The following is a 144,179-nucleotide window of genomic DNA, read 5'->3' as shown; positions in this document are numbered from 1 at the left end:
GTCTCCCGCACTGCAGGCAGTCTCTTTACCATCTGGGTCTCCACAAACCAAGCCCACATAAGATGGTGACCTTACTTGATAAATGTGGTGTGTGTTCTGACTGCTCTGTCACCAGCCATCAGGCCAATTAATAACCCTACACTGGCATCTAAGTGTTCAAATAAAAGGAAGATTCACACCTCTCTCACTGTAGGTCAAAGACTAGCAATGAGTAAGCTTGTGAGGAAAGCATTACAAAAGCCGAGATAAGCCAAAAAGCTAGACCTCTCGCCCTAAACAGTTAGCCTTCTTGCAAATACAAAGGAAAAGTTCTTGAAGGAACTAAGTGTTACTCCAGGGAACACGTGAATGGTTAGAAAGCAAAACAGCCTTACTGCTGATATGAAAAAAGCTTTGGTGGTCTGGATAGAGAATCAGACCAAACACAATATTCCCTTAAGCCAAAGCCCCCTCAGAACAAAGCCCTAATTCTCTTCAATGTAATGAAGGTTAAGAGAGGTAAGGAAGGTCATAAGAAAAGTTTGAAGCCAGATCCCTAATCCTAGGTATTTATGCAAGAAAGAGAAGGACAAGAAGCCCAAAAAAACAAAGCAGGCAATAAGAGCCTCAGCTGCAGTTACCTCTGGTACAGCCACTTGCTAAGCTCATGACTTCTAAGGATATGGCAGGAAAGAGTCCACATAGCCCTCACTACCCTGTAAAGCAGGTATTAACAGTATTTCCATCTTAGGATAAGGTTAAGTACCATTGCTAATGAACCCAGGAGTGGAGCTCCCTGAGCCCTGCTCTTAACCAATACACTGTTTGGCTGCTATTGTTGTTGTTGCTGATTTGTGTCCAACTCTGCAACCCCATGGACTATAACCCACTAGGCTTCTCTGACCATGGAATTTTCCAGGCAAGAATACTGGAGCAAGTTGCCATTTCCCTCCCCAGGGGATCTTCCTGACCCAGGGATCAAACCCACATCTCCTGCATTGGCAGGCAAAATTTTTTTACCACTGAGTCACAAGGGAAGCCTGCTTTTAAGGGACTTAAAAGAATGGTCTAGTCCTGCATCCCTACCTTTGACATCTGCTCTTAAGCAATGCATCTTGACTCTACCTGCATGTTATGATCTTCAGGGCTAGAGTGACTGACTTGCCCTCATTTGCTAAGGATATTTCTGGTCTTAACAACAACAACAACAACAACAACAAACAGTTCTAGGGAAAATGGGACAGTTAGGATATACTTTAGAATCCTAAGGTCCAAATCAACTCCCTGATCAACTGGAACAGAACCACTAAGGGTGGGACCTAGGCATGAGTCTTTTTGGAAGACTCCCAGGTTATTCCAATGTGTAGCCAAGTTGCAAAAGCACTTCTCCAGGAAAGTGCTTCTTAACTTGGAATGCGCCCAAGAACCACCTGGTGATCTTGGTAAGTTGCAGATTTCCATTCAATAGGCCTGGTGTGGGCCCCGTTTTCTGCATTTCTAACTAACTCTTGCTGCTGCTGCTAAGTCACTTCAGTCGTGTCCGACTCTGTGCGACCCCAGAGACGGCAGCCCACCAGGCTCCCCCATCCCTGGGATTCTCCAAGCAAGAACACTGGAGTGGCTTGCCATTTCCTTCTCCAATGCATGAAAGTGAAAGGAAAGTGAAGTCGTTCAGTTGTGTCCGACTGTTAGTGACCCCATGGACTGCAGCCTACCAACTCCTAGTTGATGCCAATACTGGCATATGACCCACCCTCTGAATAGAAAGGATCAAGGGTCTGGAATGCATGAGCAGTAGGTTTGATTTCTACTTCAAAAGACTCACAATATAGTCAGGAAGGGGGACATATGGGGAAAAAACTGACAAAAGGGAAAAAATCAAATCAACAAAACATGAGTAACTAGTAATACAGTACAGTGAGGGAGCAGGACCTAGGGCATTACCCTCTGCGATTCATCAATGCTCAACACACACACAGTGGTCATTCAACACAGAGAAAATGGCAATCTGGACAAGTTTCAGGAGGATGAATACTAACAGTGATACGTAGAGGGGCATCCCAGGAAAGGGCTTCCCCAGTAACTCAGCACTCAAGAATCTGCCTGCTATGCAGGAGACGTAGCTTCCATCCCTGGGTTGGGAAGATCCCTTGGAGGAGGGCATGGCTACCAACTCTAGTGCCTAGAGAATCCCATGGACAGAGAAGCCTGGAGGGCTACAGTCCATACAGTTGCAAAAAAGTTGGATACAACTGAAATGACTTAACACACACACACTGTCTGCTTCCACTATCTCATGCTAATTCCTTTCAGTTCAGTTCAGTCGCTCAGTCATATCCAACTTTCTTCAACCCCATGGACTGCAGCACACCAGGCTTCCCTGTCCATCACCAACTCCTAGAGCTTGCTCAAACTCAGGTCCATCAAGTCACTGATGCCATCCAACCATCTCATGCTCTATAGTCCCCTTCTCCTCCTGCCTTCAATCTTTCCCAGCATCAGGGTCTTTTCCAATGAGTCAGTTTTTCACATCAGGTGGCCAAAGTATTGGAGCTTCAGTTTCAGCATCAGTCCTTCCAATGAATATTCAGAACTGATTTGTTTTAGGATTGACTGGTTTGATCTCCTTGCAGTCCAAGGGACTCTCAAGAGTCTTCTCCAACACCACAATTCAAAAGCATCAATTCTTCAGTGCTCAGCCTTCTTCATGGTCCAACTCTCACATCCATACATAGCTAATTCCCTAGCCAGGTATTTATACCTTGCCTGTTTGTGGGAATTTTCTGAGGCCTACCTATGTCACCAGAATATTCAGGGCTTCCCTGGTGGCTCTGACAGTAAAGAATCTGCCTGCAATATGGGAGACCTGGGTTTTATACCTGGGTCTGGAAGATCCCCTGGAGAAGAGAATGGCTACCCACTCCAGTATTCTTGCCTGGAGAATTCCATGGACAGAAAAGCCTGGTGAGCTATAGTCCATGGGGTCGCAAAGAGAGGGACATGACTGAGCAACTAACACTTTCACTTCATTGCAGGAAAGGGCAAATATAGGCATGAAGATTCCGTGATAAAATTAGCTCAAACTTTGTGTAAATGTATACAGACACACAATTCTCTCCGTATAGTGCTTACCTATAGGAGGAAGGGGGTTGGAGTGAGGATAAGGACAGGTCCCGTTGAACAGGCTTCTGGCATGGCTGGGGAAGTTCTAGTTTTTGACCTGGGGAGCACTTGCTTTATAGTAATTTGCTACACCACACTTTTTTTTTATTTGTGTGGTGTGCAGTGTGTGTGTTTTATTTTGCAATCAAAATATTTATAAAAATTCTCTCCAGAATAACCATCTAGATTGTGAGGGTAGGTCTTCCTTGGCAGAAGCAGATTGTACTGTACTGAACCCCATCAGAAGTTGCCAGGGAACACTGAGCAGGATTAATGAGACATCACAGCTCAATGGGCCATCAAAGATAGGGAGGAAGAGGGAATTAAAAAGAATGAAGTACAAAGGGGAAAATGGGGTCACATAAACTCAAAAAAAAGGAGAAAAAAAACTGTTGCATTTTCTTTTGCTAATGTAAAAATAAAAGTTATGGTGTCTCAGTTCAGTTCAGTCGCTCAGTCGTGTCCGACTCTTTGTGACCCCATGAATCACAGCACGCCAGGCCTCCCTGTCCATCACCAACTCCTGGAGTTCACTCAAACTCAACGTCCATCGAGTTGGTGATGCCATCCAGGCATCTCATCCTCTGTCGTCCCCTTTTCCTCCTGCCCCCAATCCCTCCCAGCATCAGAGTCTTTTCGGATGAGTCAACTCTTCGCATGAGTTGGACAAAGTACTGGAGTTTCAGCTTTAGCTGAAACTGGAATGGTGTCTACTTTCCCCCAATTCTCCTCTCATCTCCCCAGAGCCCTAAGATGCAAGCCCCCAAGTCAATAAAGGTAGGTTGAAGATTCTCAGGTTTTGGAGGGGAAAGATAACATGTTCTGCCTTGGACATGCTGAGTTTGGATAATTACAGCTCCATTCACTGTCAGCTTGAGCCAGCCCCCTAAAAATACCTCCTCTTGACTTCACTCTCCCTCACTCCTTACAAGCAGCAGGTAATTGTTGACTGACCTCTGTGGATTCCACCTTCTTGACATCCATTATATCAGACCTACCTTTTCTATCAGGCTCCTCTTGTTTTATTGCAGGCCCCCACCATCTCTTGCCTGTATCATCGCAGTGGTCTCCCTGCCAACGTGTCTTCCTCTGATCCAACTCCCTCCACCTTCTGTTATACAGCACTTTTTCCAAAAAGTTACTCTGACCATGCTGCTCCTCTGCTACTGTTTATAGAATAAAGGTTTTAAAAATCTGTTCAGTTGGTGGGGAAAGCCCTCTTCATCTGTGTCCTGCTGCCATTCTCTCATGACTCTCCCCATTCCTCTAATCCCTATCTCTTCAACTAGGCAAAATCTCCTTGGGTTCCCAAACTTGCCTGGATAATTCATTCACACCTCTGTGCTTTTGCTTTTGTGATTCTCTCTTCCTGGAAGAGCTTTCTAGACACTCTCTCAATCCCAGCCAAATACAGGCACACCCAGTTACCTTCTGTTCTTTCTACAGTTCCATTCTCTGCGTGCCTTTCCTAATACACCCACCTGCCAAGGTGTTCTGATCTTTCCTCCTGTTTCTCTTCCACTATTCATACGCTATCCATACTTCTGTTATAGCCTGAATAACACTTTATTTCTCTAATTTTGATTATACACCTACTTCTCTCTGCTTGATGGGAAATTTCTCAAGGCAAGAACACAGTTTTTTCATCCTAGTGTTTTAGGCATTTATCACAATGCATGCAGAGAGTTTTTTTTTAAAGTGTTGAAGGAATAAATGAATAAACTCAGCTACTCCCATATCAAGCGCTTGTGAAAGTTGCTCAGTCATGTCCAACTCTTTGCAACCCCATAGACTATACAGTCCATGGAATTCTCCAGTCCAGAATATGGAGTGGGTAGCCTTTCCCTTCTCCAGGGGATCTTTCCAACCCAGGGATCGAACCCAGGGATCTGGCATTACAGGTGGATTCTTTACCAACTAAGCTATCAGGGAAGCCCTATATCAAGCATTAGTTAACTGCTAAAATAGGGGGGGGGGGAATGTATCATTTGTACCATCCCCTTAAAAGATGGCAGACACCCCCTTGCACCTTGATCTCAATGGCAGACGCTTTTGAATTTACATGGTTTTAAACTTGGCAGACCCTCTTCTGAAAGCCTGCATTGTTTTTATGTAAATCTTTTACTGAAGTTCAACATATTGCTTTGGCCAAAAAGGTCATTCTGGTTTTTCTGTAAAATGTTGTGGGAAAACCTGAACAACCTTTTGGTTCAACCCATTACATGTAGGAGAGTACACAAATCCTAAGGTGAAAGCTCAGTTTTCACAAAGCAAAGTCCCACATGGAGCCAATTCAATAAACAGAATATTATCAGTCCCCTCAAAGCTTCACCACTGTCCACCATCAGCCACATAGTTCATGATTCAGTGGTTAGGACTGTGCCCTGGATGAATCACAAGCTGGAATCAAGATTGCCAAGAAAAATATCAACAACCTCAGATATGCAGATGATACCACTCTATTGCAGAAAGTGAAGAGGAACTAAAAAGCCTCTTGATGAGGGTGAAAGAGGGAAAACTAAGAAAACTAAGATCATGGCATCTGGTCCCATCTCTTCATGGCAAATAGATGGGGAAACAGTGGAAACAGTGACAGATTATTTTCTTGCGCTCAAAATCACTGTGGACAGTGACTGCAGCCATTAAATGAAAAGGACACTTGCTCCTTGGAAGAAAAGCTATGACAAACCTGCTGCTAAGTTGCTTCAGTCATGCCCGACTCTGTGCAACCCCATAGACGGCAGCCCACCAGGCTCCCCTGTCCCTGGGATTCTCCAGGCAAGAACACTGGAGTGGGTTGCCATTTCCTTCTCCAATGCATGAAAGGAAACGTGACAAACCTAGACAGTATATTAAAAAGCAGAGATATATCACTTTCCCAACAAAGGTCCGTCTAGTCAAAGCTATGGTTTTTCCAGGAGTCATGTATAGATGTGAGAGCTGGGCCATAAAGAAAGCTGAGCATTGAAGAACTAATGTTTTCAAATTGTGCTAGAGAAGAATCTTGAGAGTTCCTTGGACTTCATGGAGATCAAACCAGTCAATCATAAAGGAAATCAGTCCTGAATATTCGTTGAAAGGACTGATGCTGAAGCTAAAGCTACAATGCTTTGCAAAGAGCCAACTCTTTGGAAAAGAACCTGATGCTGGGAAAGACTGAGGGCAAAAGAAGGGAGCAACAGAGGATGAGATGGTTGGATGGCATCACTGACTCAAAGGACATGAGTCTGAGCAAACTCCAGGAGAGAGTGAAGGACAGGGCAGCCTGGCCTGCTGCAGTACATGGGGTTGCAAAGAGTCAGACATAATTTAGAGACTGAACAACAACACAGTTGATTTACAGTGTGTTAGTTTCAGGTGTACAGTGAAGTGATTCAGTTATACATAGAAGCTATGCTTTTTTGTTTATTTGTCTTTGACTGTGTCAAGTGGTATGTGGGATCTTTGTTCCTTGACCAGAGATTGAACCCAAGCCCCCTGCAGTGGAAGTGCAGAGTCTTAACCACTAGAAGGCCAGGGAAGTCCCCATGGCATGTGGATTCTTTTGAGGTTAAAGTAATGGAGACTCTGTGGGGTCAAGAGAAACTTTTACACTCCCTTAACTACCTAGAAGAATTTGTTTGTTTATTTTTGACTGCACTGTGTGGCTTGTGGGCTCTTAGCTCCCCAGTCAGGGGCTGAAAAGGCATTTGGCAGTGAAAGCACTGAGTCCTAATCACTGGTCAGCCAGGGAATTCCCTAGAAGAATTTAAATTGGAGATCTTTCCCACAATGAGTATCATCATCTGAGTGACCCACCTGTATGAGAGGGCAAACAGGTAATCGCCCACCATCTGCTCCCCTTCTTACCATCCTGTGAATGACACTCCTGTCCATGGAAGCCCCAGAACCTACCCCATTCCTCAGCTCAGGATGGCCATATCCCTCATTTTACCTTTCTATCTTTGAATCTCCCATGTATTTGGGGTTCCTGGATATGCAAAATTTATTTTTTCTCGTATTAATCTGTCTCACATCCATTTGATTATTAGACCAGCCAAAAGAACCATTGAAGGGTAGAGGAAAATTCTTTCTCCCCAACACTGCCAAAAGGGCCACGTGCTTCTTCAGAGAGGGGAGAAGGGAGGGAAAGGAAAGCAAGACATAGAGAAACTCAACAACCATGGAGTGAACGTCACAGGCTTCATTCTGATCTGATCAAATCTGGCCACATGCTTATTTATGAACACACCACTGAGGCCTGGGGAATGTCAAGTATTGATTGGGTCAATTCCGATTCCTGAGTTCAACCTTTGTGGCAGAAAGTATGAAATTGTCCTGGTCGGCTCCATGAATAGGGCCAGTTTCTAGAGGTGGACATGGGGTCCTTTCCATTCAAACTCAAGTCACTATACAGTGGGGCACGCAGCCACGGATGGATGCTAGGGAGGACACCATGTTACTCACTACAGTGAACATCCTTTGAAAAAAAAATCCTTTGAGTCTTTTTTATTTTTTTGGTCTAAACATACACTCATCTATACATAAACTTATCTAATTTTAAAATAAAATGGGAAAAGAAAAGGAAAAAAATGGGATCAGAGTATTCTGTAACACATTATTCTGCAACTTTATATACATATAAAGCTACCTCAGGTTTAAAATTACAGGATATTCTATCATATAGGTAAGCAATAATTTATTTAACCATTTCTTTAATTGGTGAACATTTAAACTGTTTTAAACATTTCTTTTACAAAAATTCTATGTTGACCATTTCATTCTGAACAATATCGTAAACTGAAGATGTAATTTTTAAAAATTTATTTGCTTTTAATTGGAAGATAATTACAATGTTGTATTGGTTTCTTCCATACATCAACATGAATCAGCCATAATTTTTGAAAGCTATTTTTTAAATGATTTTTATAAACACAAGAGGACACAGTGTTCTTTAAAGGTCAGCAGATACATCTCTACCAGTCTCTATCCAAAGAACAATTTCCTTTTCTTTTATCACTTTGTTTAATATAGATACGAGCTATACTGCCTCTGTCAAGGGCATAGTAAATATTTCATTGTTGATTTATATTGAAAGGAAATAAAAGTCAGATGCAGAAACAGAGTTCAGACTGGGAGATGTAAAGCTGTTATTGGACCAAAGAGGAACCTGAAATTGATGAAACTGGAGGATTGAAATGAAGCCCAGGAGTTACCCAGCCATCCCCCTGCCTTCACACCAGAATCTATTCAAACACACCCAGACATTTTGCTAGAAGGTTACCTGGAAGGGATTTTAAGTCTTAATGCAAAACATTTGATACAAATACAAAGAACTTTCCTTCCCATCGCCATCAACCATAAGCACAATGTTTTTGTCCTCTCCTTCCTAATATTTTTCTAGTTTTTTTTTTTTTCAAACCATAACTCTGTTCCTTTTATTCATGACCCTGATGAGTTGACTCAGTCTCTGAATGAGGTCTCCCGGTGATCTGCTCCTTTCTGGCAGAGGCTTTCTGAGGTGTAATCTAAAACCTTCTTGCTATAGCTCGGGCCTGTGTTCTCTCAGCCTGCCTTTGAGAAAAAGGATCTATTTCTGTGCTCTCATTTCTTATGGGTGTCAGAGCCTATCTGTCTTCCTCTCCCTTTCCAGCTCTGAGATGCCTGTTACAGGTTGCCTGTGTTGCTGCAAAATTGATTTGTTAAAGACCTAAGTCCCAGTACTTCAGAATGTGACTGGATGTGGGGGCCTTTAAAGAGGTAATTAAGTTAGGGTGGACCCAAGACACAAGAGACATGAGTTCCATCCCTGGGTCTGGAAGATCCCCTGGAGGAGGAAATGGCTACCCACTGCAGTGTTCTTCCCTGAGAAATCCCATGGACAGAGGAGTCTGGCAAGCTACAATCCAAGGGGTCAGAAAAAGTCAGACATGACTGAGCAACTAAACAGTCATGCATGGACCTGAATTTAATATGACCAGGTACTTACAAGAACAGGAGGTTAGGACACACACACAAACACACACAGAGGGAAGACCATGAAAGATACAGGGAAAAGGCAGTCATCTACAAGCCAAAGAGAAGGGCCTCAGAAGAAACCAACCCCACTGACACTTTGATCTTAGACTTCCAGCCTCTAGTACTGAGAGAAGACAAATGTCTGTTGTTTCAGCCAGCCAGTCTATGGTACTTTGTTACGGCAGCCCTAACTAACAAATACAATGCCCAAGCCCAAGCATGCGATGGAAACTCCTGACTGGACTGGATGGAGCTCCCTTGACCTTCCATCCCTGTCTGGGTGATCCCTGGGTCCCTTCTCCCTTGTGTCCTCTTGGACTTCTGATGGCAGTGCTCCCAGGAGCAGGAAGACCTCTGCTCCTCCCAGGTTCTGTTGGCTACCACCCTTACTATCCCGTAGAGTGCTTTTCCAATCTCGGAGCACTAAGAATCACTGTTTTGTAAATGCAGAGTCCCAGATCAGGACTCCGGAGACTCAGATTCACTCTTGAGTGATGGGGCTAGGAGCCTGTACTTCTAATAAATGCTCCCAGGTAATTCTAAGAAACCCCATCAGAGATATTTCCTCTCCCCTATCTCTCTAACCCAGTGGTCTTCCCCCCTTGACTGCCCATTACAGTCACTGGGGAAACTTTAGAAACCTATGGCCAAGCCCACCCAAGATAATCTAAGTTAATTAATTTGGGGTAGAGCCTTGACATAGTGTCTTTTTAAAATTTGTTTAGGTGATTTCTATGCAGTCAAAGGCAGAATGACTGGTCCAGCCCCATGGGCTTTTTCCTAAGGTCTGGCCACTCTCATAGTCACCAGAATTGAGCAAGAGCCTCCTAATGTCTCCCACCCAACTCACTCTCCACAATGCAGTCAGAGAAACAGCTTGAAAACATGAGTTAAGGGAATTCCCTGGTGGTCCAGGATTTGGGACCTGGAGCTCTCATTGCCAGGGCCCTGGGTTTGATCCTTGGTTGGGGGACTAAACTCCTACAAGCCACATGGCTCTACACACACACACACACACACACACACACCAAAGAAAAGAAAACATGAGTCTAGTCATGTATTTCCCCGGTGAAAAGTCCATCAACAGCTCCTCGTTATGTCGGGTTAGTATTTCCTAGCTCCTTAGCCTGACAACCAAAGTGCTCCATGTTCTGACCTCTGAAGGGCCTCTCCCCCTTCAATGCCTAAACTCCAGCCACACTCACATCTTGGGTTCCCCTGAATCACCATGTTCCCTCACCACTCTGCCTTTACCTTTGCTTTCCCACTGCCTGGAATGTGTTTCCATCTGGCTAATGCCCTCAGCTCCGTGATGATGTGGCCTGGGAAACTTTCTCTAACACCCTCCCCATGGCAAGGCTGGGAGATGAGCCTCCTTTTTGGAAGCCCACCAGTGCCTGCCTCTATCAGAGCATGTATGACACTGTATTGGAATTGCTACTTGTCTGTCTCTTTCACCTGACTGTGAGCATCTTTCCTTTCAACCTCTCTGGGTCTCAACACAGTGTACAGGTACACAGGAGGGCTTGGTGAACATTGTTTGAATAAACAAATGAATGAATGCCTTGCCCTTTCCCAGCTATCCCCAGTGCCCCCTGTCTGCTCTCTCAAACCCATCCACAAACAGGCTTGTCTTCCTCAGTTCTGCTCAAATCTCAGGCTATTTGCCCCAGGGCTCATCCCAGCCCAGCTCTAGAATTGAGAACAGGTAACAGAATCAGAGATACTCTGGGGCAAGAATTTTCCAGTCTTTAATACTCATATGTTGTTGTTGTTGTTGCTTAGTTGCTAAGTCGTGTCCAACTCTTTTTTTGACCCCTGGACTGTCCACAAAAGAATTTCTCAGGGAAGAATACTGGAGTGGGTTGCCATTTCCTTCTCCAAGGGATCTTCCCAACTCACAGATCAAACCCACGTCTCCTGCATTGGCAGACGGGTTCTTTACCACTGAGCCACCAGGGAAGCCCCTTAATACTCATGACCACTATACAAAGTCATCATCACATGACTCCATTTTACAGTGGAGGAAACTGAGGCTCAGAGAAGTTGAAAGTGACTTTCCCACAACCACATAGATGGGGAGTAGGGGCTGGGAGCACTTAGCCAGGACTAAAACCACAGAATCTGATCTGGCACCATAAGCGCCCACCCTTCCAGCTGGACCATGTGTACAACCACTGAAAGGAGAGGCAGCTGTGTAGGTGGGAAGGAGAAACAGCTGCCCAAGACTCAGCCTCAGTGACTCAGCTCCCATGAATGGTCCTTGAGCAGTCCCCCTGTCCCGTAGCCCTCAGCGTTTCTGCCATTGGTCATGGCGTACGCAAATGACCTGTCTGTAATTTGGGTCACAGATTACAGACCCAATTTGAGGGTGGTGTGATTGGAGCCACCCTCCATCAAATATATTTAGAATGTGTGATCCATAGCGACAAGGGCTTTTGCCCATTTTGTTTACTGATGTATCCCAAGGGTCTAGGATAGTAGCTGGCATAAGGTAGTTGTTTAATAAAAATATTCCTTTGGGGGCTTCCCTGGTGGTCCAATGGTAAGAATCCACCCTGCAGTGCAGGGGACACAGCTTCCATCCCTGGTCTGGGAAGATTCCACATGCCACAGGCAGCTAAGCCCATGTGAGGCAACTACTGAGCCCATGTGCCTACAGCCTGTGCTCCACAGCAGGAGAAGCCACCACAGTGAGAAGTCTGCCCGCTGCAATGAAGAGTAGCCCCTGCTCACCACAACTAAAGAAAGCCGGCACGCAGCCATGAAGACCCAGCACAGCCAACAATAAAAAAATAACAAATTAAAAATATGTACACGTATATATTCCTTGGTTCAATGAAAGAAAGAGTGAATGAACAACCACCCTATTAAAAGAACTCAATGTGGTTTTTCTCTGAACTGTGCAGGATTTTAGAAGCCAATTCTCCAAGCAACCCATCTATAATGGCTGAAGTATTTGTTCTTCTCTCTCCTTCATGATATATTCTTCCATTTTTCTCATGAAGAGACTGAAAATTGTAAGTACTGATAGGGTAGAAATCAGAGATTTTCTGATAAAAAGCCCCTTAATAGGTTATAAAAAAAATTGTCCCGATACCACTTTCATTCCAAAACAGTAATCCCGGCGGCACTACCTCATGGGACCATGAGGCTTTGTAGATGTTTTTAAACTTGAAAATTGACTCTAATTCATCACCCTGAGCTGTTGCTCATCACCTTGACTCTGACTTTCAAGTCCTGGTCCAACCTTGAGCTCTCATCTCGAGATTCCAACACTGTTGAAACAGGCTCAGATTGTTCTATATCCAAACACAGCACATGTAAGAAAGACCTCTTCTATGACTCTTTGATCTAATGGAAATGAAGAGACAAGTGACTGGGTTCTAGTTCACCCTTAGCCAGAGCAGTGTCCTCATACATCTCTAGACCTTGAGTTCTTAATATCTGCAAAAGACATTGGGGCTTCCCTGATAGCTCAGTTGATAAAAAAAATCTCCCTGCAATGCAGGAAACTGCAGTTTGATTCCTGGGTCAGAAAGATCCCCTGGAGAAGGGATGGGCTACCCACTCCAGTATTCTTGGGCTTTCCTGGTGGCTCAGACAGTAAAAAAATCTGCCTGCAGTGTGGAAGACCTGGGTTCAATCCCTGGGTTGGGAAGATCCCCTGGAGAAGGGAACAGCTACCCACTCCAGTATTCTGGCCTGAAGAATTCCATGGACAGGGGAGCCTGGCAGGCTACAGTCCATGCGGTCACAAAGAGTCAGACACTACTGAGTGACTTTGACTTCTGTGTAAAAGACATACGTAATTATGGTGCCTAGCCAAAAAGAAAGTCAGACTAATAATTGTGCAAAACTGAGAGAGTTAGATGAGGCCACAGAGGTCATCCAAGTTTGGCTGAGGTTCCATGATACTGATGAGGAATTTTTTTTTTTTTTGGTTGTACCACATGCCATGTGAGATCTTAGTTCCCCGACCAGGGATCAAACCCAAATCCCCTGCCTCACATGTGAGGCTTCCCTAATGGATCAGTGGTGAAGAATCCACCTGCAATGCAGGAGACACTGGAGATTCAGGCTCAATCCCTGGTCAGGAAGATCCCCTAGAAAGGGGCATAGCAACCCTCTCCAGTATTCTTGCCTGGAGAATCCCATGGACAGGGGAGCCTGGTGGACTAGTCCATAGGGTCACAAAGAGGCGGACACATCTGAACACCAGTACCACCATCCTCACATATGAAAACAGAAGGTTCTGGAGAGATGCTTTTTTCTCCATTCCCACCAAAAAAAAAAAAAAATGCCTCGTATACCCATCAGTCCCTGAAGTCTTTTAACGGGAAACTATATTTTTTATTACCCAAATATGTATCTAGCTTCCAAAATGCCCTAAAGAAGAAGATGCAATATGTCATACTCACATGGAGGCATGTGTAAGTGTTAGTAACTCAGCTGTGTCCTACTCTTTGTGACTCCATGGACTGTAGGTCCCTCCATCCATGGAATTCTCCAGGCAAAAATACTGGAGTGAGTTGCCATCCCTTCTCCAGGGGATCTTCCTGACCCAGGGATCGAACCCAGGTCTCCCACATTGCAGGCAGTTTCTTTACCATCTGAGCCACCAGGAAAACCCACATGAAGGCATAGTTACAGGATATTGGATCCCCTCCTGAGAAAGGACTTTGCTGCAGGGAGGGGCATGGCCACATGAGATGCAGTCAGGTGATGTGGAGGAGGACAAAGAGGAAAGTTGGTGTGTACTTCCCCGTGTCCCCCAGAACCAGCCAGACCTGGGGTGGCTCACATCTGCAAGAACTCTAATCAGAACTCCCAAATCCACAGTGAGTAGATTCCTAAACTTTCCCTGGAGGAATAAACATAGTAGCAAAAACCACAATAAGACAGAAAGTCCCATGAAGACACCCTGCCTTGCTGGGGTTCAGCAAAGGCCAAAAATATCCCTGAGATATCCCTTTTAGCAAGCTCCTTTCCCGACTTCAGATCCTTGCCTGCTGGAAAGACCTGGGGGAAGACGGCTCTGCTGGGGGATTTCTGGCTGGATCAGATTCTCTAGACCAGGGGTCCCCAACCTCCGGGATCTAATGCCTGGTGATCTGAGGTGAAGCTGATGTAATAATAATAGAAATAAAGTGCACAATAAATGTAATGCACTTGAATCATCCCAAAACTATTCCCTGCCCCATCTATGAAAAAGCTCTCTTCCATGAAACCAGTTCCTGGTGTCAAAAAAGGTTGAGAACCATTTTACCTAGACATAGTTACATCTTCAGAGCTTCTTTCTAGCTGATCCGCATCCTGCTCATTCATTACCCAGGTGCAAGGGCTGGTAATTCTCTCACTGGAAAAACTGGAAGGTTGGAATAAAAGGAATAGGACCCAGAATCAGGAGAAACTGATTTCTGATGTGCTAATTCTCACCTTCTGATGATGGAGCTGGTGATGTGCCCTTGGGAAATCTAGCCTGTCTCCTGGAATGCTTCCTCCTGCAAGTGACATCTAGCTGTGCTCAGTGCAGCTGAGAAGTTTTTCAAGTGCAACAGACAGAAATCGATGACAGGCCTGCCCTGGCTTGTGTAACTGGGAAGGACAGGATGTATCATGCATGACAGATCCAGGACTGCACCATGTTGTCAGGACCACTGCTTTCTCTCCAGCCACCTCTTGGTGCTGCTGCTTCTCCCTGGATGCTGGCTTAATCTCCTTGACCTCAGAAGGGCTCTTTCCACATAGCAGGGAAGATGACCCCTCACAGGACCCAGGTTCAAACCCTTCCAGCATCTCAGAAGCAGATTTTTCTCTTGGTTTCCACAAAACAGCCCAAATAAGGGTTCTGATTGGATGTTATTGGGGCCAATTAGCCTGGCTTGAGCATGCACTCACTTCTGAACAAGTCTCTGCAGCCCGAAGGAGATGGTGCACTGGGCCAGCCGTGTCATGTGCTCACATGTGGTTGAAATTGGGTTGGGGTGGGGAGGCAAGCTATGTTATCAGTGGGAAGGACAGGAGGAAAATCATCAGTTCAGTTCAGTTCAGTCACTCAGTCATGTCCAACTCTTTGCGACCCCATGAACCGCAGCTTGCCAGGCCTCCCTGCTCAAAAGCAACTCCCAGAGTCCACCCAAACCCATGTCCATTGAGTCAGTGATGCCATCCAACCATCTCATCCTCTGTTGTCCCCTTCTCTTCCTACCCTCAATCTTTCCCAGCATCAGGGTCTTTTCAAATGAGTCAGCTCTTCGCATCAGATGGCCAAAATATTGGAATTTCAGCTTCAACGTCAGTCCCACCATTGAACACTTAGGACTGATCTTCTTTAAGATGGACTGGTTGGATCTCCTTGCAGTCCAAGGGACCTCAAGAGTCTTCTCCAACACCACAGTTCAAAAGCATCAATTCTTTGGTGCTCAGCCTTCCTTATAGTCCAACTCTCACATCCATACATAACCACTGGAAAAACCATAGCCTTGACTAGACGGACCTTTGTTGGCAAAGTAATGTCTCTGCTTTTGAATATGCTGTCTAGGTTGGTCATAATTTTCCTTCCTAGGAGTAAGCATCTTTTAATTTCATGGCTGCAGTCACCATCTGCAGTGATTTTGGAGCCCAGAAAAATAAAGTCAGCCACTGTTTCCACTGTTTCCCCATCTATTTGCCATGAAGTGATGGGACCAGATGCCATGATCTTCGTTTTCTGAATGTTGAGTTTTAAGCCAACTTTTTCACTCTCCTCTTTCAGCTTCATCAAGAGGCTCTTTAGTTCTTCTTCACTTTCTACCATAAGGGTGGTGTCATCTGCATATCTGAGGTTATTGATATTTCTCCCGGCAATCTTGATTCCAGCTTCTGCTTCTTCCAGCCCAGTGTTTATCATGATGAACTCTGCATATAAGTTAAATAAGCAGGGTGACAATATACAGCCTTGACGTACTTGGAACCAGTCTGTTGTTCCATGTCCAGTTCTAACTGTTGCTTCCTGACCTGCATACAGGTTTCTCAAGAGGCAAGTCAGGTGGTGTGGTATGCCCATCTCTTTCAGAATTTTCCACAGTTTATTGTGATCCACACAGTTAAAGGCTTTGGCATAGTCAATAAAGCAGAAATAGATGTTTTTCTGGAACTCTCTTGCTTTTTCGATGATCCAGTGGATGTCGGCAATTTGATCTCTGGTTCCTCTGCCTTTTCTAAAACCAGCTTGAACATCTGGAAGTTCGTAGTTCACATATTGCTGAAGCTTCAGTAAAGCTTTGCTGAAGCCTTGGAGAATTTTAAGCATCACTTTACTAGCGTGCGAGATGAGTGCAATTGTGCGGTAGTTTGAGCATTCTTTGGCATTGCTTTTCTTTGGGATTGGAATGAAAACTGACCTTTTCCAGTCCTGTGGCCACTGCTGAGTTTTCCAGATTTGCTGGCATATTGAGTGCAGCACTTTCACAGCATCATCAGATAAAATCCATGACTGCCTCAGCACCCAGCTTGCCTGCATGTGTCCGATAGCCATAGTCCACGGCGGATAATGCAGGACAACACTGAGACAGAAGCCAGGGAAAGGATGAAATAAGAGTGAACCCAGAGGGTGGAGAGCCTGTGAAGGAGAAATTTCTCCTCTTATACTTGGGAAGCAGTAGTTTCAAAGAGGAGAAACCTCCCCTCCGTGGACAGGGAGCCCAGAGTCATGTCACACCTCCAGAAGCTATATGAGGTGACTTTACTGGGGACAGCACCTCCACAATTTCACTCTGAAAAAATACAAAGAGTAGCTGTGGACTCATAGGGCTTGTCCAGGGTTCTATAGAAGCAAGACATGAGATGGAGATTCTCGGTAGGAATGCTCTGGGGAGAACAGGAATGAGGGAAGTGGGAGAGGATAGAGGAAGAAACCGAGAAAGAAGTGGCGCATCTGAGTTCTGACCTCAGCCTGACCCCACAGGGAGCTCTGTAGCACTGATGGCACCAGACTTATCCAGCCTTGAGACAAGGGACTGGGCTTCTGCAGCCCATATCTGTCAGTCCTTGGCTGACAGAGGGAAGCCATCATTTCTAGGCAGCCCAGGGCTCAGAAGGAGGAAACAGCTGAGAGCTGTGAGCAGCCAGCATTCCCAACTGTGGGGGGAAGGGTAGCCAATTAAAAGTGATGAGGGTGGACCCAACAGCACCCCCTAGAGGGCTCTAGTGAGATAATGTAGCCATCAAAATGCCGCAAACTGTCATCACCATCATTTTCTCTCTGCTGTATAAAGGTAAAAGTAAACATCACATAATTCACAGTTCTCTGCCAGATACTGCACTCAGTGATGTAAGCGTGTGTAGGCAGTAGCAGTCTAGACAGACATAGGTTCATATCCTGTGCCAGCCCTGCCCTGGACTAGTTATGTGATTTGGGGCACATAATTTAACCTTATTGAGCCTGAAAAGGTTCCTGCTTCCAATTCCAATGTGTGTGTGTGTGTGTAGGCTTCCCACACCAACAAAATCAATATCTACAGAGACACAATCAGATTCCACAGGTAAAGGGTTCAGTCCCACAAGACCTCCCTTCACCTCAAATGTCAGGTGCAAGCTGAGGTTGTTACCTGTGTTTCTAACTGACTGGCTATAAATCAGAAGCTCCCATGACCTGCTTTGGGTTTGATGAATTTTCTAGAAGAGTTCACAGAACCATTTACTCACTAGATTGTCAATTTCTTACAAAGGATATCAAAGGATATGAATCAACAACCAGATGAAGAGATACACTGGGTAAGGTTCCCAACAAAGGAGCTTCTCTCCTTGGGAAGCTTGGAGTCTGGCCCAGCAGAACATGGAAGTATTCTGGTTCACCAAGGTAGCTCTCCAAAAGCCCTCTTTTTTTTTGTTTTGTTGTTGTTGTTGTTGTTGTTGTTTTGTTTGTTTGTTTGTTTTAGGCAGGCTTCATTACATAGACATGATTGATTAACTCATTGACCACTGACTGAATAAACTTCCAGCCCCCCTTCCCTCCCTGGAAATCATGGGTGAGACTGAAAGTTCCAACCCTTTCTTCCTATGTGGTTGCTATGGCAACACTCTCCCCACTTAGATGCTTTACAGAAGTCGCCTCATTAACATAAACCTAGCTGTGGTAGAAAGGGCTTGTTATAACTAACAAGGCACCAATTTAACCTTCTTGGCTCTGAAGAAGTTCTTTTTTTCAGGAATTAAGGACATGAGACCAAATATTATAACAAAAGATGTTCCCATTCCTCTTATTGCTCAGGAAATGTCAAGGGTTTGGGGAGCTGCGGATGAAGATCAAATATATCTGAGAAATATCCTCTGATCATCTGGTGGACCTAATTGTATATATTTCTTATAAATCATAGTATTGTTAGCCTCAGAGTTCTAATCCATAGAATGGGATAATAGTCAGAATTACCTCTTGGGGCTGTTGCAAGGATGATGTGAGGTCACCTCTGAGATGTTCTTGGTGCTTGGAACAGAAGAGCTCTCAAGTGATTCTTACTTATTATTAGTTTCTGGGACCAGCCTGTCTAAAAGACCAATGCTTTAGTTCACAGACATGTGGAGGTCACTGACTGATTTCACAAAAGACAGGAGTAAGAATTTGCATTATGCACAAGATGAAGCCAGCTGTGATTAAGGAAGTGAATCTGTTCTCAAAAAGAGGATGTGGGAGCACAGCCTGAGCCTGTCTGGTGAGGGGGAAGGGGGCCCTGGTAGCAGTTCCTCTGGTCCACACAGATCACTGCTCGAAACCAAGGGGCCTCACCCTGGGCTTCCACGAAGACTTGTCAGCCTGAGGTCACTACCTGTCATTTGGTGGATCAGCTATTCCTGTCTGTAACCAAAGAGGAGGTGTGTCTAGGTACAGATTAGCTCAGGCTCTGCCATCAGACAAAGTGGGGCGTGCCCTCACGCTGCACCCTAACAGGTGGGTGGCCAGGACCATGTTACTTGGTGCCTCTAAGTTTCATTTCCTTCTCAGTTAATGGCGGAAAATCATATCTGCGTCTAGGGTTATGATAATTAAATAACATTTGTAAACACTTCAATCAGTGCCTGCTCCCAAAGAGCAGCTGCTGTTGTTGTTATGGATGTTAATTTGTTCAACCAATGTTTACTGACTGCCTACTATGTGTCAGCCCTGCTCTTGGTAGTGGGAAGTCTTTGCCAGGAAAAAAAACATGAGGTTTCTGCTCTTAGGGAGCTTACATTCCAATACAAATGGTTAATAATATAACCAAGAAATGGTTAATAAATAACCAAGAAAAACTCCAAGGTAGTTGTCATGTAGGAATTAAAACAGGATATGGGATAGAGAGTGATGAACTAGACCCTTTAGTCTTGAGAAAGGCCTCCCTGAGGAGGTGAGGTTCAGGCTGAGATCTAAAAACAGGATGGCACCAATGATGACACCATGTAGAGAAAAGGAGGTTTCAGGACCAGAAGGCAACGGATGCAAAGGTCCAGAGGTGGAAACAAGTTGTGTGTGGTTAGAGCAAGCTCAGTATGTTTGAGGGACACACAAAACTCAGGTGGCTGAAGTACAATAAGGGAAGGTGGCAGACAGGTAAGTGGTGAGTTTGGAACAGTAGACAGAAGGGGCCACTTAGGACTTTTATAAGTCAGGTGATGAGGCTGGGTCTTGATTTAAATGGAATAGAAAGCAACAGGATTTGGGGAATTTGCTGGTGGTCCAGTGGTTAGGCCTCTGCACTTGCACTGCTGGGGGCCCAGGTTCAATCCCTGGTTGGGAAACCAAGACCCTGCAAGCCACACAACCAAAAAAAAGGAAGAAGGGAAACCAACAGGATTTTAAGCCAAAAAGAGACACAATTTGAAATAAGCTTGTAAAAGTTCACCTGGATAATTTCATTCAGTATTTAAAGTAATAATACCTCCTACATATCTATCAGAAAACTGAGGATACCGGAACACTTCCCACTTCATTAGATGAGACTGGCATTATCCTAACAACAAAGCCAGATAGACATCACAAGAAAACTAAAGGCTGATCCACATGAACATCAGTGCAAAAATTCTTAATAAACAGTAGCAATCTGAATCCAGTAATATGCCTTTAATGGCTTTTCCTCTGATCCTCCAGCTGCAGCCTTGAGACCTTCCTCTTCCAGCTCCACCCACGGTCTATTTCCAATATTAGGTCTATCAAATCTCAAACACGTGTAAAAAATGCATTTGACAAATGCAACACCATTCATGATAAAAGTTCTCAATAAAATAGGAAATGAAGGGAAATTCCTCAGTCTGTAAAGGGGTATCTATGGAAAACCTACAGCTAACTTCATACTTAATATGAAACACTGATTGGTTTACTCTGAGATAAGGAACAAGGCATAGATGTCTCCTCTCATTGGGCCTATTTCATGTACTTGAGGTTCTAGTCACTGCAGTAAGGCAACAAAAAGAGATAAAACAACTCTATAAAGAAAGCTGAGCACTGAAGAATTGATGCTTTTGAACTGTGGTGTTGGAGAAGACTCTTGAGAATCCCTTGGTCTGCAAGGAGATCAAACCAGTCAATCCTAAAGGAAATCAGTCCTGAATATTCATAGGAAGGACTGATGCTGAAGCTGAAGCTTTGATACTTTGGCCATCTGATGCAAAGAACTGACTCACTGGAAAAGACCCTGATGCTGGGAAAGATTGAAAGTAGGAGGAGAAGGGGACAACAGAGGATGAGATGGTTGGATGGCATCACAGACTCAATGGACATGAGTTTGAGCAGGCCCCGGGAGTTGGTGATGGACAGGGAAGCCTGGCATGCTTCAGTTAATGGGGTTGCAAAGAGTCGGACATGACTGAGCGACTCAACTGAAATTGGATAGAACGAAGAAATTGGAAAGAATGAAGTAAAAAACTGTCTTTATTTACAGATGACATGATTCTGTATGTAGAAAATCCTAAGGAATCTATCAAACAACAAACATGCAAGCAAACAAACTCAAACTCCTACGGCTAATACAGTCATGACTAATACTCTAATTTTCAAATGAGCGAAGAATTTGAATAGACATTTCACCAGAAAAGACTTCCAAAAGCCTATTAAGCACACACACACAAAAAAATGCTAGTTGTTTCAGGAGCTACTGAATAGCACAGGGCACTCTTCTCAACACACTGTAATAACTTATATGGGAAAAGAATCTAAAAACAAATGGATACATGTATATGAATAACTCATTCACTTTGCTGTACAGTTGCAACTAGTGCAAATTATAAATCCACTATACTCCAAAATTTTTTAAATAAATGAAACTGAAAAAAAATAAAGTTTTAGAATGCTTAACTTTGGTTTTTGGTTCCTATAAACTTTCCCAATGATCCTCTTTAATGTCATGAACAAAGGTGTCCTGTTCCCGTTCACATTCTTCAGCCCTGGGACTACCAAGACCAAAACCAGCATTCTCCACGAGCTCTGTTCTTTCTCACTTGAATTCTGTTGCCCAGAGGGCTGAGCACCAATCCCAAGGGAGGGTATGGCTTTGGAGGAGAAAGGCTAACCAGGGCTGTTGTCTGTGGCTGCCCATGCCATGCCCTCTCACTGGGGAACATACTGAAGTGATATAATCACAACTCTTAGATGAACCTCAGAAACTATCTACTTTCAGTGAATTCACAAGCATTCCCTCCAACCTTCTAAATAAGTCTTCCTCCCTTTTCTCTCTGGCTATGCCTCCTTCTTCTCGAGACCATTGACAGAAGATGTGCAAGCCTGAGTTTGAAACCTCATATACTACCTCACAAACCACGTGGTCTAGAAGTTCTGGGACTCAATGAGCTTATCGGTGAAGGAAGAATGGAACAAAGTCAGTGGTTCTTAACCCTAGCTGCGTATGAAAAACACTGGAGGAGTGTTTAAAAATTACTGATGTCCTGGCTACACTCCCAGATACTTGTGTCAAAATCTGAGTGGTAGGAGGCAGGCCTTAGTGTTGTTAGAAGATCCCCAAGGTGATTCCCATTGCAGCCAAGGCTCAGAATCATTGATCTGTGTGATCATTAAGGGTTCTTGAAGCTCTTTCTCTGATCTATATTTTCCTTGGCTTCCCCATCTGCCCCCCTGACCACCGTTACAAGGCCAAGGTAAGTAGCAGTCTGTGACTGGCCAGTACCCAGGGAGTGAATCCACTCAGTTTGACAAGGACCACATCTGGCCCGGCTGCTGAAGAACCAGTAAGTATTAAAAGTGTATTTTTGAGCAAGTAAGGAAAACCAACTTTCATGGATGCATTTAAGACCTTGCCTTTAGTATCTCCTTAATCATCTGTCCCCAGCCTTTTTGGCATCAGGGACCTGATTTGTGGAAAACAAATTTTCCATGGATGGGTGGACAGTGGATGGTTTCAGAATGATTCAAGTGTATAACATTTATAGGACACTTTATTATTATTACATCAGCTCCAGTTCAGATCATCAGGCATTAGACCCTGGACATTGGGGACCTCTGCCTTAAATGAAGAAGAACTACCACTTTATGGGGATCAGGAGTTATATCTCTTAAAGACATTGTCCAGAAGTCTCCAAATACTACAGAAAGGCAACAATGGGCTGTTTTCTCATCTTTCGTTTCTGCCCAGTGAAGTGAAGCAAGGGGAGGGTACATTGGCTTTGCAAAACGAAGACTATTTTTAAATATTAATTTGACTTTTTGGGTTGATCAGATGTCAACATTAGGCAACAGAATCCTGTGAAATTTGAGGAAGCTAAATTATATGGAAATCTTTAGCTATCTTTTCTATGGATTTAGAAATTACCCATTATTCTTTATGTTATGAATAATCCCCAGATCTGTAAAACAAAGAATGTAAAGACAAAGTGTGAAAGCTTCAAGTTGCCTTCTTCCTGGAATTCCCTGGAGGTTCAGGGAAGACTCTGTGCTTTCACTGCTGAGGGCTTGTTGGGGAACTAAGATCCCATAGGCTGTGCAGCACAGCCAAATAAATAAAAATAAATACAATAAAACAAACTGCCTTCTTCCCATTTTAGCCAAAATGATTCTAAACTTCCTATGATGTTCTCCACCTCAGCACAGGGCAGCATCTAAAAACCCTAAAGTATCCTCAACCCTGCTCTTTCATGCTTATATGCCTAGTTCAGTTCAGTTCAGTCGCTCAGTTGTGTCCGACTCTTTGTGACCCCATGAATCACAGCATGCCAGGCCTCCCTGTCCATCACCAACTCCCAGAGTTCACTCAGACTCATGTCCATCGAGTCAGTGATGCCATCCAGCCGTTTCATCCTCTGTCGTCCCCTTCTCCTCCTGCCCCCAATCCCTCCCAGCATCAGAGTCTTTTCCAATGAGTCAGCTCTTCGCATGAGGTGGCCAAAGTACTGGAGTTTCAGCTTTAGCATCATTCCTTCTTAAGAAATCCCAGGGCTGATCTCCTTCAGAATGGACTGGTTTGATCTCCTTGCAGTCCAAGGGATTCTCAACAGTCTTCTCCAACACCACAGTTCAAAAGCATCAATTCTTCGGCACTCAGCCTTCTTCACAGTCCAACTCTCACATCCATACATGACCACAGGAAAAACCACAGCCTTGACTAGATGGACCTTTGTTGGCAAAGCAATATCTCTGCTTTTCAATATGCTATCTAGGTTGGTCATAACTTTCCTTACAATGAGTAAGCGTCTTTTAATTTCATGGCTGCACTTACCATCTGCAGTGATTTTGGAGCCCAAAAAAATAAAGTCTGATGGGACCAGATGCCATGATCTTCGTTTTCTGAATGTTGAGCTTTAAGCCAACAATTTCATTCTCCACTTTCACTTTCATCAAGAGGCTTTTGAGTTCCTCTTCACCTTCTGCCATAAGGGTGGTGTCATCTGCATATCTGAGGTTATTGATATTCCTCCCGGCAATCTTGATTCCAGCTTGTGCTTCTTCCAGCCCAGCGTTTCTCATGATGGACTCTGCATATAAGTTAAATAAGCAGGGTGACAATATACAGCCTTGACATACTCCTTTTCCTATTTGGAACCAGTCTGTTGTTCCATGTCCAGTTCTAACTGTTGCTTCCTGACCTGCATACAGATTTCTCAAGAGGCAGGTCAGGTGGTCTGGTATTCCCATCTCTTTCAGAATTTTCCACAGTTTATTGTGATCCACACAGTCAAAGGCTTTGGCATAGTCAATAAAGCAGAAATAGATGTTTTTCTGGAACTCTCTTGCTTTTTCCATGATACAGCAGATGTTGGCAATTTGATCTCTGGTTCCTCTGCCTTTTCTAAAACAAGCTTGAACATCAGGAAGTTCACGGTTCACATATTTCTGAAGCCTGCCTTGGAGAATTTTGAGCATTACTTTACTAGCATGTGAGATGAGTGCAATTGTGTGGTAGTTTGAGCATTCTTTGGCATTGCCTTTCTTTGGGATCGGAATGGAAACTGACCTTTTCCAGTCCTGTGGCCACTGCTGAGTTTTCCAAATTTGCTGGCATATTGAGTGCAGCACTTTCACGGCATCATCTTTCAGGCTTTGAAATAGATCAACTGGAATTCCATCACCTCCACTAGCTTTGTTCGTAGTGAAGCTTCCTAAGGCCCACTTGACTTCACATTCCAGGATGTTTGGCTCTAGGTCAGTGATCACACCATCGTGATTATCTGGGATGGGAAGATCTTTTTTGTACAGTTCTTCTGTGTATTCTTGCCACCTCTTCTTGATATCTTCTGCTTCTGTTAGGTCCATACCATTTCTGTCCTTTATCGAGCCCATCTTTGCATGAAATGTTCCCTTGGTATCTCTAATTTTCTTGAAGAGATCTCTAGTCTTTCCCATTCTGTTGTTTTCCTCTATTTCTTTGCATTGATCACTGAAAAAGGCTTTCTTTTTTTTTTTTTTTTTTGAAGAAGGCTTTCTTATCTCTTCTTGCTATTCTTTGGAAGTCTGCATTCAGATATTTATATCTTTCCTTTTCTCCTTTGCTTTTCACTTCTCTTCTTTTCACAGCTATTTGTAAGGCCTCCCCAGACAGCCATTTTGCTTTTTTGCATTTCTTTTCCATGGGGATGGTCTTGATTCCTGTCTCCTGTACAATGTCACGAACCTCATTCCATAGCTCATCAGGCACTCTATCTATCAGATCTAGGCCCTTAAATCTATTTCTCACTTCCACTGTATAATCATAAGGGATTTGATTTAGGTCATACCTGAATGGTCTAGTGGTTTTCCCTACTTTCTTCAATTTAAGTCTGAATTTGGTAATAAGGAGCTCACGATCTGAGCCACAGTCAACTCTTGGTCTTGTTTTTTTATATGCCTAAGTCATCAACAAATCCTGTTGGCAAGACTCCATGATATAGCCCCTGTCTGACCTTTTCTCACCATTCTTTTTTAAGCACATCTCTTTCTTCGATCTGGTTCAACACCCATTTTCTTTGTTGTTGTTGTTCAATCGCTAAATTGTGTCTCACTCTTTGAGACCCCATGGACTTAGCATACCAGTCTCCTCTGTCTTCCACTATCTCCCAGAGTTTGCTCAAACTCATGTCCATTGAGTTGGTGATTCCATCCAACCATCTCATCCTCTGTCGTCCCCTTCTCCTCCTGCCCTCAACCTTTCCCAGCATCAGGGTCTTTTCCAATGAGGCAGCTCTTTGCATCAGGTGGTCAAACATGGGAGCTTCAGCATCAGTCCTTCCAATGAATATTCAGGCTCAATGTCCTTTAGAATTGACCCATTTGCTTTGTGACCCACAAAAGGAGGGTGCTGGCCTAGCTAACCTCTGAGGTGCCTGCTAGACCCCAGAGTCTAGATGCCTAATCACAGAGGGGAGTGGACACTGAGCAAGTGTGCACCGTGTGCCAGGTGCTCTACCTTTGTTATTCATTCATCCTTCTACCAGTGCAGTGAGGCAGGTATCACTATCCCCCCCTGAAGAGATGAGGCAACTGAGACTGATGCTTCTGATTGCCAAACCAGGGCCTCCACCACTTGCCTCCTCATTAACCAGGCCTGATTTTGTTGGGGATGACAATGAGCCCAGGTCCTAGTGAATCATCAAGTCAAGATTAGTCACAACCAGTTTTGGTGACCATGTGCTGTTTTACTCATGGTTGGTACTGATGCAGGCCTGAGAGATACAAAGACAAGACTGTTGAGGGTTCCTGGGAAAGTGTTTTCTCCTTCATGAGAGAAAAAGGAGTAGAAGAGAAAGCCCTTTATGCCTCACTCCTGCTGCTTCAGGCTTTGGATATTATCAGGAAAAGAAGTGAGGCTGGAGGCGTCGTCAGTCTATGGCAAGCAAGAGGCAGAGATGGGACGCATCTAAGGATGCAGGAGGAAAGGATACGTTTGGTCGTTGATGGTCTCATTGAGGCTGGTATGCCTATCTCTGGGCTTTTTCTCCAGCAAATCACAAATATCCTTATGAATGAAGCCATGCAAGTTGAAAATCCTGTCACATGGAACTCAATGCATCCTGACACAGAAGTAACTTGCCAAGGAAATGCAGCTAGGAAGTGGCAGCACCAGGCTGCAAAGCCGAATCTGTCTCTGGAACTACATACTTTTTAAACATGATTTCTTGTTATCTGTTTCTCTTTTTCAACATTCTATAAGCTCTATGAATGTGAGGGAGCTTATACTTTTTTTTACTTGCTATTGTGGTCTGGGCAGCTAGCGTGGTACCTGGCATTTAATAGGTAGTTAATAAATATACATGAAAAGAATAAATTACTTAAAGTATAACAGAGAGGGAAAGGAAGGTAAAGAAGTGGAGACAAGTGCAACAACTCTTTTAAAAAGACTGGCTTAGAGGAGAGAGAATAAGTGATGGTTACAAAGGACAAAGAGAACAGCGAGACTGTTAATATGACAGATGGGAGAAAAGGATGGGAGAGACATAGGATTCTCAAATCAAGACTGTCTATGGCCAACCCCAGGTGGCATAATTTACATGGCATTACATGTGGATGACACCTCCTATGGCTGTGTGATGCAGCAGCCCAGCTGCGTATAAGAAAGAAGCGATTACTGATGGAAATAAAGATAGAGCCAAGGCTTAGAGCACAGGTTAGCCCTAATTGGGGTACTCATTCTTTGAGATTGGACAAACAAATATATTAGGGATAAAGTGAAAGGCAGGAAATAAGAACAGTTTTTGCCAAACAACCTAATTTTTTCGTTCCATAGGAGATGAAGCCACCTGACTATGAGGGAGCTGGGTTGTGTGAAAAGCTTAAGGAAAGTGAAGAGGATTTGGAAGGGAAGGGGAAATTGACTAAAGACAAGTAAAAGGATGTAACTAAACCCCGAGCTACTCTTCAAGGATCATGGACCTGGTCCAGCACCAACAGAGGGCCCTGGCAGACCTGGGATCATCACAGAGAAAGGAAAGGAGGCACCAGGATTAAGTGGTGAAGGCTAGAAGGGTGTCTTCCATCACAATCTCTGATCTACAAATGGTTTCAAAACTAATTTTAAAGTTATCAGGACTCAGAAAGCATTGTCCTATTGGAATTATTGTTTATACTGGTTCAGTTCTCCAGCAAGCAACCTGCCAAAGCCCATTTATCCTTTAAGGTCCCTGAAGTCCTGAGCTAATGCTGTATTAATACTTGAATGTCACCTCTCATGACTGTGAATTAACAATCTTTTAAGGGAAGGGAAAAGGTATTATTCCAAGTTACAGAACAGTAAGCCAGGAACACTTCTGCCCACTATCCATCTCTGAGTCTCTCCCACAGTATTCCTGCCTAACGTGTAGTGAGAGTTTTGGTCAGGCCCAGCCCCTTTGGTAGAACGAAGCCTCTATGCACCCAGAACTTGTTAGTTGCATTCACTGACAGGCACTGGACGGTATGCATTTGTAAAGGGACCAAGAGCTCCCCCAGGAGTTCTGAATTGCACACTACAGACAACGCCCTCACTCAGGCTTAGGGGAATGCACTGTTGGAGAAGGGCACACTCTCAGGCAAATCTCTCTTTGGTGGAGAGGTCATTTCTATGTCATAATGCTTGACCAATGAAAGGGTCTTTAGAGTTTGACCTAGCAGTTCTGTTGCTAAAAATCTACCTTATTAAAATACCTGCACAATTTTAAATTTTAAACTAACTTTTAAAGGATATTGGGTACTGTAAATACGTCAGTGCATCATAAATTAACTATAAATAGAATAGTCTCCCAGTGAAAATACCAAAGGACCTTTTCTTTTTCTTTCTTTTTTTTTTTAATCTAACAAGCTGATTCTAAAGTTCACATGGAAAAATAAACATACTAGAAAAACCAAAAGTTTTCTGAAAATGAGAAGAAATGAGAGAGACAAACCCTAGCAGATATTAAAATGCACTGTTAAAACTACAATAATTAAGTCAACTATACTCCAATAGAAATTTATTTAAAAAACTATAATAATTAACAGAATTACCTGGAGAGTAACCTGTGAACAGACATGCAGTTCAATTCAATAGGCAAGAGCCCAGAAATAAACACAAATGCTTGTGAAAAATTGCTATTGGATCAAGGATGTCTGTTCAAGCCAGTGGGGAATGGCATTGGAACAACTGGGTTGTCAGGGAGCAAAAAAGAACTGAATCTCTCATCTGATCCCTATACCTAATAAATTCCAGATGACTCTAGATATAAACAATAAAGAGAAAAACTCTAAAAGTATTAGGATAAAGTACGAGAGAATATCTTATAATAAAGGAATGGAGGCAAGTCAGAAATAGAGACAAAGATGTAGAGAACAAACATCTGGACGCTAGGGGGTGAGGGGGGTTGGGACAAATTAGGAGACTGGAATTGACATCCATACACTAATATGTATAAGTAGATAATTAATGAGAATGTGCTCAGTGCTCTGTGGTGACCTAAATGGGAAGGAAATCCAAAAGAGAGGGGATATGTGTATTCATACAGCTGATTCATTTCACTGTACAGTAGAAACTAACACAACATTGTTAAACAATTATACCTCAATTAAAAAAAAAAAAAGGAATCAGGGGTTTTCCTGGTGGTCCAGTGGTTCAGACTCCGAGTTCCCAAGGAAGGGGGCCTGGGGCTCAATTCCTCATCAGAGAACTAGATCTTGCATATTGCAACTAAAAATCCCACAGGACACAAAGAAGACCTGGCACAGCCAAATACATTTAAAAAATATATATCCATTACAAAGTTCTTCCTTTCTTAAAAATTTAAAAGGAATGCAGAGTAGGACTCAGTCATTTCTGGGGGTCATTACTCTACCCACCACTAAGCTGATGCCTCTTCTGTCCCAGCCACCAAGGATACAGCAGGACCACAGACACACGACCCTGGCCTGATAGAGTTCACATCCCCTCTGGGGGTTGGGGGAAGGGAGACAATAAACACAAATAAAATAAATCCTGTGCAATGGTGATTAGTTCTATGGAAAGGAGCAGAGCAAGAAAGGATTCAAAGGCAAGTTGAAGCTTGGTGGAGGGATTTAGAGCCAGGAAGCTTCCTGGGTGGCTCAGTGGTAAAGAACCCACCTGCCAATATAGGAGGCTTGGGCTTAATCCCTGGGTCAGGAAGATCCGCTGGAGAAGGAAATGGCAACCTACTCCAGAATTCCTGCTGGGAAATCCCATGGACAGAGGAGCCTGGTGGGCTCGTCTGTGGGGTCGCAAAGAGTCAGACACCACTGAGCAACTAAGCATGCACACACAGCCCTCACTGGTGTGAAGATCTGGAGAAGGTGAGGGAGCTGCTGTGCACACACCTGGGGAAGAGCATTTCAGGTGGAGGGACAGCAAGTGCAAAGGCCTGGAGGCTACTGTGCATCTAATACGTTCATAGGGCAGAAGGTGACCAGTGTAACTGGGGGAGGGTCAGAGAGACGTGAAGGAAAAAGGCCAGAGACAGTGGGGAATCTTTTTCCTCCAAGTAAGATAGAGCCTCTGGATGAATCTGAGCAGAGATGTAACAAGATCTGCCTCCTAAAATTCTATTCAAATGCAAGGGAGGAAGCGAAGACGCTATCATGGTAATTGTGGTAGAGAGTAATAACGTGGTTCATGGTATTATCAGTGGAGGTAAAGAGAAGCAATTTGATTTTATGATATGACAGGATATGACACATATGCTAGCCAGGTCTACAGACAGTTTGTAGGGTGTGAGAGAAATGGATAAGTCAAGGATGACCCTAAAGCTTTGAGGTCTGAGCATTGGAAAGATGGAGCTGCCATCACTGGAGAAAGAGGTTCATGAGAGAAGCAGATTGGAGGGTGATAATTAGTTCAGTCTTGGAATATTAATCTTGAGAGTCTATGTTAATATTAATAAATGTTAATAAAAATGTTAATTTTGAGACTTCCAAGTAGAGCTACTGAATGGGCAGTTGTAAATCCAAATCTTGAGTTCAGAAAAGAAGGCTAATTAGAGATACAAACTGGGAGTCAGAGAAATGGCATTTAAAAACATGCAATAGGAGAGGGTGAGGAGAAAAGGGAACCCTCTTACACTGTTGGTGGGAATGCAAACTAGTACCTCCACTAAGGAGAACAGTGTGGAGATTCCTTAAAAAACTGGAAACAGAACTGCCTTATGACCCAGCAATCCCACTGCTGGGCATGCACACCGAGGAAACCAGAATTGAAAGAGACATGTGTACCCCAATGTTCATCGCAGCACTGTTTATAATAGCCAGGACATGGAAGCAACCTAGATGTCCATCGGCAGATGAATGGATAAGAAAGCTATGGTACATATACACAATGGAGTATTACTCAGCCATTAAAAAGAAAACATTTGAATCAGTTCTAATGAGGTGGATGAAACTGGAGCCTATTATACAGAGTGAAGTAAGCCAGAAAGAAAAATACCAATACAGTATACTAACGCATATATATGGAATTTAGAAAGATGGTAACGATAACCCTGTATGCGAGACAGCAAAAGAAACGCTGATGTATAGAACAGTCTTTTGGACTCTGTGGGAGAGAGCGAGGGTGAGATGATTTGGGAGAATGGCATTGAAACATGTATAATATCATATAAGAAACGAATAAGTCCAGGTTTGATGCAGGATACTGGATGCTTGGGGCTGGTGCACTGGGATGACCCAGAGGGATGGTATGGGGAGGGAGGTGGGAGGAGGGTTCAGGATGGGGAACACGTGTACACCCGTGGCGGATTCATGTTGATGTATGGCAAAACCAATACAATATTGTAAAGTAATTAGCCTCCAATTAAAATAAATAAATTAAAAATAAAAGCACGCAATAGGGACCTCTCTGGTGGTTCAGGGGCTATGACTGAGTCCCCAGTGTAGGAGGCTCAGGTTTGGTCCCTGTCAGGGAAATAGATCCCACACGCTGCAACTAAGAGTTTGCACGCTGCAACTAAAAACCTGCCACAGCCAAATACATAAATAAATATCTTTTAAATAAAACAAATAAATAAAAACACAAGCTTGAACAATGGGCCACCCATTGGCAAAGCAAATGTCTGAACCCAGATCTTGCTCCTGCCTTTCTACATTGGAGATTTGAGGTGGAGAACTGGCTATTTTCCTTATCCTTTGTCTTGCTTAGAACAATTCATTTCTATTTTTCTTTTTTTTTTAGTAGGAAAGTATTTCATGTTAAATTTAGAAGCCAAAAACCAGATAATAAACACCAAAAAGGTAAATAACCTCTAATCTTATTAAGCATAATCACTCTTAGCCATTTGATAGATTTCCTTTCAGACTCTTGATGATGTCTATATTTTGTATGCCGCATGATGCCCAAAAAGTATTAGTTAGTTTTACTTTTTAATAAAGAAATATGGGGCTTCTTTGATGGCTCAGTGGTAAAGAATTCACCTGCCAGGCAGGAGATGTGGGTTCGATCTCTGGGTCAGGAAGATCCCCAGGAGAAGGAAATGGTAACCCACTCTAGTATTGGTGCCTGGGAGATCCCATGGACAGAGGAGCCTGGTGGGCTAGAGTCCAGGGAGTGGCAAAACAGTTCGACATGACTTAGCAACTAAACAACAACAAAGAAATATGAGAAAGGAAACGCAGTGCCCCTTGGGAGAGTCACCTAGCAAATATCCATCCATGAAATAGCGTCACTATCCGATTGCAGGCTCTCTGCCAAAGATGCTTCATTTTGCAGAAGTGCCTCGCCCTAGGCTGTGCGACCACTCAGCTCTGCCGTCTACAGAGCACACAAGGAGCCTAGTTCTCTGATGTGCAGCTGTGGCACCGGGTGGATAAACACATAAATGGGCACTTGGTTGGTGTGACTGTCTTATGGTTAACGTGCCTCACCACCACAGGACTTCCGCCCACAGTTGGGTGAGAGGCTGGTTCTGTGGCAGCAGGAAATTTACTTCCTTATACAAACTGTTAGGTTCAGGAAAAGTTATTCAGCAGTCGTGTCATAGTGCAAAGACAAAACCCATGGGAATTCATTTTGTCTTTTTAGTTCCCAGAACATCTCATTCAGAGAGGAACTGTCATCTTTCTATTCCTGACCTGGTACAAGGCTCAGAGCTAATGACCTGCCTGCATTTTGCCTGAAATCTTCGAAAATGTGAGACCCAAAGAGAGAGCAGCTGCTCCAAATACTGATTTGCAAAGGGAGTAGAGGGTGTGGGGCAAAACCTGCTGGCCCCTCTCCTACCCTAACCCTCCCCACTCCCTCCCCCATCCTTCCAGCTGCTCCTGCCAGGACAAGCTGAATCTGTGACATGACCACAGGGGCCCCAGAGTCAAGGATTTTATCACCATGGAGGTCAGTGATCTCTTGCCACAATGCCCGCAGGACACTTAGCCTCACTCAATCCTGCTAGAGGCCGACAGGATGTGCTGGTAAAAGCACAGGTTTTAAAAGCAATACACCTGGGCTTAAATACCACCTTGATCAAGTTACTTAATCCCAGACTAAGTTTTCACACCTGCAAAATTGGCATGATAATATCCACAAGTCTGTGCTGCAAGACTAAATAAAATGTCTACAGATCCCCTGGCCCATAGGGGTCACAGCAAATGTATTTCCTGTTTCTGTTCATGAAGACCTGCCTTGCTGACATGGACACTCTCTTTCTCTCTGCATGCTCCTTCTGGGGACCTCAGGAGGCCATCTGACAACACACTTCCTCTTTAGCATCTTCAGTACGGCTCTAGAAAGGGAATCACGCGTCACAACCTTGACATTTTTGTTGATACTAAAATAGACGTAAAGTGAAGTGCCAAGACTCACAGTCACAGTTCAGGGCCTAAAGAGGGTTCAAAATGAAAATGACCTGGGGGAAAAAATTAATTTGGGAAAATGTGAGTAACTCTGTTTGGGGGGAAGTGTAGGTTTCCACCCAAGTTGTCCCAACCGTGACAGTTGATGAAGAGGGTGGCGTAACAGCAGTCTAGGTATAGAAAAGTCATTCCTATCCTGGGGTCTGAGGGGTCTCGTAGGGTGAGAACTGCTGCTTGGGTCCAGGTGAGGCCTCTAGAAGAATCATGTGTGTGGTCCCGAGAGGAATGCCTGAGTCCTGCTGTTATGAATGGCTTCCATCAGATATCTCACTGACACTTCACAGAGTCCTCCCAGAGGAAATGGGGAAGCAAGAGATAAGCCACCTCATCCTTTTCCACTTAGGCATCATTAGAGGATACACAGCAGACAGCAGTGCAGAATATAAAAGCAATTTCAACTTAAAGCTTCTAGTTTTAAGAAAATTTCTGCAAATGAGTGTTAAGTGCCTCAATGTGACAGGTGGGATAAAGGCTGACTCAATACAGAACTGTATTTGCATCCTAGAATATGTGTCTCTTTCACACTTGTGCACCTTCACAAAAGCCCTTCATTCTTCCTGATCTCAGTCCCAGAGTGAACAGTGGTTGTATCCAAGGTCAATCCTGGTGCCCAATTCCATGCTGGCCATTGATGTGGGTGTGAGCGTGTAACACAGTTCTCACAAAAAGATGGAAAGCAAAGGTGCTAGAGGAAGAGGAAGTTCTGGGAAGAGTTTTTCTCACTAATTAAATTCCATTTATTTATCTACCTTTTTTTTTTTTTTGGCTGTGTTGCAGGCTTGTGACCTCAGTTTCCCAACCAGGGATTGAATTCAGGCCCTCAGCAGTGAGAGCACAGAGCCCTAACCACTGGACAGACAGGGAATTCCCTTTTCCCACTAATTAAACAAAAAAGAACATTAAACAAAAAGTTCCTTTTATTCTGCCAGACACTGTCATGTCTGTGTGTGAAACCTGGAACCATGGCAGCCACTTTGTGACAGGGAGGGAGCTAAGCTGATATGAAAAGGACTGCAAAGTGGACAGAATCTTTTTTTTTTTTTTTTTTTCTTAATTAATTTACTTATTTTTGGCTGCACTGGGTCTTAGTTGCTGTGTGAAAGCTTTCTCCAGTTGCAGCAAGCAAGGGCTATGCTTCGTTGCAGTGCACAGGCTTCTTACTGTGGTAGCTTCTCTTGCTGCAGAGCACAGACCCTAGGTGTGAAGGCTTCAGTAGTTGCTACTCTCGGGCTCTGGAGCACAGGCTCAGTAGTTGTGACACATTGGCCTAGTTGCTCTGAGGCATGTGGAATCTTCCCAGACCAGGGTTGGAACTCAAGTCCCCTGCATTGCCAGGTGGATTCCTATCCACTGTGCCACTAGGGAAGTCCTTTTTTTTTTTTTTTTTAAACTACATGTTCCAACCTGGGAGGATTCGATGAGGAGTTGTTGTTTTTAACAATTTATTTACTTATCTGGCTGAACTGGATCTTCTTGGTGTGTGTGGGCTTTCTCAAGTTGCTGCAAGTGGGAGCTGCTCTCTATTTGTGGTGCTCAGGCTTCTCACTGTGGTGGACTCTCTTCTTGCAGAGCGTAGGCTCTAGGTGCATGGGCTTCACTAGCTGCAGCACAAAGCACAGTGGTTTCGGCTTGTAGGCCCTAGATCAGGGGCTCAGTAGCTGTGGCTTGTGGTCTCTAGAGCATGGGCTCAGTAGTTGTGGCTCACGGGCTTAGTTGCTTCACAGCAGGTGGGATCTTCCCAGACTAGATATCAAACCACAGTAGCAGGCAGATTTTTAACCACTGGACCACCAGGGAAGTCCTGAATCTGGGGTTTTGATGACACTCTTGAAGGCAATGAACTACTCAGCCCTGGCGGCTATTCTATCTCAAGATTTCTTGCTAAGTGAGATGATACATTTTCCTTATAGTTGTAGCTACTTGGGGTTTTCTGTGCATTGCCACTAAAAGCATACTGATACATGACTTAAAGTCAATTTTTAGTGTTCTCATTTAATCATATAAATAGTCACAAGGCTAAATTGTCTTTCTCCGAATCTTCTAGTTTGCTTTGTGAAGGGTTGGGAGAAACTGAGGGCACTGTGAGGGAAGGAAAGCACAGTCTCTCTTGACTGTCCATAATCTGAGACCAGCGTTTGCCTGAATGATTGTTTGTTTCTCTGGAGATGGGTGGTGACTTTTCTACGTTTTACTAGGATGTGTGTATGTGTGTGTTTTGAAGATGAGGATACACTTGGACAACTTTTTGTAAAAGTGAGGACATGAGGGAAGAGCTATAGGAGTACTGTTGTTGTTGTTTGGTTTGGGTTTTTTTGTTTTGTTTTTGTTTTTTGTGAGAGGTTTTTGGGAAGTCTGTACTTGGAGAGTCAAGGCCTTTTTTTTTTGCCCTGCCCAAGAGCACCTGGCCAAGGGGGTGAGTGGTCACAATAATCCAATCTATTTCTGGCACAGCCTTCACCCACCTGAGAGAAGGGATGCGTTTTTCCTAATCCATACAAAGGCACCATAACGGCTAGTGATAGCCTTATGGGTGATACTGTTCAAGGCCAGTAACAAAGTGTGGTCTAGAGGTCATGAAGCAGATAAGAGGATCCATGGCCATATTTTGCTCACAGCTGCTCTGGAAGTCCAGGAAGCAGACTTCAGCAACAGCAGGAGAGAGCTCTTTGAAACAGATGTTCTTGATAATTCCAGGCACACACCACTGTGTCTGAAAATTCCTTTAAATATTTCATCACTGACCAGGTGTGATTACATGTGTGCTAGTTGGTTTAGGCATCATCTCTAAGCATATTGGCTGTCCAAAGAAACAATACACGCTCCAGTGGTGATCAGTTGGCCTTGCATCAGAAGGACCAAAACAGAGTGTTTCTGATGTCAGTCTTTTCTTCAATACTTTGCTGATCACAACCGTGAACATCAGAAATTGCTTTTCAAGGATGAAATTAGCAACTTATTGATCAATATGATTCATGCTTAGAAATGCATTCTCATTTGGTAAAAGAAATTACGTTTAAGATATGTAGGCTGGGAAGATCCCATGGAGAAGGAAATGGCAACCCACTCCAGTATCCTTGCCTGGGAAAACCCAAGGACAGAGGGTTATAGTCCATGGAATTACAAAGAATTGGACATAACTGGGTGACTGAGCAGGAGCATGAGGCTGGACATAGTATTTTAGAGACATTTCCCACTCTTAATAGTCAGGAAGGAAGAATCTTGTACAATGAGGAATGATTGTTCCAAAATGATCTCATATCCAGCCACTGTTTCTAAGCACTATTGGTTGCCAAAGCCCACTGTAACCCAAACTGAATTCAGCCTCTGGGATGTTGGACTGATCAGAGCAACTTTAATAGCAGAGAGCTGGAACCTCCACTGAAGTTACCGAAGTGGTTTTGGGGACCGTTTTGGTCCCTGCTGTTTGCTAACAAATGTTCATGTAATAAGTGTCTGAAGGGGTGGCAGAGTTGATCTGAAGCTTGTTTTTATTATAATAAGATTGTGAGCATCCACTGAAATCTCCCCAAACCATCCCTGAGCTTAGTTTGCAATAGGCACTATCCTCAATGGCAATATAGAGTGAGGTTCCTTTAGGAAGTTTTGAGAGCAATGGATTTCATCCTGGGGAATCCAACCAGAACGTGACAGACAGAACATGGTGAACACTGCATGGTCACCTAGTGGACAAACAGGTTTCTCAGCATGTGAGACACTCCTTTAAAAACCTCCAGAAATAAGGAGAAGGTAAGAGCTTCTGATATCTCACAGTACAGCTGGCTAAGGCTCAAACTATCTTAGTCTGGGCATCACAAGCAAATGTAACTTTATTTCCTACCTACACACTGGAAAAGCTTGAAATACTAGTTATATCCAGTGAAACTAAGCACAATTGTATACAACACATCATGTAAAGTGGGTAACGGTTGCCTCCTGGGGAGAAAAAACAGTTGTAATAATCTAAAAGCAGAGGTCTTATCCAAGATATGGCTTCCGTGAGGTTTATGGGAACATGGTTCCTTTTCCTGTACTGGGCTTGTGAAGAAGTTTTATCTACTACTTCCGATAGTTTTAGGTCCTATTTTCCTGGGAAAGGTGGAGGAGGGAAGAGGGATGGTAACGCCTGTTGTGTCAAAGTCTTGTCGTGGGGACCCTCTAGCTGGTGGCATCACATAACAATTGTTTAGAAAACAGGGAGATTTGGGGATTCTTGGATTTCTGTTTTACCTTACCAGGCCATTTTAATGGGGTGACTTCAGGAGCATGGATGCCGCATGGAATGAGGACATTTACACAGGCCTTTGAGGGGGTCACAACCACAGCTCGACAGAAGGGCCCTGGTTGCCTGTGTCCTAGATGGCAAAGTGAAAAGTTGGACAAGTCAGTTCACCGATAAGGTATTGAGGTCTTGTTGGGTGCTCGGCAGCACTGTGCTAGTCACCGTGACCCAGCCTTGCTAGGAATAGTCTCGTTCATAGGAAAGGCAAAACCAAACGTGTTAGCAGCCGCAAATAAAGAGGGGGACCGAAAGCCGATGCCTTCGGGTTTGTCAGGCCAGCCAATTTGTTAGTACTAATAACTACAACAACTTCAAGTTAATGCTACTTCTCCTGAGCCTTGATGTACTCTAAATTCCCTCTTCCTCCCTTTCTTCTTCCCAGTAATGAAGAATTTTGAGCATGTAATGCATTTCAGGCACTCGTGCTAGATTTTGAGAATACAGAGAGAAAAACACAAGTTACAGCCTTTTGGAACTCATGATCTTGTGTGTGTGTGTGTGTGTGTGTGTGTGTGTCTATGGGAGGGTGGTGGCAGAAAGAAAAAGACAGACAATTAAGATACAACTTGATAGGGAATTCCCTGGTACTCCAGTGGTTAGGACTCTGCACTTTCACTGCTGAGCGGGCAGGTTCAATCCCTGCTCAAGGAACTAAGATCCCACAAGCTGCCATGCACCAAAAACAAATAAAAAATAAAAGCCACCCAACTTGATAAATACTAGGCTAGTGAGGCCTCAGGTAGCTCAAAGGAGACATACCAAACTCAGAAAATATGTTGAAGCCATAAATAGGCTCCCTGGAGATGATGCCACTTGAGCTAGGTCTGAAAGGACAAGCCAAGTGCCAGGGTGGAGAAGCCAGTAGAAAGCCATCAAGTCAGCTGGCAGCACATGCAGCATTTGCTGCTGGGACTGCAGGAGGCTCAAGAAGGGTCCAGGGAATTTGGCTTTCAGTGGGCAGGACATAGGATGATTAGGAAAAAGGATGGCATCAAAGCAAGCTGGAGCACTGGGCTGAGCCTGGGTCACAGAAGAAATTGAACTTCATCTTGAAGGTGACAGAGAGTCAAAGGATTTAAAACGGAGAAGAAACAGAATATACTTTTGTTAAAGGAGGTAGGGGAGAGCCTGAAGTAGAGAAGAAAGGGACAGGGCCACGATGGTGGCTCGCAGTGTACATTTGTATACGTGTAAACCTTGTATAAAATACATAACTAATGAGAACCTACTGCACAGCACAAGGAGCTCTACGCAGTGCTCTGTGGTGACCTAAATGGGAAGGAAATCCAAAAAGAGGGGATGTGTGTATATGCATAGCTGATTCATTTTGCTATACAACAGACATCAAACACAACATTGTAAAGCAACTATACGCCAATAAATTAAAAAAAAAAAAAAAGAGCCCATTCAGGTGTATTTATTCATAATATCAGTTTACTCTTATAGGTAGTCTATAGATTAAGATTTTTAAGTTGGAGCCTCATTAGTTTCTAATACTCATACCTGAGTCCAGGAATGTTATTTTTCATTCCTGGGAAATCATGTTGCTGGGCAACTCTCCATCTGTTGCTTCAACAATTCTTCAATGGTTCTTTGCTTCAGAGAGAAGGTGACACCACTGGGATCAAAGAAATCAGCTTTGATCTCAGCTTTAAGTTTCAAACTGATTTGAAGTCCACAGCAAAGATAATAATCTTGAAAGCTGGGTTGTCTTGAGTGACAAAGTGATTTTCTAAATTTGGAAACTTTCCCTTAAATAAGAAGAAGTAAAGTTTGGATGATAGAGAATGGAAGACCTTGGATAAGGGCAAAATATCTGAAAGGGAAAAGGGGAGAAGGAGCAAAAAGTTCATATGCAAATGTCCTAGCTTGTCTTATGGGGTGGAAACTTCCAGAAGGGATATAAGGAACCCACTCTTACATTTTGAAAAACCTGAGAACATTGGAGTTTTAGGTCAGAGGAGACTGCAGAGCACTCAAAGAAGTCCCTTACTGGGCAATGGCACTGCACCGAGGCTCCTAAGAAAGGGTGGAGAGTCAGTGTTCCCACTGGACCCCCATCTACATGCCACATGTAAGGCTTGAGGAAAACCCATTAGTATCAGTAGGGGAAGTATCAGTAGGGGATGAGAGAGTGCTAAGAAAACTGATGTACCAGAGGAAGCCTGGCATCAGGAGGAGGAGACCACAGAGTACAGAGCCTTGTGACTAAAGGAACTGTATCAGGAACTTTCAACTTTAGCAATGACAACCAAAATTCCAGCCAAGACCCATTACTTCTCAGCATCATGGGTAGAGAGGGCCCAGAGACCCTGCAGGCTGAGGGTCATTTTGTGGAAGGCAGGAGAGACCCAAAGGACCCTCCTTTCTGCACCTAAGTGCCTGAGGAGAAGGGAAACACAGCCCTGAGATAGGACGTGAATTTGAATCCACTATTTACCCCCCAGCTGACAGTTTTAAACTGGAAGAGATTGAGTTAAATTTAATAAAGAAATTATAGATGTCTTCATCAGCAAGAGCAAGAAGGGAGTTAGTCTGAAGCAGGATGGACTAAGTTCATGTATATAAGGTTACTTGGTTTTCTATTTTGCATCTGAGTTGTAGTGTGTAAACTTCTATTCTGCTTCATCTCTGTATATCTCATACACACACACACACACACACACACACAGTTTCTTTAATTCCTTCTCTGAAAAAAAATCATCATGCCAAAAAATATGCTCCAAAGTAGTAGACAACAGAAGATCCTAGGGAAGTTTGGCTTTCAAAGGAAAGGTTGAGGATTCGTTCACTTTATAGTATAGGAGGTAACCAAGTGCGATGGTTGAGACCATGCAGCCCAGTGTGCAGTCTTCAAACCCAGGTTTCACTCGGCAAGTCCTTTGTATCTCAGTGACTCCATTTCCTCCTCAGGAAAATGGAAATAACAATCACGCCCACTTTATATGGATTGATATGAATACTAACCGAGTTTTATCTGGAAAGCACTTAGAACTGTTCCTGGCATATGTGTAATGCTCTTTTAGTGTTTAACAAACAAACTCTGAGGACTTTCTTGGTGGTCCAGTGGTTAAGACCCTGCCCTCTCAATGCAGGAGACACAGGTTTGAACCCTGATTGGGTAGCTAAGATCCCTCATGCAACTCTGGTCTCAGAATGTCAAACTCTTGAGGGACTTGTGATTGAAGGCAGGGTCACATGTGAGATGGTGACTTAGAATAACAAATGTCAGCTTTTCATCCAGAATTCCAAATCTGGACAGGTCCTTTGGCCATAGCCCTTCTTTCTCTCTAAATCTGTCTAGTCAGTAGATAGAAGATTGTTTTGTCCAGGGACTTCCCTAGTGGTCCAGTGTTTAAGACTCCACGCTTCCAATGCAGGGGCTGTGGGTTCAATCCCTGGTCGGGGAACTAAGATCCCACATGCCACACAGTGCGGCCAAATTTAAATTAAAAAAAAGAATTGTTTTGTCTGTTTGTGATACTAAAGGACTGTGAAAATTAATGAGGTCAAAAGTCTGTGAAGTGCTTTGAATTTTTTAAAGGAAAAGTGAATTAAAAATAATGTAATTTTTGAGGCACTTTTTCACTACCTTTGACAATCAACTGTTTCATCATTGTTGCATTTCTTCTAGGGCTCTCCATTGACTTGCTGCCTAAAAAAAAAAGAGAGAGAGAAAGAATAGTAATCACAAATACAGTATGTTTCATGAAATGTTTGGCATTTAAGTCACTCATAAAATATGGAGCTTGAATGGCCTACAGTATATTTTAGATATATTTGCTGGTAGACTTTTTAAAAATTTCATCACAGTGGTAGCATTCAACACGTGTGAAGGAATTTCTCTAGACCTGAATCCAGAAAATTAATCTAACACCTGTGTAAAAATAGAGATGGTTACTTTATTCTATGTCCTTTTCTCTATTTTTAAACGCCCATTACTTGCTCATTCGCCTTCCCCAGATGTTAGCTGGGAAAAGGAAATCTTTTTTTAAAGCCTATCTAGAAGAATTCACAGACACACAAAGGTGTTGATAGCACCAAAGGTGCAACTTACATCAAAATCTCACAGAATTCAAAATTTTAAGGATCTGTTGTTGCCACTTCATCTTCCATTATTAAATGCATAGAAATCACAAGGTGTATACCTGTGAGAATTCTGTGAATTAACAAACATCTATAATGGATGTTATAATGGAGATGACATTTAGGCTTTGAGGTAGAGCTAATTCAGGTTTTCCAAAGTTTGATCAGCTGTTTAATACAAATAATGTTTTTAATCTACTGCTATGATCACATCATCATATAAGCATGTTTCTTGAAATGGCAGAAAACTTGAGATTTGAGATACTTTTAGAAGGCATAATTCCTATGAACCTTCTAGATGCAAATATGAATTACACTCAGCTAGATCTACCACCATGATCTAAAGCAGTTTTTTCAAACTGGGCCGTGGCTCATTCACTGGCATTGAAATCACCTTATGAACCAAAACTAGCATTTAAAAAATGGAAGATAATAGAAAGCATAACATCATAGTGGTAGGGTATCCTATGTTGAAAGAGAAATCTTTGTTTCTGTGTGTGTGTATGTGTGTATTGGGTTATGATACATAGTGGGTTATTTTTAGAGTGAACCAATAAGATATACTTGAAAGCCACTGATCCAAGATTACAATATGCATGTTTCTCAGCCAATATAAACTACTAATAAGGGGAAATTAGTACACACCTAATGGAAAAATAATTTTTCAATAAATTTCATAGACCTTGATATTATCCACAGCCTCTAAAGCAGGTATTCTATCTTTGGATATTTATCTTAAGCATAGATTCCAAAATTCAGACAATGATTATTACATAGAAATATTCGCTGCACTGTTATTCATTGTACTGGGAAACCCAAACATCTTAAATGCTCAATAACAGCACTGGTAGGTCACTTTAGAATATAAATGGTAGTTGAGCATGGTACCATCATTAAAAGCAACATTTTTAGAGAATTTATAGTGACGTGGGGAATGCTTATATTAAATAAAAGGATTCAAACTTATACTCTGTAATCTTAAGAACTGCAAAACTTGTTAAGAGAAAAATCCTAAAATAGTGGTTTTCTGAGTTGGGTTACAGATTGTTTTTATTCTGTTTTTCTACATTTTATGTTTCTACAGTGCACCTGTAGCCTACCTACTGTCAAATGAAAAGGGGTATTTCTTTCCAAAAAAGTTCCCCCAATAAATGAAACATTAAAACAGGGTAAATCCATGCGAAGAAAAAGTAGAACAAAATAATCACCACTGTTTCCTCTTTGTTTAATGTTTGGGTACGATCATATCAACATGGATGTAGAAGGTAAGGAGCTATTTAGGAAAATATTAACATCTGTTCTACTTAGGGTATTGTTTAAGTGTTTATACAGTTTTGTTCAGTTACAAATATTTGGACTTTTACTATGTTATTTTTATTTTGCATGGATACATTATTCTCTTTATTTATTTTTGTTACCTTTATTAGTTATGTTACTTTGTTATGTATTTACAACTCCATTTTTAAATAGTGCTTCTGGAACTTAAAAAAAATCCCCCTTTCTAGCTTAATATATATTCTTATCTGCCAAGTAACAATGCTCCTCATCATGGGCTTTGGTAAGGTTGCCACCTTGGTAGACCACCTGTTGGGCCCGAAAGAGTAATATTTTCCTTCTTTCACAGGCAGTTCATAGTGTAACGACTTTGAAGATTCCAGTTCACGCCATCCCTGAGTGATTAAGTACCTGTCCATGAGTAATTTTCCTTTTCTCAAGACCAGCACTTCAGTGAACCGTCCCTGCTGTAACAGATTACCACTAACTTGGCAGCTTATAACAACCCTAACTTCCTATCTTACAGTTCTGAAGATCAGGAATACAAGATGGTTCCCACTGGGCTAAAATCAAGGTGTCACCAAGCCTGAGATCCTTCTGGAGATTTTAGGCAAGAATCTGCTTCCTTGCCTTTTCCAGCTTCTAGAAACTGCCTGCTTTCATGGCCCCTTCCTCCACCTTCAAGGCCTGCAGCATAACATCTTAAACTCTCTCTTTCTCTGCTTCCATCTTCAAGTTGCCCTCTCTGCCTCTGAAACTCCTGCCTCTCTTTTAACAAACACTTTTGAGATTGCACTGGGTCTGCCTTGATAATCCACGGTAACTCACTATCCTTAATTTAATGATATCTGCAAAGTCTCTTTTGTCATGTAAGTAATTTACAGGTTCTGGGGATTAGGACAAGGACATCTTTTAGGGAAACCGTTATTCTTTCTATCATCACCCCATTGCCAGGTTGGACAAAACAGCTTAAAACAGGGATAGATGGGGGGAGGATCATCTCTCTTGCATTACAGGTAGAGTGACTTGAAAACTGCACTGTGCCTGTAGCTGCCCCCAACGGTGTGTGGACCAGTGATTTTCCACTTAGAGGACAACATCCATTAGCAACAGGATCTGTCACTCAGTCACTGGCAATAGCCAAAGGTTAACCAAAGAAGAGATGGTTTCCAGCTAGCCTGTTACTATTCAAGTCTAAGCATCACAAAAATGTAGATAAGGTGCAAAGTACACATAAACAGACACCAAAGAACCTGCATGTTTCCTTTCGATCACTGTCTCTTGGGCTGCTGCTCTGTAAAAGGGAAATGAGCCAGAGATGGGAGATTATGAGCTCAAAAAAATTCAGAGGTTATTCTAACTTGTGTCTGTTTTTATTTCAGAAATTTTAAAGTTCCTCAAGTAATACCACACTGGAAACAAAAAACATTTAGAAAATACAGTTAAGCAATAATAAAAAGAGTGTTATTTGTATGTCCCATCTGGTTCTTCAAAGCTAAATACGAAACAACTAGGTGCCAGGGTTTTTTTTTAAAGACCTTTTTACTGAGTTGTGGATTTAGAAGATTAAAATTCATTTAAACAACTAAATTAAACTTCAAAGCAATAAAAACTTTTGGTTATGAGCTTAACTATCTCCATACCTACTGCTTTTGTTCTAAATGCAAGAGTGTGCTATTTTTTAAAATGTAATTGAAATTATAGGCAGTTTTCTCCAGATTTGAGCAGCCCCCGCTGTCCCCCAGCTTTTCTTTCATAGTCCAGGTCATGTTTTTCCTGCTTTCCTTCAAAACTGACAGATGAAGTAAAATGCCACATTCACAAGCAAACGAGTCTTTTAATTCCTCGTTGTGGACAATAAAGATATGTGATTCTTTCCTGTCTGTCTCTTCATTTCCTTTAAACTATTTCTTCTCAAGCTTTTACCCTGCCTGAAATATTCCAGCCTCCTCCCCACAAGCCTAATTTCTGTTCATCCCCTCAGAGTGAAAGTGCTCAGTTATGTCCGACCCTTTGCGACCCTATGGACTATACCTTGCCAGGCTCTCCATCCATGGAATTCTCCAGGCCAGAATAGTGGAGTGGGTAGCCATTCCCTTCTCCAGGGTATCCTCCCAACCCAGAGATCAGAACCCAGGTCTCCGGCATTGCAGGCAGACTCTACCATCTGAGCCACAAGGGCTTGCCTGGAGCCTGGCATTTTTGTCATCTTCTCCAGCTTACAGGACCTCCGTTCACAGAAGTTAGGTACCTGTTGCTGAGTCTCCTATGATTTTCAGCAACCAACTGGGCACTCCACCCATGTCTCCTGACCCTTTCCCAGGGCTGGAGCTCTCCTCCACCCTCACTGCCCCTAGTGCCATCATATTCCAAAAATAGACCTTTACATTTGTTGATGGGATTGACCTTTCAGATATTTGCATTCTTTTCACCCTAGATGCATTATAAATTGCATGAAGGTAGAGATCAGCTAATGTATACTGAGCTCCTACTCTTTGCCAGGTACTAGGGCAAGGACTAGATATGCAAGGGTAAATTAAGACAATTTTGTTGTAAATTTCTGAGAGTCTGGCACAGGACACAGAAGTAAACCAACAATGACATGGTCGTATGGAAAGTGTCCTAAAATAGAAACACGTGGGATTGGCCCAGACAGCCTAGGTATCAGGAAAGCCTTTGAAAAGGAAAAGTCCTCCAACTGAGGCATGAAATGCAAGGAGAGCAGGAGGGAGGAAAATTGGCATTCATTTAGCAGGCACTGAGCGCTCGACATGGACCAGGTGTCACTCGTATATCACTTCACTGGATCCTCACAGCAATCCTAGGAAATATGTGGGGAGGGCAGACGACATCAGACAGGTATGATTCATTTACTGTCTCATCATCCATCACTAATCTCAGCAAAGTCCTGGGCAGCACTTCTCACGGTCATTTTTTTTCTCTCTTTTTTATTTGGTTGTGCCAGGTCTTGGCTGCAGCATGCGAGATTTTCATTGCAGCACACAGAATCTTTAGTTGCAGCATGTGGGATCTAGTTCCCCGACACGGCCCCCTGTATTGGGAACGTGGAGTATCAGCCATTAGACCACAAGGGAATTCCCCTACGCAGCACTTCCAATGTGCCAGCACTATTCCAAACACTTAATGTATGTCACTCATTTAATGACTACAGTAAACAACTCTGCAAGGTAAATATTATAGTTATTCTTATTTTACAAATTGGCAGAGTAAGCACAGAAAAGTTAAGTAACTCACCCACAGTCACACAGCAAATAAGTGGGCAAGCTGGATTAAACCAGACACTACAGAAATTCTACCAGACTATTTTTTCATCCCTTGAATATTTTTACTGGTGAAAGTAGTGCATATCCCCCATGGTTCAGCAGGTAAAGAATCTGCCTGCAATGCAGGAGACACAGGGGATGCAGGTTTGATGCCTGGGTTAGGAAGATCCCCCGAAGAAGAAAATGGCAACCCACTTCAGTATTCTTCCCTGGGAAATCCCATGGACAGAGGAGCCTGCTGGACTACAGTCCAAAGGTTCACAAAGAGCTGGACATGACTACACATGCATGCATTCTTACCAGAGAAGCCAACAATCTAAAGTTGTGTAAAATGTAAGTTACTTCTTCACATATCCTCTGATTCCAATGCCAGTTTACATTGATGAGTTTTGATGCTAGATGTATTGATAATTATCCCCATTTTACCGATGGAAAAAGTGAGTCTCATAAATGTTAAATAACTTTTCTGGGTTTACTGAGTTATCAGGTGGACATCTGGGATTCAGCACATTTCTGGGTCCATCTTCTAGGTGGAACTACCAGGCAAACTGGGGACTCTGGTGAAAAGCCTCTGAGCTGACAACAAACGCATGCTTTGTCAGCAAAGTAGAGAAAGGCTGCACCTGCCATGCTGATGAAACTGTTGATGATGTGCAAAGGAGCATATGAATTGGACCACAAAGAAAGCTGAGTACCCAAGAATTAATGCTTTCAAATTTTGGTGTTGGAAAAGACTCTTGAGAGTCCCTTGGACTGCAAGGAGATCAAATCAGTTAATTCTACAAGAAATCAACCCTGAATATTCACTGGAAGGACTGATGCCTTCCAGTCCTGAAGCTGCAGTATTTTGGCCACCTGATGTGAAGAGCTGTTTCACTTGAAAAGACCCTGATGCTGGGAAAGATTGAGGGCAGGAGGAGAAGGGGACGATAGAGGATGAGATGTTGGATGGCATCATCGATTCAATGGACATGAATCTGAGCAAATTCTGGAAGACAGTGGAGGACAGAGGAGCCTGGCATGCTGCAGTCCATGAGGTCACAAAGAGTTGGACACAACTTAGTGACTGAACAACAGCAAAGGGGGCACAGAACACTGCTGACCTTTCGGGACGTTCTCTCGGGTGATGGTGCGGCAGGTGGAACAGCAGAAACCAGAACCTGGAATGAAGCAGTGGTGAGGACTGACACATACTCAAGACACTGGTGGGATGGAGCATCATGATGGAAATTCATGACAGATTTGTTGTGCAGCAAGAGGGAAAAGGGCATTCGGTCATGCATCCCTGGCTTCTGGTCTGGGTCATGGGCTGGGGGAGGGGGTGTTGGGCACCTATGGCATCCCCAGAGGTAGGGAGGAAACTTTTTTCCCATTTGGAGTTTGCTTGTGACAGGGAGCTGATGCTTGGTAAAATCTCAACATTTGCTCAGTCCAGACAAAATGAAACAAAACGAAAAACTTTTGTCTTTGTTATACTGACTGTGGAATGGCTAGAAATCTTACTTTTCTAGAAGTAGCCTCTCATTAGGAGTTCTAGAAACTCCTTCAGAAAGTGCAGGCATTCTGAAGTTACTCTTCTGCTACTTGCTTTCTCTAGCCCCTCAGGGGAAAACTTTGCCATGCCTGAAATCTTCCGCCCACTGAGATTTCCTATCAACCCATCTCTGAGCAAACAACCTAATTCTGGGATATGGCTGATCAGATGCATATCATAATGTCCCATCTCTGGCCAGCAGCACCAACCTCAACAGCTGGACCAGAAAGCAAGGAAGCAATAAAGAAAAGAGGGGCCGTGGGGACTTCCCTTGTGGTCCAGTGCTTAAGAATCCACCTTCCAATGCCGGGGACATGGATTTGATCCCTGGTCAGGAAACTAAGATTCCAAATGCCTTGGGGCAACTAAGCCTGTGTCACAACTAGAGAGAAGCCTGCACACTAAGACCCAAAGCAGCCATAAATAAATCAATATATAAATGTTGTTTTAAAATTCATTACTATGTAACCACTTAAATGAAAAAATAAAAAGTGGTCACAGAGTGGGTGTGGAGGTTGATGATCAGTTTACAAGACCACAGCATGGCAAAAGCAAGCGAGTTTGCCACTAGGAGGCCAGGCCTGGGAAAAACTGCAGAAGTAATAGGTCTTTGTTTCAGAGTTGAAAATCTTGACCAAGACACAGGACCAGGACAAGGGAACCCACTACAGCAATAATTCTGTAGAATTCTCTGGAACTCAGAGTCAGCAAACAGATTCGCTGCAGCATCTACTCTGGGGTTTCCAGACGATTTTTTCTGGCTTAACAGCTCAGATCTACCCTGCTAAGTCTGAACCTGACAGTTTTCTGGACTTGATGAGAACGCTGATAGGAGCAGAGTAATTACTGGCCAGCTAAATAGTCAAAATCCAACAAATGATAAACAAAAGGAAGACAGCTGTTGGTGTTCAGTATAGAAGTCTTTGAGCCCTAAGGAAGTCACTTCAGTGAAAAACTGTAGTGTAGTAAGGGTGATGCCACAAACTATTTTATGGTTAATATTATCATCTTACCTGGCAGTGAAACAAAATGTTTATCCAAAAAATTTCCACCCAGATGCCTAATTTGTGTGCTTAATGGATAGATTTCAGGTCCTTGGAAAACTCACTCCACGCATGCTGGGAATAGATGCTGGGAACTTGTCTGTTTACCACTTTCTCCCAGTTCTTTTTCTTTTGGCTACACCCCACTGAGTGTAGGATATTAGTTCCCTGACCAGGGATCCAACCTGCGTCCCCTCCATTGGAAGCATGGAGTCTTAACCACTGGACCACTAGGGAAGTGCTTTGTTTTCCTTTTTTTCTCTCCCGGTTCTGGCCCAAGGAGAGACCACCTATCTGAAACTGCAGAGAAATGTCCTTAGGGCAGAATGAGATGGTGGACTGGCCCAGGCCCCACCCAATGGCCTGAAGAGGAGAGGCTGGGCTGGAGGAAGTGGGCAGTACCTCCCGTGGTGCCCTGTGCGCTCCTTGAGAAACCCAAGGCACTGGAAACTGGGGGTCCACAATCCTGACCCCCACCTGGATAGACACTAGAATATCTCTGCCCTCCCCTCCATCAGACACGTCTCTGTTTCCTATGATTTCCTTCCCGTCCAAGCCTGCCCCTGATACTCATTCATCCCACTTCACTGGGATAAACAACACACAGAGGATGGTTTCTCAGACCTGCCCTTGATGGAAGAGGTAAACCACGCCAGGAGTTCCAGACTCTCCTGCCTCTACTGGCCGGTAGGGAAAAGTAAGTGTGAAGCAGTCAGCTTCCTGTCAACATTTGGAAGTGGGGACATCCTGTAATCCCAGTCATTTCAGCTCAATGTTCGTTTCTTGGTGTCATCATCCTAGTCAAACAAAATACAGTTGATCCTCACTATAGGAGAAGGCAATGGCACCCCACTCCAGTACTCTTGCCTGGAAAATCCCATGGACGGAGGAGTCTGGTAGGCTACAGTCCATGGGGTCGCTAAGAGTCAGACATGACTGAGCGACTTCACTTTCACTTTTCACTTTCATGCACTGGAGAAGGAAATGGCAACTGGCTCCAGTGTTCTTGCCTGGAGAATCCCAGGGGCGGCGGAGGCTGGTGGACTGCCGTCTATGGGGTCACACAGAGTCGGACACGACTGAATCGACTTAGCAGCAGCAGCAGCAGCATTGGAGGTCTGAATTTGCAAATTTGCCTATTCACTAAAATGTATATGTATTTGTAACCCCTAAAGCAATAAAGGGTTCCTTCAGTAGTCACAGGTGAAAAAGTGAAAGTGTTTGTCACTCAGTCGTGTCTGACTCTTTGCGACCCCATGGACTGTAGCCCACCAGGCGCCTCTGTCCACAGGATTCTCCAGGCAAGAATAGTGGAGTGGGTCGCTATTCCCTTCTCCAGGGGATCTTCCCAACCCAGGGATCAAAGCTGGTCTCCTGCATTACAGGCAGATTCTTTACCGTTTGAGCCACCAGGGAGGATAGTAGTCACAGGTGTTCAAAGACACCCCACCAGACACCAAATTCTATGGATGCTCAAATCCCTTTTATAAAATGGTGTAGTGTTTCAATGGAACCTACACACATCTTTCTGTATACTTTAAACCATCTCTAGATTACTTATAATACCTAATACAATGAAAATGCTATGTAGATAGTTGTCATTGCAAGCAAATTCAACTTTTGCTTTTTGGAACTTTCTGGAATTTTTTTTTTTTTTTTTTTTGGGTATTTTTCAACGACTGTTGGTTGAACCTGCAGATATAGAGGACTGACTGTACTTGCAGCACTTTTGTAGTCATTTGTACATAAATGCAGATTAGTGAGAAATTTGAGTCTCTGGGCAGTTAGCTGAGACTAAATAATCTGATATTCTGCCTTCTTGTTTCAGCTCTCACACTGTAAATAACATTATTTGCACAGGCTATTTAGTGCCACACTTTTCAAAATTTTGAGCTTTTTGTTGGTGATTTTGCTATCTAAGGGGGCTTCCCTGATGGTTCAGATGGTAAAGAATCTGCCTACAATGCAGGAGACCCGGGTTCGATTCCTGGGTTGGGAAGATACAGTGGAGGACGGCATGGCAACCCACTCCACTATTCTTGCCTGGAGAATTCCCATGGACAGAGGAACCTGGTGGGCTACAATCCATGGGGTTGTGAAAAGTTGGAAATGACTGAGTGACTAACCTTCATACACTTGCTGTTTAAAATGACTCCCAAGCATAATGTTGAAGTGCTATCTTTTCCTAAACTCAAAATGGCTGTGATGTGTCTTACGGAGAAAATATATCTGTTAGATTAGCTTCATTCAGGCATAAGTTTAGTGCTGCTGGCCATGAGTTCAATGTTAATGAGTCAAAAATATACATTAAATAAGGTGTCTTCCCTGGTAGCTCAGGTAGTAAAGAGTCTGCTTGCAGTGCGGGAGACCCGGGTTCGATCCCTGGGTCTGGAAGATCCCCTGGAGAAGGAAATGGCAACCCACTCCAGTACTCTTGCCTGAAAAATCTCATGGACTGAGGAGCCTGGCAGGCTACAGTCCATGGGGTCACAAAGAGCAGGACATGACTGAGTGACTAACTAAGTGCTTCGAATAAAGAATAGGTAATGCTGCATTGTGATGACTTCCCTTTAACTAGATAAGGTGTCTTTAGGGCTTTCCTGGTGTCTCAGGCATTAAAGAATCTGCCTGCTATGCAGGAGATCTGGGTTCAATCCCTGGGTTGGGAAGATTCCCTGGAGGTCATGGCAACCCAGTCATTCTTGTCTAGAGAATCCCTATGGACAGAGGATCCTGGTGGACTAGAGTCCATGGAGTCACAAAGAGTTGGACATGACTAAGCAATGAAACACAAGGTGTCTTTAAACAGAAACACACATAAAACAAAGTTATATCTTCACCACTGATGGAAATTTTGTGATCAGAGGCTTGCAGGAACCTAACCCTGCATTTCCCCTAGGAGCAACGATTCAGTATTTGCTGCAACTCCATAGATTATAACTACCAATAATAGTAAATCATCTGGATCTGAAACCCCTCATTTGGCTATCCATTTGGGAGCCCTCATTTGATAAGCCTATTTTAGTACTCAAAGTTCTCAGCGTTCTCTCTCATGGGACTTCTAGGATATGGTGGGTTATTGCTTGGGACCCATAATAATATACTGGAATTTGTGTATGATTTTTTTAATTAGGTGAAATTTTAGTATATTCCTATTGGAGAATGCTTTCTAGAATGGGAATATGTACTGGTCACAGTCTCCACAGCTGACATTGGCCAAACCTAGCTGGAAACCAGCTGACAAAGGAGCCTAGGAACAACCTCTGGAGTTGGAGAAGGTCAAAGAATGGATCTAAGGGAGGGACAAATAGAAAATTAAATCTGTCAATAGAGCACAGATTTAACTAGGCAATCCCATCATTAATATTCATTTAAGAAGGTCTTCTAATCTCTCAAGGGATAACCACAACAATGTGGTCACTCACCTAGAGCTGGACATCCTGGAGTGTGAAGTCAGACGGGCCTTAGGAAGCATTACTACAAACAAAGCTAGTGGAAGTGACAGGATTCCAGCTAAGTTATTTCAAATCCTAAAAGATGATGCTGTTAAAGTGCTGTACTCAATATGTCAGCAAATTTGTAAAACTCAGCAGTGGCTGCAGGACTGGAAAAGATCAGTTTTCATTCTAATCCCAAAGAGGGGAAATGCCAAAGAATGTTCAAATTACCACACAACTGTGCTCATTTCACATGCTAGCGAGGTTATGCTCAAAATCCTTCAAGCTAGGCTTTAGCAGTATGTGAACCAAGAACTTCCAGGTGTAGAAGCTGGGTTTCAAGGAGGCAGAGATCATATTGCCAACAACAATTATTAATGTACACATACTAAATGCTCTGAAGGAAAAGAGCTTGATGTTCTGACCACTTAGGACACAAGACCATGACCTGGACAGGGAGTGAGGGGAGGCTCCCCAAAAGGAAAGCTTAAGATAAGCCCTGAAAGATGAGTAAGAGACAAGCAGCCCAATCAGAGGGAAGAACATGTACAAAGGCGCTGAGAAGGAAGGGGGCAGGATGCTCACAGGGAGCCGTTAACAAAAATGTAAAATCTATAGTGTTTTGAGGGGAAATTTGGAAGTTACTATAATAAATATATATATGTATATATATATATATTTTAGCCATGCCATTTGGCTTTCCGGATCTTAATTACCTGACCAGAGACCAGGAAATAAACCTGTGCCCCCTGCAGTAGAAGTGTGAAATCCTAACCACTGTACTGCCAGGGTATTCCTAGGAAGTTGCTATAATATTTTAAATGTGCACACTCCTCAACCCAGCAAACCTATTTGCACAAGTAGCATTAACCTGATGGTGAGGAGAGCCGTGCTTGTTATAACAAAACTCTGGAAACAGCCTAACTGTCCATGAATTAGACAATAGTAACCTAAACTGCAGCCTGGAGTGCTGCAGTCCATGGGGTCACAAAGAGTCAGGCACGACTTAGCAACTAAACAACAACAAACTAAACTATAGAACATCCATTTTACAAAATTCCAGGCAGCAATTAAAAAGAATAAAGTAGTGGAATTCTCTGATAGTCCAGTGGTTAGGACTCTGAGTTCTCAATGCCAACGGCCTGGGTTCAATACCTACTTGGTAAGGGAACTACGATTCCACAAGCCACATGGCACACCCCAAAAACAAAATAAAGTCTAACCTTTTAAAAAATAAATAGGTCAAATTTCTTTTAAAGGAATGAAGTAGACAAAGACACAGTAGCTTGGGAATACCTAAAAGATTTAGTGGTTAGAGAGAAGAAGAAGGTTATTGGCAGCTCTGTTCCAGTAGGTACTCACCTCCGCAAGTACTCGGCCCCTGAACGAAGGCAATTGCAAACAAAGGCTAATCCTTCCTTGGCATGTTTTTCAAAAACTAAAGCAGAAGGCTCCTTCATGAGGTAAACTTTCATTGCTTTCATGACACATCAGGAAGATCCACGGAGTTATACATTAGGGGGGCCTGACATATTTATTTTCCATTAATAAATCTGAGCCTCTCTTGAGGCACCAAGGTAAACTTGATTAAAGTTCTCTTCCAGATGATTCCCGAGTGGGAGCTTTCTCTCCTGTATTTCAACACCTGGTGCAGCTCCTTGTCACACGGTTGCCAGGAGATAGCAGAAAAGCCAACTCCCCATGTCCTCTGCTATGGTAACACGCCATTGTTTCCTGATCCATCTTCTTTCTGACGGAGTCCGTATTTCTGAGAGTAGTATGCTACCCTTGATTATTCAGTTAATCTTGCAGAGAGAAAAGAATCCTTCTAACCCCCATTCTGCACAAAGAGAATTCTTCATGTGGAAGCAGCCTGCCACTGACTTTTCCTTTGGGATCTCACATTGCAGCTGCCATCATTCTGTCTTATCCTTCCAAGGTTTCCGTGAGACACTTCTGGTAACAGAAATAAACTTTGGACCCTTCCAAGTACAATAACTCACTTAATTGGTGACTTCTCAAATAGAAGGCAAGGTCTTCATAGGTTTTTCCTAACCTGCGAGAGAAAGTGTGTTGAACACGGGGTTGATGGAAATGGGGCTCACCAAGTGTCTCAATTTCTTCATCTGCAGAATGGAGATGTAGCCCCTTGTAGGTTCCTGTGAGGATTAAATGAGTGAGTGTACGTGATGCCCTTAGAACAGTGACTGGCACACGGAAGAGGCTTAAGAAACATCAGCTATTATTATCATTATAAGTAAAATGGACTCCCACTTGTTTTGACCAGGAATTTTAACCAAATTTATAGAAAAAAGAACTCAAATATAAATTATTAGGACTGTTTCATTTGTAAGTGACCAAGGCGTCTCTCATTATTGCACTTCACTTTATTGTATTTGGCAGATACTGTGCTTTTAACAAATGGAAGATTTTGTCAACCCGGCATTGTCAGATGATGGTTAGCATTTTTTTGGTAATAAAGTACTATTAAATTTTACTTATTTGTTTCTTTTTATTCTTGTCTGCCTTGGGTCTTCATTGCTGTGCACCAGCTTTCTTTAGTTGTGGCAAGTGGGGGCTCATTGTAGTGGTTTCTCTTGTTGCAAAGCACAGGCTCTAGGCGCTCGGGTTCAGTAGTTGTGGCACATGGGTTTAGTTGAGCCGAGGTGTATGGAATCGTCCCGGACCAGGGATCGAATCTGTGTCCCCTCCACTGGTGTGCAGATTCTTAACCACGGGCATCGAGTGAACTGCCAAGAAGAGTTAGTGACTGGAGGAAGGAGAGGAGGTGGGAGATGGTAGAGCTGAAGGATCATCAGCAATAGGAGATGGAGGGCAAGCTGCAATTTCACTCATGCCTGATGTTGACAGCACGGGTTCTGGTTCCTTGTTGGCTTCAGTTCTACCTAGCCTCTTGAAACAAACAATCCAGTGATGTCCAGGCAGTAGCTCCTTTTTTCTCATCATAGATGACATGGTAGCACTGGGCTGCATTCTAAATGGCTGCTGCAACCTTTGTGTTCTGTTCTATGTTTGGGTCCTGTGCCTCCTCAAATAAAGAAAATCCCCTTGCCATTTCCTTGCATGGTGAATTTCTTTGGTTCTTCAGTTACTTCTTCCTATTGTCTCTCACTGTCCTTTCTCTGAGCCAGTGCATTTTTCTCATCACTGCTGCTTTTTGCTTGCTTCCAGACATTCTGGGCTTGATATAAAAATACTGTATTACTGTACTTTATACAGTACTGGGGCTCTTTAGTTCCTCTTCACTTTCTGATGTTAGAGGGGTATTATCTGCAATGACTAGATTTGTCAGCCAATATTTAATATTAATTTCTCAAAAAACACAGGAAAGAAAAATGATCAAATGAAGACTGCTTGCAAACAAGAGTGTCTAAACCTTGACATGATGCTGACTTTGGTTTTATTGGGCCTGCCATTGTTGTGAAAGGAGTACGACAAGGTTGTATATTGTCACCCTGCTTATTTAACTCCTATACAGAGTATATTATGCAAAATGCCAGGCTGAATAAATCACCATCTGGAATCAAGGTTGCCAGGAGAAATATCAACAACCTCAGATATGCAAATGATATCACTTTAATGGAAAAAAGTGAAAAAAAACTAAAGAGCCTCTTGATGAAGGTGAAAGAGGAGAGTGAAAAAGCTGGCTTATAACTCAACTTTCAAAAAACTAAGATCAAGGCATCTGGTCCCATCACTTCATGGCAAACAGATGGGGGAAAAGTGGAAGCAGTGGCAGATTATATTTTCTTGGGCTCCAAAATTGCTGCAGACAGTGACTGCAGCCATATAGTCAAAGCTATGGTTTTTCCAGTAGTCATGTATGGATGTGAGAGTTGGCCCATAAAGTAGGCTGAGCACCAAAGAGTTGATGCTTTCAAACTATGGTGCTGGAAAAGACTCTTGAAAGTCCCTTGTACTGCAAGGAGATCAAACCAGTCAATCCTAAAGGAAATCAACCCTGAATATTCATTGGAAGGACTGGCTGAAGCTGAAGCTCCAATACTTTGGCCACCTGATGTGAAGACCTGACTCATTGGAAAAGACTCTGATGCTGGAAAAGATTGAAAACAAAAGGAGAAGAGGGCAGCATGGGATGAAATGGATAGATAGCATCACTGACTCAGTGGACATGAATCTGAGCAAATTCTCGGAGATACTAAAGGACAGGGGAGCCTGGCATGCTGTAGTCCATGGGGTTGCAAAGAGTTGGACACAACTTAAGGACTGAACAACAACAGCCATCTTTGTATGACTGTCTTTGGTTTTGAAGGCTGGACTTACACATTGACCAGATGACCACTGACAGTGCCAAATCAAAGCTGAGAAGGAATAAATCTGTGTAGGCAGCTGCACACCAATATCAGTGGACAAGATTTGGAGTTTCAGTCTGTCAAAAATAGGTAAAGACCTTGATACCCAGTTAGACCCATCAGGCCCCAGCTGAATCCCATTTGTTACTGTAGCTAAATATCCATTGATCCCACTGCTTTTTTTTTTTTTTTCCCTAGAGAAGTCAACAACTATTCTTTAATTGGAATACATCCCACTCATATCCTGAGGCCTGGTATGAAATTCTCACTGGCAGACCTGTCATGGGAGGCTGGGCATGGACAGTAGGAGTTTTGGCCTTATCATATTTCCAATTTGATTTTCCCCAAGAGGGTGATAAAAATAAAGGGATAGTCAGAACAAGAATATATTTAGACAATTACTTGCCTGCTAGTTTCTGGGTAAATTGATTATCTGCTCTGTTACCAATGTAGTCAACTACATATTATTTAAATGTATTTATCTGCAAAAGGTTGCCCACTGATAATGAAATAGAATCTTATTACAGCCTCTTCACTGACCCAAGTATGCCCTGACTTTCTGGGTTAGGGTTATGTTACATTAGGGTTATCTTGCATTATATTGTAATTCCCAAACTTTTTGGCCTCAGGACCTCTTTACACACTTAAAAATTGTTGAGGACCTCAAAGAGTTTTTAGTTATGTGGGTTGGATCTATGAATATTTACCAACTCATGCAGAAATAACAACAATTCCATTTCATGTTAATATAACATTTTCTGAAAAATAATCATCTTTTCCAAAACCACAAGAGAGAGGGAGAGGGAGAGAGAGAGAGTTAATTTTTCAAATCTCTTTAGTACATGGCATAGTACAACACTGCAGATTTTACATTTGTTTGTGTGCTAAATAAGTTGTGATGGCTTTGGTTGAAGGATATGAAGATTATCTGGGCTCATAAAGATACAGAGTTGGAAAAGAGAGGGCTGTTATAATAGCTTTTTCAGATGATTTTGGATATTCTTCTTTGATACTACACTAAAATTTGACAATTGGTACTTTCTTAAAAGGTTAGCTGCAGTATAGAATCGGAAATCACATCAATGACTTTTTTTGCACTCTGTCACATTAAAATTCATTGGTTTATCTCGCATTTGGAAAGATTTTATATTGTCATGCATTCCAATACCTGGAAAATACTGGTTTTCTGAATTAGGCAGGTCTCCCAAATGTTGACCCAATTCATTACACAATATTTAAAAAGTAACAGTCACCACTAACTTCATCAGAAAAGCTGCTGATGGAAAGCTACTGAATTCATGGACATGGATGCAAGTTTTTAAAAGTTCTATTTCTGAAAAGTTTGAAAGTTAGAATTTTACCACTAGCAATAAATACTGCTGGTTGTTTACTTTAAAGTAGCAAATCCATTTTGCTAGTTTTCAACAAACTGTCCATCAGATATTCAGGTCTCACTAGCCACAGATTGACAGTTACTCTTTCAGGTAAAAATGGCATTTCATAAGGAAGGTGGCTAGTTTAGCTAATAACTCAAATAGTCACCCAAGATATGCATTCTTCAGGATATGCAGCCCCAGATCTTTATGAAGATATTTCATTTTGCCACACTGAATATTAAAAAGGTGTATAATCAAGAGTTGAGGTTTAATAAAATTAATAATTTCTACTGTTTCACTAAGGACATTCTTGAAGTTAAACTGACTCTTTTTTTTTTTTATGCAAGGGTATAATGATGAAAATACAATCACAGCTAACGTAATTCTGTGCCCTTGCCTTGATTCCTACTGACGTCTCAGCAGTTCTTCTTGTGATTACTTTGGCACTATCAGTGCATATTAACTGAATTCCTCAGTGTTTGTGTGTTTTAACTTTAATCCAGTCTGTTCTTTGATCCATGGACTCAGTGACACAAGCCGAGAAAAAGTGGGACAGACTTTGCGTGGACAGACTATCTGCATGTTAAGTTTAAACTGAAAAACTGAAAATCATTTTTTTTTAGATATGGGCAGATATATTTTCTTCATTGAAAGATAAAACACATTTTGAATAAGTACATACTGTTTTACTGATTCACAAAATTTGACAAAATAATGGCTCAATAATTCACAGTGGTCTTTACCACCATTCTCTGTCTAGCAAGACAAGCTTTCTTTCCAAAGAATGGGATATACATACTCTTTAAAAAAAAATAATAATGGCTTTTTTGCATATGTTTTATATTTCTTCTAAGAATTTCATTCACTCTTTCATACATTATAACTTAAATATAATTATAAAATATAAAACAATTATATTGAAGCTCTGCTCAGTGACCACAGTATCAAGCATAAACAGAGACTAAATAGTTCAACCAAAAGCACCTCCATTCTTACATTCCAGCTGGGGAGATTAACAAGGAAACAGCAAATTTATAACTTTCTACAGGTAATTTCTCTGTCTTGACTCTCCTGACATCCCATGCAGTAGGCAATTGTAGTAGGCAGAATAATGCCTCCCCAAAGAAGACTATCCTAACCCCCCAAATCTGTGAATATGTTACCTTACATGGCAAACAGTGATTAAGTTAAGGATCCTGAGATGTGAAATCATCCTAGATTATCTGAGTGGGCTCAATGTAATCACAAAGGTCCATAAAAGAGGGAGACAGGAAAGTTAGAAGGAGAAGATGTGACCATGGAAGCAGAATTTGGAGTAATGCAGAGCCATGGGCCAAGGAATGTGGGAGCAAATTCTCTCCCATAGCCTCCACAAGGAATGCAATCCAGTCAATAGCTCACTGAGACCCAGCTTGTACTTTTGATCTCTAGCAACTATAAGATAAGATTTGTGTTGTTCAACTGTAAGATTTGTGTTGTTCAAAGCAACTAAGTTTGTAAAAAAACTAAATATAGAACTATCATATGATCCAACAATCTCACTCCTGGACATATATCCAGAGAAAACCATAGTTAGGAAAAATACACCAATATATTGTATTGTATTATATCAATATATTATATTGATATAATGTATTGTATCAATATATTATATCACCAAAAATACACCACTGCACCCCAAAGTCCATTGCAACACTATTTATAATAGCCAAGACACGGAAAAACCTAAATGTCCATAAAGATGTGGTACATATATACAATGGATTATTACTCAGCCATATAAAAAAATGAAATGATGCTATTTGCAGCAACATGGATGGACCTAAAGATTGTACTGAGTGAAGTAAGTCAGACAGAGAAAGATAATATCATGATATCATTTATATGTGGAAATTAAAAAGAAAATGGACTTATTTATAAAACAGAGTCACAGATGTAGAAAACAAACATGGTTTCCAGGGGGAAAAGGGGGAAGGGACAAATTGGGAGATTTGGATTGATATATACACACTGCTATATATAAAATAACTAATAAGGACATACTGTATAGCACGAAGAACTCAATACTCTGTAATGATCTATATGGAGAAAGAATCTAAAAAAACAGTGGATATATGCATATATATAGAACTGATTCACTTTGCTGTACACCTGGAACTAACAAAACATTGTAAATCAACTATACTCCAACAAAAATTATAGAAAAAATCAGCAACTAAGTTTGTGGTAAGTTTATTACAGCAGCAGGAAACTAATACAGTTGGGCATCATTACTGGCCCTGTTTGACAGATGAAAAAAATGAGTGAGATGTTCACATGACTTAAACCACATACATTGTGGAGAAAATACATAACGGTATAACTCCCATGGAAGACATTTTAATATTATCTATCAAAATTACCAATGCATCTACTCCAGTTACCTGCCTAAGGCAGATATACCTACTTGCATGAAATGGCACATGTTCAAGTCCATTCACAGCAGCATCATTCATTAGAGCAAAATATCAGATACAATCCAATTAAGAGAGACCAGAAATAAACCCACACATCTACAGACAATTAATCTTTGACAAAGGAGGCAAAAATATAGAATGGAGAAAAGACAGTCTCTTCAGCAAGTAATGTTGGGAAAGCTGGACAGACCTCACATCACACACAAAAATAAATTCAAAATGCCTTCTCAGTCTAAGCTCAGTCACTCAGTAGTGTCCGAATCTTTGTGACCCCATGAACCGCAGCATGCCAGGCCTCCCAGTCCATCACCAACTCCCAGAGTCCACCCAAACCCGTGTTTATTGAGTCGGTGATGCCATCCAACCATCTCATCCTCTGTCATCCCCTTCTTCTCCTGCCGTCAATCTTTCCCAGCATCAGGGTCTTTTCAAATGAGTCAGCTCTTCACATTAGGTGGCCAAATTGTTAGAGTTTCAATTTCATCATTAGTCCTTCCAATGAACACCCAGGACTGATCTCCTTTAGGATGGACTGGTTGGATCTCCTTGCAGTCCAAGGAACTCTCAAGAGTCTCCTCCAACACCACAGTTCAGAAGCATCAATTCTTCGGTGCTCAGCTTTCTTTATAGTCCCACTCTCACATCCATACACGACCACTGCAAAAACCATAGCCTTGACTAGATGGACCTTTGTTGCAAAGTAATGTCTCTGCTTTTTAATATGCTATCTAGGTTGGTCATAACTTTCCTTCCAAGGAGTAAGCGTCTTTTAATTTCATGGCTGCAGTCACCATCTGCAGTGATTTTGGAGCCCAGGAAAATAAAGTCAGCCACTGTTCCCACTGTTTCCCCATCTATTTCCCATGAAGTGATGGGACCAGATGCCATGATCTTCGTTTTCTGAATGTTGAGCTTTAAGCCAACTTTTTCACTCTCCACTTTCACTTTCATCAAGAGGCTTTTTAGTTCTTCTTCACTTTCTTCCATAAGGGTGGTGAGGTTATTGATATTTCTCCCAGCAATCTTGATTCCAGCTTGTGCTTCTTCCAGCCCAGCATTTCTCATGATGGACTCTGCATATAAGTTAAATAAGCAGGGTGACAATATACAGCCTTGAGGTACTCCTTTCCTGATTTGGAACCAGTCTGTTGTTCCATGTCCAGTTCTAACTGTTGCTTCCTGACCTGCATACAGGTTTCTCAAGAGGCAGGTCAGGTGGTCTGGTATTCCCATCTCTTTCAGGATTTTCCACAGTTTATTGTGATCCACACAGTCAAAGGCCTTGGCATAGTCAATAAAGCAGAAATAGATGTTTTTCTGGAACTCTCTTGCTTTTTCCATGATCCAGTGGATGTTGGCAATTTGATCTCTGGTTCCTCTGCCTTCTAAAACCAGGTGGAACATCTGGAAGTTCACAGTTCACATACTGCTGAAGCCTAGCTTGGAGAATTTTGAGCATTACTTACTAGTGTGTGAAATGAGTGCAATTGTGCGGTAGTTTGAGCATTCTTTGGCATTGCCTTTCTTTGGGATTGGAATGAAAACTGACCTTTTCCAGTCCTGTGGGCACTGCTGAGTTTTCCAAATTTGCTGGCATATGGAGTGCAACACTTTCACAGCATGATATTTTAGGATTTGAAATAGCTCAACTGGAATTTCATCACCTCCACTAGCTTTGTTCGTAGTGATGCTTTGTAAGGCCCACTTGACTTCACATTCCAGGATGTCTGGCTCCATTCCAGGATGTCTGGCTCTAGGTGAGTGATCACACCATCGTGATTATCTAAGTCATGAAGATCTTTTTTGTATAGTTCTTCTGTGTATTCTTGCCACCTCTTCTTAATATTTTCTGCTTCTGTTAGGTCCCTACCATTTCTGTCCTTTATTGAGCCCATCTTTGCATGAAATGTTCCCTTGGTAGCTCTAATTTTCTTGAAGAGATCTCTAGTCTTTCCCATTCTATTGTTTTCCTCTATTTTTTTGCACTGATCACTGAGGAAGGCTTTCTTATCTCTCCTTGCTATTCTTTGGAACTCTGCATTCAAATGGGAATATCTTTCCTTTTCTCCTTTGCTTTTCACTTTTCTTCTTTTCACAGTTATTTGTAAGGTCTCCTCAGACAGCAATTTTGCTTTTTTGCATTTCTTTTCTTGGGGATGGTCTTGATCCCTGTCTCCTGTACAATGTCATGAACCTCCATCCATAGTTCATCAGGCACTCTATCTATCAGATCTAGGCCCTTAAATCTATTTCTCACTTCCACTGTATAATCATAAGGGATTTGATTTAGGTCATACCTGAATGGTCTAGTGGTTTTCCCCACATTCTTCAATTTAAGTCTGAATTTGGCAATAAGGAGTCATGATCTAAGCCACAGTCAGCTCCTGGTCTTGTTTTTGCTGACTGTATAGAGCTTCTCTTTCTTTGGATTAATGACTTTAATATAACACAGGACACCATAAAACTCCTAGAAGAGAACATAGACAAAACATTCTCTGACATAAATCATGGCAATGTTTTCTTAGGTCAGTCTCCCAAGGCAATAGCAATAAAAGCAAAAGTAACCAAATGGGACCTAATCAAATTTATAAGCTTTGGTACAGCAAAGGAAAACAAAGACAACTTATGAACTGGGGGGAAAATATTTGCAAACAGTGTGACTGACAAAGGCTTAATTTCCAAAATATACAAATAGCTCATACAACCCAATAACAAAAAACAAACAAACCAATGTAAAAGAATGGGCAGAAGACCTAAATGGACATTTCTCATAAGAAGACTTACAGATGGTCAATAGACACATGAAAAGATGCTCATTATCCCTAATTATCAGAGAAATCCAAATAAAACTATGTTGTGGTACCACTTTACATTGGTCAGAATGGTCATCATTAAAAAGCTTATAAATAATAAATGTTGGAGAGAGTATAAAATGCAAACCCTCCTACACTGTTGGTGGGAATGTAAATTGGTTCGGTCACAATGGAAAACATTATGGAGGTTCCTTAAAACACTAACAATAAAGTTACCATATGATCTAGCAATCCCATTCTTGGGCATATATTTGGAGAAAACTCTTATTCAAAAAGATACAAGTGTCCCAATATTCATAGCAGCACTATTTACAATAGCCAAGACAGAAACAACTTAAACATCCATTGACAGATAAGTGGATAAAGGTGTGGAAAATATATACAATGGAATATTACTCAGCCATAAAAAGAATGAAATAACACCATTTGCAGCAACATGGATGGACCTAGAGATTGTCATATGAGTGAAGTGAGTCAGAGAAATATCACATTTCTCTTATATCATATTCCATTTATATGTGGAATCTATGATGCAAATAAATTTATTTACAAAACAGAAATAGACTCACAGACATAGAAAACAAATTCATGGTTACCAAAGAGGAAAAAAGAGTGAGAGATAAATCAGGAGGTTTCAGATTAACAAACTAGTATATATGAAATAGATAAACAACAAGGTCCTACTATATAGCACAGGGAACTATATTTAATATCTTGCAGTAATCTATAATGGAAAAGAATGTGAAAAAGCATATATACATAGCTGAATCACTTTGCTATATACACCATAAACTAACACTATAAATCAACTACACTTCAATAAGATTGTTTTTAAAAAGAAACAATCCAGTTGTTTATCTCTAGGGGAGTAAAAAGGCAGAGGAACCAGAGATCAAATTGCCAACATCCGTTGAAACATCAAAAAAGCAAGAGAGTTCAAGAAAAACATCTATTTCTGCTTTATTGACTATGCCAAAGCCTTTGACTGTGTGGATCACAACAAACTGTGGGAAATTCTTAAAGAGATGGGAATACCAGACCACCTTATCTGTCTCCTGAGAAATCTGTATGCAAGTCAAGAAGCAACAGTTAGAACTGGACATGGAACAACAGACTGGTTCCAAATCAGGAAAGGAGTACCTCAAGGCTGTATATTGTCACCCTGCCCATTTAACCTATATGTGGAGTATATCATGAGAAACGCTAGACTGGATGAAACATAAGCTGGAATCAAGATTGCCAGAAGAAATATCAATAACCTCAAATATGCAGATGACACCACCCTTATGGAAGAAAGTGAAGAAGAACTAAAGAGCCTGTTGATGAAAGTGAAAGAGGACAGTAAAAATGTTGGCTTAAAACTCAACATTCAGAAAAATTAAGATCATGGCATCTGATCACTTCATGGCAAATAGATGGGGAAGCAATGGAAACAGTGACAGACTTTATTCTGGGCTCCAAAATCACTTGCAGATGGTGACTGCAGCCATGAAATTAAAAGATGTTTACTCCTTGGAAGAAAAGTTATGACCATATGACCGACCTAGACAGCATATTAAAAAGCAGAGACATTACTTTGCCAACAAAGGTCCGTCTTGTCAAAGCTATTTTTTTTTCAAGTAGTCATGTATGGTTGTGAGAGTTGGACTATAAAGAAAGCTGAGCACCGAAGAATTGATGCTTTTGAACTGTGGTGTTGGAGAAGACTCTTGAGAGTCCCTTGGACTGCAAGGAGATCCAACCAGTCCATCCTAAAGGAAATCAGTCCTGAATATGCATTTGAAGGACTGATACTGAAGCTGAAACTCCAATACTTTGGCCACCTAATGCAAAGAGCTGACTCATTGGAAAAGACCCTGATGCTGGGAAAGATTGAAGGAGGGAGGAGAAGGGGACGACAGAGGATGAGATGGTTGGATGGCATCACTGACTCAATGAACATGAGTTTGAGTAAACTCCAGGAATTGGTGATGGACAGGGAATCCTGGCATGCTGCAGTTCATGGGGTTGTAAAGAGTTGGATATGACTGGGCGACTGAACTGAGCTGAGGGGAGTAAGGAAATAAAATTCACAGTGGAATAGTATGCAGCTGTAGAAAAGAATGAGGAAGCTCTCTAAATACTGATATGGAAAGATCTCTAAGAGACACTGCTAAGTGAAAAAAAAATATAGTGTGCTACCTTTTGTGTATGAAAAGGGAGAAAACAAGAATATATTATTTTTATTTGCTTATTTTTGAATAAAATACTGGAAGGACACACACACAACTAACACAGACGATAAAGTGAAAGTGAAGTCGTGTCCGACTCTTAGCGACCCCGTGGAGTGTAGCCCACCAGGCTCCTCCTTCCATGGGATTCTCCAGGCAAGAATACTGGAGTGGGTTGCCATTTCCCTCTCCAAAACACAGAAGATAAGGCTGTGTGAAATGAGGAATGGATGGGGAGAGAGGTGGGGGATAATTTTTTTCAATATATACATTTTTTCATATCTGATTTTAACTATGTGAATGTGCTACCCTATTTTTTCTTTTTTTATTATTATTTTATTTTATTTTTAACTTTACAATATTGTATTGGTTTTGCCATATATCAAAATGAATCTGCCACAGGTATACACATGTTCCCCATCCTGAACCCTCCTCCCTCCTCCCTTCCCATACCATCCCTCTGGGTCATCCCAGTGCACCAGCCCCAAGCATCCAGTATCGTGCATCGAACCTGGACTGGCAACTCGTTTCATATATGATAATACACATGTTTCAATGCCATTCTCCCAAATCATCCCACCCTCTCCCTCTCCCACAGAGTCCAAAAGACTGTTCTATACATCAGTGTCTCTTTTGCTGTCTCGTATACAGGGTTATTGTTACCATGTTTCTAAATTCTATATATATGCGTTAGTATACTGTATTGGTATTTTTTTCTAATTAATTTTGAAGTGAATTTAACTAGCTGGTCGAAGGTTGTGCAATTATAACAATAGAAGCAACAAAACCACAGTGGTACCAGTTACCCCTTAGGCACCAGGCACTTTCAGGTGTGTCTTACTAAATCCTAACAATATCCGTGTCAGGCAGGGATCCTTATTCTACTTAGAGATGGAGAAACTGAAGCTCAGAGAGGTTGATACTTGCTTGAGATCACTCAGCTTGTAAGCAGAAGAGTTGACCTCCCAGCTGGTATCTCTCTGGTTCCAAAGCCCACACTCTTGGCCACCAGGCTGCAGTGTCTAGAAACCACGTGTTTTAATTCTCGAACTAGTGCTCTTAATATGACAACATAGCTTGTTGTAAACAAATTGTTGACAGATTAGAGTGAGAGCCAAATTGGCTAAGTGAAATATAAGCATTTACCCTTTTTCTGCCAAGCTCTTTTGCGAGGCTTTGGAGAACCTGATTTGGAGACAATTCATTGTTTCTTAAATCTGTAAAATTTGATAGTCAAAGCAGATTCATCAGTATTTGCACCACAGAATTATATTGACAGGTGCTTCCTTACTGCCCCAGGCCACGATCTGAGTCCTGACCTCCTGAGTTCTCCACCTGCCCTCCAGATCAGTCTCTAACATTGACAGGGTCTGGGGCAAGGGAATTTCCAGGTGGCGCTAGTATTAAAGAACCCACCTGCCAATGGAGGAGACAAAGAGACTCAGGTTTGATCCCTGAGTCGGAAGATCTCCTGCAGCAGGGCATAGCAATCCACTCCAGTATTCTTGTTTGGAGAATCCCATGGACAGAGGAGCCTGGTGGGATACAGTCCATGGGGTCGCAAAGAGTCAGACATGACTGAAGTGACTTAGCACACACAGCACGTGGCAAGGATATAAATGGAGACCTATGTGGATTTTCCTGCTGGTCCAGTGCTAAGACTCCACACTCCCAGGGGTACCCAGGGGGCCCAGCTTCCATCTCTGGTCAGGGAACTAGATCCCACATGCTGAAACTAAGAGTTCACATGCTGCAATTAAAAAAAAAAAGATTCTGAAAAAAAAAAATCCCATGTGCTGAAACTAAGACCCAGTGCAGCCTAAATAAATAAATACGTATATAAATAATTTTAAAATTAAAAAATTAATGGAGATCTATGTGCCATAATTATGAATATTTATAAGGACAAACCAACCTAAGAAACTGGAATATATTCTATCCAAACTACTTTTACAAATATACCTTCAGAACCATGTGGAAAGCCAAGTTTGAAGTTAAAATTCTTGGGTTCTTAAAGGTTCTGTGCTCAATCATGATACTGCAGAGAGCCCTGGTCCCCAGACCATGAAATATGCCCCTTTCTCTTCTTACCTCTAGGTCCCCTCCTGGTCTCAGACGCCTAGCCCACATGCCTAGGCTCCATTTACACACCTCCAAATAGCCACTCCTTGGTCACACTTTGGGCCTAGAGGTATTGATGTGGGAACGTCCACATTAATACATCCATGGTTATCAGAACATAATGCAACAACTTTAGAGGTGGTTTAGGATCAAAAGCAGCTTCAATAATCACCATCAACCACTATATGACTCTATATACCCACATCTTGTCTCTAATCATCCCTGCCACTACCAACTGACCAGCCAGGGTTTTCCTCAGTCCCTGGCTCCGATGATTTCATGCCCTCTGCATGCTAGTCTCTTTTTGTGTGTTTTTTGGTTCCAGCCATTGGTTGATAATTAAAGCAGTTTGCAAATCTTCTAGTTCTCTTCCTTCTAAGAAAATAAGATTGTGTTTACCAGCCCACTAGAAGTTATGTGGGGCCATATGATTCTCTTTGGCCAGCACAATTGAGTAGAAGTGACACGTCACCTCCAGGGGTAACTTTAAGAGTCAGGGTGTGCTTCACCACGCACTCCCTGTGTCCTCTGCTGTGATCACGGCCAGGATGTCCCAGACAGTGGCTGCTCCCTCAGGCTGAGTCTCAGAGTGAGGAAGCTGACACTGACATTGGAAACTGAGCACCCAGACAACCTACAACAAACACGTGGCCCAAACAAGAAAGAAACCTCTGTTTCCTTCAACCATGGAGATCTCGGGCTTGTTCGTTACTGTAGCAGAAACTAGCCCAATTAGCCCTATAAATTATTCTAACGCTCACTGAAGTCTGAGCACCACTGACCCAACCTATCCCGTTTGATTCTGCTTCCTTCCATTATCTGGTGCTCTGTATACAGAACTAAAACACAGAAAGAATCTGTCTGGTCCAACTGAATCACCATCAATCTATTGGGCAGAACTCTTACACCACAATACTTTATAGGCCACTGTCCAGACCATAAACTGATTGTCTTGGGCCATGTGTCTCCTCCAGGTTCAGCCAGCCCTGTTGCCAGAGGACACAGTTTGGAGGGGGCAGAAATGATCAGTGACACAGCATGGCTACACATGCCTAGAATAAACACCTAGAATTCCCTACTCAGCATCAGTCAAGGGTATAGTAATCCAGAAGGGTATAGTAATCCAGAAGGGATTACATACACATGTATGTGTAGCATGAATGTCCTCCTCAATAAATTATAACAAATATAGAATATAGGACAATAAAACAGAAGACTTCAAAGAAGTCGTGATGGATTCGACTGAGCTGTCTTAACAATCATTTATCATCTTCCTCTTTCCTATTTTAGTTTGCCTTCTACCAAAGGTCAGCTTCCAGGGTTTTACAGCTTAAACCTTTTAAGGTTTATTAGCCCAGTGTTTCTGAATCTTGGTGCACATTAGAATCACCTGAGGAACTTTTTAAACTACCAGACCTTTCACTTCTGAATCTTGTTTGCGGATTTGGGAGGAAGGGTGTTTGTATGAAAGATTTAGCAAGTAAGAAGACAGGGTGTACAGCTAAATTCGAATTTCAGATTAATAATGAATTTTTTCATATAAGTACTCCCCAGGCAATATTTGAGAAATACTTATACTATAAATATTATAAATTCAAATTTAACTAGGCCTCTCTGGACAGGGAAACCAGGGACAAGGGTAGGAGTTGGAGGGAGGAAGAGCAACATTTTTAAAGTTCCCCTAGTGATTACCACTTGGGAATTAAGATTGAGACTCTCTGGTCTTTCTCAATCCATCCTCAACCTCGTGGGATAAAAGTTATTATTTTCTATCATTAGAGCTCTGAGTAAGTCTAGAATGGAACTATTCTTTTTAAAATATACTCCAGATGATGGATTTCACATTCGTTCACTTCTGCTTCTCCCCTCCATAGCACTGTGAAGCATGCAATGACTGACAGCCGTAGCATTGTCTTTATGAGTGAATAACACATAATCTCCCATTACGGAAATGCCTACCGCCTCATTTCTGAATTAGGCATCAATTGTGGCAATTGTGAATGAAGAGAGGGGAGAGCTGATCTCTGAGTCAAAGTCACAGTGGGGAAAAAAAAAAAATAAAATCAAGTATACCACTAGATTTTAGGTTGACACTCAATAAATCTAATTTAGAGCGAGCCAATCATTTTCCCTGACTTCCGAGAGACATAGCTCTCCATGAATGTAGAATCTTACTAGGTTACACTGATCTGGCAAAAGCTAATGTAATCAGAGGAGATCCTGGATTGATTCTTAATTTTTGGTTTCTTCAGTTGATTTAAAAAATAATTCAGGGGGCAACTGGAGTAGAACATACAGCACTGTGGGATTACTGACTCAATCGTTTAGGGAAACAGGTAAGCTACATGCTAAGGTTATCAAAGTGAGATGAAAACATTAGATAACCTATGATAAAACTCCCTAGACAAGACAAACCATTATGATTTACAGAAAAAGATGACATTAATTATAGTGACTTTTGAGACCACATTATAATTCCTTTAAAATATATTTTTATAAACCTTTCCAATGATTAGAGTATTATAACTTCATTATGAAATATTTTGAAAATACAGAAATTAAAAAAACAATTCAGAATTTCACTACTCTAATAGAACCACTTTGTGCATTTATATTTTTTCACCTTTAGGAGTATCTTTATTTGATCTAATACCTTTTTTTTTTTTTTGGCCATGCCACATGGCTTGTGGAATCTTAGTTCTCAGACTAGGAATTGAATCTGAGCCCCTGGCAGTAGAAGCTCAGAGTCCTGCCCACTGGACCACCACGGAATTCCCTCTAATGCTTTAAAAAAATTTTTTTATTATTTTAAAAGATTTTTATTATAGTCGATTTATGGGCTTCCCAGGTGGTGCTCGGAGAAGGTGATGGCACCCCACTCCAGTACTCTTGCCTGGAAAATCCCATGGACAGAGGAGCCTGGTGGGCTGCAGTCCATGGGGTTGCTAAGAGTCGGACACGACTGAGCGACTTCCCTTTCACTTTTTACTTCCACACATTGGAGAAGGCAATGGCAACCCACTCCAGTGTTCTTGCCTGGAGAATCCCAGGGACAGGGGAGCCTGGTGGGCTGCCGTCTATGGGGTCACACAGAGTCGGACACAACTGAAGTGACTTAGCAGCAGTAGCAGCAGCAGCAGGTGGTGCTAGCAGTAAAGAACCTGCCTGCTAATGCAGGAGCCACAGGAGATATGGGTTCAATCCCTGGGTCAGGGAGATCGTCTGGAGGAGGGCACAGCAACCCCCTCCATATTCTTGCCTGGATAATCCCGTGGATAGAAGAGTCTGGTGGGTTACAGTCCATAGGGTCCCAAAGAGTTGGAAACAACTGAAGCGGCTTAGCAAGCATGCATGCATAGTTGATTTTGAATGTTGTGTTAGTTTCTGCTATACAGCAAAGAGAATCAGTTATACCTATACCCACTCATTTTTAGATCCTTTTCCCATATAGTTCATTATATTGAGAAGAGTTCCCTGTGCTATACAGTCGGTTCTTATTAGTTATCCATTTTATATATAGCAGTGTGTATATGTCAATCCCAGTCTCCCAATCTATCCACCCCCCTCACTGTGTGCATTTATAGCTGTATTTTCTTCCAGATTAAAAATTCCTTTGTGTGTTTTCAAGTGGTTTTCCATTAAATATTCTGAAGGTCCAACTTCACTATAGCCTCTATGCTGCTGTTCATCCCCTAGCAACAACTCAAATGCCATTTTAAAGCTGTTCCTTTCTTTTCTTTTCAAACTTCTAGCCCTGACTCAGTAGATGATCTCAATTCTCACCTCAGAAAGACCATGTATTTTTTTTTTAATTTTTAAACTTTACATAATTGTATTAGTTTTGCCAAATATCAAAATGAATCCATCACAGGTATACATGTGCTCCCCATCCTGAACCCTCCTCCCTCCTCCCTCCCCATACCATCCCTCTGGGTCGTCCCAGTGCACTAGCCCCAAGCATCCAGTATCATGCATTGAACCTGGACTGGCATCTCGTTTCATACATGATATTTTACATGTTTCAATGCCATTCTCCCAAATCTTCCCACCCTCTCCCTCTCCCACAGAGTCCATAAGACTGTTCCATACATCAGTGTCACTTTTGCTGTCTCGTACACAGGGTTATTGTTATCATCTTTCTAAATTCCATATATATGCGTTAGTATACTGTATTGGTGTTTTTCTTTCTGGCTTACTTCACTCTGTATAATAGGCTCCAGTTTCATCCACCTCATTAGAACTGAGTCAAATGTATTCTTTTTAATGGCTGAGTAATACTCCATTATGTATATGTACCACAGCTTTCTTATCCATTCATCTGCTGATGGGCATCTAGGTTGCTTCCATGTCCTGGCTATTATAAACAGTGCTGCAATGAACATTGGGATACACGTGTCTCTTTCCCTTCTGGTTTCCTCAGTGTGTATGCCCAGCAGTGGGATTGCTGGATCATAAGGCAGCTCTATTTCCAGTTTTTTAAGGAATCTCCACACTGTTCTCCATAGTGGCTGTACTAGTTTGCATTCCCACCAACAGTGTAAGAGGGTTCCCTTTCCTCCACACCCTCTCCAACATTTATTGCTTGTAGACTTTTGGATCACAGCCATTCTGACTGGTGTGAAATGGTACCTCATAGTGGTCTTGATTTGCATTTCTCTGATAATGAGTGATGTTGAGCATCTTTTCATGTGTTTGTTAGCCATCTGTATGTCTTCTTTGGAGAAATGTCTATTTAGTTCTTTGGCCCATTTTTTGATTGGGTCATTTATTTTTCTGGAGTTGAGCTGGAGGAGTTGCTTGTATATTTTTGAGATTAGTTGTTTGTCAGTTGCTTCATTTGCTATTATTTTCTCCAAGACCATGTATTTTAGCAGCCCTTGATGGAGCAGCCCTTGATGGCTGAGGCTTTGGACATCACAGCCCCATTGTATCCCTTCCTATCTCCCTTCACCCTAAGAAGAAGGGATTCCCCCTCTTCAAAGCTAACCCTCTATCTGTACTCTGGTCTTTATTTCTTCCTGTCCTCCTGAGCTAAACTTCCTCCTAAACTTTGATCTCCATTGCTCCAGGCCTCCTCAGGTGGCTGATGTGCTCAGTCACTAAGTTTTGTCTGACTCTTTGCGACCCCATGGACTGTGGCCCACCAGACTCCTCTGTCCATGGGATTTCCCAGGCAAGAATACTGGATTGGGTTGACATTTCCTTCACCAGGGGATCTTCCTGACCCAGGGATTAAACCCCTGTCTCCTGCTGCATCTCCTGCATTCCAGGCAGGTTCTTTACCACTGAGCCACCAGGGAAGCTTGCATCCATTGATAATATGGCCTATAAATCAAGGGATTATCAACCCCATCTTGCGCCCAAAAACCTCCCTTCACATGTAACACCTGGAATTCCGAGGAGAACTTGCAAAAATTTCATGTGTCATCATATAAATGTATGCAAAATGTAAGTTTCTCTACTTTTCTATAATCTCTCTCAGTTGTTAATACAAATCCTAATGCCATCAGATGGCAGAAACTTAATCACAGTTATTTCAGGTTTTCTCTTATCCACACATTTTCCTTGAGGTTTTGTCTAAATTCTGAAGGGCTTATGTGATGACAATAATATGATAAATGACAACTAACAATTATATACCACTTATTATGCTATGGAGAAGGAAATGGCAACCCACTCCAGTACTCTTGCCTGGAAAATCCCATGGACAGAGGAGCCTGGTAGGCTACAGTCCATGGGGTCACAAAGAGTCGGACACCACTGAGCGACTTCACTTTCACTTTCACTTTCACTTTATCTACGCTAGGCATTATTTTATTTTATTATTTTATTTTTTAAAAGAGACTTGCATTTTTATTTTATTAAAAAAAAAAATTTTGGCCATGCCATGCAGCAAGTTGGATCTTTTATATATATATATATATATATATATATATATATATATATATATTTATATTATATAATTTATTTGGCTGTGCTCAGTCTTTATTGCTGAGTGGGGTTTTCTCTAGTTGTGGCGAGGGGGGCTACTCTTCATTGTGGTGCATGGGCTTCTCACTGCAGTGGCTTCTCTTGTGAGCACGGGCTCTAGGGTGCATGGGCTCAGTAGTTGTGGCTCCTGGGCTCTAGAGCACAGACTCAATAACTGTGGTGCACAGGCTTAGTTGCTCCAAAGCATGTAGAATCTTCCTGGTCAGAGATCAAACCTGTGTCTCCTGCATTGAAAGTGTGATGTCTTAACACTGGACCACCAGGAAAGTCTGTAGGCATTGTTTTATATGCTTTCCATGTCTTAACTCATTTTAATCTTACAACATCCCAAGGTAGGTTTTATTATTCTCTATTTAAATATGGGGAGATAAGTACATAGAAAATTAAGTGATCTGCTCAAGGAAATAAACTTCGTGTCTTCTATGCTATAGTCCATGCTGTAAACCATTACACCAGACTCTCCTTACTCTCTTTTGTAGCCCAAGGCATTAGCAGGCAGAAGAGGTATTACCAAACCAAACTTGGGTCTGCTCACCTGCCAGGCAGAAGAGCCAATGTACTGACACTGGGTTGGGGCAAAGGAAAGTATAGAGTTTACTGTAGGGCACCAAGCAAAGAAAATGGGCAGCTAATACTGAAAAGGCCCAAACTCCCTGAAGGCTTTCAGGGAAGAATCTGTTGTCAGCCACATTGCGTGGCATGCAGGATCTTAGTTCCCTGACCAGGGACCAAACCTGTGCCCCTGCAGTGGAAACATGGGAGTCCTAACCACTGGACCACCAGGGAAGTCCCAGCGAAGAGTTGTTAAGAGCAAAATTAAGGATCAGGGTTGACTTTCTTCTGATTGATTGGTGGTGAGGTGACAGGGTGATGTTTAATCATTAAAGTGTTTTAGTCACTTTCTGGTTCCAATCAATCTGAGTTCTATGTGTTTGTGATCAGCAGGCACCTGTGTGCACTGATGATGGAAGGAACATGTATCAATATACACTAGCATGAAGAGTGATCCCAATGACTCTTTGGAACTCAGGGGAGGCCTAGGAAGCTGAGGTCTTTTTCTACAAGAAACAGGGGACACCAAGGGGCTTTTGTAGCAGGGAGTGCCCCACAGGGTCCTACTAGGTTTCAGGCTCCCCTTCTCTTTGATACTCTTCAGTCCTGAAGGGAACAGGAACAGGATAAGCAGGAGAGTAAAGTTTTGGATAGAGAGGTTAATTATAAACTCAGCAGGGGAACTCAGTTTCAGTGGTATTTCATTTGGGTCACTGTTCATGCTGATGTATATTGAAACATGTTCCATCGTCAGCACGCACAGGTGCCTGCTAACTCATCACCTCCCTCCCCCAAGGCCCCTTCAAGACTGGCTTGCTTTCAGCTACTTCCACTCTCCTCTTTGGTTCATTCTGCAGCTCTCTTGCCTTACTGAGGCTCAGGCACTCTGCTTACCTATATAACGCCTTCTCTGCTCAGCTACAACATTCTACCACATTTTCTTGCCACCTTCCCAAGCAATGTCTGGGAATCCCCTCTCCTACCAGATCAAGATCTCACAACCAATCTGAGATTTCTCCTCCCATCCCACTCCCAGGTTTGGCCATGGGAGGCAGGCAAAGGGATGATCTCCTCAGGGACCCACAGTATCAACACACTTCCTTTTCCTTCTCTGATTCCCCTCTGCCTGCTCTGGGAGGTCTTTATTTCTCGGGGAGGAGGTCTTTGTTAAATCAGAGATGGGTGAAAATTTCATCTCAACCTCAGATCCTCCTAAGTCTATGGTTCAAAGTCAACCATTGAGGCCGAAGCTTTTAAAACTCAAAATCACATACATCAAGAACAGACTGGTGGTTGCCAAGGAGGAGAGGGTTGGGGGAAGGACAGGGTGGGAGGTTGGGGTTAACAGATGTAAGCTTCTACATTGGATAAACAACAAGTCCTACTGTATAGCACAGAGAACCATAATCAATATCCGATGATAAACCATAATGGAAAAGAATGTTTATAAAAAGAATATATATATATATATATATATATGCATATCTGAATCACTTTGCTGTACAGCAGAAGTTAACACAACATTTTAAATCAACTATGCTTTAATTTAAAGAAAAAGCTCAAAATCCAAGAGTTGGTTTCTGTTTTTACCCTTGAATACCTTAATTTTCCAAAAATAAAGAGTGCCAGAGAATTCACAGAAATACTGGGAATGACACCTGTTGCTGCATGCTATTGATTAAAGGCTGAAACCTTTCGCATAACAGTTCATACTCATAACGTGAAGCTCAGACAGTAATGTTCCAGAAAAATACATCTTATCTACCTATTTATGTGTATTTAATTAATGATGAATTAGTTAATCAAATACTTAATGAAACACCTATAAAATACTGTATTTTTTGAGGTTTCTCCAAGGAAACAGAACCAACAAGATGTGTGTGTATGTATATATATAGAGAGATTTATTTTAAGGAATTAACTTGACGTAATTGTGGAGGCTAGCAAATCCAAAATCTGCAGAGTAGGCCAATAGGTTAGAGAGACAATAAAGAGTAGGTGCTGCAGTTCAAGTATGAAAACCACCTACTGGTGGAATTTCCTCCTCATCCAGGGTTGTCAGTCTTTTTATATTAAGGCCTTCAAATGATTGGAAGGGCCCACCCCCATTATAGAGGGTACTCTGCTTTACTCAAGACTGTTGATTCAAATGTTAATCCCATCCGGAAAAAAAAAATGAAACAAAACCCACAAAACCTTCAAAGAAACTTCTAAAAAAGTGTTCAATCAAATATCTGGACACTGTGGTCAATCTGACACATAAAATTAATCATCGCATCACCTACTCAGTTGCTTTTCACTGAGGTTGTAACAGAAAAGACAAACATGGTCCCTGACCCTATGATATTTTCTCAAAAATTCATTAATTCAACAGTTCCCCAATGTAGACAAATTCAAACTGAGTGCAAAAGACTGAAGCCAGATCCTCTTCAAATAGCAAATATTGATAAGGAAGAAAAAGAGGTAAAGACATCTCTGGGTGCCAGAAGCAAGAGGCTGGGTAAAAGATAGCAGAAAGGGATTCTGTTACCCTTGAAGATGAACTTTAAATCTGCCACAGCTTTATTGGGGTCATTTCTACTCACTCACTCCCTCAACTAACTAAGTCTCCCAGGAGTGGGTAGTCCTCCTTTACCATTTGCAGACAGGAGTAGTCTGGGAGGCTTCATAGAGGAGTGATATTTAAGCTAAATGTTCAGTGACAGTCAGAGAAGCCATAAGTAAAGACAAAAATGGAAATGCATTCCATCTGGGGAGGCATAAAGTGCTCCCTAAGCCTAGGGCACAGAGAACAGTGGCACAGCACAGAGGTAAAAAGTAGATATGGGACCTTGCTTCCCATGCACACTTGAACTTAGAGTGAGAAACCACGGAAAACGTTCAGCTGGAAGGAAATGAGATCACATGGAACTTTAGAGAGGTCACACTGACGTAGAGTCCTGGGGATGGATTACAGTGGGCCAAGACTGGAGTCAGAGACCATTACTGGACGATTAAACAGTCCTGGAGAGAGACGATGAGGGCCTGAAAGTGATACTGGAGAGGAAGGAACAAGGTTGGGAGATCCATGGGGCTAGAATAAAAAGAGCTGAAGCCTTATTGATTGTGGGGAAGAGAAAGAGAGAGGCAAAGAGGGAAAAATTCGGTTTGGACAGTGTCATCCACTGAGAGAGGAAACACAAAGAAGAAGAGCAGGTACAGGAAGAAAGAAGAATTCTAATTTGGAGTGGGAGCCTCCAGGAGAAGTCCTTTTCTACCAGTGGAGCTGCCTAACTTCAAGTGGATCACAGGCCTGGCCACAGAGAAATATAATCAGGACCATAACAGAGAGGGTGTTTCCACCCCACAGTCCTGCATCACATAAACCCAGGGTTCTTATATAATCCACCATCAGACTTCCTGTCATTCTGCATATGGTAGATTAAGAAATAATTGGATTACATGTCATCATCTAATTCATAGCTGACAGTTTTATGTTATTCAAGTTAATGCTTAACACAACTTTATGAATCAGTTCTTCTACTATCATCCCTATTTTTGTTGTTGTTCAGTTACTAAGTCATATCCAACTCTTTGTAACCCCATAGACTGCAGCACACCAGGCTTCCCTGTCCTTCATTATCTCCCAGAGCTTGCTCAAACTCATGTCTACTGAGTCAGTGATGCCATCCAACCATCTCATGTTCTGTTTCCCCCTTCTCCTCCTGCCCTCAATCTTTCCCAACATCAGCATCTTTTCCAATGAGTCAGCTCTTTGCATCAGGTAGCCAAAGTATTGGAGCTTCAGTTTCAGTATCAGTGTTTCTCATGTATATTCAGGGTTGATTTCCTTTAGGATTGACTGATTCGATCTCCTTGTGGTCCAATGGCTCTCAAGGGTGTTCTCCAGCACCACATTTCAAAAGCATCCACAGAGAGACTAAGTAACTTTCCCCAGTGATATCTGGGTAAAAGTCAGTAGAGTCAGGAACTGAACCTTGGTAAATATTTGAGCTGATTCATAGCCATAAGATTAGGGCCAGGAGAAAGCAACTACTCAGATTTGGTCTAAGCCGTATTTTATTTTTATACAATGAAACTACTGAATAATTTAAGGATCTCTTGCCTTCTTCCACAAAGTAATGCCAGTATAAAGCTCATCTGATTCATAATTCATTTTCTAGATGTGAGATGAGATCTTATACAATTTTCCTTTTGCTGTTACTTTCCTTAGTGTTATAGTAGAAACTGAAAGAATACTTTCTTTAGTTCATGAGGACACTGTGACCTCCTGCCCTTTCAAGCCAAAATGTTTGCCTGTCTTTATGAGCAGAAGTAAAAGCATTGCTCTTTTCTGGACCCCTGGTGGCCCAGTGGTTAAGAATCCACCTTGCAGTGCAGGGGATATAGGTTCAATCCCTGGTCTGGGAAGATCCCACATGCCTTGAGCAACTAAGCCCATGTGCCACAACTACCAAGCCCGAGTGCCCAAAGCCCATGCTCCGCAATAAGAGAAGCCTGCTCACTGCAACAAAGAATAGCCCTCACTGCAATGAAGAGTAGCCCCTGCCGCAACCAGAGAAAGCCCGGGTACAGCAACAAAGACCCAGTGCAGCCAAAAATTAATTAATTAATTAATTAATTTTTAAAAAATGCATTGTTCTTCTGTTACATGCATGCTGACAGGACTCACTGGATGTATTGCACATGCGACATTTTAAATCTCTTACTTTCCCTTCTGCTTGGGAAAGACTACTGCTTGGTAGAGGTAGTCTTTCTCCTCCCTCTGGATGAAAACCTAGGCAGTCTCCTTGACATTTCCACTCATTTTTAGCTAATAAAAATTCCTAAAGCCACTTTAAATTGCAAACCCATCCTTAGGTGAAGAAGTGAAAATGTCCAGTACAATATATTAATAATCTCTTCAATCCTTATATTGAAAGATTTGCCTCCTCTTCCTGAAAGTGAACACATGGTCTTTTCTACTCCTTCCTAAACTGGCATTTCTGCTTCTCCTTGAGCTTGATCTCTTTGATTGGCAGAGTCAAATCAAGGAAAGAGAAGTGGAAGCCCTCCCCAAACTGCTCTGACAACCCTCTATTTCTCCCAATACTTACACTCTCTACAAGTACCTATAACAATGTATGTATCATTCTAACTCTCATACAGCCTTATATCCTCAGCACACAGCAGTTCTCAATAAAAATTTGTTAAATGAATGAATGAATATATAAAAGAGGACTACTCTGGTGGCCCAGTGGTTAAACTCCATCTTCCAATGCAAAGGATGTGGGTTCAATCCCTGGTTGGGGACCTAATATCCCACATGCTACAAGGTGTGACCAAATAAATTTTTTTAAAAAATGAAAAAAAAGCAATGGAGGAAATTACATATACAAAGTATGAAGTTCTTTCTATGATTTAAAAGTAAATTATATTGGCTATACTCCAATAAAATATAAAAAGCTAAACAAAATCCTACATAATACACAACTCAAGGACTGGACCCTAATGTAAACTATGGATTTTAGTTAATAAAAACATATCAATATTGACTAATCAAGTATTAAAAAAAAGTAAAGATGAAACTTCCTTCACAACTTTGCAACATCCTAGATTATCATGAACAAGACAATTGCTAAGTATGGTTTAAAGACCTGGAGGTAACTATGGTACAAAAAGCAAAAGCATTACTTGGTTTCTTCTAAGGAATGAAACCAAGAATAAGAACAGATGAGTCAGGGATCTATTCGTTTCCTTTAAAAGCTTTCTGATACTTGATTTCTAAGTATGTATATCTTCATAAAAATTAAAATATTCAAAAACAAAGATTAGTCAGTTTTAGATCTCCTGTACTCAAAAGCAGCCTGTAAGTATGTTTGACCTCACAGGCTTTAGTAGTTGTTTTTTTTTTTTTTTTTAAATTTTGTGCCCTGAGTCCTGATTACCAAAGAGTTGTTGACCCAAAGCCAAGTAGACAAACAAACAGAGCTGTGGACTTTAAGAAGGCAGTTCCAGTGGATCTAGACCAGTTAAGCAGGCATACCGAGCGGTGTGGCAGCTGTAAAGAGACTAAGTAAATCAATTAACTCCATGGTTTTCATGAAGACCTCTTCATATCAAAACTTCTTTCTTTATATGCATCTCCTCTGATCCTGTGGCAATGAAGATTGACATCCACACTCATATTTTACCAAGAGAATGGCCAGACCTAAAAAAGGTAATGGTGATTAATTTGCTGAATTATTTCTAAAGCTTCTCCTAGAATTATTTCTAGGGTTTCTCAATGCCTCTATTACAGAATGATGTCTTCTTTTGGGAATTAGATGTTAAATTTCTCTGCTTTAGGAAGTTTTTAAGTTATTTGGTAGCTCTTATTTCCTAGTTTTTTAAACTGATTTCATATTTACTTTGAAAGAAACTTGATTTTAAAAGTAAATGTTCTTTAAAAATCCTTTTTCCCCTCAAATGAAGCATTCTTTAAAACTTCTGGACAATATAAGTCAAGCAGTTTTGCTTCCATTTAAGTCACATATTCAGCTGCTAGGAAGATAGGTGCCACTTACAGAATTTAAAGTTACAGTTTCAAGTAAGAGACTATTAAAAACTAAATGTGATCGGTTCCCAGGACTTCTAAAACGTATTTCCTTTCCAAGATGTTGAAAATAAGTTTTGGAAGCACCAAATGATAGCTTTGTAGAATTTTTTTAAATCTATTTTAAAACACTGTCTAAAACCTTTCCTTTTTGATTTCTAAGCTGTAAATTCTTGTTATGAACTAGAGAGTAGGAATATAAAGAAAAAAAAAACTAGCAGAAATGACATGAAACCTTTGCACAGTGAATGTCTCTCAAGACTTTTCTCTGTGTTTCTCAAAAGATGGCAATTTCCTTTTGCCATTAAAAACTTATAAGTGAATACTAAAAAAGAAAGTGGAGAACATGAAAGAAATTTAAAATTGGTTTGAGTTTTACTCAGGCTAAGTATCAGATTTTACCCATTCAGACTTCTCTAGCACTTTTAGATGACTCCTAACGTTTCATCTATTTTCATCCCGAGTGAGGAAAAGTGAATGACCCCAAACTCTAATTAAAATGTGGTTTCACTGTTTCATTGTGAAGACAGAAGAGACTATTTTCTTCTCATAGTTGTCTCCTGGGAGAATGGTCATCTTAAGTGTTTCTTTGTCCACTGGTATTTTAGGTAAGATGGATAGTGGACATTGTAGATCAAAAAACGCAAGTGATGCTAAATCATGTTTGAAAGGTTTTCCTATTGCAGTTAATGGTAAGAACCAACCCTATGGGCTCAGCAGTTAAGAACTTGCTTGCCAATGCAGGAGATACAGGTTCAATGCCTGGGTCAGGAAGATCCTCTGGAGAAGGAAATGGCAACCCACTCTAGTATTCTTACCTGGGAACTCCCATGGACAGAGGAGCCTGGAGGGCTACAGTCCATGGGGTTGCAAAAGAGCTGGACATGACTTAGTGACTAAACAACAACCCTATTGAACTAACCCCTCCAAAAGGAGCCTACATGGGAACTTGCTGTTCTGAATGCTGTTGTCCTCGTTATATTTTATTATTAAAGTGTAGACATCGCTTCACAATGTTAGTGATGAACAATTGTAGTAGCCTAAAAGTGTACCTCCTTTTTGCTAAGGGGAGAAAACTTTCTACCTAGTATCCCATGTCATAACCCCACCTCCCATGACTTGCCTCCCATCAGAAGACTGCCTCCAGTTTCAGCAGAGAACTGGCCACCAAGAGCTGCAAATATCTAGGTGTCCCGCCTGATGCCGGGTGCTGAAGGCACTGCCAAAACTGCTCCGGAAGCTCCAGGATGCAGAGCATGGAGAGGCTATAACCACAAATGCATGCGCTGTAGGCTCGCCACACACAAGTTCCACTGGCTCTTGATGGGGCATTCTATACTCACAAACCAGGATTTTATCTAGCAGTCTCACAGCCTGCAAGCAGATAACTGATACACTTTTTAAAAAGTTACTGAAGTATAGTTGATTTACAATGTTACATCAATCTCCTCTCTACAGTACAGTGACTCAGTTATACATATATATGCTTTTTCATATTCTTTTCCATTATAGTCTATCACAGGATACTGAATATAGTTCCCTGAGCTATACAGTAGGACCTTGTTGTTTATCCATCCTGTACATGACAGTTTACATCTGCTAATCCCAAACTCCCAATTCTTCCCTTCCCTACCTCCCCCCACCCCCTGCCTTGGCAACTACAAGTCTGTCCTCTGTGAATCTCTTCTTGTTTTGATAACTGATATATGTGATGATGATGGTGGTGGTAATAATAATAATCATAATACTCTTACACTTCCAGAGAGCAACAGAGACATGTAATTTGATTCACATAACATCTTGTGAATTGCAGATAGGATTTCTATCATTAACCTGGCTGGACAGATGAGGTCACTGAGACTCAGAAATGAGCCTAGAATCCCAGAGCTTCATGGGGCTGTGGCGGCCACTCCATAGCTCTTCATCCACACACACCCACCCTCAGAGAGCTGGTCCAGGGCTGCATTACTGCTGGGTGGGATGTCCCTGCTTCCCTCTGCGCCCCACCCCTCCAAGGCCACCCGTGACACCAGTCCCCTTCCCAATTCCCCACAGTCACGTAAATCACTGAGGGCTTCCTCACAGCAGGTGATCTGTTATGAGGTAGGCATTTCCATTGGAATGTAGGCAAGTTAGTCATGAAACAATTTGCAGAAAACCGTTTCTGTATTTTTGAACTGGGAAGAGTGAGATCAATACATCTAAATCGTCCTGGGATCCTTCTCTCTCCCTATTTCCAGTCTATATGATCAACTATATCATCAGTCTATATGAATATTAAAGTGACATGAGTGTATAGCAGATATGCTTTGGTGTTCATAGAGTTCAACAGTTCTAGCAGACTTTTCTTTGTCTTCAAATAGTTTTTTGTAGGTAAAATGTTATTTCAGAGCATCAATCTCTGATCTTTTCTTAGCATTTTTTCAAGCTTTCCAATAAAGAATGAAAAAAATAAGCCAGCCCTAGTTTCATTTTAGAAGATGAAGCCCCTCTGGAAGAACTGATATCTCTTTTCAAATCTGCCTTTTCTTGTTAAATATTAATAGACACGCTTCAAATACCTTGACCTCCTTAGTCAGTGAAGAAATAGAAAAGCAGAATCAAACGCTTGGCTTGACGATTAACCAATGATTACAAAGGACTGGGATTTGAGAACTTTTTTCATTTTCACTTGCTAATAATGAGTGTAGTCAGAGTTAGAGTTAAGATCCTTGGCGGGGGTGATGGGTAGAATCCGAGGTGGAGAGAGAGCAGATTCAGGAGGGCTCACTTGATTAAATTGTTCCTGATGAATCAGGAACCACACTCTGGCCCAAGAAACCTGTGTAAAAGTTATGTGGGGTTGATTCACAATGATATTATTTGTAACAACAAGAAGGATAACAAGATTTCAGCTTTTTCCTTCAGCAAGGCTTTACTGCCCACCTACTCTGTGCCTGACAGTAGGGCTTGCAAAGATGCTTTTAATTTTAAGGGGGCCTTTATTTAAAAATTACATATTTACATCTGCTTTCATTAGTAATGATTCAATTGCACTCAATCACTGTAACGTTTTTAGGAGAGAAAATCCCAGACAAAACTTGACTTTTAAACATCTCCTCTGAGAAAATAGAGATCTGGTTTCATCACCTGGAAATTCATTATTCACCTCAAGAGTGTGAGGTCCCCAAGACATTAAAAGTGTCATTCAGTTCATCAGTCCCTGATTCATACCTAGTCACTTCAGAAACACAATTCTTGTATATAGAACTTAATTTCCTTAAATTTTAAATATTTTTTTTTAATTTGTCATGGCCATAAATGCCTATGGGACACTGTTCAAAGTCAAACATTTTCAGATGGTAAATGCCTCCTTGTCATTTGCTCTGACAAAAACTACTCCCAAGGTCATAAATTTCAATTTTAGCCTCTTTCAACCTAGGATGAGACTTGGGGGATTGTGTGCAGCCCAGATTTGGAACAGATAAAGTTGCCCTAAGTAGATTAGGCCTTTGTAAAGTTCAAGGGAAGTATAAAGTGTTCCAAAGTGTTCCAAGTGCTTTCCAAGACAGGGAAGGGAGGAACACAGAGTGACAAAGGGCTCCTTCTTTCTCTCCTTAGTGGAGGGTGTGCCTTATTTCAAAACCTCAGAACGGAACAGGCTGTCACCACCACGTCACCCCCACTGCCATTATTGCCTGTCACCACCACCATCATCATCATTGGTGCCACCACTGTGAAAACTCACTACCACAACCATCGCCACTGCTGCGTCATAGCCTCCAGTACCGCCATGCCTGCCATGACTACCACCACCACCTCTGCCTCCCGCTGCCATCACCGCTGTCACCATCATTATCGCTGTCACCATCATTATCACTGTTACCATCGATGAGCCCCCTTCTATAAGCCAGGTCTGGTGTCGACAGCTTTCTCTGAATTGTTTCAGTTACTTCCCATAAAACCTTATGTCACTAAGACTCCCATTAGCCTCATTTTACACCTAAGAAAACAGTGACTTCAAGATGGTAAGTTGCTCCAAGAAAGTAAAGGATCTTGTAAGAGGAGTGTTGTATGTGTGACAAGATCCCTCCACTCTGCCTCTGCCTGCCTCTCTGCGCTTCCCCAATGCAAAGTTTCTCTCACCTGTGAACTAACGGGTTAACATTCCACAGGGAGTGAAAGAAAAGTAAGAGAGTGAGGAAGGAGGGGAAAAAGCAAGGAAAGAAAGAAGGAAACAAAATCTTTTCTTTCACATTAAAGTAAGCTTTCAATGGCAACCTTCCAGTTCAAGAGTGTATTTAAGTTTACTCTAAAGCATAACTGATTGAGGCCATTCCAGCCCTTCCTCCAACACATTCTGGGCAGCTTTATCCAGGGGAAGAGAGAAGTAAAACGCAAGGGGACTGAATGCATGAAGAGGGTGGGCATGCACCACAGAGGAGAAACTGGCTGCAGGAAGGAGGCATGCAAGGGGTCCAAGGCAGACAGGGCCGCTTGCACGCCCAGCCTACTAAGCCAGGTCCCCCTGTGTCACTTGGGAAGCAGCAGGTAGATTTCCAGAACTAATGTGAATATTTGGAGCTAAAATTCAAAAACAGACCTTCTACCCAGGTAGAATAAAGTTGGTAGAGAATTGGCCAAATCTGAAGTCTACTGGGGAAGAATCCAGGGACAGACTCAGGAACACACGAATGCCTCTGTGCTTTAAGCCCAGACCTCCCCTCTCAGTCTGGAGGTGAGATGGAAGCCAGGAAGGAAGAGATCTGTCAAACCCTGGCTCCCTCTACACAACCTCCCTGCACCATGACATAAGAACCAAACTGCCATCACCTGTTCTCATCCAACCACAGCAAGCTAGGAGTCGTTGTGGAGTTCATTAACTCTACCCATTTTTGCTGACAGGAGCTGTTTACTAAGCCCTTTCCATCATGGTCTCTGGCCTCTATGCCCTCCCTCTGACCTCACTCTTTTAGAACCATTGCTTTAGAGTATGGAAATACTGAACACTGGAGGTTATACTCCAATCCAATCCCAGATTACCTTTCCAGGCGCCCTCCCATGACACTGCCTGACCCAGGTGTGTGTTAGCATGCTCCTCCAGGCTCCCAGGGAACTTGTGTGCCACTCTGGCACCGCAGGTCTCACACATGATAAGGCTCTTCAGTCATCTGCCCAGCCCAGCCCAGCGTTGGCCTCTCAAGACTGTGTTCCCTTCTTTTTTTTTTTTCTCTGCCCTAGAAAGGCTGGTCATGGTGGGACTCCATGAGGATTTGAGAAATGAATGAATGAATGAACACACAGAATGAGATTTTAAAACCTATTGTTATACACAAAAATAAACTCAAAATGGATTAAAGATCTCAACGTAAGACCAGAAACTATAAATCTCCTAGAGGAGAACATAGGCAAAACACTCTCTGACATACATCACAGCAGGATCCTCTATGACCCACCTCCCAGAATATTGGAAATAAAAGCAAAAATAAACAAATGGGACCTAATTAAACTTAAAAGCTTCTGCACAACAAAGGAAACTATAAGCAAGGTGAAAAGACAGCCTTCAGAATGGGAGAAAATAATAGCAAATGAAGCAACTGACAAACAACTAATCTCAAAAATATACAAGCAACTCCTACAGCTCAATTCCAGAAAAATAAATGACCCAGTCAAAAAATGGCCAAAGAACTAAATAGACATTTCTCCAAAGAAGACATACAGATGGCTAACAAACACATGAAAAGATGCTCAACATCACTCATTATCAGAGAAATGCAAATCAAAACCACTATGAGGTACCATTTCACGCCAGTCAGAATGGCTGCGATCCAAAAGTCTACAAGCAATAAATGCTGGAGAGGGTGTGGAGAAAAGGGAACCCTCTTACATTGTTGGTGGGAATGCAAACTAATACAGCCACTATGGAGAACAGTGTGGAGATTCCTTAAAAAACTGGAAATAGAACTGCCTTATGATCCAGCAATCCCACTGCTGGGCATACACACTGAGGAAACCAGAAGGGAAAGAAACATGTGTACCCCAATGTTCATTGCAGCACTGTTTATAATAGCCAGGACATGGAAGCAACCTAGATGCCCATCAGCAGATGAATGGATAAGAAAGCTGTGGTACATACACACAATGGAGTATTACTCAGCCATTAAAAAGAATACATTTGACTCAGTTCTAATGAGGTGGATGAAACTGGAGCCTATTATACAGAGTGAAGTAAGCCAGAAAGAAAAGCACCAATACAGTATACTAATGCATATATATGGAATTTAGAAAGATGGTAACAATAACCCTGTATACGAGACAGCAAAAGAGACACTGATGTATGGAACAGTCTTATGGACTCTGTGGGAGAGGGAGAGGGAGAGGGTGGGAAGATCTGGGAGAATGACATTGAAACATGTATAATATCATGTATGAAACGAGTCACCAGTCCAGGTTTGATGCACGATACTGGATGCTTGGGACTGGTGCACTGGGACGACCCAGAGGGATGGTATGGGGAGAGAGAAGGGAGGAAGGTTCAGGAGGGGGAACACATGTATACCTGTGGTGGATTCATTTCAATATTTGGCTAAACCAATACAATATTGTAAAGTTTAAAAATAAAATAAAATTTAAAAAAAAACTATTGTTAACATGAGTCATATATACCTATGTTCTTAGGCGAAGTCTTTCAGATTTTTTTATTCATGACCCCCAAGAAAAAATATATTTCATATTGTGACTCAGTACAAACATTCATATACATAATGGAAATAAGAGTTTCCAAACTAATAGGCATAGAAGGCATTCTATCCTATCCTATCTTATCCTATTCTATCCTATTGTATCCTTCTTTATTCTATTCTATTTCATTATATTCCATTGTTTTACTATCTTAGCTTGAGTTTTCCAAGAAGCCGACCTTGAGATAAGGGTTTAAATGCAGTTAGTTTACTTTGGAGGTGATCCCAGGAAACACCAGTAGAGTGGGGAGATGAGACAGAGAAAGCAACATAGCCCATCAAAGTGTAGAATGTGTGCCTCACCTCAGAGCCACCCTGCCCAAGGGGCTGAGAAAACAGTGTATGCTGTTTATATACAAATGCCCTGGGTCATGACTGAGGGATCTGGGGGACAGGCAAGAAAGGGGTCACTAATTTCCTAGTACTTCTGATCCTCTGCTGCTGCTGCTGCTAAGTCACTTCAGTCGTGTCCGACTCTGTGCGACCCCATAGACGGCAGCCCACCAGGCTCCCCCATCCCTGGGATTCTCCAGGCAAGAACACTGGAGTGGGTTGCCATTTCCTTCTCCAATGCGTGAAAGTGAAAAGTCAAAGTGTTCACTTTCTGATCCTCTAGAGGTTGGTTAATCAAAGTTGGCTACAATGGCAAAAGGGAAAATCTTGTCCAAAAAATGTGAGCACTTTTGCTTGAAAGAGGGCTGGTGTTCACAGAAGTACTACAGGGAAGGAATATGGGTAGGACAGCAGTGGCGTCTGTTACACATACTATTTCATGTTTTCAGAACATCTGGGTTATTAACTACTGAATTGATTTCATGATCTACTCATGGATTGCATCCCACAGTTTGAAGAGCAGGGTTAATGTTCTAAGATGGTATTTCCTAAAGAGTGGTCCTTCCAGCCTGTACTGCTAGTGGTCTGAAAAGGATTTTAGGTGGTACACAAGCAAATATTTTTTAATGTTCATCCTTATTCAGAAATTGCAGGGACTTCCCTGGTGGTCCAGTGGTTAAGACTCCACACTTCTCCTGCAGGAGGCATGGGTTTGATCCCTGATTGAGGAACTAATATCCCACATACCACATGGCCAGAAAAATAAACTAATATGTATAAATGAATTAAAATTTTAAAAAATAAAACAAATTTTTAACATGCTGTAACATGCATTAGGAAAAAATAATAAAACTAGCACTTCTGTGATATAGAATTTTCTTCCTGAAAATTTCAGGAAAAAATAACCTGATTGGAATATAAACATGGAATAAGTGGTCATGGTCATGGGGAAGGAAATGGGAAGTTGTTTGAAAGGATGGCACTTGGATGCTCTAGCCCAGGGACTCCGCCTTCTTGCAGTCCTCTCTGCTGTGGTCTTCTAGTCTGATTGTTCTCCCCTTTTCCCACAGAGATTCGGTTATGGAGGCTGGGTGCAGCTCCAACACAATGGCAAGGTGAGTGTCTCCCAAAGAACAACTATGCCTCAGACCCCTGGACAAACTGAGTCTGAGACCTTCCTGCACTCGGTCCTCCAGGGACCCCCAACTCTTTTGCCCTCCAACTGAGCTTTATAGTAGGCAGCACTGAGGTTTCTCCAAAGTATTTTGAAAAATGGGTGTAACTTCAAAGAGCAGCATTTAGAAAGATAAAATTGAAATTGGAGAAGCCATGAAGAAATCTCTCTCTCTCTCTCTTTTTTTTTTTTATTTTTGCCCTGGAACCAATTTTAGCATTGCTCTGCCTCAAGGAAGCAACCTAGCTCTCTCCACAGTTATGACAGTATATTAAGGTCGACCAAATAAATGGAAGAGTTTAGGTTTGAGCACAGGTGGAGAAATTAAACATGGAGACAAAACCAAGAAGAAGCCACTGTTATTAAGGGTGGAGTTTAGTCTGAGGAAAGAGCAAGAGGAGGAAGACTTGGGGCAAAGCATTTAGCACATAATGAGGCCTGAGAGTGAGCTGCCAACTAGGGGTCTGGGCCAACTTCATTTTCAGAGGCATCACATGCCCTCATGGAGGGCAGGGGGAACCCTCCTGAGCTTCCAGCAAAGCACAAACATGACTAAGTTAGCCCTGAAGGACTGGGGGTATGGGAAGACCAGGGATAATTCAAGGCACTGTGACAAGATAAGGACCAGGTACTGGAGGATATAGATTTGGGCACTAAGGATTTGGAGAAGGCCTCCTGGAAGAAGTGATGCTCTTCCTGAGTCTGGAAGCAGAGGTGAAGGTTTGCCCGAGGAATAAAGGAAAAAAGAAAACAAAGACAGGGAGCGAAGGCATGGGGATATGAAACATCCGTAAACCCAGAACTCAAGCACTTGGCTTGGGCTGGTATCAGCATTTCTCAAAGTATGGTCTGCAGACCAGCAAGTTCAGTGTCACCTGGGAACTTGGGAGAAAGGCCAATTCTTGGGCCTCACCTCAGACATACAAAATCAGGAATGCTGAGGATTGGGCCAGCAATCTGTATTTTGACAAGTCTCCAGTTGATTCTGATATTTACTCAAGCTTGAAAACCACTGGCTCTACACACTCACTCACTCACTGATATTTATGACACCTATTTGATGCCAGGCCCACCAGGCTAGACACATGGAATATGCTGGTGAACAAGACAGACATGCTCCCTGCTCAAATTCTAGGGGCAGCAAACAAACATAATCACTTCAGAGGATGGAATAAAAAGCAGTGCTGGAACAAGGGGTGACTGGGAGATTTGTCTGGGCTGGCTGGTTGGGGAGCTAACAAAGACTTAAGATGATGAGAAGGAAAACCCTGGAAGAGTGTCCCTGGATGAGGGAATAGCAGTTGCAAAGGCACCATGTGTGGAAGGGCTGTGTTCAAAGAACAAGGAGGACAGTTTGGCTAAGATGTGGTGCAAGGGGAGATGGCAGGAAAAGAGGCGAGCAGGGACCAGATTATGGACAGACTTGAAGGACGTGCTAAGGAGGCCAGATTTTAGCCTTAATGCAATGTAACTTCCTTGAAAGGTCTTAATGGCTTAAACAGATCCCCTGGGGACTTCCCTGCCGGTCCAGAGGTTAAGACTCTGCACTTCCAATATGGGGAGTGCAGGCTCGATCCCTGGTCAGGGAACTAAGATCCCTCATGCCATGCAACATGGCCAAAAAAAGAAAAGCATTAAAAGGCCATAGTGTACTCTGTAGGGGTCAGATAGAGGCATATAAGAGTTTGGTGGGCAAGGTGGTAGGAAGAAGCTGGAGAGGTAGGCAGAAGCCTCATCAAACGGGGCCTTGGGGGATGGGCTTAGGCCTTTGTACTTGATCCTAAAGGCAGTGAGGAATCATTAAAGAGTTTTTTTAAATATCAGAATCTATGGGGCAGCTCATTCTCACCTTCATCAAAGACTGCCCACTAAGTGCCAGTTTAGACACGAGACTGCACTTCTTCCATGAAAAGTGCCAGTTCCCAGCCTGGGAGCTGGTGATCTAAGCTGGCCTCCTGCTCGTGCTCAGTCATCAAGTCGTGTCCAGCTCTTTGCAACCCAATAGACTATAGCCCACTAGTCTGCTCTGTCCACGGGGTTTTCTAGTCAAGAATACTGGAGTGGCTTTTCATTTCTTCCTCAAGGGGATCTTCTCAATTTAGGGATCGAACCTGTGTCTCCAGCATCTCCTACATTGGCAGGCGGATTCTTTACCACTGAGCCACCCGGGAAGCCCTAAGCTGGCTCTCAAGTCTGCCCAAAAGAGAAAATAAGCTGAGTGGAGATGATGACAAGGCCACTAGGAAGCCCCAAGTGGAGGATGAGCAGCCTGTAACTTTTTTTTTTTACTCCATGTCCCAGGCTTGCAGTTTCTACCCTTCATAACTAGATCTGAATGGCCTTCATTTCATTTTTGTGTCAACAGAAGTTTGGTAAACATAACAGCATTTCTCAAAACAAAAACAAAACAAACAAAAAACTTCAACAAACAACAAGAAACCCAAGAATGAAAATATTTCAAATCAAATCTACCACTTGCATAGTTCCAGCAAAATTGGATATAACAGTAGTCTAAATTAAAGTGATATTTTCCTTTCCTCCATTTCAAAAACAAAACAAAGCAAACCAAAGCAGAACTAAATTGGTTTTTTTTTTTTTTTATAATTACCGTAGTCAGGGATCACAGTCACTGGAAAACGACATATAAATACATACAAATTGCAAATTCAGCTTAGAGCAATTCCTTTTTATTTGCCTACATTCCTTTTGTGAATAATATTTTCTGTCCCCCATCCATGACCGATTTACCTCAGAGATTCCTGTTTCCTGAAAGGTATTTCCCAAACACATCTTTGGTCTGCCCTATTTGTTTCTCTTCTTAACCTTTGATTTTTCAATGCTTTTGGAATGAATCAAGGGGTATTGTTTGCCATGGTAAAGCCTTGTTCAGAACTGAGAAACATCATTTGTCCTTGGGTTGACCATGTATAATTTGGTTGAAAATTTCTAAAACTATGTACGCCCTCCTCTCAGGAGCAGCAAGGGGTAGGGTAGAATTAAGTGCTGATGGCAGGAACACCCCACAGCGTTTAAGGGAGGCCAGATCCACGGCCCAGTTCAAATACATGGGCCATAGACGTCTGAGCGTTTTTCAGGCCCTTGAAATACAAACACACACACCATTGCAATCACACTTAGTATTTTCACCCACACTATTCTGTGTGATCTTCAATCATCAGGTTCCTGCTCTCAAAATGATTTCCCTCTCACTGGGGAACCAAGAAGACACTCATATGAATAAAGAACATACAGATAGTAACAAAATTGTGCTGAGCAAAAGAGTGAGGGAATGCAGGGGGTGGGAAGGGCAAGACAGCGGGCAACTTTCATGAAGATAAAAAACCAGAGGACTGTAGGCCTAGGGATCATCTAGTCCAGTGTTTAATGGGTTGCAACCTAACAATGAGGAGAAGGCAATGGCACCCCACTCCAGTACTCTTGCCTGGAAAATCCCATGGCCGGAGGAGCCTGGTAGGCTGCAGTCCATGGGGTCACAAAGAGTTGGACACGACTGAGAGACTTCACTTTCACTTTTCACCTTCATGCATTGGAGAAGGAAATGGCAACCCACTCCAGTGTTCTTGCCTGGAGAATCCCAGGGACGGAGGAGCCTGGTGGGCTGCCGTCTATGGGGTCGCACAGAGTCGGACACGACTGAAGTGACTTAGCATAGCATAGCAACCTAACAATGAGTAATAATATCAATTCAGTGGGTTAGGACAGCTTTAAAAATAAAATACGTTACAAAAGAAAATAGCAGAATGTACTGTTCAAGCTGGAATCAAGATTGCCAGGAGAAATATCAATAACCTCAGATATACAGATGACACCACCCTTATGGCAGAAAGTGAAGAGGAACTAAAAAGCTTCTTGATGAAAGTGAAAGTGGAGAGTGAAAAAGTTGGCTTAAAGCTCAACATTCAGAAAACGAAGATCATGGCATCCAGTCTCATCACTTCATGGGAAATAGATGGGGAAACAGTGTCAGACTTTATTTTTGGGGGCTCCAAAATCAGTGCAGATGGTGACTGCAGCCATGAAATTAAAAGAAGCTTACTCCTAGGAAGGAAAGTTATGACCAACCTAGATAGCATATTCAAAAGCAGAGACATTACTTTGCCAATAAAGGTCCGTCTAGTCAAGGCTATGGTTTTTCCTGTGGTCATGTATGGATGTGAGAGTTGGACTGTGAAGAAAGCTGAGTGCCAAAGAATTGATGCTTTTGAACTGTGGTGTTGGAGAAGACTCTTGAGAGTCCCTTGGACTGCAAGGAGATCCAACCAGTCCATTCTGAAGGAGATCAGTCCTGGGAGTTCTTTGGAAGGAATGATGCTAAAGCTGAAAGTCCAGTACTTTGGGCACCTCATGAGAAGAGTTGACTCATTGGAAAAGACTGATGCTGGGAGGGATTGGGGGCAGGAGGAGAAGGGGACGACAGAGGATGAGATGGCTGGATGGCATCACTGACTTGATGGACGTGAGTCTGAGTGAACTCCGGGAGTTGGTAATAGACAGGGAGGCCTGGCATGCTGCGATTCATGGGGTTGCAAAGAGTTGGACACAACTGAGCGACTGAACTGAACTGAGACACATGATTAAGTTGTGGGGACAAGCAGAGGTTAGATGATGAAGCCCCTTAGGTCAGGTTAAGGGGTTTGCATTTTATCTTCAGGACAATAGAAATCCATTCAAGAGTTTCCAGTGCGGAACTAGCAAGATCTGATTTAGGGTTTTAAGAGTTTACTCTACTGCTTTGTGGAGACTGGGTTAGACAGGAATAAGAATGAAAGCAGAAAGAGATCAGGCTTGAGGCTGCAGCATCATTCAGATGAGAGAAGATAGGGCCAGACCAAGGCTGGAGCAGTGGGGGTGGAGAAATGTGGATCACTGCAGGGTCTATTTTCGAGACATATTGGAAAGTGGATGGGATGGTGACATGTCAAGCAGAGGGAAGTGAAAAAAATGATGTAGTCTCAGAGGGGTGAGAATGATAATGCTGACCTCAAGGAGAGATGCAATAGAGCCAGGAGGACAAGCAGATCTGAGCAAGAGATGAGCAGTAGCAGGTTGAGTGAATACAGCTGGAAGTGGTTGTAACATAGCTTCCCATGGAGCTGTCCTTCAGAAACTTTAAAGTGACAGCTGCAGTGATTACAGAGGCTGCTTCCTGGTGACAGTGTCTGGGTCATTTCTGCCAGCTCTGCACCTCAAGCCCAACCAGCCTAGCAGCTTGCATGGTCTAGAGGTAGAGCTTGAGTGGGCACCTGGGGAAGGGGGGAGAGAATGGAAATCTGTTGATAAAAGACAGAATTTTAAAATACATTTTTTTTTCTTTTTTCCCCTGCGCTATTATTTTCCTTCTTGTCCACTATTTCTATATGTAATAGCTTGCATCTACTAAACCCAAACTGCCAGGCCATCCCTCCTTCATCGTCCTCCCCCTTGGCAACCACAAGTCTGATCTCTATGTCTTTTAGTCTGTTTCTGTTTCATAGGTAGGTTCGTTTGTGCCAAATTTTAGATTCCACATATAAATGATATTATATGGTATTTCTGTCTCTCTTTCTTACTTTACCTAGTGTGATAATCTCTAGTTGAATGCATGCTGCTGCAAATGGCATTATCTCATTCTTCTTATGACAGAGTAGTATTTCATTGTACTACATCTTCTTTATCCATTCATCTGTCAATAAACATTTAGGCTGTTTCTATGTCTTGGCTATTGTGGATAGTGCTGCTATGAACATAGGGGTGCTTGTATCTTTTTGAATTGAAGTTTTGTCTGGATATGTGCCAAGGAGTGGGATTGCTGGATAACATGGTCATTCTATAAAATACACTTTTTAGTGATACACAATACCAGACATTTGAAATATCAGCTATACTTGGACTCGTTTGTAGACAGTATTAAAACTAGAACTTAAGAATCAGAAGCATCACAGGTGAGATTCTGAGGTTCCTTGGGAATCAGACTCTGAGATGGAGGTGAGCATGCAAAAGGTTTAATAGGACGTGCTCTCAGAATGGACATCAGTGGAAGGGGAAAGGAGGAAGTAGGATACAACAGGGCAATGTTGAGCTGTGATGTTCTCAACAGAGGTCTAAGCTGACCCTTAAGAAGCTCTAGAACTAACCTCCACAGGGGTCCCAAGTTGGGGGTGGGGAGCAAAGAAGAGGGGCCTTTGCTCTACAGTAATCAATCATTGGAAATGGGCTTCCCTGGAAATGAGGCAGGACTTTAGGGAAGTGGTTCTCTTCACCCAAGGCAATCTTCCTATTTTCTCCATAGGGACTGACAACTGAGAGCTGTCTGCCAGCAATACTCCCTGGTAATTCTCAGAAGCTAGGAGAAGAAATCCTTTTTTCTTTTTTTGGCCATGTTGCACAACTTGAGGGATCTTAGTTCCCTAACCAGGGATTGAACCCAGACCCCCACAGTGAAAACACAGAGTCCTAGCCACTGGACCACCAGGGAACTCCCAACTCCTCTATTCTTGAAGGGGGATCTTGGTGGCACATTATACCATCTTGGGAAGGATAACTGAATCACTTTGCTGTGTAGTAGAAATTAATAAACACTGTAAATCAACTATTTTTCAATAAAACACATTTTTAAATAATAAACTACTAATATCTACAAAAATAGTAGGCTTATGGAACCTCTTCCCCATCAACTCAAGTACTCTGTTCTTCATCTCCATGGATGGAAATCTGTGCCTTAATTTCTTCTTCCTTTTCTCAGTCCTTCCAATCTCCATGCTTATGACCTAAATTTTAGTGGCAGATTATTAACTTGTCTTTTTTCCTCAAGTGTATATCCTTTCTTTTTCCAACTGTATATCCTTAAAGTTTTTACATCAGTCAGAGAAAGTAAAGTAGGTGCTAAAGTAACATGTCTTATAATGAAAAAAAGAGCAAACAAACAACAAAAAAAGAGCAAACTGAGGTTCAGAGGTGTTTAACTTGTTTATGGCTATACGATAAGTTGCAGAATAATGATTTGAACCTGAGAAGTATGATTTTAGGGAGAACTTTTCCCTTTCTTTAGGGATCAGCAACCTGAAGCTCAATTTAGAGCCTAAGCAGCAGCAGCAGCCATGCTTTGAGAAGCCATTTAGTTTGGCCCCCCTTCCCTGAGTATTAAAAGGCAGTGTACAAGGCAGGCACGATGCCTGGGGGAAGCAGCAGCTCAGCACCAAACTTCACGTGCACGTCTAGACTGGGTCACCGCATGGCCTGCCTCCCCCTGCAGGTCCTGACATTCGCGGGCCCTGCTCTGCCAGACAAATTGTTTCCTCTCACTATCCATCTGTTGCTTCTTTATAAAACAAGAAGTTGGGGCTTCCCTGGTGGTCCAGTGGTTAAGAATCCACCTGCCAATGCAGCGGACATGGGTTCAATCCCTGGGCTGGGAAATCCTACACGCTATGGAGCAACTAAGCCCATGGGCCACAACTACTGAGCCTGCATGCCTAGAGCCCATGCTCCGCAACAAGAGAGGCCACGGCAATAAGAAGAGTAACTCCCACTCACTGCAGCTAGAGAAAACCTGAGTGCAGCAACAAAGACCCAACACAGCCAAAAATAAGTAAGTGAATAAATATTAAATAAAAAAAAAAAAGACAGGGTTGGACAACATGGCCTACCTCAGAGGTCCTTGCTGCTGCTGCTGCTAAGTCGCTTCAGTCATGTCCGACTCTGTGCGACGCCATAGACCTACCAGGCTCCCCCGTCCCCGGGATTCTCCAGGCAAGAACACTGGAGTAAGTTGCCATTTCCTTCTCCAATGCATGAAAGTGAAAAGTGAAAGTGAAGTCGCTCAGTCGTGTCTGACTCTTAGCGACCCCATGGACTGCAGCCCACCAGGTTCCTCCATCCATGGGATTTTCCAGGCAAGAGTACTGGAGTGGGGTGCCATTTACCAGTTCTAAAATGTTATAAATCTAGAGTTTTCCAAATCCTGGGCCATCCTCTTAGCTTTTGGAGCCAGCAGTTCAGAATGGCAAGGTAACCTACACAATCCTCAGTTGTATAGTCCCAAAAAGTCATGACCATGACCTGGTTCTCTCTGTATCCAGCCTCTGACACCCACAGAGCACACCCCTTCAAATCCAAGTCAATATTAAGGCAGGGGGAAAACAAGTTGAGTTCTGCTAAAAAAACAAATATGTACTTCTTCAAGGATTAAGGAAAAATGCCTAAAAAGATTAGGGGAGAACCACATCCCAAAGCATACAAGGAAGAATTAATCTAAGTAAGCTTGTGTGTGTGTGTGTGTGTGTGTGTGTGTGTGTCAGTCATGTACGACTCTTTGCAACCCCATGGACTGTAGCCCACCATGCTTCTCTGTCCATGGGATTCTCCGGGTAAGAATACTGGAGTGGATTACTGTTCCTTTCTCCAGCTAAGCAAGCTTAGGTCACCTTTTGCTGATGTGAGTTTTCTGTCCTAGGGAGAAGCAAAGATGCTGAAAGATGGGAAGGTCTTCAGAGTGGTCCAAGAGAACTGCTGGGATCCAGAAGCTCGTCTTAGAGAAATGGACCAAACAGGTATTTACAATGAGAAAAGGTATCAATGTTTCCATCTGGTGTTAGAGGCAAGTCTGCCCTTTGATTACCTTACATGATTTATGTGATGGCAACCTCTGATCCCATTTTCTCCACTGTTTCAGCTTCACTGGGGGAGGGATGGCACCCTCCACTATAATGTTTTTGGAGTGTGGATTTAAACTTTAGGTATGTGTGTGCTCAGTTGTGTTTGACTCTTTGAGACCCCATAGACTGTAGCCCTCCAGGCGCCCCTGTCCAGGGGATTTCCCAGGCAAGAATATTGGAGGGGGCAGCCATTTCCTTCTCCAGAGGAATCTTCCCAACCCAGGGATTGAACCAAAGTCTCCTGCATTGCAGGCAATTCTTTACCATCTGAGCCACCAGGGAAGCCCCCAAATTAGGTACGCTTGTTTTAAAGTAGAATGCTGTGTTATCGGGGCTTTCTAGGTGGTGCTAGTGGTAAAGAACCCTCTTGCACAATACAGAAGACATGAGAGACTCAGGTTCAATCCCTGGGTTGGGAAGATCCCCTGGAGGCAGGCATGGCAACCCATTACAGTATTCTTGCCTGGAAAATCCCATGGACAGAGGAGCCTGGAGGGCTACCATCCACACGGTCACAAAGAGTCAGACACGACTGAAGCAACGTAGCACACGTGCTATATTATCAAAAAGATAAAAGTAGTATTTTATTATTTTAAAAATGTTAAATTCAAATGCATAGTATTTACTTATAGAGTCAATTAAAACAGTAAGAATTAGGGATTTCCCTGGTGACCCAGTGGTTAGGACTTTGGGTTTCCAGTGCAGGGGTCCTGGGTTCCATTCCTGGTCAGGGAATTAAGATCCCACATGATACGGCATGGCCAAACACACAAACAAACAAAAACAGTAAATATTCGAATTCACAGATTAAAGATGTCAACTGCTTTCTTAGTTGAGTCAGGATTCAACTTGTTTCTGCAGTTTTCTTTAGCACAGTGCCCAGAACATCCCCACAGACACACATGGGGTGGAAGCAGGAGCAGACACAAAAAGCAATCAGATAGTCCCACTAGACTCTACAATAAAACTAATCCAGACATTTGAAAGGGGAGAGTTAGGAAATTTTTATTTCCTAGCTAAATCAATAACAGTTTCTAATAACTGCTTGCATTCCTTATCCTATATTTAAAAATCAAACAAGTCCCCCCAGTTCAAAAGAATTGTGAAAGCCTATCTAAAATATGATATGATGGACGGGGATGAAAAATAAATAAAATTTAATTTTTAAAGTATGGTATGACAGCCACATTGTGCTTTCACTTGTTATTACCTGGCTGGCTGTGCCACCAAGGAGAGCGTGCTCCAACAAGGGCACCCAGCCTTCTGTACACCCATGGGCCATGCCCAGGGGCTGTGATGAGGAGCCCCCACAATAACACTGTCAGGCCTAAATTTTAACATCAGTGGTCTAGATTTAATCCAGAAAACAAACAGTTCATACACACAAACAAAAGAGTTTGTATCTACCATCTTTATAACCAAAGACAAATGCATGAGAAGTTCAAGTACATACACAGAGATAGCAGGAGACATTTTATTCTAAGGTCTGCACAAACTGAGTTGAACTATCAGCCCCAAAATGAGTAGGCGGTCTCTGGCAACTCTAAGCTAGATGGGCTTCCCCAGTGGTGCTGCTGCTGCTGCTAAGTCACTTCAGTCATGTCCGGTGGCGCTAGTGGTAAAGAGCCCATCTGCCAATGCAGGGGACATAAGAGATCCCTGGGTTGGGAAGATCCCCTGGAGGAAGGCATGGCAACCCACTCCAGTATTCTTGCCTGGAGAATCTCATGGACAGGGGAGCTTGGCAGGCTACAGTTCACTGGGTTGCAAAGACTGGGACACAACTAAAGCAACTTAGCATGCACACACGCATCCATGCACTCTAGGCCAGATATTGCTTTATAGATTTTTTTAAAATAATTAAAAGTATGTCTAAATTGCACTGACATTGAACTTTGTGGACAGCCTGAAGCACCTCTATAGGCCATTCCAGAGAAAACAGTACACATGCCTCTGTTCTAGAACAGGGATGGGAGGGGCACTGGAGAGAGAACTGGCTTCCCAGACTGATAGCAGAGCCCAAGCTGAACCAGAGCTCCCACCTCTCAAGGGGAAAACTAGTGGAAATGATGACTAGTGTCAGAAGTATTGTTCAAGACTACAGTTTAGATAAAGAATGTCCCCTTTGGTTTTGGTTGTGTGTTTCATTCCATGGCTATCCTTAAGAGAGCAGTCATGGCTAACCCTTGCTGAGCATTTATTTTGTTTCCAGGCATTGTTCTCAGCACCCAACATGTATTAAGTCAATTTCTATAACAACCATAGGTGGTAGCAACTATTATTATACCCATTTTACAGATGAAGAAACTTAGGGACAGAGGTTAAGCAATCTGTCCAAGATTACATAACTTATAGGGGGCAAAACAGGGATTTGAACCCAGGCAGTCTGGCCACAAGGGCTTAACAGTGTATCCTTCTGCCTCCGCCAAGGTAAGAAAATAAAATGATAAAGGCACAACACAGAAGATCTCAGCATGCCATGCCATTTTCACCGGGAGACAAATGTAATTGGTAGCTCCTGGGTTGCTTCATCACATTACGTGGCAGGCATTGTTGTACCTATTCCCACCTGAGGGATGCAAAGGGTTTAAATGATTTTGCTTGGGAACGCACAACAGTAAATGGTAGAGCTGGGAATGTACTCGGGACTGTCTCTCCCATTCCTTCACTCTTCCAAGAGAGCTTTTCCCAAACCTCCCTCAGGATAAGCATTGCCTGGGGTGCTTACTAGGAATTTTTTTCAGGCCCCATCCACTGAGTCAGAGTTTTTAAAGGAAGGCCTCTGAATTTGTTTTTATGATGTCACTTCTCTCTACCCCTGGCCTCTGCCCACTTTACTCAAGGTAAAGCAGTAAATTTGGGGAATGCTGTGCTATGCCAAACTTTTAAACACCTGTTTGTTTGTTTTTTTAAATATCTGCTCTAATTGGATTAGACTTGTTTTTTCCCTCTCAATTCCCAGAGACTAAAGAATAGCTATCCAAATAAACCAGCACATAAATAATGCAATTTACTATGTTAATATGAAATACAGTGACAAGTGATGGCCACTGGGGTGTAGGGAAGGAGCCAAGCTGGACAGGAGCCTCATCCCGCCACTGGCAGACCATGTGACCTTAGATCCAATCTGTAAAGTAGAGAAATTAAACGGAATAATGTCAGCAAAAGCATTTGTGTAAAATGTGAAGATTTTGCAGTTGAAAGGGACTTGTCTGTTGCAAACTAATCAATGGACACAAATCCTATCTGTGGCAACATTTAACGATGCTCTATAATCAAAAGCTGTAGGGTCTAGTCCTCACTAAACAATGATCTATTTTTTCATATATGGGTATGTTCAACACGCCAGGCACTATTCTGGACACTAGGGATGGGACATAGACAGACAGGCTCATGTGGTGTTTATGATCAAGTAAGGAATGGCACAGAATAAACAACTAACTACAGTCATGACAGACTGTAATAAGTCACAGAACATTAAAAGAACAGAACAGTGAGACAGAGAATGCATGGAGTTAGGGAAAGCCTCTCCAAGAATCTGATGTTTGAACGGAGATCTTGGGGTGAAAAGGAGCGCATCCTGTGATGAGCCAAAAGAAGAGCATTCCAGGCAGATGGAATAGCTGTGCAAAGGCCATGGGGCAGGAAAGAGCTCCAAAAAACAGGCAGGAGGGAAATGAAGCTCAGTGTGAGCAGGAGAGACTGTGTGGAGCCTTATACCATGTTCAAGTCTGGATTTTACTCTAAGTGTGATTTTACTCTAAAAGTACTTGGAAGTTTTGAATAATAGAGTGACTTGATCTAAGTTTTAACACTTACTCTGGCTTCCAAGTGGAAAACAAACTGTAAGAGGACAAGAGTGATGGTAGGAGACCAGCTTGGAGGCTTCTGCAGCAGTCCCCATAGGAAATGCTGGTGGCTTGGACCAGGCAGTGGCAAGAGATGGGGAGAGGTGAGTGCATAAAAGGAACTGGAGTAGAGCAAACAGGACTTGCTGTTGGGTTGGATGTGTGTATGAGGGAAAGAGGGCCCATCCTTGGTTTGGCAGCATCTCTCCCAATACCCCAGCTCCAGGAGTGAGACTATCAGAGAGTTTAGGCATCCTGGAGGCTGGAATCTGGAACCACACTCAGGGCCTCATTCTGGGCATTCCAGACAGTGGGACTCTACCCAGACTCACTTAGGAGATGAATTACAGGGCCAGAAAGGTGACTGAGAAATATACTCTGTCATGCATGACCTAAGATGAAACACCTTAAAAAAACTGATGGGGAAATGCCTTGCTTAAATACAACTTCACAGTTGTTGAAATAAGCTTTGAAAAATGGGCATTTTCGTTTTTCTTCAATGATCTCATTTTTGTCCAGCCTTTCCTCCTCCTCTTAGAACTGAGGCTGAGGGATGAGGGAAGCCTAGGGCAGAGAACCCTGAGAGAAGGAGACAGGGAAGACACAGTGAGGGAGGGGAGAGCAGAAGGAAGGTGGGACGGGGACTTGCTAGGCTCCAAGGCCCTGGGAGATGCAGAGGTGCCTGGGTCATTCTTCTCACTGGTTTTGCCTTTGGTTCTGTGTCTAGGAGTGACTGTGCAAGCCCTTTCCACGGTTCCTGTCATGTTTAGCTACTGGGTGAGTGTGAAATCTCAATCCATCTCCTTGGTGAGCAAAGGCTCACATCCAGTTCCCTAGCAAGTAGACAGATGCCTCGTCTTGACATTGCCCACTCAACTCTCCTTTAGAGATCAGCAAGGCCCCTCACATTTGCACTGTTCTCTCCCAGGCCTGTCTTCCTAGTTATGTCCTTGCTCTAGAACTCCATAGTCCAGTATGGTAGCCAATAGCTGCATGTTACTATGTAACTTGAACTGGATTTCCACTAGACAGCACAATTCTAGACTCAATCTTAATCTCCATCAGAACGACCTATTGACTCATTCCTGCCAAGCGAGGCTCAGTAACTGACAAGCCAGTTAATTCTAAAGTGATAAAGATTTTGAGGTGACGGGAGTGATGATGATGGCCTAATATGTTGCCTCTCCCATGGAAATACACACAATTCGAAACAGGATTCCTTGAGTTGGATGTCTTTCCCCAAGTGATTAAATCTTGAGTGCTGAAAGTTTCAGGCATGATGGCAAGCCTGCAAAAGGACACTTTTGTAAGTAGTTGGAGGTACACTAAGTACCCACTCAACCAAATAAATATTCAAGCATGTGGTGATTTAAGGAGCTTTGGAAATTCCAACCTATTCTCACCTCCGCCACCTATGCTCATAATTCCAGTATCAGTGATTCAATACTTATCTGTTCCTATGATAAAATTCACCGCTTAAAATAAAAATACCCTAAGACCTCAAGATACCTGAATTTACCTGATTGGGTGCTATTCTAACTGGACAACTGGCATTGCTGGAGAGTACCAGATTCTTAGCAGTGGGGTGGGATGATGTTGAAAAGAAAGACAGAAAGGAAGGAGGGAGAGTTAGGAGAACAGAAAGCAAACGTTGTCTGCATCAGCATCTTGCTATTAAGGTAACTCTTTGAGTGTCACCGCCAACAGGAAGGACAAGGAGAAAGACAGGGACAGGAGAGGTTCATGAGCAGCCTGACATCCCCAAGGAGGTGTGACAAGGAGGTGCCCGGATATCCGGCTCAGTTCCTGGTGTGGGTGGGGGGAGCCTTGCAGGCTCCTATTTGGGTTGGTAGATGGTCTGCCCTCATTCTATGTCTAGTGTAGGATTCCAGGCCCTGATTACATCAGTTTTCTAATTAATCAGCAATATCCTAGCAGTTTTCTTTACCTTGGTAATGACTGGCTTCTGGGTCTTCTGTGGCCAAGTGCCTATCTCAAACTGTGCTTCAGGTTTATGAGGTGTAAAGCCACTGGGAGGGACAAATGATTGAGCCTAGAGGAGGTGCTGAGCAGAGTAAATATCTAAAGTAGGTTTTGAACCATGTGCTTTCCCTTGCCTGTCTCCGCCAGGCCAAACCTCAGGACACTTTAGACCTGTGCCAGCTTCTGAACAACGACCTAGCCGCCACCATTGCGAGCCACCCCAGGAGGTTTGTGGGTCTGGGGACGTTGCCCATGCAGGCCCCTGAGCTGGCGGTTAAGGAGATGGAGCGCTGTGTGAGGAAGTTGGGCTTTCCCGGGGTTCAGATCGGCTCCCACATCAACGAGTGGGACCTGAACGCACGGGAACTCTTCCCAGTGTACGCGGTGAGTATGAGGTGCCCACTCAGCCAACGTGGAGCAGGCACTGTGCTGGGTGTCCCTGGGTTGGAGAAATGCCTGATGACAAGCTGGATGCAGGGGGACTGTGGAAAGAGCTCCCCCACAGGAAGGGCCATCCTACTAAAAAAGGGACAAGTGAAAATGCTTCCCAGGGCAGCCTTAACTCAGTGAAATCTCTCTTCTTTTGAGCTCTCTTGCTCTCCTTTTAAAGTTTAATTTGGAATAAAATAGATAACCAACAAGGACCTACTATAAAGCACAGGGAACTCTGCTCAATATTCTGTAATAACCTAAATGGGGAAAGAATTTGAAAAAGAATAGACACATGTTTATGTGTAAACAAATCACTTTGCTATACACTTGAAATACAACATAGTTAATCAACTGTGCTCCAATATAAAATAAAAATTTTTTTTAATTTAAATAAAGAGGTTTCATTTGGAAGCCAAATTATTACCCACATCACAGCTACTGTGCAAAAGGATCAGGTTAATGACAGGCCCCAAAGTATTTACTTTTGCTTTGGAAAAAAATTCTTATCATTTTTCAAAACTATGAAGTAATCCAATTGTGGAAAATATAGAAAAGCATAAGGAGAAAAATAACTATACATAAACTAAAAAAAGCAACAAGGATTTACTGTACATCACAGGGAATTAAACCCAATACCTTGTAATAACCCATAATGGAATATAATCTGCAAAAACAAAAACAAATCACTATGCTGTACATTTGAAACTAACACAATATTGTGAATCAACTATATTTTAAATAGGAAAACAAAAATAACCCATAATTCTGCCACCTAAAGATGATTAACCATGGTTAACAGTACATTTATCTTTTTATGTGCATACATCTGCATATTTTATATTTTAATGGAATTGGAATTCTATTATACATGTGATTTTATATTCTAATTGAGAATTTCTAACCTAAGTGAAAATTCTCTCAATGAGTGACTTAAAGTAACTGCATAGTATTGCAATATGTCTTGTTTTATTTAACCGACTCGCAATTAAGATACTTTTTAAACCATTTATTTTTAAATGTAGTATAATAAAAATATGCAACAAAAATATACCATCACAATGTTAATATTTGATGATATTAGATAGTAAACGTGTAGCTGTTCATTGTACTATTGTTTATAACTTTCTATATTTGAAACACTGCATAATAAAATATATCTTCACAAATGCAGTGCCAGCCATTTCTGAAATATCCAGCAGAAGAGTCCACAATCCCATGGTCCTCTCTACTTTGGGAGGTTCTTTCTATACCTAAATCTGCTTTCCTTAATTCCAGAATTCAAGATGCATAATTCTTTATTCAATTGCATTTTTAAAAAATTTCTTCTGTCCTAGAATTATAATAGTATCATTTTTGGTTATTTTCATTGTAAACACAAAATCTTCAGTAATGAATTAAGTAGATGTTGGTGGACCCATCAGGTACTATAATCACTGATCATTTATTTCATTTATTATTTATTGAGCTCTGACTACATGAAGGATGTTTTCCATGTCTGTGCCTATGGACACTGCCCACCAGTTGGGGGACTGCCTGTTAAATTGCCTCCTAATTACCTGAAAGATTTAATGCTCCTCTAAATATTGAACTCCCAGAAGATTATTGGCTGCAGTGGCTGAACTGACCCAGCAAAAGTTTTCTAGAAACTTTAATGAACTCTGAAAAGAAGATTTATTTACTTGTGTATAAAATTGTTTCAGCACAGTATGAGCAAGCCTTCAGCTATAAGTCATTTTATTATTCATTGGACTTAGCTTTATGAATTACTAAGGTGCTCAGAAAGCAACAACAGCCAGTTGGGGTCCAAATAGATATTTTCATTTATGTGATCAGTTCAATTAATCATTCTAACTAGGCTGTTTTGGGGTCTGCCAGTCTCTGTGGGGATTCAAGAAAGCATCCTGGCCCCATTTGACTTGTGATGTCCTGGGGTTGACAGCACATTTGTTTGGTTAGCAAGACTTGCCAGCCTCACCACTAACTTGCTGAAACAAACGAGAGGAGTTTCTGTGAGCCAAACTGGCTTTGTCATTGCGAGGTCAGCCAAAGCTCCAGAGCACCTGATTGTCCCCCTAATCTCCTAGACCTCTGTTCTCAGTGAAGGAACCCAAAAACATGCTCACATCAGTTTTCAGGTATAAAAATGACTTTGTTGTATGAAGCAGAGTGGCAGTGGAAAACTGCCTACCATTTATTAGCCAGAAGACCTCAGTAACTTACTTAGCTCTATCTGCCTTAGTTTCCCTCTCTGTAAAATGGGAATAATAAAAAGTACTCATCTCCTAAAGGATTAAACTAGTTAACAATTGTGAAATTGCAATATATATGATACATACATATATGCATGCATGCTAAGTCAAGTCAGTCATGTCCAACTCTATGCAACCCTATCATCTATAGCCCACCAGGCTCCTTTGTCCATGGGATTCTCCAGGCAAGAATGCTGGAGTGGACAGCCATTCCCTTCTCCAGGGGATATTCCCAATCCAGAGATCAAACCCACGTCTCTTACGACTCCTACCTTGGCAAGAGGGTTCTTTACCACTAGCGCCACCTGGAAACCCATATATAATATTATATATATAATATACATATATATATATATACATATATATATACATATATATATATATATAACAGTTTTGGCACACATTCAGTCAGCCAATTCAGTCACTCAGTCATGTCTGACTCTTTGCGACCCCATGAACCGCAGCACGCCAGGCCTCCCTGTCCATCACCAACTCCCGGAGTTTACCCAAACTCATGTCCATCGAGTTGGTGATGCCATCCAACCATCTCATTCTCTGTTGTCACCTTCTCCTCCTACCCTCAATCTTTCCCAGCATCAGGGTCTTTTCAAATGAGTCAGCTCTTCTCATCAGGTGGCCAAAGTATTGGAGTTTCAGCTTCAAAATCAGTCCTTCCAATGAACACCCAGGACTGATCTCCTTTAGGATGGACTGCTTGGATCTCCTTGCAGTCCAAGGGACTCTCGAGTCTTCCCCAACACCGCAGTTTGAAAGCATCAATTCTTTGGTACTCAGCTTTCTTTACTGTCCAACTCTCACATCCATACATGACCACTGGAAAAATTATAGCCTTGACTAGACAGACATTTGTTGACAAAGTAATGTCTCTGCTTTTTAATATGCTGTCTAGGTTGGTCATAACTTTCCTTCCAAGGAGTAAGCGTCTTAATTTCATGGCTGCAATCACCATCTGAAGTGATTTTGGAGCCCAGAAAAATAAAGTCAGCCACTGTTTCCACTGTTTCCCCATCTATTTGCCATGAAGTGATGGGACCAGATGCCATGATCTTAGTTTAATGAGTATTGAGCTTTAAGCCAACTTTTTCACTCTCCTCTTTCACTTTCACCAAGAGGCTCTTTAGTTCTTCTTCACTTTCTGCCATAGGGTGGTGTCATCTGCATATCTGAGGTTATTGATATTTCTCCCGGCAATCTTGATTCCAGCTTGTGCTTCCTCCAGCCCAGTGTTTCTCATAATGTACTCTGCATAGAAGTTAAATAAGCAGGGTGACAGTATACAGCCTTGACGTACTCCTTTTCCTATTTGGAACCAGTCTGTTGTTCTATGTCCAGTTCTAACTGTTGCTTCCTGACCTGCATACAGGTTTCTCAAGAGGAAGGTCAGGTGGTCTGATATTCCCATCTCTTTCAGAATTTTCCAGTTTATTGTGATCCTTTTGGCACACAGTAAGTGCTCAATAAATTTAGAGTTATCATGATTTTGAAGGTGTAAGTGACTTATTTTTATTTTCTCTACAATGTCTCATATGCCAAAGGTGATCAAAAGTATGTGCTAATTTTAACTGAACAGAAATGAACCATCACAATTACACAGAATGAAGTTTTATCCTCCTGAAGAGTGAAATCCCACCAAGATACCATGATCATGTGCCTTTATCAAGCACACACCATCCCAAGAAGTTGATATTCCCCAGCCTGCATCCACTGGTAGAAACCAACTAGCTCCTCTCCCTTCAAAATATTTATATCTCTTCCACTCCCTGGAACCTGTTGAATTAGAAGTCCTTTCTTCAATCCACACTTTGCCTGCCACTTCCAGAATCACCTGTTGTCCCAGGACTATTTCTCCATTTTGAAAATGTTTAGGCACACAGGTCACATTGCATCAGCCTGGTTGGCCCAACTGTTTATGTGTAGACGTAGGATGAATCATCCCAGCACTTTAATATATTTGGAAAAGAAATGCTCCAAGGAAATTTGTTTTGAACCATGGCAAGCCACTAATATTAAAAACCTGTTGAGAGGACTTTTTCTAATTAAACATTGTGTTAAGTAAAGGTCATGCCCTCCAGATGGTATTTCCAGTTCCCAAAAGGTCCTGGAGCAGTTGTGCTCATGACATTCTTTTCAGTACCTGCTTCGCTGCAGCACTGAGAGCTCTTCCTTTCTCAAGTCTTCTTGCTCACAGCAGCTCAGCTGTGGTCCTGAGGCTTTCTGAGTGCCTGTAGATCCCAGAAATTCCCACCTAATGTCAGACTCCGAGAGGCCAGATGATATAGGTCAGGCCAACTTGCTCCAGATCAGTCATAAGCCCCTGGCTCCCAGCCCATCAATTCCTCACTTTCCACATCATTGGGTTTCCAGGAGGGGCAGAGGAGGGAATGCTCCAACTATGACTCCAATGATACAATCTGAACAATCCTTCTGAAAGAGTGGACCAAATAGGAACCGCCAGGTGAAATCTCCTTGGCACTTGAGGTGTGAGATCAATCCTTGAGCATTTTGCCAATGCTATTTTTGATTCTAACCAACATCCTTATTAATTCTAAGTGTTCTTTTTTAGTTAGTTTTTCAATGATTCTGTTATATAGATCAGAAAAAAACTTCAAAAATAGTTTATTTATTCAGATCAATATAGACCCAGAGAAAAGCAATACCCTAAAATAGTGCCCTATATTTGCTGGCTCATCCCAATAACCCCCTCACCCTCTGATTGCTTCTTTGAAGGAGGCTGAAAGGCTGAACTGTTCCCTATTTGTGCACCCCTGGGACATGCAGATGGATGGACGGATGGCCAAATACTGGTTCCCTTGGCTCATAGGTTCGTGTCAGCTTGTGATCTGAAAAAGAGAGTCAAGCCCTTGGTGTTTTCCAATTATCTATGGATGCTATTATGACAAAGAGAGAAAATATGAATAATTGACAGGATTGTGAGTTATTGAGTTCTTATTGCTGTATGTATTATCTTATTTAATTTTTAAAAGTTGAAGTACAGTTGATTTATAATGTTCCAAGTGCATAGCAGAGTGATTTAGTTAGGTTACTTCATTTAATTTTAATCTTATTCACACAAAACTTTATGAGGTTAACATTATAATAGCCTTTTATTTTTTGCCATGCCACATAGCTTGAGGGATCTTAGTTCCCCAACCAGGGATCAAATTCATGCTCCTTGTAGTGGTAACTCAGGATCCTAACCACTGAACCGCCAGAGAATTCCCTAAAATATCTATTTTAAAGATGATGAAACTGAGTCTCGAAGTGGTTAGGTAAGCTGTGCAAGTCACATAGTTAAAAAGCAAAAAAGCAAATCTGTCTGACTCCAAAGTACCTCATTACACGGACTCCCAAAAAGTCTCTGAAAAAAAGCAGCCATGCCTATCTAATAGATTTTTTAGAAGCCAGTGATAGCATCAGCCTTTACAAATGAGAACCCTGGAACTGTGAGTAGAAGGTCAACTTCCCCCATCGAAGGACCAGGCCTTCAAGTTCCCTGCACATGCTCTTCCCCACCTGCACTGTTCACTCATGCTTCCACCTGAGGATAAGAGGAGAGACTTCTACTAGGAAAAGGAGGCGAGATCTCTACTAGGCCTACCAGACTCAGAATAAGACTTGGTCTGGATTCTCTTTCTGCCCTGACATTTTATGCCCCTGTTATTGCTTTTGGAGACCAACGAATTTAGTAAGGCAGCTTCCTCCCAATACCCCACCAAATTCTTGAGCAGCAGTTAGAAGAGATAACCTAAGAAGCCCCAGTGCTCTGCAGCTTCAAAGAAAATCTCTTCGCAATTCACACAACACATTTTGACAAGTCCCACAAACATATCTGTATTGAAACTTCCCACAGGAAAAACAAAGGAGAGAGCATTTACACAGAGGATCATCTCATAACTTATTTTGCAACACAAATATATATCGATCCTTTCCAGCAGGTCAGGCCCTGTACCTGGCACTAAGGATATACCAAGCATGGGCAAAACCTCTGCCCTTCTGCAGCCAGAGGTGACAAACAAGTCCATAGATCATAAACAAGCAGACTACTTTCAGTATTTTATTCTGGATGTAAAGGCAGTCTTTAACAGACTGGAGAATTCCCAGCGGGTGGGGGGGAGGGGGGTGTCATGATCCAATTCACATTATAAATATTCCACTTTGGCTCCTATATGGACAATGTACGTGGGGTTACTGTCCACGTGTGAGGCTACTCATCCCCCCACTGGAGGGAAACTCTGCCCACAAACCACTCCCAGATAGAGATGAATACATCATGCTTCCAGAATTCTCCAGAGGCTAAGGATTGAGGGAGCCAGAGGCCTCTCTGTCTATGGAACAGTGACAGGCCTAAGGCAGGATGAGCAATCAGTAAAGCCCCATTCGGCAGCCAGAGAGTCAGCTTCTCCAGAAGGCCCAGGGCTCAGTCACAGAGCCCCAGAGAGTTCTTCTTTCTTTTTTTTTTTTTAAACATGAATCATGCTCTTTACTAATGACCCCATAGACTGTAGCCTACCAGGCTCCTCTGGCCATGGGATTTTCCAAGCAAGAACACTGGAATGGGTTGCCATTTACTTCTCTACCACAGAGAGTTCTTAATCACAGACTGAAAAACAGTCATCTGGAAATATTGCCCAGATTGACTCCATGGACGTGAAAGCATCAGGTGTGGACCAGCCAGCCACCTCTTCTAGAAGCACAAAGCACTTGAAATCATTCATTTTAATCCAGTTACTTTCAACCTCAGCTCTAAGGGGGCAGCAAAAATTTGGCAGGAATATTAATATTAGTTGATACTTTCTGAGCACTCACTAACTGGCAAGAACTAACCATTATAATTCCCATTTTACAGATGAGGAAAACTGAAACACAGGGAGGCAATTCATATTTGTTGAGCACCTGTAATGTGAAATTCTGGCCAAGAACTTCCCCAATATCATCTTTGCAAGGCCTTGCATAGCCTTGCAAGATGGGCAGTACTGTCCCCATTTCACAGGTGAAGACCCCCAGACTCAAGGGCATTATATCAGTTTCAAAGGCCAAGAAGCAAAAAAGTGAAAGAAGAAGGGTTCAGCCTAGACTCACTGTACTCTACTTGACCCACTGAATCCAAAATGGAAGCTGGGAGAATCAGGACAAAAGCCAGGTCCTCTCGCTCCTTGACTGTTCTAGCCATTAGATGACTTCACTTGCAAGTGGCAAATGGGGGTGTCCCAAGGTTTCTGCTTGCCAAAGTCATGGCCTGCATAAAACCAAGCCATGCTGGGGCACAGGGAAACTGTGTTTCTCAGCACTGACAATTACAGTAAGGTGCTATTCCCCTGCCATTAGCATCACTGAACCTCTTGCTTGTGGTGACAATCCCTATACATCATGACTGTTTCCTCTTCCAGGAATGCCAGCTGAGACCACTGCAGCCATCTGTTCCATGATCATGGGTGGAGTGTTTGAGAAGTTTCCTAAACTGAAAGTGTGCTTTGCACATGGAGGTAAGCCCCTATCTGTATTGGTCAGCTTGGGCTGCCAGAACAAAATACGACCACAGTCTGGGCAGCTTAAACCACAGAAATGTGTCTTCTCAGAGGTGTGGATTTCCAGGATCAAGGTGCCAGCAGGGTTGGTTTTTGGTGAGACTCTTCCTGGATTACAGAAGGCTGCCTTCCTATGTCCTCACCTGTCCTTTTCTGTGTGTGTTCACAGGAAGAGAGAGAGGTTAGGTGTGTCTTCCTCTTCTTATGAGGACCAGTCCAAGCTTATGACCTCATTTAACATTAATTATCTCAGTAAAGGCCTTACCTACAGATACAGTCACACTGGGGATCAGGGACACAATTTTGGAGGGATACAATTTGGTCCTTCTAGTCACTGTTTTAGTTATAAAATATATCATTTCAAGGACCAAATTCCACTTTGGCAGACAAATTTAGTTTGGCTGGCACAGTTTACTTGATTTTGCTTTGTCTGTCAGACCATAAGCTCTCCAGTTTGCAGTAGTCTTTACCATTCACTATTGTTTAGAAATAGGCTTGTTTCATTCCTTTACATTTCCTGCTTTCCTGTCTCTATAGGTAAATGAGTTTGGAACTCTTGGTTACATACACAATATCCAGCTGTACATACTGTTCTCTAATCTGCTTTTCCTTCTCATCAGCATATAGAGACATCTTTCAATGTCAGTGAGTACAGACCATCATCATTTTTGATGGTTGTATGTATAGCAATATGTTTTATGGATATGCCATCATTATTTAAATATTTCCCAACTGATAGGTTGCCTCTGTATTTTTCTATCATAAAGACACTTCATTTTAAAAATCTTAACCACATATCTTTACACACTTGGCTTCTCTCCCTAGGATGCATTCCTTAAATCTGAATTTCTAAATGAGTTAACTTCATTCTATATTCTGGCTCCTTTATTCTGGGTCATCTCTCAGCATTTGGAACCCTGTAGGTCCTCTGTAAATGTAGTTTATTAGCTGGGCTATAGGAACTTCTCCTTGCATACAACATGAGGATTGAAAAGAATCCTTTTCAAGTAACACTAGCCTCTCAGGAATGCGTTTTACTTGCAGGTGGTTCCTTCCCCTTCACAGTTGGAAGAATCTCCCATGGATTCAGCATGCGTCCTGATCTGTGTGCACAGGACAATCCAACCAACCCAAAGAAATACCTTGGTTCCTTTTATACAGACTCCTTGGTTCATGATCCTCTGGCCCTCAAACTGTTAACAGATGTCATAGGAAAGGTAAGCCAGAACTGCTATTCAGATAACTTATGGGGAGTAGAGTGCAGGATCAGCAAACAGTTGCCTGGTGTCTCTCCATAAAAGAGGTATGGGGGAAGAGGCATTAGAAGAAAAAAGAGGGACATTAAAGTATGGAATTAAGTTTGCTCACACGGGGTATCCTATCCAGAATCTCCTTCAACACAGACCATGTGTCACCAGGAAACCATCATGGATGTATGCCAGGGAAATCCCAGATAACCCACATGGCTGGTAGCTCCCAGATAAGTTCCTCTTCCTACGGTCACCTGTGTAGTGATCCTAAGGAAGTGACTCATCATGATGAGGTAAGCAGGAAAAAGCCACCAGTTTTGAAGTCAAATACACCTGAATTAAAATCCTGGCTGCACGTCTTATGAATTAGGTTAAGTGTGACTCTGTCAGGTGGTGCTGGTGGCAAAGAATCCTCACGCTAATTCAGGAAACATAAGAGATGTGGGTTCTGTCTCTGGGTTGGGAAGATCCCCTGAAGGAGGGCATGGCAACCCACACCAATATTCTTACTGGAGAAGCCCATGGAGAGAGGGATCTGGCAGGCTACGTCCATGGGGTCGCACAGAGTCAGACATGACTGAAGCGACTTAGCATTCATGCAGAGGACTCTAACTGTCCTCATCCACTAAATGAAGGAAACTGGAACATTAAAGGGAGGGGATAGCACTGGTCAGGGAGGCAAGGGAAGATGCTGAAGGGTCTTAGGCACTATTTGAAATGTTTCTCTGGCCTTTATTTTGAAAACAATTTCTCTCATTTGGCCAAAAAGATCAGCACGGTAGTGCTTTACATCTCACAAGAGAAAGTCCTTCCTCTGTTGTGGTCTGCTAGCAGCTCTCTTGTTGATAGCATCTACATATTTGAAGGCTGGCAATGTGGTACTTGGATTGAGAGTAGATTCCGAGGCATTTACAATCTTGTTTAGCAGAGAAAGAGGTCCACTATTTGAAAGTTGCAAGTAGTGTTCTATCTCCAGAATGGAGACTATATCTCACTTTAAAGCTGACTGTTTCTCTGGCTTGAGAAGCTCACTAGAATAAAAATGTTGAACATTCTGGTTTGGGAATAAATTATGTGACTGAGCTCTGTTTCTGAGCCTTCTGGCTTTTGCGTTGCCCCTGCTGAAATGGAAACTTAGCTAGTTGTGACTTCTGATTATTACTGGTTTGGAAAAAGGGGCTATGGGCAGGTGTATAAGTAGGCAACTACAAAATGGAGAAACTGAAAGATACTGTGAGCTCTGAACTTCAGGAAACAGAGGACAGGGACTAGGAATTGATGTGGAATTGGGGGAAGGGTCATTCTCACTACCTCCCATCAAGCGTAGTATCCTTGGTATTCCTGACAATGGCAACTTCAGGAAAAAACACCCTCGGCAAATATTAATACAACAACCATCCTATGAGGAATATCATTAGCACCTTTAAACAGAATTCAGGGCAATATACATTGCCCAGGAGGTCACAGCAGAAGAGGAAGAACATGGAAAATGCCTTGTGGTAACCAGTGGATAGACTAGTTAGTAAGTACATCCCTCTCATTGACTCAGAAAAACTCAGAGGGGACTTTGCAAAATTGCAAAGGTGCATTCAAACTGTGAAGACTTGAGCCACAGAAATGTGGGCATCAAAAGCAAATGTGACCTCATTTTATGTGACTTCACATGCTGGTGAATCTAGGACACAGAAGCAGTATATATTAATAATGTAGGATTCTCTTTAAAATATTAATGTTTCTTCATTTTAGTTATATTCACATTAGCAAAATCTTTCAAAAACAATCCCCAAACCAGAACAGCTAAGGAAAGTCCTAGCATGACAGCCAGTCTAGACAGAAACTGTCCAAATTAGAGCTAGAGGAGGGAGGTTAGAGCTATCGAGCTGTGGAGGGAGGTCCAGGACAGATAAAATGAAATGGATGGATTATTTGATGTGTTTGAATTTGAAACAATGATCACCAGCCAGGCATTCAACAGATCTATTTATGCATTAGGAACAAACAAGCTGTACCTATATAGAAAATATAGCAGATGAAACAAAAGGAAAGAATGGATGGATGATTTGACGTGTTTGAATTTGAAACAATGATCATCAGCCAGGCATTCAACAGATCTATTAATGCATTAGGAACAAACAAGCTGTACATATATAAAAAATATAGCAAATGAAACAAAGGAAATAACTCCAAGAAAACAAACATCCATACAAAGACAGATAATCACTGCACACTACTTGACTCAACAGTGAACAATATTTATATTTCTAGTGTAATATTAAGCATTAACTTAATTGAAAATTGTAATTCTACTAGGAAAATGGAGGGGGGAAGTTGGGGTAAGAAATTCTCCACGATCATAATGGGAAGTCAGTAAATACTCTCTAAAGCTAATAAATCAAGAAACAATATTATAATCTTATTATCTAGATCTGTGAGGGTGATTATCAGAAGAGTCATGATAAAAGATAAAAGAGGCTGCTTTCAGCAACAAGAGCTTGGAAAGTGGACCCAGGACTGTATTTATAAGAAAGACATTAGTAATATTTGATTGTTTAACTATGTATTAAACATAATTTAAAAACCTTCTCTGGTGGCTCAGACAATAAAGAATCTGCCTGCAATGCAGGAGACCCAGCTTCGATTCCTGGGTCGGGAAGATCCCCTGGAGAAGGAAATGGCAACCCACTCCAGTATTCTTGTCTGGAAAATCCCATGGACAGAGGAGCCTGGCGGGCTACAGTCCAGGGAGTTGAAAAGAATCAGACATGACTGAGTGACTAACACTTTCACTTTCAGTTAACTATGTATAGGTGTAATTTTGATAAATCAAAATTCTAAATAATACCTTAAGGATAAATAGATATATGTCATATATACACCAAAACCATTTATTGCACCCCTACTACTTCTAAAGTTCCCTCCAAACAGAAGACTTGAATTACATAATCTCTTAGCTTCCTCCCATCTCTAAAATTCTTTGCTTTTTCTCTGTCTACTTATTTTTAAAGACAGATGCAAAGAATACTGGTTATATTTTACTGGTCTATCACTGTGAAAAATACGAAAAAACTTATTGCTTCCCAGTTTTAACATGATCAGGGCTTCCCTTGTGGCTCAGCTGGTAAAAAATCTGCAAGCAATGTGGAAGACCTGGGTTCAAACTCCAGGTTGGGAAGATCCCCTGGAGAAGGGAACAGCTACCCACTCCAGTATTCTGGCCTGGTGAACTCCATGGTCCGTATAGTCCATGCGGTAGCAAAGAGTCAGATAACGACTGAGCAACTTTCACTTTCACTTTAACATGATCATAGAAAATTCACTTTATATATTTAGGTAGATAGATTTTGAGAGGTCTGTTATCCTCCCCTTATGATTGCATCATAATTTTGGCTAGATCCAGTGCTAAGCTCTTTGCTGCAGAAGATATTGCCCCAACTCAGTGGATCAAAACAATAAACATTTATTATCTCATATGGTCTCTGTGTCTGGCATTTAGGAACAGCTGATTGGTCTCAGAATTTCTCACAAGGTTGCAGGCAAGTTGTCAGTCAGAGCTGCAGTCACCTGAAGGCTCAAATGGGGATGACGACGGATTTATTTTCCAGGTGACTTTTATACATTACTGGCACATGGGTGCTGGACTTTGGCAAGAGGCCTCACTTCCTCCTCATCTGGGTCCCTCTAACTCTCCCTCTGGGTCCCTCTAACTCTCCTTAAGTATCCTCACAACATGGCACCTGGCTTTCCTAAAGAATGAATGATCTGAGAGAGAAATGGGTGTGGGACAGGAAAAGAGAGCAAGAGAGAGATGGAGTGTATACCAGGCAGAAGCTGCCCTTTTATGACCTACCCTCAGAAGCAAGTCACTAAATCTGGCCCACATTCAAAGGGAGTGGAATTCAGCTCCACCTTTTGAAGGGAGGAGTATCAAAGAATTTGAAGACATATTTTTAAACGACCACACTATACACTCTGGTGACAAATTATTTACGAACTAAGTAATTCCTCCTAAATGCAAAATATCTTTAGTCCTCCCACAACCACCTCAAAGTCTCATCCATTTATAGCATAAGCTTAAAGTGTAGGATCTCAGTGTTTAAAGTAACTTGTGGATGGCGCTCCTCATGTGGAGTTTCTCTCAGTCTGAACTACAGAGGTAATCACATACTCAAACTATAAAATGGTGAGACAGGCAAAGGGTAGTTGCTTCAGACCCTCCTTTCCAAAAAGGGGAATCAGGAGATTTAGAGCAGTTACGCATCACCAGCAAATCTGAAATCTATCAGGCACATGTTGACAATTCTTTGATTAGAGCTCAGAGCATAGAATGATTCTCCAGTCTTGGTTCTACTCTCTGAGTCATCCCTCCTTTTCCATGAAAGGTAGCCCATGTTTGTGGCTGAGTAGTTTCTACAGACTGCTTCATGCTCTCCACAACTTTTGAGGCCCAAAGGCTTCATTTAGTTCTAGCTGTTCCTTTAAATCCAAGTTGGTGGTGTTTCTGCAAATACAATTCTCTTTGCAGGTCTTTTATGAATCTTATTAGGCTTCAGGTGTGTGTGTGTTAGTCACTCAGTCGTGTCTGATTCTTTGCAACCCCATGGATTATAGCCCACCAGGCTCCTCTGTCCATGGAAATATCCCAGCAAGAATACTGGAGTGGGTTGCCATTTCCTTTTCCAACATTAAGCTTCATACCATTGCGCAAAAGGCTTACCCACAAATTTCTGAGAAAAGGCTTTCTCTACATATTCTGCAAAGGCTGCTGAGGGACAACACTCTTAAGCTACCTAGAAGCCCTTATTGTCTGAAGGTTGTTCTTTGAGGCACTGTCTTAAATCTTTTGAAATCATAACAAACATATTATAGTCACATCTTGGGTTCATTTTTAGACTATATCTTTCAGATTGCACCCTGCTCTTAACCTTTGCTGGAAAGCTATCTCTAATTTTAGTATCATTTGCCATCAGAGGGGCTGAGAAATTTCAAACCCAACAATTCCTTTATTTATAATGGTGTTGGTTTAGTTGCTAAGTCATGTCTGACTCTTGTGACTCCATGGACTGTAGCCCTCCAGACTACTGTCCATAGGATTTTCCAGGCAAGAATACTGGAGCGGGTTGCCATTTCCTTCTCCAGAGGATCTTCCCAACCAGGGATCTGCACTGCAGGCAGATTCTTTACTGACTGAGCAATCATTCCTTCCTTTAAGGCAGTCTGCTTTGCATTTTACTATAGGCAACAAGAAGCAGGCATGCAGCACTTCCAGCACTGTCTGGAAATTTCCTTTGCAATGTCACCCAGTTGATAAATATAATTTCTACTTTGCATATTACTGTTGGTAACAATATTGCTTTTTTTTTTTTTTTTTTTGGCCACAATGTAGCAAGGATCTCCTTTCCTCTAGTTTCCAATAACATTTTCCTTTTTCTCCCAAAGTCCTTGCTGGTAACTTTCTCACAAGTTATCACGCTTTTAATAACAGTCTTAACAAGAGTCTCCAGTCTTTTCACTATCTCAAGATCCTTACAACTTCCTCCGACCAATCCATTCCAAAACCACTCCCCTGTTTTTAAGTTTTCATTGTGGCAACGGCCTACTTCAGGCACCAAAATCTGTATTAGTTATCTATTGCTACATACTACATTAACCTAAAACTTAGATTAGGTTTGGGGCTTCCCTGTGGGTGCAGTGATAAAGAATCCCCCTGCCAACGCAGGCGATGCAGGAAATGTCAGTTTGATTCCTGGGTAGGGAAGATGCCTGGGAGAAGGAAATGGCAACCCACTCCAGTATTCTTGCTGGAAAATTCCATGGACAGAGGAGCCTGGTGGGCTACAGTCCACGAGGTCTCAAAGAGTTAGACACAACTGAGTACGCACAACCAACCAACTAGGTCAGGTTTAAAACCACAATGAACATTTATTATCTCATTCATTTCCTCTGAGTCAGGAATCCAGGAATTCCATGGCTGGGCAATTCGGAGTCAGGCTTTCTTATGAGGTTCAGTGAGACCACTACAGCCCAAGAATATCTGTCTTTCATTCTTTCACCTTTTAATTTTTTTTTGTCCATTACTTTTTACACTAAATTAACCCCAAACTCTCCACCAATTTTGTAACTTTCTTCTCTTAAACACATTAGATACAGTAGTCTATTAATTCTTTCTTCTTGGAAAAATATCTCAGGAGTCTCTGACTTGCTCAAATATGGACTGGGTTGCTATTTAGACCTGCTGCTCAGCTGTCATCTTGAGATCCCCCCTTTGCATGCCTCATGTTCTCTCTCTCTCTCTCTCTCACTGGGTTCCCAGCTTCCCGAGACCCACAATTTTCCAATTTCTTGCTTTAGTCCTTCATCTTGGCAGAGAACATCTTCTAATAACTTTCTAAGAAAGACAGTATGGGAGATAAAATTTTTGAAGCCTTGGTTATCTCAATATTTCTTTATTCTTCCTCTGTTGTTCGGTCGCCAAGCCACATCTGACACTGCAACCCCATGGACTGTAGCACGCCAGGCCTCCCTGTCCCTCACTATCTCCTGGAGTTTGCCCAAGTTCGTGTCCAGTGAACTGGTGATGCCACCCAACCATCTCATCCTCTGTCACCCTCTTCTCCCTCTGCCTTCAATCTTTCTCAGCATCAGGGTTTTTTTCCAATGAGGCAGCTCTTTACACCAGGTGGCCAAAGTGTTGAAGCTTCAGCTTCAGCATCAGTCTTTCCAGTGAGGATTTAGGGTTGATTGGTTTAATCTCCTTGCTGTCCAAAGGACTCTCCAGAGTCTTCTCCAGCACCACAGCTCGAAAAAATCAATTCTTTGGCACTCTGTTTTCCTTATGGTCCAACTCTCATATCTGTACATGACTACTGGAAAGACCATAGCCTTCACTATACAGACTTTAGTCGGCAAAGTGATGTCTTTGCTTTTTAATAAACTGGCTAGGTTTGTCATAGCTTTCCTTCCAAGAAGCAATGATCTTCTAATTTCATGGTTGCAGTCAACACCCACAGTGATTTCTGAGCCCAGGAAGAGAAAATCTGTCACTGCTTCTACCTTTTCTTCTTTCATTTGCCATGAAGTGATGGGGCTGGATGCCCTGTCTTAGTTTTTTAAATATTGAGTTCTAAGCTGGCTTTTTCACTCTCCTCTTTCACCTTCATCAACAGGCTTTTATAGTTACTCTTCACTTTCTGCCATTAGAATGGTATCATCTGCACATCTGAGGTTATTTCTCCCAGCAATCTTGATTCCAGCTTGTGATGTGCTCTGCATATAAGTTAAATAAACAGGTGACAATATACAGCCTTGTACTCATTTCTCAATTTTGAACCAGTCAGTTTTTCCATTTAAGGTTCTAACTTGCTTCTTGATCTGCATACAGGTTTCTCAGGAAACACGTAAGATGGTCTAGTATTCCCACCTCTTTAAGAGTTTTCCACAGTTTGCTGATTCACATAGTCAAAGGCTTTAGCATAGTCAATGAAACGATAGATTTTTTTATGGAATTCCCTTGCTTTCTCTATGATCCAGAGAATGTCGGCAATTAGATCTCTGCCTTTTCTAAACCCAGCTTGTACATCTGGAAGTTCTTGATTCAGGTACTTGCTGAAGCCTAGCCTGAAGGATTTTTGAGCATATTCTTCCCTTACAAAGAGTTAATTGTTTAGCTAAGTATATAATTCTAGCTTGGAATCTGTTTTCCTGATGAATTTTAAATACATTTTCACATTATATTTTGACTTCTAGAGTTGTTATTGAATAATAAAATGCAAGTCTAATCTCTGAAACTTCATATAAAACATACTTCTCTCTCCTTCACTCTCAGTTTCAAAGACTAAAAGATTTTCTTTTTGTCCTGAAATTTCTTAGTAATGGACTGTTTTTGCCCATTATGCTAGCCATTTGGTGAGTCCTTTTATTCTGCAAATTTTCTTAATTTACTTCTTTAATGACTTCCTTCTCCCCCACCTCTGCCCCTATTTTTTCTTTCTGGAGTTCCTATTCTAAAGTTGAATCTTTTTTTTTTTCTGTCTTACATCTCCCCTTTTTGAGCTTTTGTTTTACTTTATGGGAGATTTCCTCAATTTTATTAATAAATCCTTCTATGTAATTGGCTTTTAATATTTAATTTGCAAGATCTTGATGTTACTGTTCTTGTTCTGTAAACCTTTTTAAAATATCCTGTTATTGTTGAGTGAGTGCCATACCTTTTAAAACTCTAAAAATATTAATAATTTTGGGAAATATACTTCTCCCCACAAGCCTTCCTGCAATTAGTTTTTTGTCTTTTAAGTCTCAGTATTTCATATTAAATGCTTTCCTTAAATGTCCATAATCCCCGGCTATCTACTTTTACTTAAGAGTGGTCACTAAAAAGATGATTGGAAGTCTCTGCATATGGATGGGACCTGTCAAGTGGGATTTTCTCTACAGAGTAATCCAACTGGGCCATTTCCTTTGGAAATTCTAGATATTTGGTCTTTCCTTTTTGATTTATCCCTTTCCCAGAGAAGTTCTTTCAATTTCTTATCTGAATGGTAAAGTCCTCAGTCACTCAGTCGTATCCGACTCTTTGCGACCCCATGGACCGTAGCCCACACGGCTCCTTTGTCCATAGAATTTTCCAGGCAAGAATACTGGAGTGGGTTGCCATTTCCTACTCCAGGCAATCCTGATCTAAGGATTGAACCTACATCTTCTGCATCTCCTGCAATGAAAGGCAGATTCTTTACCACTAGCACCACATGGGTTAAAACCAGTAAAGGCCTGGTTGCCATTATTCTAAGAACTGAGTGGAGAATAAGGGTTGGGATGCTCAATTTTTAATAAATAAACTTTTGCTTTCAGAACATTCCATGCTCTCAACTGTGCCTGGTATCTTCCAGCTTAGAGACTCTCTCTTTCACCCCCTTTTGAGGCTAACTGACCAATCTTTTGTCAGAATGAGGGGAAAGCAGACACTGGACTAAGCAGTGAGGGAGGTGGTCTAGGGTCTAACTGCTTCTGCAACAGGCTTGCAATGAATCTTCCTGTTGTTAGTTCAGTCTTTGTCTTGACTTCCAGAGGTACCTGGTGCTGTCTATTACAGATATTTGGTGATATAAGCCAGATTACTTTTTGGCCTATATCATACTAGCTAGGAATTTCTCTTTCTTGGTCTTCTAAAGTTAGTTATTGTCCAACAGCTTTCCAGTTTCTGAAATTTTCTTATTTCTTCTGTCCTGTTCTCTTTGTCCTCGTGGGTGTATGCTTTTTAAAATCCACTTTACCATCTATTTCATGGGGTTTCAAACTGTGATTCTTAGATCAATTCCAGCCCACAAAGATTTTGTTACCAGTCTATGGTAAGAGGAAGAATTTGTGCCAGAATGTAAACTGATTTACTAATGACACAGTTTAGTTTAACTGTCTTTTGGGGTTTTTTTTATTTTATTTTATATATTTTTAATTAATCATTATTTATTTTTAACTGCACTGGGGCTTTGTTGCTACACATGGGCTTTCTCTAGTTGTGGTGAGCAAGGGCTGCTCTCTAGTTGTGATGCATGATCTTCTCATTGCAGTGGCTTCTCAGTGCAGAGCACAGGCTCTAGGGCAAGTGGGCTTCTGTGGTTGCAGCATTCAGGCTCAGCAGCTGTGGCTCTTGTGTTCTAGAGCGCAGGCTCAGCAGTTGTGGTACATGGGATTAGCTTCCCTGCAGCATGTGGGATCTTCCTGGACCAGGGATACAACCAGTAACCCGTGCATTACAAGGCAGATTCTTAACCACTGGACCATTAGGAAAGTCCTGATTTTGTTTTTAATGGCAAGACTTTTTCAGTAAAGGAAGTGGTGCATTGATTTACATTCTAGGGTAAGTTCCTTATGTCATCATGCACAAGTGGAAGACCAGTTTGGATACATGTAATAATACTAGTCTTGAGCTTTCCTCCCTTTCTCTAATGAAATTTATCTTATCTATATCTCATCCTCCTATGGCCCAGCTTCCAGTTCTCTGAAGTCATATTCATGGTTACATGCAGTAATAGGTTAGCAGAAACTACAGCAATAGAAGGTCCGGCCAGATTTTCAGAATTTAAAGAATATTCTAGTACTCTCTCTGGCTTAGATTGAAGGTAGAAAGAAGAAAGATGATATGCCTCTTTCTGAAGTAATGATGTAAAATAAGGCTTGGATCTTCTATGGCAACTTCATCAAAAGTGAAGAGGGAACAAGATAAAAATAAGGAAGAACCTAGAAAGCCAAGCACATGCCCAGAGCAGGATACATTCTCAGGAAAGACAAGATAGGGCCCTATGCTTTAATCTCTCCCTGATCTTTAGGAGCAGCATCAGTAGGAAGTGAATGCCAAGATGAGGTTGTAAATGGCCTGGCCAAGTTTTCAAGGAAGGTCCATCACAGAGCCAATCTGCAAAGACCAGGAGAGGTTTTTTCCTTGTCTTTTTTTCATTCTCTTTTTGTTCTGGGAATTTAAATAACTCTTTATCCAAACATGAGCTGACACAAGCTTAAGTAACAGAGACTTCAGAGAGCATATATAACAAAGAATGTCTTCCAAAATAGTTTAAAAAGTCACTAAATAAACAATACAAAGCACACAAAGAAATATCAATGAACCCTGAGAAGAAGGAAGAATCTGCTTACCAAAGTTACCATATCACAATATTCAGAATGTCTAGTTTTCAGCAAAAAATTAAGAGGCATTCAAAGAAAAAAGAAATTGTGGCCCATTCCTATGGGGAAAAAAAAACTAACAAACTGTCATTGGAGAAACATTGGACTTACTAGACAATGATTTTAAATCAACAGCCTTAAATATGATCAAGAAATAAAGAAAAATCATAGACCAAGAACTAAAGGAAACCAGGAGACTAATGTCTGAACAGAGACTAACAATAAATATATAAAAATTATGAAAAGAAAACAAACAGAAATTCTGAACCTAAAAAGTACAATAATTTTAATGAAAAACTCACACGAAGGTCATACACCCAACAAGAGATTTGTATTCAAATATATAATAATCTCATATATCTCATAATTCAAATATCTCATAATTCAATAATAAAAAGGCACATAACCCAATTAAACTGAGCAAAGGATTTGAATAAACTTTTTTCAAAAAAAGATATTAGTCTATAAATGGCTAACAAGCACTGGTAAAGATGTTCAACGTTACTGGTTATCAGGGAAAGGCAAATCAAAACCATAACGAGATAACCTTCATCCTCACCAAGATGACTATATTTTTTTTGAAATGGAAAATGTTGACAAGAATGTGAAGACATTGCACACTGATGGTTGGAAGATAAAGTGGTTATCTTCCATTAGCTGCTGTGGAAAACAGTTTTGTAGGTCTACAAAAAGTTAACCATAGAATTAGCATATCCCAACAGTGCCATTCCTGGGTAGATATCGAAAAGACTTAAGACCAAGTATTCAAACAAATACTTGTATACAAATGTTGGTAGTAGCATTATTTGCAAGAGCCAAAAGGTAGAAACAAATGTCCATCAACAAATGAATGAATAAACAAAATGTTTTATACCCATACAATGGGATATTATATTCAGCCAAAGAAAGAAATGAAATACCAATATATGCTACAACATGGATCTTGAAAACATGCTAAGTGAAAGAAGTCAGACACAGAGGTCATGTATTGTATGATTCCATTTCTTTGAAGAATCTAGGATAGATAAACCCACAGAGACAGAAAGCAGAATAGTGGTTGCCAGGGGGTGGGTAGGAATGGAGAGTGACTTCTTAATATGTACAAGGTCTCCTTTGAGGGTGTAAAAATGTCTTAGCCCAAGATAGAGATGATGGTTGTACATCACAAGAAAACATGAGTGGAAATGTACTAGATGTGAATGTACTAGATGTCATCACAGTATACACTTTAAAATGGCTAATTTTATGTTTGCAAATTTCCCCTCAATTTTTTTTTTAAATGAAGAGGACTCTGTCTGCAAGAGAGACTTTCAACCACCCAAACCAAAGCCTCTATTTATATGTTATTTTGTATATTTTTAAAAGAGAAACCAGAAACACCTGTTCTGCAAAATAAACTATTTTATCTGACAGTAAAATAAATGGCTCATTTATAGAAATAACAATGTTATTTGGGGGCACTTTATGGACCAGTTTTTACAGTGGGCATGCATGTGATCTTGTCTTGGGCATTTGAATCTGTGGGTTAGAAAATGGACCTAAAGCTAGAGACCAGTCAGGCCCAAAAGCCAAAGCTTTTTCTTCATTCATTTCCTAAGTCTTCTGACTCTTTAACATTCGGGACTGCTCTATTTTGGGATTCTAAAGCAATGAAAAGGTCCTTTATCACCAAAGATGTGATTATATCTATTGTAGTTGGTGGAGTATACCATATGTATTAGAAATGTTTCCACTCTGACTTGAAAATTAAATGTATTTTAATACTTCTGTCTGTAAGTATTCTGGATAAGTGATGTTTTCTTGTGCACTGCAGTCCTCAGTAGAGTGGAACCCTTTTTGATGCCTGTAAGCTTCCCGAGAACAAGAGTATAACTTACTACCTTCTCAAGAAGTTATGGTAAGTGAGAGACAATTCAAGTCCTGGCTCTACTGCATGTCAGCTGGGTGAACTTTAGTATCAGGTCACTGATTGCCTTCAACCTCAGTTTCCTCAACTGTAAAACACAGATGACAGATAGCCAGACAGAGTTGATGTGAGGAGCTAATATAACACAATGCCAAAGGACTCTCCAAATGTCAGTGCTTTTTGCACAGTGGTTGTAAAGTTAATATTTGTTTAACTGAGTTGTGTAATGATCTTGTGGATATAAGGCTAATCTTGCTTTGCACTGATTGAATTAAATCAAGCTATTTCTCTAGGAAATTATGTCTCAGGGAACAAAGTGAATCCTTGATATACTAGGATTTTTGTAATAAGCTATGTTGTAAGAGAGGTGTGCTGTATTTACCGCAAATGCTACTAATGAAATATGCTAATGAGAAGAGAGTTAATTGTTCCTTTTCCAGAAGACAAATGAATTCTCTTCCACTATTTGAGTTTCTTTAGTAAGTCACATCTTTCAGTGTTCACAGCATTCCCTGAGAATGTGAAAAGTTAATGCGTCCCAGCAGGTGAGCAGTTTCTTTCTTTCCCCTGGCAGGAATATTAATCACTATTATTACCACTCAGGAGTCTTTGACTTCATAGGGAACATGTGCCACTAACTTTGGGGAGGGCAATTATGTTGGGGTGGTGTTGGGGTGGAGAAATCAATCAGGATTAGCCACTGCTTTCCTGCCTAATAAGGAAAGCCAGTACCTGTTGAGGTTTAATTTTAGAATCCTAGAAGAGTTAGCCACACTACCTAAAATGTCAACTATTAAAATTATTCCTCTGATTTTAGTAGAGTCTTTAGAAAGGGCCCACTAAAATGTAGATGTTAATAAATATTACTGTAGCAAATATCACAGATATCCTTAAAAAATTGGTTCATAATTATGGTCAGTCCCAAAGGACTAGAAGTCTAGATCACAGACAAGAAGGAAAAAGAAAGAACAAAGTTCTAGCTTTTGGAAGGCTAGGACCAGGTATGTTACTTGGAAGCCTGAGGTATCACGAGAACCTTGGATATCTCACAGAGCTTGTATCAGTGGGAAACGAGGCAACAGTCATCCAAGGCCATATTCTATGCTTCCTTAACCAGACTCTGCATCCATTTAGAACACAATCAATTTGCAGTTATAGTAGGTGATAGAAATAGCAATAGGGGCTGTCCTGGTGGCTCAGTGGTAATGAAAGTGCCTGCCAATGCAGGAGAAATACCTGGGTCAGGAAAATCCCCTGGAGAAGGAAATGGCAACCCACTCCATTATTCTTGCCTGGGAAATCCCATGGACAAAGGAGCCTGGAGGACTACAGCCTGTAGGGTCGCAAAAGAGTTGGACACGACTTAGTGAACTAAACAAGAAATAGCAATACAAAAATTATTTTTAACTCAGCAAGTATTTATTAAGCATCTATCAAGCAAAGACTGGGAGCAAGTGACCTTCATCCTACAGGACCATTTGACTCTGAAGGAATCTCTTCTCCCCATCTCTTCCCTGTACTATCCCTTCTCTGAATAAGAAATCCAATTAACAAGGACTCTACCTCCAATTTTTTTATGCCTACTTCCCTCTCCCTTAAGAAATCACTAACAAGTTAGAAATGGTCAAAAGTTTATCAGAAGGTATCAATAAAAGGTGTTTAATTGGATAATAGGTATGAAAAATTTACAAACTAGATTATCACAAATGGATAATTAATCTCCTATAGAGAGAAGTTGTGAGCAATAGCTATTAAATAATAATTAAATACTGCCAAACCATAAGGTGTACCTTCCCTGGTGACTCACCCAGTAAAGAATCTGCCTGCAATGTGGGAGACTGAGGTTCAATCCCTGGGTCAGGAAGATTTCCTGGAGAAGGGAAAGGCTACCCACTCCAGTATTCTTGCCTGGAGAATTCCACAGCCAGAGGAGCCTGGCAGGCTTCAGTCCACGAGTCGCAGAGAGTCAAGACATGATTGAGCGACTAACACAGCAAACCGTAGGTCTGGTGTTCTGCAACAGGCTTCCAAAATCAAGTTAGGCAGGAGAACAAAGAAGTGCCCTAACCAGGAAGAATGAATTGCAGAGGAGTGGTTCATTTCTGCTTTAAAATCATTTGCTTCCTTTGCCATAGAACAGAACAGACTCCTCCATGCTTAAACCATATTTATATCTGAGAAGGCCATAATAGTTGGAATGGAAGAATTCCTGACTAGAATGAAAAATCATTTTCTAGGTTTCAATTTCATGTTAATGTGGTTGACAAATGTAATATAAGCATGGGACTTTTTAAAATTATGTTATGTTTTGCAATTGTAAACAACTTTAGCTAGAGGAGTAGAGATAAGGACGAATGAACCTCCAGTGAATACCAAGCTGGCAGTTCAGAACGAGATCAGCTGTTGGCACAGATGTGAGGAAACATAACTTTGGGTCTTTAGGGTTTCTACCAGAAGGCGTATTGATTTGCTTGGTTTTATACAGTACATGAATACAGGAATCTAGAGATAGAATTGTGAGTCTATCAAGGCCTTCCTCTAAACTTTAGTATATACTTCTCCACATTGTTTCATGTAAATGTAATCATAAAACCTAGGAAAATCTTTTTTTCTGGTAGAAATCAAAGTGTCATTTATCCTCATAATAACTCAACTTGAGAGTACTTAAAATACATTTAATATATTCTGTATGAATGGCGGACAGATGTCACAACATGTTTGTCAAAACCCACAGAATGTACAACACAAAGAGTGAGCCTTACTGTAGAGTACAGACTTTAGTTAATATTAATAAGAATAACTATGGACTCATGGAAAAAACACATTTAATATTTAGGCCTAGTAACAATCTGACTTCCTTCTTTCATATATTCAAGCCTTCATCCCTTCAACACACAAAACCACTCTCAAGACTGATTATAAGCATAGGTCAGAGTTTTATTTCAAATGAAGAGGATTTCTGAAAAGCCCAATTCAAAGATTCTATCTTAGCAGAGTCATTTTATAGGGGAAAAATGGCTAGACAGTTATTATTAGACTATATTTTAAATACGGAGATGACTATCTAGTTAAGGACAATTAGCCTCTTTGCATTATTGGTTAAAGTTCTTAGATTAGTTTCAAGACTAATAGTCAACTGAATGGATTTCCTAGGAGGGGCTTTTGGCTTCCTTGGTGGCTCAGTGGTAAAGAATCTGCCTACCAGTGCAGAAGACCCGGGTTCAATCCCTGGGTCAGGAAGATCCCCTGGAGAAGAAATAGCAAACCACTCTAGTATTCTTGCCTGGAAAATCCCATTGACAGAGGAGCCTGGAGGGCTATAGTCTATGGGGTCACAAAAGAGTCAGACACAAATTCACAATTAAACAGCAGCAAACAGCAGCAGGAGGGGCTTTTAAGTTCTATAAAGTCTATCAGAAAATTGCTCAAGTAGTTTATCAAGCATACTAAACTATATATGTAGAAAAAGCACTCAACAAACTCCAACAGTCTTTCATGATGAAACCACTCAAAAACTGGTAGAAAGGAAGTTCCACAATCTGATAAAGGACATCTATGAAAAATCCACAATTAACATCATACTTAATGGCAAAAGATTGAAAGGTTCTGCTCTCACCACTTCCATTCAACATTGTATTAGAGATTGTAGCCAGGGAAATTAAGCAAGAAAAAGAAATAAAAGGCATAAAAACTGGAAAGAAAGAAGCAAAATTATTTGAAGATGACATGACTTTGTATATATAAAATCTAGAGAACCCACAAATAAAGCATCAGGGCTAATAAAGAGATTCAGCAAGGTTGTAGAATAAATATATAAAATGTATACAAATATATAAGATAAATATACAAAAATTACCCACATTGCTATATACTAGCATTGAATAATCCATAAATGAAATTGAGGAGACAATTCCATTTACAATAGCATCAAGAAGAATAAAATACTTAGCAGTAAATTCAACTAAAGAAGTGAAGACTTGGACACTAAATTACAAAATACTGCTGAAGAAAATTAAAGAAGACCTAAATAAATGAAAAGACATCCCATGTTCATCTGCTGGAAAACTTAATGTTGTTAAATGGCCATACTTCTCACATTGATCTACAGATTGAATGCAATCCCTTTCAAAAATCCAGGGTTTGTTTTGTTTGTCTTCACGGGAATTGACAAGTTGATGCTAAAATTCATACGGAAATACAAGGGACCCAGAATGGACAAAATGATTTTGAAAAAGAACAGAATTGGAGGACTCGCACTCTCAATTTCAAAACTTTCTACAGATATATAGGATAATCAAAACTGGGTGATGGTGGCTTAAAGACAGACATAAAGATAACTTATTCTGAACAAAAGTACCAATACAAGTCAATAAAGAAAGAATAGTATTTTCAATATATTGTAGTGGGATAACTGAATATCCACATGCATACAAAGAATAATAATTAAGTTGGATCTCTTCTTCACACTCAAAATACACAAAAGTTAACTCAAAATGGACCAAAGACCTAGAGGGAAGAGCTAAAACTACAAACTCTTAAAAGAAAACTTAGTTGTAAATCTTCGTGATGTTTAGGCAATAATTTCTTGACTATGACACCAAAAACACAAGCAACCAAAGAAAATAATTAAATTCATCAAAATTCTAAAATTTGGGCTTCAAAAGATACAACCAATGAAGTGAAAAGACAACCCACAGAATGAAGAAAATATCTGTAAATCATACATCTGGTAAATCTGTAGTATTTAGAAAATATAAAGAACCTGGCAACTCAACAATAAAAAGGAAACACATGGGCTCGAATAGACACAAAGGACATATAGATATTCCTTCAAAGACATACAAATGGCCAAGGAGCACATGGAAAGATGTTCAACATAATTATTCGTTACAGAATGCAAATCGAAACCACAATGAGATACCACTTTACACCTACCATGACAGCTATAGTTTAAAAAATGGACAATAACAAGCGTTGGTAAGGATTTGCAGAAATTGGGACCTTCACACATTGCTGTTGAGAATGTCGAATGCTGCAGCCACTGTGAAAAACAGTTTCTCTAAATGTTAAATATGGACTTATCCTATAAGTCCTATATCCTTATACACCTAGGAGCAACTCCACTCCTAGGTGTATACCCAGGAGAAGGGAAAAGGTTTTCATAAAAAAAAATTTTATGAAAACACTTGTTCAGAGAAGCATTACCATAATAGCCAAAAAGTAGAAACAACCCACATATCCATTATCTGATGAATGGATAAACACAATGTGGTGTATCTATTCAATGGAATATTATTTGGCCCAAAATGGAATGAAGTACTGATTCAGGCTATAGCATGGATGAACCTTGAAAATGATATACTAAATGAAAGAAGGCGACATACTGCATGATTCCATTTACATGAAATGTCAGAAGGGGCAATTCCATAGACACAGAAGATAAGTTAGTGTTTTCAGGGGCCAGAAGGAGGAGGTAACAAGGAGTGCCTGCTAATGAGTATGCAGATCACTTTAAGGTGATAAAAATGTTCTAAAATTAGTGGGAATGATAACACAGATTCACGAATATACTAAAACACATTGAACTGTACACTTTTAAAGAGTGGATTTTCTGGTATGTGAATTATATCTCCAAAAGAGAAAAAGGGGGCTCTCCTACACCCCCGAATCCTAGTCTTCATTTGTGGAGACACCTAATGATACTTGTTTCTTGGCCACTGTTGCTGCTGTTGTTCAGTTGCCCAGTCATGTCCAACTCTTTGTGACCCCATGAACTGTAGCACAGGAGGCATCCTTGTTCCTCACCATCTTGTTTCTCAAGAAACAAGAAACTAACTTGTTTCTTGGCTACCATTTATGAAATAGACTTTACCATACAAATATATTTGTGTTTCTATAGGTTTCTTATTAGAAACAGAAATATGAGTATAGCAAATACATTGTCCTAGACTTTGTTTTCCCCTCTTTGATATAACTTTCTCTTTTTTCTTATTAATTATTTTTATAGGAGTATAGTTGATGTACAATGTTATGTTAGTTTCTGCTGTATATTAAGTGAATCATATTTTATTATGTACATATACATTATGCATCATACATATACCTATATCCATTCTTTTCTAGATTCTGTTCCCATATAGGTCATTACAATACAGAGTAATGAAAGGAATTTTCACCCCAATCCCAAAGAAAGGCAATGCCAAAGAATGTTCAAACTACTGCATAAATGCACGCATCTCACACACTAGCAAAGTAATGCTCAAAATTCGCCAAGCTAGGTTTCAACAGTACGTGAACCATTAGCTTCCAGATGTTTAAGCTGGATTTGGAAAAGGCAGAGGAACCAGAGATCAAATTGCCAACATCCGTTGAATCACTGACAAAGCAAGAGAGTTCCAGAAAAACATCTACTGCTTTACTGATTATGCCAAAGCCTTTGACTGTGTGGATCACAACAAACTGTGGAAAATTCTTAAGGAGATGGGAATACTAGACCATCACACCTGCCTCCTGAGAAATCTATATGCAGGTCAGGAAGCAACAGTTAGAACTGGACACGGTACAACAGATTAGTTCCAAATCTGGAAAGGAGTACATCAAGGCTGTATATTGTTACCCTGCTTGTTTAACTTTTATGCAGAGTACATCATGTGATACGCTGGGCTGCATGAAGCACAAGCTGCAATCAAGATTTCTGGGAGAAATACCAATAACCTCAGATATGCGGATGACACCACCCTTATGACAGAAAGCAAAGAACTAAAGAGCCTCTTGATGAAAGTGAAAGAGGAGAGCGAAAAGTTGGCTTAAAACTCAACATTCAGAAAACTAAGATCATGGCATCTGGTCCCATCACTTCATGGCAAATAGACAGGGAAACAATGCAAACAGTGAGACTTTGTTTTCTTGAGCTCCAAAATCACTGCAGATGGTGACTGCAGACATGAAATTAAAAGACGCTTGCTCCTTGGAAGAAAAGTTATAACCAACCTAGACAGCATATTAAAAAGCAGACATTACTTTGCCAACAAAGGTCTGTCTAGTCAAAGCTATGGTTTTTCCAGTAGTCATGTACAGATGTGAGAGATGGACTATAAAGAAAGCTGAGCACCAAAGAATTGATGCTTTTGAACTGTGGTGTTGGAGAAGACTCTTGAGAGTCTCTTGGACTGCAAGAAGATCCAACCAGTCAATCCTAAAGTAAATCCATCCTGAATATTCACTGGAAGGACTCATGCTGAAGCTGAAACTCCAATACTTTGGCCACTTGATGCAAAGAACTGACTCATTTGAAAAGACCCTGATGCTCGGAAAGATTGAAGGCAAGAAAAGGGGATGACACAGGATGAGATAGTTGGATGGCATGACCAACTCAATGGACATGAGTTTGAGTAAGCTCCCAGAGTTGGTGATAGACAGGGAAGCCTGGCGTGCTTCAGTCCATGGGGTCGCAAAGAGTTGGACATGACTGAGCGACTGAACTGAACAGAATGTGTATATGTCAATCCCAATCTCCCAATTTATCCCTCCCCACTTCCCTCTTGATAACCATGTTTGTCTTCTACATCTGTGACTCAATTTCTGTTTTGTAAAAAGGTTCATTTGTACCATTTAGATTACACATATAAGCGGTATCGTATGATATTTGAATTAACTTTAGTAAATTCCATTTGACAGCTATTACATTGTATTTTCTCAATTACAAGATTCATTCACAATGTAGTGTTAGCATCTGCTGTGAGGATCATTCCTCTTTACAATATAACTTGGTGATTATTTCGTTTCAGCATATGCAATTATCCTTCATTCCTTTTTATTTTGGGATATGCTATAATTTAATTTGATAGTGTTTTGCTACTATAATACTGTTGCAATTAATTCCTTGAAATATTTCTATTACATGCATATGAGTGGGATACTTACCAGAAGTAAAATTTCTGGTTGAAAATATGTTCCTCTTATTTTATTTCAATAGATGGATTTGTCATTGATTATTGATTTAGTGTCTCTCTTACTAGATCATGAGGTTTCTGAGGAGAGGGACCATTTCTGCCTTTTTATCCAAAATTTGTTCATTGAACACTGTATACTATGCCATTACACAAATATATCATATTCTTATCCATTGTATTTTTAAAAGTTAAAGTACAGTTGACTTACAATGCTATATTCATCTCAGGAATATCTTTCATCACTTTAATTACATCATGCCATTCTTTTCTGGCCTGCAGATTTTCTGCTGAAAAATCAGTTGATAGCCTTATGGGACCCCCATGTATGTGACTAATTGTTTTTCTTTTGTTGCCCTCAAAATTCTCTTAACTTTTGCCATTTTAATTATGTCTTTGTATGGATTTCTTTGGGTTCATCTTGTTTTGGACTCTTGATGTTACCTGGACCTGGATGCTTGTTTCCTTCTTAGGGAAGTTTTCAGGTATTATTTCTTCAAATACTACTTCTACCCTTTCTCTCTTCTCCTGGGACATCTATAATGCAAGTGTTAGTACACTTTATGTTGTCCCAAAGGTCCCTTAAACTATCCTCATTTTTTAAAATTATTTTTATTTTTCCTGTTTGGCTTAGGTGATTATTACTACTCTGTCTTCCATATCACTTAGCCATTCTTCAGTATCATCTACTCTACCAGTGACTCCCTCCAATGTACACTTCATTGCTGTTATTGTATTCTTCAACTCTTATTGGTTCCTTTTTATATTTTCTAACTCTTTGTTCAAGTTCTCACTTGTTCATCTATTCTTATCCTGAGTTTGGTAAGCATCTTCACAATCATTATCTTAAACTCTTTCTCGGGTAGATCGCTTATCTTCATTTCATTTAGGTCTTTTTCTTCAGTTTTGTCATGCTCTTTTGTTTGAAACACACTCCTCTGTCTCCTGAATTTGCCTAATTCTCTAAGTTTACTCCTATGTATTATGTAGTTAGTTACAACTCCCAATCTTGGAGAAGTGAAGCCCAGCAGCATGTTCCCCTTTGATCACCAGAGTCAGATACTCCAGGGGTGTCCCCTACATGGGCTGCATGAGCCTTTCTATTGTAGCAAGGCTGGCTGTTGCAGATGTGCCGGTAGTTGGGGCTGCCCCGGGCGCTAACAGGCTAGAGGGAGAATTCCAAAAAAGCAACTACCAGGGCCAGCGTCAGCATGGTAGAGAGAGATTATGAAAACAGCTGCCACAAACATGTCAGTTCCCAAGGGGAGTCCCAGCTGCCCCCTGTTTCTCCACAAGACTCTCTAAGATCAGCAAGTATGTCTGACCCAGACTCCTTTCAAACTGCAGCTTTGGCACAGGGACTTGGAGCAAGTAAGTTTTTGCACATGCCCTTTAAGGATGGCCCTCCAGCCTCTAGTTCTAACATAGGTCCCACTGATTTTCAAAGCTAGACATTCTGGGTGTTCATCTTCCCAGTGCAGGACCAGGCTGGTGACCTCAGTGTGGGACTTGGACACCTGGCTCCTCAGGTAGGACCTCCACAGCTGGTTTTCCTCCTGCTTGTGAGTCACCATGCCAAGAATGTGAGTCCTGACAGCCAGTGTCTCCACCCTCCTACCTGTCAGGTTGTGGTTCTTTATGTCTTTTCTACTAGCCTTCAGGTCATTCTCAGAGATAGTTGCCCTGTTCAGTAGTGTAATTCAGGTGTGATGGGGGTGAACTTGGGATCTTCCTATTCTGCCATCTTGAGCCCTCCCTGTCCCCATTTCTGTTTTGTTGACCAGAACAATCTAGATTTTAGCACACTATTTGACATACTGCTTTATGTATTTGTAGACAGACAAGCCTGTGTGCTTTATCATACAAAGTGTCAAATAGAACTTCAAAGCTACATCATTGAAAAACACAATCTAGTTTACAGAGATAGTAATTGTTTGTGGGGGTGGGGGGGAACTGGTTAGTTTTTGTTTGTTTTCTTTTCATTCATTTCATCCAGTTGTTAGTTTTTTACGTTTTCCTTTCTAACTCTAGTATATTTTCAAAAATTGTGGAGTCAATTGCAATGCATCATTTTAAGAAATATAGAATCACTAATTTCATCTGAAGACATTAGCATGTTTTATTAAACAAATGCCTGCTTCTTAGATTTGAGTGTTCTGCAATTCAGTTCCTTAGAAAAAACAAGGGAGGATAGAGGTTTATTTGCAGTTTTAAGAGACCTAATATCGCCACCTGCTGGACAAAATGTCAGAATACTATTTGAAGCCGTTAAATCCTAAAACTTCAAATCAGTTTGCTTCCATTAATCAGGGGAAATTTTGTTATTTTACCATAGGAGTGTTTGTAAATACAATTAAGTTTATAAGAGGTTCTTTGATGCTTTAACAAAGTAGGGATAAATTTGTTCCTTTTTTAGGATAAAGTCATTTTGGGAACTGATTACCCCTTCCCACTAGGTGAGTTGGAACCTGGGAAACTGATAGAATCAATGGGAGAATTTGATGCAGAAACCAAGGTATGTGCCTTTTACTTCATGATCTTATTCCTGAATCTCCCTGATCTAACTGTGTTTGGTTTCAGAGCACTTTGATATGGGATAGCAAAGGACAGAGAAATTGTTGCACTTAGTATTCACAATGGCACCCCACTCCAGTACTCTTGCTTGGAAAATCCCATGGACGGAGGAGCCTGATAGGCTGCAGTCCATGGGGTCGCTGAGGATTGGACACGACTGAGCGACTTCACTTTCACTTTTCACTTTGCTACATTGGAGAAGGAAATGGTAACCCACTCCAGTGTTCTTGCCTGGAGAATCCCAGAGACGGGGAAGCCTGGTGGGCTCCCGTCTATGGGGTCGCACAGAGTCGGACACGACTAAAGTGACTTAGCACCAGCAGCAGTATTCCTAGAACTGTTACTTGATCTTTAGAAACGGCTGATCTATTAAAGAGCAAAGGAAAGTTAAAAAGCTAAAAGTCAACCTAGTACAACGAAATTCATAAAGACAAGAAAGAAAACTGTAAAGAAGCATATTTAATAATATATTTAGATGTGCATGTTAGATGAATAAGAAAACATGTTTCTATTACATATCTACCAATCTCCAAAGTTGTAATGATTCTAGTAATTTGGATATTTAGACTCAAGTCTTGATTAACAGGACTCAAGGATGCAGAACCCTCAAGCAACTGGATTTTGTTTTTCTTTCAGCATTTGACTTTTAGGGTAGCTAACTGTGTCTTAATGCTGACACTTCCTATTCTGCCCCTTAGGTTCCTGAAACAACATGAGCTTAAAATGAGGCACTGTGTCTCCAGATTTCCTCTCCTTTGCCATCCCCTTCACATCCCATGGGCTTCTCTGGTGGCTCAGACAGTAAAGAGCCCACCTTAAATGCTGGTTTGATCCCTGGGTCAGGAAGAACCTCTGAAGAAGGAAATGTCTACCCACTCCAGCATTCTTGTCTGGAGAATTCCATGGATGGAGGAGCCTAGCAGGCTACGATCCATGGAGTTGCAAAGAGTCAGACATGACTGAGCAACTAACACTTTGACTATCCCATCCTACAGTGGTAAAGAATCCACCTGCCAATGCAGGAGACAAAGGAGACAAGAATCAGACCAACTGAGTGACTGAGCATGCAAATCCCATTCCACACATGCTCCCAACGAAACAAGTTCTTCCTAAGACTTCACCACTAGGGGACAGGGATGCCAAAATGAAAACACAGGGAGATGTAAATTCTTAAAAATTTTTACAAAAGTCTGTCATAACCCTTTTGTATGAGACTTGACTTTCTTCTAAACTAGGATCCAAAAGTTATCTTCATCTCTAATTCTCTACTCTAATTGTTAGGGATACAGCTCATCACATCTTCTTAGACAGCTTGAAGCACATTAACAGATGCCAAGAAGAGTACATTTTGATATATACTAGTTGCAAGTTATTAACTGGGAAACCTCAGACTGCTTTAAACAGGAAGTGTCTCCTCTGGCACTTAACCACCTTAAGGAAATAAAAATCCTAAATTGTTAAATGGTAGTGGTGGTTTGCCTGGCGAATCCGAGGGGTGGGGGAGCCTGGTGGGCTGCCATCCATTGGGTCGCACAGAGTCGGACACGACTGAAGCGACTTAGCAGCAGCAGCAGCGGTGGTGGTGGTGGTTTAGTCACTAAGTTGTGTCCTACTGCTGCAACCCCATGGACTGTAACCCTCCAAGCTCCTCTGTCCATGGGATTCTCCAGGCAAGAATACTGGAATGGGTTGCCATTTCCTTCTCCAGGGGATCTTCCCAACCCAGGAAATTAACCCAGGTCTCCTGCACTGCAGGCAAATTCTTTACCGACTGAGCTATGAGGTAAGCCTTCATATAATTGTTAAATATACACTTATTAAAGTAGAAAGCAATACTAGGATTTTCTCTACTTTTTATATCAAAAGGTGAAAATGAAAAACTCCCTATAACATGAATGAAAATAAACTAAAACCAGACTACCCCAAGCTCCTGTTGTTGTTGTTCAGTTGCAGCCGTGTCCGACTCTGCGACCCATGGACTGCAGCATGCCAGGCCTCCCTGCCCTTCACTGTCTCCCAGAGTTTGCTCAAACTCCACGTCAAATATCCTGATTAAGACTTTAATGGAATAATAATAATTACTATTATATGCCTTTTGTTATTTAATTTTATATGTCTACCACTTTCAAGTTTTCAGAAAATCTTGAATAAAAATTTTATGCAGTCATAAATACATGATATTCTGTAACGTTACATGTTACTCATCATAACATTGTAATAAAGACTAAAAACAAGGGGAATAGTTAAATAAATAACAGTATGTCTATACAATGGAGTCTATATAGCCATTCAGTTCAGTTCAGTTCAGTTCAGTCACTCAGTTGTGTCCGACTCTTTGCAACCCCATGAATCGCAGCACGCCAGGCCTCCCTGTCCATCACCAACTCCTGGAGTTCACTCAAACTCATGTCCATCGAGTTAGTATAGCCATTAAAAAGTATTAAAAATCAATTTCTAAGATATATTAAGAAAGGTACAAAAATGCACATACTTTCATTTGTAAATAGCACACTATCCATTTGTGAAAAAAATTTATAAACCTACATATAAGAATTTGCTTATATATGAATAAAATATCTCTGGAAGAACAGATAAGAAACTGATAAGTCTGGGAAGAAAAAGTAGTGGTTGGGCAGTACTAGTAAAAGGAAACGTACATTTCATATCTTTTGAATTTTGAGCCACATGAAGGTAAAATTTCACTAAAAAAATTTTTAATGAAATAAATAAACCCATTTGATGAGCACAACACCACTGGGAGATAGGCAAATGCATTCCACCAGGTAGATGCACAGGAGGAAATCAAGACTTGGGTGTTAAGTGATTTGCCAAAGGGATATAATTGCTAGATTATAGCACATGAACTCAACTCCAAATCTCCTAACTCCAGGATCAGGTCTCTATCCAATACACCAAAATGTATCACCTTCAAAGGATACTTGGTAGCAACGTATTTTAAAAAGTAAAGCAAATAGTTTTTCAGAGCAGCAGCCATTATTTCTGAAGTCTTCCTTTAGAGAAGGATGACCCAGGGTGAATCACAGAAGAACCCCAAGTAAGAGGTCCTTGCTTCACATTACCCACTCTGCAAGCCTATGTGAGAACCCTGACATGGTCATGATACACAGATACACACTAATGGTATGGATGTTACGCAACCCCATACATGTTTCCTTCCACCCTCAGCTGCATGCCTGTCCTTTGCAAGCTAGACCTATATCAATTAGGGTATCACAAAGTTAACTCTCAAATCACAGGAGCTTTTTCTGTGGAGCAGATCTAATCTATAGCTGGGGAGAAGGTGAAAAAAAACTTGGCATTCTCATGTGAAATTTATCAATGTACATATTTGTACAATATTCTGAGACTCTTATTCAGGGTCATGTGAAAGGACAACACATATACGGAGAAAGTAGTGGTACCTAAGCTGTACCTTTTCTCTGTATTTGACTCCAAGTAATTCTTAAAACTCATTGGAGGGTCCTGTAGAGGTTACCAAAGAAGTCATTTTCCTAGGAGGGTTTTCCCTGTTGAAAGTCTCCTCCCCTCCTCCTACAACCAAATTTCAAACTTAGATTTCAAATAGAGGGACAAAGGGGGAATTAGAGAAGGCAGTCAAAAGGTACAAATTTCCAGTTACAAGATAAATAAGTACTAGGATTTTAATCTTCTTATGCTCAGTCATTCAGTCGTGTCCGACTCTTTTGTGACCTCATGTACTGCAGCCCACCAGGCTCCTCTGCCCATGGGATTTCCCAGGCAAGAATACAGAGTGGGTTGCCATTTCCTTCTTCAGTGGCTCTTCCAAATCCAGGGATCGAACCCGTATCTTCTATATTGACAGGTGAATTCTCTACCACTGAGCCACCAGGACTGTAACATACAACAGGATAAATATAATTAACACTGCTATATGTTACATATGAAAGTTATTAAAAGACTAAATACTAAGACTCTTATCCCAAGAGAAAAAATATTTTTTCTATTTCTTTAATGTTGTGTCCATATGAGATGATGGATATCCACTAAACTTACTATGGTATTCATTTCATGATGTATATAAGTCAGATCATTATGTTGTACTTTTTTTTTTGCTTTTATGTTATTTTATTTTTAAAACTTTATTGTCATAATTTTTTAAATTTATTTTTTAATTGAAGGATAATTTGTTGTACATCTTAAACTTATACAGTGTTGTATATTAATCATATATCAATAAAACTGAAAGAAAAAAAGAAAATTCTTTTGGGGGCTGAATATTCCATTTATGTGTATACCACATTTAAAAGCCTACTCATCTGTTGATGTATACTTGTGCTGTTTCTTTCAGCTGCTATGCATAGTACTATTACGAACGTTCCCTTTCAAGTATCTGATTGATACTTTAAAAAATTCTTTTGGGTATATTTAGGAGTGGAATTGTTGGGTCATACCATAATTCTGTTTATAATATGCTTAAACTTATCACTGTACTTACTATTTAATATAAAATGCATTTGCAGAAATATTTCATTAGAAACTGCTACTATAAAAAAACATAAAATTATACATTTTCTACATTAGCTATAATGTAAATAATACATTGTTTACATGTTCAAAAATTTAAAACCTCTACCATGTTTTGTCTATGATTGTCAACATATTTGAGAAGTAGAGAAAATAATTAAAGCATAAATATACCACCCACCATTCATATTTTTGCTTTTAAAGTATTGTTCAATACAAATATATGAATATAATTTTTAAAATAGTGCGGCAAAACATGGGTCAAGAGATCATTGTTTAAACACCTATTATTCTTCTCTCACATTGGGGAACTGAGTTTTTAAAAACCTGAAGACAGTTAATAAGCTTTAAAACAGCCATTAAATAATGCTTTAAAGTAAAACCTTTTCTTTTCTTTTTCAGGATAAACTCAAAGCTGGCAATGCCCTAGAATTTTTGGGGCTTGAAAGGAAACAATTTGAATGACTGAATTTGCTACAAAGGCAAATTTCAAGAAGACATTTTACTTTTGCTTTTAAATACGTATCACATATGCATTATTGAAATCCTATTTTGAACTCTTTTATCCAGAAATAGAATATATCCAAATACCCTAAACCATTCATAACAAAAATGATTCTCATGTTTTTATTCTGAAAAGTACATTATTTCATGTGCAAATCAAAAATTATTTTCTGACAGACTTTAAAATTAATGGCAGAAATAAAAAGCAAATGCCATTAATGATTCATATGAAAAAAATAACAGATTCATCCTAGAGGATTCATGTAGGTTCTCTACTTTGAGCAAATATTTGTTAATAGGTCCCAAATAACCTGTTTTTATTCACTTTAAATACCTTCCATTAGCTCAGAAGTGGGCCGGGAATGCTTTAGAGTCCAAAAAAAAAAAAAAAAAATACACATTTTCCATAATCTCTAGGAACTTACAGCCCAATTAAGGGGGCAAAATACATGTTTATGGAATAATTACTAAGCAATAAAACATGCATGTCACAGAATTTCAGTTAAGAAAAATTCACTTGATTCCAACTTTGGGCACATCTTCACAGAAGCTGGAACTCGAGATGAGTCTATAAAGATGAATAAGGCATGTTAAGAGTTGGAAGATGGTAAATAGGAAGGCAAAACAATGGGAACATAGTTTCCATATGAATAAGAACTTACCTATTCTGGAGAAAAGTTTCAGTATGTAATTTACTTTTACCAGAAACTCTTTCCATTTGAAATACTGAGGAGACTGTGTAAAGCAAGCTGTGGAGGTTGAGCAGGGCAATACCAGGGTAGCCTGTTATACTCACTGCATTTCTATTCATTCCACCTGGTCTGCTGAAGATGAACTTGGTTCTGGGAGGGGTGATGAACATCTGTGGTTCATGTACCTCTGGCTGAATTCTAAAACGTAATTTTTCAAAATTACCCGCTTGCTTTAATTGTGGTTTTCTGGCTTTTTGTTTTTGTGTGGGGTTTTTTGGCCTCATCGTGGCATGGGGGATCTTAGTTCCCTGACAAGGGGTTGAATCCATGCTTGCCCCGTGCAGTGGAAACACAGTCTTAACCACTGGACCACCAGGGAAGTCCCATCCTCTTGATTCATTCATACTTCTTTTCCCTCCTATTAGTCAAGAGTTGAGTATGACATGTAATTTGTACTGATTTAATCTTTGCTAAACTACACTCATCCTATTATTTTATTTTAGTCTATAACTCCCATCTCTTTCTTGCTCCTCCTGTTGCTTTCTAAGACTTTACCCACCCAACACATTGCTTGTTACTCCAATCTGCTTTAAAAGAAAAAGTTGAGTCAAACAGCAACATGAAGCATATGTTATTATTTTTTACTTCCCCATTCTTTGGGGGAAGATGTCTTGTTTCTTTTTAAATATTCTGTATTTGAGCACTTTTAACATAGTGTTTGAGGACTGCTTTATTATGAAAAGTAACCTGATCATCTCATTCAATGTAATTTTAACAGATATATAGATAAATACATAGTTTAAATAGATTTGGGGTATATTCATATTCATAGAGTATTTATGTGATATGCCAGGGTTGTAAGGCAGTTCCACACACTGGGGACATAGAAAGTTAACAAAAAGGATAAAATCTGTTCTCTGATGAAACCTACAACCTGTAGGGTAATAAACTATAAATAAATAAAGGAGGGAGGACAAAGAAAGGAGAAATGGAGAGCAAGAGGGGAGAAGAAGGGAGGGAAGGAAAGGAGGGAGGGAGGAAACTTTTCTTATACTGATAAACATTATGCAGAATTAAAACAAGAAGATGTATAGAATGACTCGGGGAAGGATGGGAAATAAAACATTAAGTTGTAGGGCCAGGGCACACCTGTTTAAAGAGGACTTTGAACTAAGACTTGAGTAACAGAAAGAAATGGCCATGGAGAAGAGCCTTCTGGGGAAGGGCTAGAGCAGCAAAGGCTCTGAGGCAGAAAAGAGCTGGGGCAGAGCTTGTGAGCAAGGGAGAAACAGGGATGAAGCTGAAAAGCTGGCCAGATAAGTAAGCTGTGGTTGAGAGTTTAGATGTTCATATTAAGTATTTTAGTAAGCCAATGGAGTTTTAAAAATAGGTTTGTGACATGCTCTGTCTAATGTTTTTAAAAAACACATTAACAGCTCTGTGGAGAATTATTTTAAGGTGTCAAGAAATGATGGTGACTTGGGCAAGAGTAGTAGAACAGGGACAGTGACATGGGGTTGTAGGGAGAAGCAACAGCACTTGATAAATGTGAGGACAAGGGCAAATGGGAAAGAAAAAAATTAAGGCTGATTCCCAGGTGTCTGTGTGTGTTCAGACCATAGTTTGTTCAGTCTCCTACATTTGGACATTATATGTAATTTCCAATATTTTGCAATTACAAATAATGCTGCAATAAAATCAGGTTCATTTGTGATATCACACATAAGGGTAACTCCAACATAGATTTGATCAAAGATTTAACTCCAAGATAAGGTAAAACTATGCAGACACCAGAAAAGATGAGAAACTTCCTCTTTAATCCAAATATAAAGAAGGGCTTTCTAATGATGTCCTTTCTGTGCAATAATTCTGGGGACATTTATCCTCTGTAATGTAGCGAAGGCTATTAAACTCATCCATACTTTAGACAGATGCCTTGACTCCTAGTTTTTTTCACTTGAGCATCTGGGTTGATTTATTTTACCATTGTGAGGAAGACTGACAAAAACAGGTTTGGGAAGAAAGAGAATCAATAGCTCTGCCGTTGGACTTACTATATTTCAGATGTGTCTTAAACATTTAAGTAGGAATGTCCATAAGCAGTTAGGTACACTATTTTGGGGAGTTAAAGAGGGAAGTTGGGAAGAGGGCATCAGTGTATAGAAAGTATTTAAAGAAATGAGACTGGATGAAATCACCAGGAGAAAATGTAAAGCAGAGAACCAAAAGAACCCAAGACTAATTACTATGATTCACCAGCACTGGAAACTAAGTAGTGCTCAGTGAGGTAGGAAGAAAACCAGAAAAAATGTATTCAGAAGTAAGGGGGAGACAATGTTTCAAGAAGGCCTAATAGCTTTAGGCATTAAAAAAGAAAAAATATAAATTATTATGGTACTGGGCTTCTTTGGTGGTACAGGGGCTAAGAATCTGCCTTGCAATGCAGGGGACACAGGT

At 41.4% G+C, this 144,179-nt stretch overlaps 2 protein-coding genes across 6 annotated transcripts in view; one reads left to right on the top strand and one right to left on the bottom strand.

The window, feature by feature from the left end:
* Positions 1 to 54,238, bottom strand: part of TMEM163 (transmembrane protein 163) — a 331,925-nt gene extending 277,687 nt beyond the window's left edge. The window contains exons 1-2 of the mRNA XM_024975784.2: positions 53,668 to 54,238; positions 41,239 to 41,301 (exon numbers count right to left, since the gene is read on the bottom strand). Coding sequence (XP_024831552.1) covers positions 41,239 to 41,290 — 52 coding nt within the window. The 5' untranslated portion in view covers positions 41,291 to 41,301; positions 53,668 to 54,238. The remainder of the gene's footprint in view (positions 1 to 41,238; positions 41,302 to 53,667) is intronic.
* Positions 54,239 to 80,167: 25,929 nt separating this feature from the next.
* Positions 80,168 to 143,648, top strand: ACMSD (aminocarboxymuconate semialdehyde decarboxylase). Of its 5 annotated transcripts, none has more exons than XR_233606.5 (10): positions 80,168 to 80,357; positions 88,855 to 88,899; positions 97,411 to 97,507; positions 102,188 to 102,237; positions 103,591 to 103,827; positions 108,873 to 108,966; positions 111,533 to 111,628; positions 112,715 to 112,887; positions 125,405 to 125,488; positions 135,863 to 135,950. XR_233606.5 is itself a non-coding variant. In XM_059874321.1 (10 exons), exons 1-9 carry the CDS (start codon positions 80,301 to 80,303, stop codon positions 135,924 to 135,926), a joined length of 873 nt encoding a protein of 290 aa, XP_059730304.1. In that variant the 5' UTR covers positions 80,168 to 80,300; the 3' UTR covers positions 135,927 to 135,961; positions 140,929 to 143,648. The 5 variants fall into 5 exon arrangements, 4 of the variants coding, with proteins under 4 accessions (XP_059730304.1, NP_001069162.1, XP_015331255.1 ...); XM_059874321.1 differs by lacking the exon at positions 125,405 to 125,488 and adding an exon at positions 140,929 to 143,648 and having other exon boundaries at positions 135,903 to 135,961; NM_001075694.1 differs by lacking the exon at positions 125,405 to 125,488 and adding an exon at positions 140,929 to 141,139 and having other exon boundaries at positions 135,863 to 135,961.
* The last annotated feature ends 531 nt before the right edge of the window (positions 143,649 to 144,179 follow it).

Source organism: Bos taurus, chromosome 2, assembly GCF_002263795.3.
Source record: "Bos taurus isolate L1 Dominette 01449 registration number 42190680 breed Hereford chromosome 2, ARS-UCD2.0, whole genome shotgun sequence".
NCBI lineage: Eukaryota > Metazoa > Chordata > Mammalia > Artiodactyla > Bovidae > Bos > Bos taurus.
This window is presented reverse-complemented; position numbering and strand designations above follow the sequence as displayed.

Coding starts and splice junctions, on each gene's coding strand:
- ACMSD (NM_001075694.1), top strand. CDS start 80,301: ATGAAGATTGACATCCACACTCATATTTTACCAAGAGAATGGCCAGAC. Junction 80,358..88,854: donor AATGGCCAGACCTAAAAAAG/GTAATGGTGATT, acceptor CTTTTCCCACAG/AGATTCGGTTATGGAGGCTG. Junction 97,508..102,187: donor TAGAGAAATGGACCAAACAG/GTATTTACAATG, acceptor TTCTGTGTCTAG/GAGTGACTGTGCAAGCCCTT.